We start from the raw sequence: 144,179 nt of genomic DNA, 5'->3' as shown, positions 1-144,179 counted from the left end.
GACTCGAGTAAATGCGTCGCATAGGGGGTGGGTGTATTGCGTTAACGTTTAGTGTTTGGGGGGTTGGTGCTATCACGTGTACACCACGCAGCTATCACGCCGCTAGCACGCCGCTGACGACGTAGTTTGAATGAGTCAAGGATATAAGGCGCGTTCGTAGCCTTTGATTCTGTGTCGGTTTTGTGGCGCAGTGGGAAGAGCACCATGCATGTACCTCCGTTCCGCCCACAGGTAGTGAATGCGTTGTATCAGTAGCTTCTTGACGTAGTTTGAATGAGTCAAGGATATAAGGCGCGTTCGTAGCCTTTCATTCTGTGTCGGTTTTGTGGCGCAGTGGGTAGAGCACCATGTACCTTGCGTTCCGCCCGCCGGGTCATGGGATCGAAACCAGGCGCCAGTAACTGTTATTTCTTTTTATAGTGTAGGGGGAGGCTGGCTGCTGCGGACGCCGACGCACGGGTGACATCGTGAGTTATACAAATGCTCTGCATTTAAAAGTCATCTAAGCTACTTTAAAGGGACCCAGAAAAGCCTTCTGTAAAAGTTACAAAAGGCCTGTATTGTCGCGTAGCAGCAATATAGCGATGCAATGCCGTTGGAATTACTGATCTACATTCAGTATTAGCTGCGCCCGAAGCAATTAAATGCACCTCTCCCCACTTGGCGATCGACTCCTCCTCCCTCTTTGCTTCCTTCAAAGCAGTTGGAAACACTGGGAATAGTCATGTGACATCGCGACGCTCGACTTCCGTTCTGCGCTAGCTACATTCCTGTGCCTAGGCACGCGTCAATCGCTGCGGGCCCGCCTTTGCCGCCTTGGCCTCTGGATCGCGCAGGAAGGAGGAAGAGCAGCCGGAAGCCATAAGGTCCCTAAAATTACTAAGGTAGCGCCAACTGCTCCCTCCTTCTCCGCTGCCCTCCTCTTTTTTCTTTCCCCTCACCCGCGGCGCCGCGGCCCCTTTAACTCCGTGCCGGTGCCGCCATATTTGTTGGCCACTTGAGAGCAGACGCCCTCGCTACGCTTCAGGGCGCTAGCTGCAGTTTGCTCTTGTTTTCGCGCCGAAATCGCTCTTTGGTAGCATTTATAGGATTTCTAGAGCCCCGTTTTACCAACACGCACTGAGTGATAGGGTTTTGTTTTATATTTTTGTCTACATGGGGATATTTGCGGGGCGGATGTCGCTGGCGCATACGCACAGCGCGGTTTTTGTTTACGTGTGCGGCATTCTGTAACACCTCAGGATAGCTCGTGAATGCGAAAGGATCGAGCGTGGACATTTCAAACTGCTCTGTTGCGGTAGTTCCGTTCTTGCATTCGCGTTACTGTGGTCGTGCAATCACTGCACAGAGGTCTTGCGCACGGTTCGCGGCAGTATACAGAGCGCTTCATTCGCAAATGCCGTAGTTCGAGCGCTGCGCTGGCGTCCTTGCACTCGCCTTTGTTGCGATAATTGTGAATCCTCAGCGGCGTTCACTCTGCGCCCGCTTTTACTAACGACCTACATCCTACCTTAATTCCGCGCAGTTTAGAGTGCTTTGCCTTTTTTGTAGAAATGTTTCCTTCACCTTCATGTCGTTATAGGCTGCTGTTAGTAGATTAAAAACACACATGCTGTTGTGCGTGTGTGCACGTACAGCGACGTGAAAAGCCCCTGCTTCCCCGACTTCGCAGCCGGATACACTAAACTGCACTCGCGGCCTTACGTTCATGTGCGAACCGAGTGAAAAACGCAGACTTGTAATTCTGGGAATACGCGCCAGAGAAGACTGCGATTAATCGATCGGGTAAACTGAAATTACAGATTTGTGGCCTCTTATTTCTCATACGAACCAGAGATCGAGTCCCTCTGGGTACAAATTATGTAACTAGTTACTGCAGTTAATTAATCATGCAATACGTTTTTTCACCGGGCGCGGTCGTTTACAGCCGTTATTAATGCAGGCGCCTGGACAGAATTGTTTTGTGCTGGGATATATTCTGGCATATTTGTACATTGCACTAACACAGGGATACACCCGAAAGAAATTCGAAAGAGGACCATTGTCACGATGATTATCAAGAGAAAACAATAAATCACAAAAATGAATTGGTGCCACCAAATAGATATTTTATTAGAACAAATGTCAGTGATGATGTGCAGGTGGCTTGTGCTGCTGACGTGGCTTGCCGTGAGAAAAAATGTTGGGAGTGGCATTTGGGTTTAGTTTTTTTAACGCCAAGCTTATCCAATATCCGTTGCTCAAATTGATCCGTGAAATAATCCTATTGAGAAGGGAAAAAAATGTCGCCACCGAGTTTGAGATGCGCCACAAACACTCCGCAAATATAGGCAATAATGAATTGCAGGAGGGAGTTAGTGACCGTTCTACCGTAGCATGGTCAAATTCGTGTTCGCGCATCTGCTCAGCGCCGCGTCCGCTCAACTCGCTACACTAAACCCGTTTAGCAAGCGCTTTGCTGGACAAAATACGTCTGCCGAAAATAATATAGTCGCCCAGTCTGTTTTGGTTCAAATCGCAATGACTGGATACGCTGCGCCATTGACTACTAAGATGAAGTAAGCGCACACGCTGCAAATGTACGGCATCACGTCTAATGCAAACGTAAGATGTAATAGACGCTCCTCTGTGCATAAACGGAAGAATGGAAGAAATGGCGTACAGCCGTTGCGGTGCGAATATGCATTTGAAGTGCTCATTCAAACGTGCACGAATTTAATAAAGCGATAACAGAAATTGCGAATCAAACGTACGTCAACGGCGCGGTCACTATATTAGCTGGCCTTAAATTGTTTTACCTAGCCGCATTTTTTTTCTCTCGCAACAGCCTCAATTTGCGCCGCACCGACCAAGCCCATATTACGCAGCAAATCACTCCAATGTCATAACAACGGCATTATAATACCACCCGGGTCGCTAACACACAAAACATGACTTCATGCCAAAAAGAGCGTACAATAGGAACGCACACGATACATGGTCAGACGCAAGCTGCCGTCGGCCAAAACAAGCATGAATTCAGGTGAACAATTCTCGCGTCACGAAAACCTTACGACAACTGACTGAACATGCTACGCCGCTGATATTGATGCTGGAAGTTATGCGCGCACATGACAAATACACGGCCTCTTATCCAAAGCAAAGCTTACGACGGGACGAACTCGGCGCTGCGCGCAATGCCTACTCAGAACAAAGCGTGGACGACGGTCGCGAAGGGAATACGCATTTCTTCGTAAGTGACCGCTCAAGCTCGCGCAGAATTTAACAGAGCATGCAAGAACAAACATTCAGAAACTTACCTCGCTAAAGAGTGATGGCAGCGTCGGCCTGAAGTATGCCTGTTCAAATCTATGCAACCAAACTTTTCTCCTTTCTGCGTCGCGTTTCCCGGGCGGAATAACGAAGTCTTGTGCCCTGCCTGACGATATTCGCGCTGCCTAAGGCACAACACATCGGCACCGAGAAGCAACATAAAACGACACCGGTACGACATTTTTTCGAAACGAGCAGCTAATTCTTACTTTGCTATTAGCTGGCGCCTACGATAAAGCCGGTACTGAAGCTCGGTGGCTCGGAAGCCAGCAATGGCGTCGCAGCAGCGGCGTTGCGCAATGTCTCAGCCGGCGAGGCATCGGCGAGGCGACCCGGTGGCGGAACAAAAAAAAAAAAACCACGTGACTTTTCTCTTGGCCAATGGCGCGCGGCGTTCGTCGGAGAAAAAGAAAATGGCAAAAAACTCCCAAGCATTTCCCCGAGGGTGAACATGGTTAAGTGCGAATGCACGGGGTGATGCTATGAGGGGGAGTAAAGTTAAAATCCGTTGGCATTCGCCCGTGAGCGCGCGCGAGCCGACCCACGGAGGTCTGGCAGTTTATCGCTGCATATATAGGGGGGTACGCCGCGCCGAGCGCGCCGAGCCAGGTGGCTGAGAGAGGAGGCGAGCGCAAGGGGAGAGGGACCGCGGCGCACGGCAGCTGCAACCGAGCGAGGGGGAGAGGAGAGAGTGTGACGTCACGGTGGAGAGAGAGGCGCGCGGCAGCTGCTGGGGAGAGGAGGCGCGCTGTGACGTCATACCATGACGTCATGGCGCGAGGAGCGGTGCGGGGAGCGGCGTGCACCCTCGCAGCCACGGCGAGGAGGCGGAGCGAGCGCGGTCACGTGGTGAAGTGACGTCACCGCGCCGTTGCTACCGACGCTCCTCTCCGCTCCACGCCGTTGCTAGGGAGAGGAGGACTGCGGACGCCGCCGCCGCCGCCGGCGGTGGAAGGTTTGGGGTCGCTTATAAAGTGCATTCGCACTTAAAAAACTAAGTAGGAAAGGAGCGCGGGCGAGGGCGAAAGGCGGCGAGATCTAAAGATGGCGCTACCTTAGTAATTTTAGGGACCTTAGGAAGCCAATGGCACTGACGCCGCCAGCGGCCGACCTTGCCGGCGATTGGGCGAATCAGGGGGCGCCTTCGCCGTTGCGTCAGCCGCGGTCGGCTCGCTGCGGCGTCGCGTTCATCAGCTGAAAAAGGCGATCTTCCAAAATTGTTTACAAATTATCCGTACAACGTATGGGGCTCACACTTGGCTCAAAAATTCCCCGTGATGTGTTCTACCGCCTGAATGCATTTGATTGCCACCTTCACAAAGGTTTTCTGGGTCCCTTTAAATGCTAAAACTAAACAAAAAGTTTAGCTGCCTATACATTATATACTCTATCCGCCCCTGGCATTACAGGCACATGTTCGAGTGTTTATGTGGAGCGCTAGGTATAATGTTTTGCAAGTCGCAAGTTCGAATGCCAGACAGTGCGTTTTTTACGCTGATTTATTTGTTTTTGGAACTTTAGTACTTCGGACTTAGCTGGGAAGTCTAACATCCCATGTAGAACAAAGAAAGGAAATTTTTGGCATGTTCCGAAAACAAAAAGGTGCTTGTAGGTCCTTCTCTAGATATGTTTGATTAATTTGTGCGGTTGTAGCTCAACATTTCATTGCAATGGAGCTTTTCCGCCACTCAGTTGCACAATTAGAACTCTGTGCAAAACCTTGCAAAACCATTTTATTGGGAGAATTTCAGACAAAACAGCCTACGGTGACAAAATCAAGCATCACTCTAAAGGTACACAATACACTTCTAATACCACAAATAAAAGTTTCTTGTAGCTTCATGCAGGACTTGTGCTTCGGTTTCTGACAATAAATTCCGCTATAGCTGAAGCAAAAGTGAACTTTCGCATGAAAAAAATTCATGAGGTAGCACAAGTTATATACAGAAAGATAAGAATCGTCTCTTTTACATCAAAAATGATCCATGCAACTGAATAATTCACTTACAAATAGGGGCAGCCTAAATTCCATGCAAGTTATGACATGAAGAATGAGGTCTGAAATTGCTGTGCTTTCTGAAATCCCGAAAGGTCCAACACGTTTCATGACATAGCTGGGAAACACACGACACGACACGGGCACAGAAAGTTACTGAAAACCATTAAGGTGGCAGTCACACTTCCCCAGGGTGTGCAGCCATGTTGTTTGGGATCTCCCGAGGGGCATCACCTTGCACCACACACATGAAAATCATTTGAAAGGCCAGCTCATCTAGTTATGAGTGACATTAAATTATACTTTTAAAACATCTTGCATGAGAAAAAAAAAACTCAGATTTTTAAACTTGTGAAATCAAATTTGGCTGATGTGTACCTACATTCGGAAGGAATTATATATATTTAATCTAAACGGAGGACGTTTGCTGTGTGCTTAGAAGACATTCCAATTGGCCACATGATGACAGCTAATTGTTTTCGGCCAAATAGGTTTTCACGTGTCTGCTTAGGGCAAATAAAAAAGCTAACAAAAGAAAAATAGAGGTAACATTACACGGCTCAGAGCAGAAGAATAACAGGTGGCACGTGTTGGCTCTACGCCTACTTTTGGCTACCTTTTGTTGCCCTTTTACGTATTGAGGTATAAATGTGGAAATATACATGCATGCATATTTATACGTTATTGTTGAAAATGTGGGACCATATATGGATGTATTTAGCGATATTTTAACTTTGGCAACTTAAGAATTCCAAATAAATACAGCCAATTTTTTACGGCAAGAAAATAAACCTGCAGCCAACGTTTATAAAAACTATCGTTGCTCTGCGATGAGTCATGTAAATATCTGGTAGTAAATTAACTTTTTTTAGCAAAAAGATTAAGAAATTTTGAAACCGATTTATTTCCATCAGGCAGCCAACAATTGGTATGTCTAATGATTGCACAAAAAACTCCCAAATTTCTGAATTGTTTTCTATAACTCTTGGAAAATGCAGAGGCAAGTGAAGCAAAATAAGATTTTTCGAGTTTGGAATTTGGATTTGCCTCTCATGCAATAAGATAGAAAATATTGATATCACTCGAAACTAGACAGGTGCACTTATAATGGTACATTAGCCATGTATGTGGTTCAAGCTGACGCACAGCAGTGACCATACAAATGTCCAAAACGGACGGTACACCCCGAGGGAGTACTGGCGCCATCCACATTGATCTGGGATGATGCACTGAATTCCGTAGTTTTTTTTACCACGTCGTAGCTTACCACACAAAAATGTACATGGGTTATATTGTCACGTAGACAACGACGACGCAGCTGTCTTAAAGAAAAAACGAGTTTATTGGAGCGAACTTGTGCTCCCCTAACAACTCAAAGAATACACAGGCGGCGAAGTAGCAATCAACAAAGTGTCGTGGACAGGTGAGTGTCGGCGAATCGAATACCGCGGCGTCTGCTCTGCGGGCATTTATCTCTCTGCGCGAATGTCTCTCGAACTGTCTAATTACATGCGGAACACTGTAGATCAAAAAAGATTATTCTACAGGCTGTTGAAATTAGTTCAAAACACTCTCCGTATCAAAGGAGATAGCACGTGCGGCATAAAAAGATACAGAATTGAACACGCGCTTCACTTGGCCCACGGATAACAAAGATAACAGTCCGGCGCAGCCGGTCGGCAAAAACAAAACATGGATAAACAAACCCAATGCATGGTTTTGCATGCATCAGGCATTGCAGCTCCAACGGTGTTCTTTATAATGACACTTGTAATGAATTCGAAGACTGTTGACACGGGCTAGCTTGAGCACTGCCAATAAGGACACACAGCTCAAGCATTACCAAAGTGTACGGATAAACAGACTTTACTGTATAATGCTAAGAGTACGTAGGAGTGTTAATGCAGTGTTTTCACACCGTGGGTAAAGCGGCATGCTTCGCGAGTACATGTTAGTTTCATACGTGCTGGGCTTCGCTGACGTCTCACAATACCCGTCCTGATACATGCTGCCGTGGTTGTGCAACAGTCAAAATAAGACTTGCGGCCAGAACATTCACAACACTCCGGCAGCCCGCTGCCATACGAAACCTTGAGGAGCTCGCGGGTTCTTTAATGCAGACGCTTGTGCGATTGAAATTTTGCCATTCGGATTTGTGATTATTCGCTTCAGTTCTGTTTCATCTAGCATGACCTTTGCATTCCGTGATTGCTCAAACATTTCAACTGCTTTAGATAGAGATGAAACAGTTTTGACTAAGTAATTTTCAGTCAATAAAATGCAGGCTTTAGATTTTGAACGTGTTCTTACGAACAATCAGGCTTGTTGGCACTACGCATCACACACACGCAAGCTACTGAAGCCGTTTACCATTCAAAGTTTGTCAAATGGTCCATTACATTAGTCTTCCCTGGGCTCCAATGGCGCAAAGCACTATGAAATATAACAGAGTAACAATAACACGGAGGTCGCTAGACACGGGAGTCACAGTTTTCCATTCGTGCCGCAGGGTGTAAAGCTGCCTGTAAAAACTGCTAACTGCATCTCTGAGTCTCTGCTTCCCGATGGGAGACTACAGGAAACTGGCAAAAAAAAAGATGCTTGGCAGGTAAAGACTGGCTGATAAACTTAGATTTACATCATGTCGCACAATCTCAAAAAGATTACCAACAAAATGATTAAAAGGTTGTTTTTACGGCTCATAAAAATTGATATGGCTCTTAGAGTAACTCAGGGGTTTATCCAAAATTTCGATTTAGGGGGGGTGTAGAAATTCTCCTGGGCGGATCTTCTCCCTGAAGGATTTGACAATGTCATGTGCCCCATTTACAAAGTGACACCAAATACATGATTTGAGACGTGTAAATATGGAAAAAGGAATTTTTCCTAACAAGGAAATCTGGAAGGTTGTCCCATAATACACCATTCATAAGGGCTGAAGTAATTTGTGATTGTATGGAAATATTTCCAGCTGGTCTTTCATTTTCAGAGTTTAGAGAGGAAGCATTTCATGCAGATCAATTCCTTTTTGTATTTTTATATATAAGCGTATAATGGGAGAGGCCTTTTCCTTGCAGTGGACGTAGATAGGCTGATGATGATGATGGCAACGACGACGAGGACGATTATTATTATGATGATGATGATGTATAATTCCAAGTTTCGGCTGTATTTTTCAAAAACATTATTCTTGATTAAATATTTCTGCCACTACACTAAACATTGTTTTAATATTGTTATGAGTCGGGTTTATTTGCTAGAGGCACAGGGTATTTGGCCAGCGACACAGAAATGTTAAAGCGGTTCCAAGGGTATCGATGTCCAGCCGGGGCTCAACCTCGTTCTCTTCCTTCTACAACTCCGGTGCTGAGGCAGGCGGGGTTGTAACCCCTGGCGTGTAATTTTGGCGTAACCTTGTAACAATATTACTGTGCTGAAAGATCAGACTTATCTATCTGAATTTGTGTTTCAATGCATTTAGCCTTATACAGGGTGTTACATCGATAAATGGAGCACTAAAATTTTTTTCCTGAACGAACCTCTGCTGCGTTCACGCTCGAACTTCACATGAACGTCGCATTTTGTCGTATATTTTGTTTGACGCCGGAAACAGCGACGGTACTTACCTGTTTATTTTGAAAATAAGTAAAAACGATTTTTGTCTTTGGGAAAATGGCGGCCAATTTGAACGTGCAAGGAATGACAGCGCCACCTGCGATATGCAAAACGAAACGCGCGATGGCGATTCACGGTAGGTAGCAGCCAAACGAGGTAGCAGACGATGAGAAAACCTTTTGTCGGTAGTTTACTTTGGCCTCGAATAGTTATAAGCGCTCATACGAATCGCACATTCCCGCGGCTCATCGTTGTCAGTACCAGTGATCTGGTTTCAGGTCGTCTGTCGCCTGCAGTGCATTTTCGTCTGCTGTGAATTATCTCATGGTGCTATGTCACAAGCACAGGCACGCACATACAGAATAATAAAATTAAAACGAGGACAAAGCAACGAACCTGAACAAAGAATCGTGAGCCTTATTTAGGCAAGCGGGGTTACCTGGCACTGCAGACGACAGACGATCTGAAATTAGATTACTGGCATCGCCAACGATTAACCGCGGGAATACTTTATGGTTCGTATGAGTTCTATTTGTGGCCATTATAAACTATCGACAAGAGAAGTTTCCTTATCGTCTGCTACCCCATTTGGCTCCTTCCTACTCTGGGAATCGCCATCGCGCGTTTAGTTTTGCATATCCCAGGTGGCGCTGTCGTTCCCAGATTAACTTGCACGTCCAAACTACTCGCCCTTTTACCATAGGCGAAAATCATTTTTATTTATTTTCGGAATAAACAAGTAAGTACTGTCGTTGTTCCCGGTGTCAAACAAGATAGATGACAAAATGCGACCTTCGTATTTAGTTTTAGAACAAACGAAGCAGAGGTTCGTTGAGGAAAAAAATCTAAAGTGTTCCGTTTATCGATGTAACACCCCAGGGGGTTAATCGCCGCAATCCCAGAGACACCGCTGCAGATAATTACATTTTTCTCTCAAGGAATGGAAATCTGCCGCGGTGGCTCAGAGCTAAGTCGTCGTGTTGCTGAACCCAACTGCGCGGGTTCGAACCCAGCCACGATGGACATCTTTCTGCAGATGGCGGCAAAAAACGAAAACGCCCTTGTGTCAAGATTTATGCTCAGTTGTAGCTTCGGCGTGTTAAACGACACAATTTTACGCGTAGGAGCTATCCTCCTATGCCAGTCCTCACTTCTCATTCTTTCCGACTAGCCCGTATCGCCTCTTCGGAGAGGCAACCACGTTTGCGGCAACCATCCTCGATTTGATCAACTCGTAGCTCGTGGAGTCAAGGATATAAGGCGCGTTCGTAGCCTTTCATTCTGTGTCGGTTTTGTGGCGCAGTGGGAAGAGCACCATGTACCTCGCGTTCCGCCCACAGGTAGTGAATGCGTTGTATCAGCAGCTTCTTGACGTAGTTTGAATGAGTCAAGGATATAAGGCGCGTTCGTAGCCTTCCATTCTGTGTCGGCTTTGTGGCGCAGTGGGTAGAGCACCATGTACCATGCGTTCCGCCGGCAGGGTCGTGGGATCGAAGCCAGGTGCCGGTAAGTATTATTTTACCAGGTGCCGGTAACTTACCAGGTGCCGGTAACTTACCAGGTACCGGTAAGTTAGAGCACATGGTGCTCTAACCACTGCGCCACAAAGCCGACACAGAATGGGGCGCTATGAACGCGCCTTATATCGTTGGCTCATTCAAATTACTGCTGACGAGCGCTCTCTCGTCAGCAGTTGCCACAAGTGCAACAACATTAACGTAACGCAAACTACTTAACGTCGTGCGCCCCCGGAAATGCTCTGCATTTGATCGTGCCCCTTGCGAGGGGGATGTTTCACTGCGTCTTCCTACTGGCCAGTACACTCGTCGCCATCTGTCGGATGTTGTGCAAACCCTTTGCGGCTGATGGCGCGCGATTTGAAACGACATTTGCATATGATCAAACTGAAAGGCTCTCCAAGAAAAAGCGGTGCAAGTTTTCCCGGTGGGTAAAAATCAAGACATACTGCCGTCTGCAACATGACCTGTACACCCGCCGCGGTGGCTCAGCGGCTAATTCTTTGTGCTGCTGAGCACGACAACGCGGTTTCGATTCCCGGCCGCGGCGGCCGCTTTTAAATGCAGAGCATTTCAGTAACTCACGATGTCACCCGCGTTGACGTCCGTAGTCCGCACCGCACCCCTCCCTACTATATAAAAAGTAAACATCCCCCTCGCGAGGGGCACGATCAAATGCAGAGCATTTCCGCGGGGGGCGCGCCTGCAAGTCTTTACACCAGAAAAGTGCCTTGATTCATTAGTAGATAAACCTAATACAGATGCATCTAATTTAGTGACATGTAAAAATAACTTGTTGAGCATTAATGGTGCCAAATCAATCTTCTTGATCTTCACGTCGCATCAAAGGACCGTTCCCGGTCGTCCTTGCATTAACCTTGATTCTAGTCTACTCTTTCCATGCGACAGTGTGACGTTTCTTGGCGTAGAAATTGACAAGAACTTGAAATTCAATAACCATATTGCATCAATAGCAAGAAAAACAGCTTACGGCATTAGAGTGCTCTATAAAGTTCGTTCCTTTTTATAAAACCTGCATTAGATTGAGAGCTACAGAGAATTTGACCATTTATGGCACACAAATGGCACAAAAATGCTCTGGAGACGAACATTTTAATGCTTGAAGAGCCTGCCCCTACACAACCGGATTTATCTCTTCCTATTTGGCTCCAGGGATATAGAAAGTTCACGGCGATGAGCAGGAAGCGGCTTATTGACTCCTCACCGCCAGGATTCATTTCGTCTCTCAATTGTCCCAATAGACAGGGAGAAATCATTGCAAATAAGGTACACGCTAACTCAGCGTATGCTCCAACTATCATCCATAAATGATAAATGGACTGATCCGCATTGCGACACCCCCCCCCCCCCCCCCAATTGTCGATTCTGGTAGTCGCACTGCGATCCTAACCTTTACCATCTAATATGCACACGCTTTCATTTTGCCCGGTTGCGAGATCAACTGATCGCTTCCCACACCCTGTCGAATAATGTAAAAGAATGCTTACAATGAGTTCGCAGTGACACATCACTTTTAGAAAGAATCATGCACTTTAGGAAATGGTCTCTTTACAGGAATTTGATACGTGAACGACGACCCCTTCTTCAGTATCTCCTCTGGAAGAACTCTAAGTAAAAGTGCGCGAACTTGACAAAGGTTTTAATGCCCCTTGGTGTATTTTAATTAAGACGATGGGCAAAAACTGTATAACAGTTTTACGATTCTGCAGTGTGTTTTCAGTAACTTAGGTGGAGTGTACAAGAACTGAAAGTGACTTTTCAATGATTCAAATGCTCTTCCCCCCCTTTTCCTTCCCCTTTCTTTCCTTCCCCACACCAAGGCGGCTTGCGTTTTTCTCATTAAGCCAATCAATCAATCAATCAATCAATCAATCAATCAATCAATCAATCAATCAATCAATCAATCAATCAATCAATCAATCAATCAATCAATCAATCAATCAATCAATCAATCAATCAATCAATCAATCGCAGGTTTGGTCACACCTACCCATATACAGCATCGCTGAAAAAACGTGTACTAAGATGTGTACGTAGAACCCGTCCTTTGATTGATTGTAGGGTTTAACGCGCCCACGGAACGCAGGCGATGAGGCGCGCCGTAGTGGAGGGCTTCGGATTAATTTCGACCACCTGGGGATCTTTAACGTGCCCCGAAATCTCTAACACACGGGCGTTTTTGCCTTTCGCCTCCATCAGAAAAGCGGCCGCCGCGGCCGGGAATCGAATCCGCGACCACGCGTGCTCATCAGCGCAACGTCTTAGCCACTGAGCCACTGCGGCGGGTAGAACCCGTCCTTTATTAAAAGAAGCGAGACAAGCGAAACATTTAATTTCAAATGCCTGTCTATGAAATTCGAAGCTTCTTAGGAGATGCAACTAGGCCGTTGCGCAAACGGGTTCGTGACTTCAGTTACCATGTGGGAGGCGGACGATGTCTGGGGAGGGGGGGTGAAAGCAGGCGCTAAAAAATAAATTTGCCCGCCGCCATAATCTAATTACTATGGTTGAAAGAGCAACTTTAGCCAGCACGTTCATCATTTTCGAAGTCGTTACTAAAAATGACATGGGGGCAGAAAGTTTGTAAATAGGTCTTTTTTTCAATAATACCGCGTGTTAGCAGCAACATAAAGATGCAATGAGTGAATAGGGAAATGCCGCGTTGTACGATTAATGCTTGTTTTGATCATTTGGGTCTCACGTAGTGGGGACAAGCGTAGCCTCGTTGCGGGCAGGCACGACGCAGTATTTCGGGCCCTTTTGTTTATTCGCGGCTTTTATTGTGCTTTTAAATGCTTAGATTATCGCACGGCAACCCAAATCCACAGATCACATTTGCCCAATTTAAGGTTGGCCGATAGGCTGCCATCGCGGTGTAGCTGCCTTCGATTGTCTGGCTTGAAAAATGAAACAACCTAATTTAATACAAAGTTATAAGGCTGGCAGAGGTTTGTAGGTGTATTTTATACAAACTTCCATAGAAAAGCTCCCAAATGAACCGTGGATGGAGAAGTTCCGCAATGTTGAATGGTGGGCCTAACGTTGCCTTGACAGGATTTTATTGCCCGGCACAAGAAAAAATTGGCAAAGCTTGCACTAAGTCGCACACGGCTTGAACTGTAGCGTAGCTATATATGATTTCTTTCTATACGTGAGCACTACAGAACACATCACCTGCATTTGTATAAGTTTGAAATGTTTATTTACATGTTCCGTCGTGGCTTTGCACTGTGCTAGTAGTATATAGTAATCGTCATATGCATCGATATCACCACTGTGTTCCTCATGCCAAGCATTACATGCGCAGTAGCGCTTAATGACAGCTGGGGCGCAGCGGCTGCGGGTACGTGCACGACGCCTGCGCGGCGATCCTGGAGTCGCGTCGAGGTTCCTTGGGAGCAGGTGGTGCTCCAGCTGTGGCGTTGTTGGTTGCTAGGCAACGCAAGGCGCTCTGCGGGCTTTTCGCCAGTATTTTTTTTTTCTTACTGCGCGCTCCGGGGACGCTCGGTGGTCGCCGCTAGGCACGCGCTCACGAGCGCTCGTCATTTTTGTGTTATTTTTAGCGCGGTAATACAGTTAAACCTGGATATAACGAAGTTGACAAAGAATCGCAATTTTTAATTACATGCAGGTTTTCGTTACAAGCAGCGTGAAAAAGCAGAAACAAAACCAGAATGCTAGACATCAGTGAAGGTGAGCTCACCTTTCAGGGATTTATTTCACAGTGAAAAATTGCTCAATTTTCGCTTGCTGCTTTCCCAAAAGCTTAGCCACTATAACGGCACCCTCAAAAAAAACGAGGTCACTTACCCCTGTATTCACAAACGTAACTTAAGAGTCACGTTTGCCTTTTGACACTTTTCGGCGCCTTAACGCGTTTCGAGAACCAACTTATTTATGCTGAAAGGACGCCTTTTCACGAAGTTAATTCTCGTTTCCATACTTACAATTGGTTAGAGGGTGCTTGCTTGAATGCTCTACCGGGCGGCGACGTTCTTCGTTATCGACTGCGGAGACGACAGTGAGATATGCGAGCTTGTCTTGAAAATACAAAACGTTTCCTTTTCTGGTAGCAGAAGTCATCACCGACGATACGACATTACAGATAGCAGTGGAGACGCACGACTACACGCCGCCAGGCAGATCTAGCGCCTAAGTGACACCGCGCTTACACGTGGAAACACACGGTAGTTTGAGGTGCGGGCGAAATCCGCTAAATTGGTGCATTCATCCAGACGCTGTTCCAAAAAAGTGCAAAAAACAATAACTCATCAGCGTGGCGAAATCAAAGTTAACCGTCGCAACGTCTTCGTTACATTGGGGTCGCAAACACATTGGCTTCAATGGGGGCGGCAATGGGGAATTGAAAAACTTCGTTACATCCAGGAATTCGTTATATTGAGGTTTAACTGTAACACAACCCCAGCGTGACTAGTGCTCTGCCCTAGATGCGTTTGCCATTATCACGAGACGCAAGAAGGGCCATTAGAAAGTACAAATTATTTGCATTAGACGATTGGAACTTCCAGACATGCCTTAGCCAAAAACGTTATTTATGCAAGCCGTCTTGAAAAATTCGTGTGTTGCTAACGTGACTGCGTGAACCTTACAAAGAACTTGCATGACATCTAGGAAACTTCTTGCTGGACTTCTCAGCAAGTTTTCTGAGGCGTCAACTTCTTATTGGCGTCTTAACAACTTCTCCTTGAGATATGCTTTGCTATAGTTATATTTACACAGGGCTACTTTAAGTATTGCAACCGACTGTGCGCACAACACACTAAACGGCATCCCCCCCTTCCCCCCCTTTTCATGGCCTCTGAGCTCCAAAAGATTCTGGTTAAACTGCCACATGGTTTTAAAAAAACCTTCGTTACATTTAGGTCTGCTTACGTGCTCGAAGGTGAAAGCCCGGCGTTAGCAAACACTTATTAACTGGTGCGTTGTATTTGCAGCTCTCACTTCACTTTCGGTATTTCGTCTTCTGGCGCGATTACTCCAAGAAGAAGACTGATAGTATGCACCACAGCTTTCCTAGAGCAATAGTTCTACGCGATGAGTTACACCTGTTCTCTTTCAAGTGGCATCACGTTCTCGTGTCACTTAGCAGGCAATATTCTAACTTTTGTTCAAACGACTCCAAGAAGTCAAGCGAGCCTCGAAGGCAGATGGGGCGTGAACTGTCTGTGTTTGCGCGTGCGCATGTCGGTAAGGACTTCCTTGTCGCAAAGCTTATTTATGAGCTGCAAGTAATTCATAGTGCGCCTTCTAAAGTACAAGCTCTACGTACAGTTTTTGCGACTTTTGTGTGGGGGTCTCAATGGGAACCTATGCGTAAGGACAGCTTGTCTCTTCCATTAGTGTCTGGGGGTGCTGGGCTGACGCATTGTTGTGTACACCAACTTGTGTCTCGACGCCTAGCCTATATCTCCTTGCTCTGCTTCGTTAGTTGTTTTACTAAGCGCGCCCGAAGCCAAATGGGCTGGCGTTGTCTGGTTTACATCTAGGCGATATTGCATGTCTGATTTTATGCATCAGCATCCGTGAATTTGAGACCTGAATAAATTACGCATTTCTATTTTTTTGCTCTACTCCGTCTTTGTTATACCCACACAGAGAGCTGTGCTTCATTACAGTTGCCTTCTGATTTCCCTGGTTTTAAGTTGTTACTCGTGGGTTCTTAAGCAGTTTTGTTCGCTTATACAGACGTTAAAATATGTTATCCTTTGGCTCTTGGTATTACGCCATGCTGGATTGACATTGCATCAACGATACTGTAGTTAAAGACTATCATTCCTGACATACCAGTGCTAAAATTTAACTCGGGGTAAGTGGCTTGCTGGCCTCAAATATCCTCTCGTTAACAGCTAAAAGAACAAGGTCGTCTTCGTATAGCATTCCAGGGTACGTTTGACGGAAACTACACAACTGCAGTAAAAGCTCGTTAATTAAAACTCGGAGGAGTCCATAAAATTGCTCGAAGTACGCGGTGTTTGAATTAGAGGGCGGGCGATGTCCGAATGGCCATCGCGCCACATTGCACGGGGAGAACACAACGAAGCCACTTCTGGACTCGCTATCGCAAATTAGGCGTTACTACACCAGTGACCCCACACAGCGACCGCGGCACCAAGAAAACGTGCAGCGGCATGCGCCGGAGCACTGGCGCCGGCGGCGCGGCGCCCGCTGCGGAAGCGAAATAAGGTGTCGCAGCAGCGTAGCGCGAGCGCTACGCTGTTGTTTTTTAAAGACTATAGTCTTTCTTGGGCTACTTAAACCAAGAAATTTTGGTCTGTCTGTCTGTATGTCTGTCTGTGACTCGATTCAACCACCCAGTCAAAGAAAAATTGATATTGCGCAATAGTTTTATATACTTACAGCCACATGTAAACATCTAAGCCCGGTTTATATGTTCATAATTGTCAGCTTTGTTTGAACAAGAACAAGACATTACGCAAATATATGACAGGAAATTAGTACACAAGGGATATTTGCAGTGTTCCTTTATTAAAAAAAATTATGGCTGCTTGGTTTTTCGATAGCAAATGATATTCTACATCTACTGCAGAAAACCGCCGCCTTCTGGCGGCATATGAAAAATCACGCGGCAACAGCAACGAAAGGTTCCACTAGCTAGGTTCCACGTTCTGCTTGGAACGCACGTGGAGCACGGCCACGCGGTTCTATAAACCTTCTAATTGGGCGCCTCCCTGCACGCGCGTCTCCGCCGTACTGCAGCGCTGGCATCGAGGAAACCAGCCTGTAGCAGTGGAACGCGGTAAATTCAAATCGCCTTGCGCAAACCTTTAGTGTGTTTACCTTAGAATGAGCGAGACGGTACAGGAACAGCATGAGAGGTGAGCGGGAAGGCAAAGGGGGGCATTTCCTTGGCAAATGTCTACAAAGAATATCGTCTTTTGACGACATTTGCAACGAAAGGAGCAGATACGCGGCCAATTTTTTGTTTCATTTTTTGCATCTCTGGTAAATTTGGTTTGCTTTGGATGTGCACAACACATTATAATCCCTCTAGACCGACTTCTTCTTCGAGGAGTGATGGAAACCAGGGGATCCCAGTTCCAATTAACCGTTCTGCATACCGACGCATTAGAATTAGCGGGAGTTTTCCCCCATTGAAGTATAGAGGGCTGTGCCAAGACAAGGGCGTCAGATTGAATTAACTGTAAGTTCGAATTAACCTAGTTCGAAATAACGAACATTATACTGTACTAGACCATTGCGTCGGTGAATGTGCGTTACGTAGAAATTTAACTGACTTTCTTCCATATTTTTTTATAACCCTGCCATGTGAAGCATGCATTAAGTTCCAAAAGCACTCCTCTTTTAATCCCCGACAAGTGCTGATCTGCAGTGTGCATTTCTGGCTTTACCATGTCAGGGGCACCTGTTATCTTGGTACATTTACCTAAAGAAATGAATTAACTCGTCATATAGACCCTGGAATCGCAAAGTGCTTCCCCTCAATTCTCAGTTTACGTTGTTTAGGCGTGCTATGAATTGCCATCGCGCTCTAGTTGAATGTTTGCATATCTGTAATTGTCTGCCCATTTCGTTACTACGGAAGTAAACACTTCTTTGGGAGTGAGATTTCATGACATTCCTGAAAGAACCGTTAATGTTATGATATGTGAAACAGCATGCACCCCTTATAAAAATCGTATTCAAGCAGGAAAAGGTGACTGATTTAGTGTTAGTTGTCTGTGTTAGCGTCTGTTGCAATAAATAAAGTTGTACATACTTCGATTGTCTCAAAATACACGTAAAGAAGTGTGTTTGCGTACGAGTGAACCCGCTTTCTTATTTTCAGGAAAAGAAACCGAGAGTAACCGTATGGCCAGAAAAACAAATAAAAAGGTTAGTACCCCACGATGGTACAATAAACAAAAGTTGGTTTTTACGCAGGACCTGCGCCTTCTTCTGGTTCCTCTACATGGCGTGCAATAAATGTGGGTTCTTTTTGCACAACCATAGAACAGCGCAAGAAAACAAGGCACAAAACTACAATAGGTGAAGTGTGCACGAGTAACTTTACATGAATGCTGACGCGTTAATTCACCTGTTGAACGGTGGTTTGGGCTAGTTGGTGGTGCATACTGAAATTCGAAACAACGCAAAAAGACGGTACAAGGAAACAATGACACAAGGCGCTGATTAACTGGTTGGTTTATTGACAAGTTCCCTTGTCTTGCGGGAAGACCTATATCGGTCAGACTGGGAGCTGTCTGAACGATCGTCTCCGCGAGCATGCAAAAACGGGTGCTGGCAGCAATCTTGCCACACATTGTCACGACCATGGCTGCTCGCCCAGATTCCACGATACCCGTGTTGCAAGAACGTATAAGGGTCAGCGTGAGCGTGAGGTCTCTGAAGCCTACCTCGATCATTCACAAGGCAGGCGGCGATCGTGTGAGTAAGCCGTCCATTGAATTACTAAAAAAAAGAAATCCGCCATCTGGATTCATAAAAAGCTTGATTGTTCAGGATGTCTTCCTTGCCTCGCGCCTCTGGCCACGTCTCATATCAGCGTTGCTACCATTTAATCAATGCACGTGTATCAATCTTATATTTTGTGTGCAATGTTCAATGCACTTCTTTTTTTCGTGCTCTTTTTCGTGCTTCCTTCTTCTTTATCGTGTTCCTTCTCGCCTTCTTTTCTGGGTATATTTCGCAACCCGCGCAATAAACCAACCAGTTGTTAGTCAGTGCCTTGTGTCGTCGTTTCCTTGTCCCGTATTTTTGCCCTGTTTCGAATTTCAGTATCGCCTGTTGAGGTAACATGTATATTTCCTGTGCATGTGGAGACCTCTAGCGGGAAGTTTCAACTGTTTCAGGTAACATGTTCTATGCGAAACGTACTCTTTGACGAGCGGGAAAGCCGTCAAGAGAGTGCTTTCAGCACAAGCAATAGTGTGTCTTGTTACAAACTTGGCAGCCGAAATGTTGACGTCAGCCCGTGCGCACTACAAGGCATTTCGTAACCGGCGCGCCATTCAGGGTACGCTGCGTGGACAGAGCCCAACTGCTTGCGCCAACAGGGAGGGGCACGCCTACGGCGGCGCTTTCGAGCAAACCTAAAGCGTCTATAGTATATCTTCGCCTACATGGGTTTAGGCTTACTTTATCTGCCGATATGTGATGGCCGCTTTCACTGAAAGCGTCGATGAGGAATTCATAGGACAATGTTTAGCTCGAGATCCGTTATCAACTCTTTGCTTTCATGTGTACTGTTCTTGCCAAGAGTTACGTGCACCGCTTTCCGCATGCCGACAGTGCCATGTTGTCGATGGCCACTGAGAGCACCGCGGACGCCTACGACCAAAACTGCGATGTCATGAGGGTTGTGTCTCCAAGGCGGCTGCCCATGTGCTGGTTCCGTGGAAGGCGAAACTCACGACACGGAGCAAGCTATTTGCGCTGCAATCGGCCATCTATGTGTGCCATTCTATAATTGTTTGGCCGATAGGTACCTACAGGAACAACAAAAAACGCAACACAAAAGCTAGTGTCTGCGCTCCTTTAAATGCCCCCTACTGCCAAAATGTACCAAACGTTTGACCTAAATAAGTGGCACACGCTGCTAAGCATCTGGAGAGAATGCTTTAAGCTTTGCAAAGCGCCCAGAAGTGTCCTGTAGCAGGGTACACAGCACATAGTATAGTGACGTCAATGCATCCGATCTTCCGGTTTTGACCTTGAAATTGGTGGCCTTTGTCGTCATCGCCGTTTGAACGTCGCTTTGACTGCACACATAAAGCGCACATTTCGTGTATAGGAAAAAGAAAAACAACTTATGACAAACTATTGAACGTGGCCATTAAATATTCCGAAATTAAAGCTAAACGGAAGAAAACATGACACGCCACAAAACCGAAAGGCAGCAAGTATAAGTAGCGCAGGTTCCTTCTTTCGGTACAAACACAAAACGTAGGCAGTACCTTACCAAGACCTGATGCACTGAACATAATTGCATTAGTAGATGGACGTGTTCTTAGTGCAAAAATCAACAGAAATTCAGACAATTGTCTACTAATGTGAAGCATTCTTATGCCGCTTGTACAGAGTGTGAGTTCTTTACAGCCAAATAAGGCTATCAGTAGGGAAAGACGTTCGATCATTTTATTGTTTTTTTAAGTTATTTTTTGTTTCCTTTCGCCATTTATGTAAATTTATACAATTACACCAAGAAAGTGCCTTTACTTCATTAATTTTTTTTCCGAAGATGCAAGCCGTGCAGCAAAGTTGCTCGGTTTACGCTATTTTCTATCCGTATTTTGAGCGTTCTATTGCGGACTTTTTTTCGCTTATTCTTCGCTTTTGGGGGGAGATATATAAGATATGCATATTGCTGATTTTGTCAGCCAGTTGTGAAGATATAATTTTTGCTATTTTTCTGATTTGATGGTTTTCCAAAATTTTTTCCGCCCGATTATTTCTGTTTGCGGCATTATAACAATTACAGGTGTTACTTTCGCCAAATCTGCATTTTTGGAGAAATGCAGGGCGTTATAAGATCCTGCCTGTGGGGGTGCCCAGCAAGGAAGTCTACGCATTAAAAATATGCTGAAGATACCAACAATGGTAGTCACTCCTGACAAGAGCACGTTGAGGCTGTACCATAGGATAAACGTAGAACGCTGTTCAAGGCAATCTGCTTCCTCAAAGAGCAAAGGCAATGGTATTGTAACTCCTCCCCCGTTATTCTACCTTGACCTTTCATATGATAGTTTAGCAGTGCGTTACAAAAATACGAACATCCGCGGGCAGCACCACTCTCCGCGTGACCAGCAAGTTAATAATCCCATTCTTAGGGTATACCACCTCCTATAGAATATAGAGAGGAGAGCGAAATGCCGCTGTCCTTTGAGGAAACAACGGCGTGAGCAAATCATTTTCTTAGGAGCCCACTCCAATTCCCGGGCGTTGAAGAGTGGAACATTGCGCTTATTTGATTTTATTCTTTTTTAACATAACAAAAAGGTTATTATAAAATAACAGAAAAGGCCAAGGGCCGAGACGTCTCGGTGATATGGTGGTGGTTCCATTTTACAAAGATGGCGGATTAGAGGAATACGAAGCAGCTCGAGCGAGAGCTGCTCCCGAGGGATACGGACACCGATGATGATGAGCTCATCGGTGCAGTGATGATGATGATCTATAAAGTTTTAACATCTTTCCCGGCCTCAAAGAAGCCGGGATCAGTCTGGGTCCATTAACTACGATAAGTTCGGTACGGTCTGATCCGATACGGCAGTCAAAGTGAAACTGTCACAGCGGACGTCTTTTGAAGACACGCCCAGAATGTCGGCGCAGACGACGCAGCCAGGCTGAAATACGAAGCCCGTCTTCGACGTTCTTGTAGTCTGATGCAAGTTCCTCAGCTTTCTTCGAGCGATATCCGAATATCTTGGAAGCGGCCGCTTCTTTCTGAAGCTCTGGACTCTCGTAATTAGATTGTCGCTGTCAGGTGCCTTGTTCTTCAGAAGGTTTCTGCAGCATATTGTTTTCTTTAGAATGCTTTTTTGACTACCTGATGCGGCCCTCTTCTTTGCATATCTTATAAAAACGTAGCGACCCCGCTCTTTAGTTGTGTGCATCGCTTGTATGTAGGTCGGTATGTGCGTCTCATCTTTCTCGTTCAACATTGGCAGTAGAACAATCATGAGCTAATGCTCGAGACATTAGGTATACGCAGCTTCTGCCAACGCAGTGGGAGTCGATGAGCCCTTTGTCTTGCTTGCGGTCATATCGGCGCACTCTTCAAATTCACACGAATGTAAGGCACTTTCCGCTGGAACTTCAAAGGCATCCAACATAGGGGACACATTCTCACCTTCTCTGTGGCGAAAGAAATGTGACAGAGGTGACTATTCTGGCAACAAGGCTGGTCCACCAAGGGTTTTAAAGTCAAGTGTGCCGTAGCATAGTTCCGTAAGTGCAAGAAACTCATTGAAGTTTTTCGAATAATATAATTTCTCCATGATCTCGCACTGCTCGATGGTTTCAGGTTTCGTGTCTTTCAATCGGAAGTATAATCTGATCATTATATGCGTGATTTCGTCCTCGCAGTCAATGTTGGTGGCATATTCCTCATCCAGGGAGTCAGTGTCGATGAACGGTTCAATTCCCTCGTTTAACAATCTCTAGGCAACTTTAGTTTTCCGTAACTGGCGCATGAAACTCTTCAACGCATCGTAAACATCGTTAATCGTTGTGGACAACCGTAGTGCAGCTTCTGCGTCTCTGCGTAGTTGTCGAGCAATGAACCGTACATCTTCTCTTCTTGTTTTCAGTTCATCAAGACGGACCGTACACACAGGAATACTTTGTTTGTGTAAGGCATCTTCCATCACGCAATGAGCTTTAGCGTGCACCTCGCCTTTCACAAAATTAGTTTCTGGACCCATCCGGCAGTTGTCGGAGGTGATGTTGCATCGTCGTGTCATCTGCCCATCACGTCGGTTGGCTTTCGGTAGCACCACCGTGGCTCTTTCCATCCCTGCGGTCCGTCGTTGGAATCGAACGGTCTTTCTCCTTCTAATAGGCCAAAGTTGAGATAACTCTGAGTCGCAGGAGGGCCTTCATCCCAGGTTTCGGCAACATATAAAAATAAGAGGAGAGACCAAGGGCCGAGACGTCCCGGTGATACGGTGATGGTTCTATTTTAAAAAGATGGCGGATTCTAGGAAGACGAAGCAGCTCGAGTGAGGGCTGCTCTCGGGGGATACGGGCACCGATGATGATGATCTATAAAGTTTTAACAGTCATCATGTGCTCACCCCTCGCATAAATTAGAAGAGGAAGGAGACGCCAGCTAGTTTACACGCGAATATTCCCCACAGAAACCCGGTGTATATGCTTCCGGCATTGCAGAGTCATGCTGCTTGAAAGAAAATGAATACATGCCATTTTACTGTTATCCTGTCTTTTGCTGTATATCCCCCAAGTCATGCTGCTTGAAAGAAAAAAAAATATATGCCATTTTCCTGTTATCCTGCCCAACAGCTTGTTTGCAGGGTCAACAGGATAATTGGCTGAAAACGGCTCCTTTTATTTATCTTGCACAAATCTGAAGATGTCATTACAAAACAGCAGAGCACATCTGTATTTTAAGCTGCACGGAACTACGAAAATAAAGCTGCACGGGACTACGAGTCATATAATGCCATTCGTAATATCAACTACATGGAGACGGTGGGTAACTGCTGCGAATAAGAAATGTTCTTCACTGCCTTATACAAGCACGACCTGCTCACTTGCACACAAGCAAGCTTAGCAGCGACCTCTCCTAGGTAGCATTGCTGACATACAGGCCTTAAGAGTCGCTATTATAGTTTGGTAAAAACACAGTACCATAGGGTGTACACAGCAGCAGAACTAGGTGAATATCGAGGTAAACACAAATTCTGCCTTGCGGTAAGTTATTTAACAGTAGCCCTACCTCTGTTGCATGAACACAGATGCCAACGCACGAGAAGCGAAAAAAAATGTCAAAAGGCTTTTCACCAAAAAGGTTTCTTTTAATAAGCTGATTCCAGAACGTTCTACCGGTCATCAATTTGAAAAAAAAAAAATGTCCGAATGTGATACTGTAGAAGCAGCCCCATAAACATGCACACAGTGCTTGGAGAGCTTGATAAGATTTGTAGCTCTGTGATGCATAGGGAGAATTAAAACGCTAATTTTAAGGCGAAAGCCATAAGGGCTTTATCGGGCAAAGAACGTCGTCAGGGTTTTTGTTTGGTACAGACAATGGCCACCATTCTAAAGAGCAAAACAAAACACACATGTAAGGGAATCACACCCAGTTCTCTAGAGCAACGGCTACGCGGAAGTGAAACGGGAAAGAGTGCGAGGCGTCCTTTTAAATCAAAATATACCGTAACCAAACGACTGTACTACGCGCATCATTGGTTACTATTTCATGCCACAGTTCTTTTCTACACATTCCACGAGGGTTGAGCGCCCCGAAAAACGTTACATAATGGCAGTAACAACGGAATTGAAAAGCGGCCAGCAGAAATCTGCATAGAGTTCCACTTTCTGCGTCTTTTTTTGTTTGTATCAGCTCACTTCAGGGTGTTATTGCATGCGGCCAATCGCATGCGACCTCGCCCTCAATCGTTGTGTGAGCGTTACCACGTCATTCGGATACGTTCCAATTGAGTACAAGTAATACGTTAAATATAACACAAGCTAGCTTGTGATTTACCTACAGGAAATTAACTACGCTATGCTGCCGACGCCTTGAACGCAAAATTATTTTCACAGCGTACAGCAGAATCGCACAACTAATCCAATCATGCGTTGCTAGCCGGATGTATACGGACACGAAACCACGGAGAAAAGAAGCTATTGCCACTGAGATCTTTGAGTGGCTCCCCCGGTTTGTAACGTCAGCTTGGGGATTCATGCCGTTGTTGTATGTGACACTCCGGTAGAATGTTGCTGCAGTTTCTCTGCTTGAGCTCGCCTCCCATTTCATGCTTGACTGATTTGAAAAGAATATTTAAGCCCGATTATATGGAACCAAGCTTCTTAAATCTGAATACAGCTTGCAAGCTGCGGCCCATCAACAAATCGCCCTGAAACTCGTGCAACAACGTTGTCTTTGCTGGACCATGTGCCCCAAAATGGCAGCGCTGCAGAGCAAGTAGCTGTACAGCGGAGATTTTCACTTTTATTTCGAAGGTTCACTTTTATTTCGAAAGAAGGTTGAACGGCCAGCTGCTAGTTCACACACAACTTACAAGAGGCAATAAGGGAAATCAAGCAGCAGGAAACAAAACTGGAAATAAAGCAGCTTTTTTTTTTGCTTCAGAATGTTGACAACAGGTTAATGCAATTTCGGTGTTCCGCAAGTTGGTCGTATGTCACCGATGTTCTAAGTGCACGTTTTAAGGCGCTTCCGACGGACGGTCGGAAGGAGATGAGAGCAAAAGGGGAATCTAACCCGACATGCGCCGCGCACAAAAAGCTCTTATGGCCATGTGCTCCAGGGGCTCTGGCCTTTACTTTGATGCAAGCCAGATTCGTTTATGGCTCTGTAAGTTTGGCTTACCGTGGGAAAGGTGCGAGGTTGTAGCGTATGCAGGCGCATAAAAATGGAAAATTGCAAGCACGAGAAACACCGAAAACGTTTTGCAGGAATGGGATTCTTTGCAGTAAAGTTTTGGCGTACCTTGTTACTATAACTACCGGTACTTCAAAACTGCAGAACAATGAAGGGCTGAAGAATTCTATGTCGAGGACACAAATTCAATAACAGAACCGAAAAAAACCCCGCGCCACCTCCACTAACTTGAAACCTAGGGACGAGCGAATCATGCAGAGTTTTAGTCTATTCCTGGCGCCTTGGCGTTTTTGCCAGCGGAGGTGAAGCCGTTGTAGGATAGAGGTATACAGCTTTGCTGTAAAAGTATCTTGTCTTTGAAGCACGAAGCTCTCTAGCGCGAGGCGTAAACGGGTGTCCCGGTGCTTTTTAGTACGCGTTACGTTCTAGCGCGAGACGTAAACGAGTTTCCCGGTGTTTTAGTACCGTGACTACATGAGACGACAATTACGACGACGACAGGAGACGCCAACAGCCCTAGCACTTAAGGGGCTTCGCCCCTAATAACTTGAAGCCTGGTTACATGAATAATAGCAACGATACCCATGAATACTATGCGCCGGTAAGTTTAAGGCTTATAATGCGAGTGAGTTATGAGGTGTGCAAGATATTAAGATAAAAATGGAGAGCTGCGCATTGACGGATCCAGAGGGGAGGGGGGGGGGTCCAGATGTCCTGCCCCCCCCTTAAATTTGGTAATTTATACCCCCAAGAAGATGAACCCTCAGGTTATAGTAGTCGAGTTGATAATTTTTTCTTGTATTTTTGGTTATCCAAAACTTTGGTGAGTAAAGAAGGCCACTATCCTCATCCTCCTCCTCATCATCATTATAATAACTAATAGAAGCTGACCCTCCTTTCAGAAAAAACCTGGATCCGCCGCTGAGCCGCGTACACCAGATATCGAGGATATGATGATAGAACACCCGGAAAACGTAATGCAGGGATGCACGTAGACCATTCTCAAATAAATATTGGGCTGCAGAACGACGTTCATACACACATATACCGGCTGCATAAAATGGTTATTAAGCTCGAAAAAGTCTATTGGACATTGTGAACACCGTATAAAGAAAAATAGAAGCCAGAGAACGTTGGGAGTTGAAAGTTTGAAGATACAGACTTTGAAGGTACAAAATATTTATGGAAAGCAGAGAAGAGTGCGACGTCTATTGTAACAAAAACGAGTTTCTCAGGCTAGGAGGGATGTGTTTAGGACGCAACTTCAAGGAGATATTCCAGGCGTTTTTTATCATCAAGGAAAATGACGAATGCGTGAGCACACCGTCTCTGGCTTTGCACACAAAAGAAAAAAGCGTATCTACAGCTTCAATCACAATCTCTGAGAAAGCTGCTCCTTCCTTATCTTTTTTTGGCGTTTCGGCGCATTATATGTATGTTGCCTTTCTCATCAACAAAGCCTCAGTTCATGTCTAGCGCTCGTCCCGTGTCACTGTCTGTCACCGCCTAGTGCGCTTTTTACTATGTCGAAGTCGTATCACCAACTAGCTCAAATTTCTGCGTTGATATGTAAAGTAGGTCATTGAGAAATATAGCGGACTCTAGGTCGCTGCGCGTGTCTATGAATTTTCGTAGGGATCGTGGGGCGCTTATTTCTCGTCAAATTTCGAGCAAAACAAGTAAAATTCGTGCCGCTCTTTGCATTCATGCATTCGGTATTCTTATCTGGTTGGCTGGCTATGAGAGGGACTGTAGATATAGCCGCTTACGCTGCGCTATCTATCGACGACTTTGTCTATAAAGGCTGCACCAGATCAGGCGAAGCGCGTTTTCACTAATTTCAATCGTACCACTCAAAAAATCTCGGCACTTTCTATACAGAAATTCTTTGTTTTTACAATCCAGGAACATTTATCGGGTGATGGCTGAAGTTTAATAACGAGGATTTCGTCCAGACTCCCTCCCTTTCTCGCCCCCCCCCCCAACAAAAAAATACTTCCCGTGTAAAACAATTGAGACTGTGCGTATATTTTTGTTCATCATAATCTGAGAACGCCAGGCGCCAGCTAATTGGGTAATTTATCTTCTGTCAAGAGCTTTTCGACTAGTCCTTCGGCCAGAGAATGATCATCACTTCTGAAATTCTACACGCATAGTTTGCTCCAGAAAAAAGCGGGCGGTATGCTTCATGAAAAAAAAAAAAACACGCATTAAGTAAAGCAGGAGTAATTCCCATGACGCACGCAAATAACGTTGCAAATGAGAACTTTCTCATTACCTGACCCTTCTCCGACTACATTCAGCTAAGTGTTCTGTATGGTCTGCCCACCAGGAGAATAATGGGTTCATTTCACAAGCAGGGATAATCGAGAACGTGATTTTGCTTTGTGGAGCTTACCAGCCGAATTTTAAAAGCAATTTAAAAACAAAATAAAAACAAACAAAATTCGGTTCCCGTGTGAAACTTGGAACGGGAATGCTTGTGTTTGTGTGGTTTATTTTGGGGTAGTTCGCAGCATGGAATCAGTGAAGTTTCTAAAGGCGTGTTTGCCCTTTAAACGACACGGTGAGTGTTATATTAGGTTAACTGCATATTCGGTGTAGTGCTATAAGTTACCAAATATTTAATAAAAAATGTTGAACCGTAGGGGGCCCAGCTTGCATTCATGAACTTCATTGCTTGACTTCGGACGTCATTCGTTTCTGCATTGTGACTTATACATCTTATGTACAGATTCATTGAAATGAATGGCACAGAGATCATTACGTGTTGGTTTTTATTTGAAAATTTTCATCGGTGGTGAGGCATTTTCATAAAAGTAATAAGATTCTTAGGTGTTTGCAAGCGGTTGATCGAATATATTGAGGATAAATTATTCTTGCTTCAGTAATGCATGTTGTGTTACCGTATTCGACCTTACACGGTGCGTTTGGGTAGTCGATGTTTTGGTTCCAGAAATTCGGACTGAAAGTGGAAGATAGATTTACAAAGCAAGCCTTTGGAAACTCTTTCAAGTATTGCTGTAGCCGTTTAATTGAAAACGGTATCTCCGTCTTTCTTTTCAGAATGCATTAATCATTTTATCGGAAGTACGCCAGTTGACAGAGACAGCTTACAGATTAGCCTCACACTGGGCCCGACCCGACAATATGTAATGCTTGCTTCACTGGCCTTACCTGGAAATGGTCGATATATCGTATGCGCTGCCATGCTTTGTTGATGGAAACATTCTTTACCGCAGATTCAACATTACTATGCCAACGTGCAGTAAGAGATAGCTCAGAGGATGTGACTCAGTTCCAGGACAGGTTTAATGTGCTTTGTGCGCGGTTAATAAGGTACTATTTTAATTGATTTTGAGAGTGACTCTCCTGCTGTAATTTAGTGTTGTTCAAAATTTGTTGATCATTGTCACTCTCCTGGTAAAAATCAATACCATGGTTCATTTTTTTTTTGCAATCGTCACATATATGGCCGCTTTGGTTGTAGGTCAAGGCTGTTTCACATTTTGCGGCCGTCACTTTGGCAAGTGTAATACGTATCATAATTTTAATGTATTTTCGATTTGCCTACATTTGGGGATAAGTGGTTGTGGAAACGGCTGAAAATTCAAATTCATGTAGCTCTCTTGATATAACAAACTGGGAACTAAGATTGATGGGTGTTTTGCTTTTTAGAACAATTACCCCGTGATGTAGTGTTTTCATGTTTCAAGTAGACATGTTATTTAAGCCTGTTGAAGGATATGACGACAACAAGCAGAAAACTGTGCGAGGACATTTTTTGGTGTATTTCCATTCTATAATGGATAACCATACTACCAATTCACCAACAGCTCTAGCAAAATTGCTGTAATGGACCCTCGGCGGTAACTCTGTTGGTTTTGTACTGATGCGGAATTGGTTGCATATTATTTCCTCGGACTCTAAAAATTTTGATAAAGGAACACAAACTGCATATCAGAACATTAGCTTTTGAAAAGTCAGCCCCGACGTCACTTAGTGACAATCCAGTAAGCGATAAGTCATAAGTGGTAAGGCAGGTTGCGTTGTTGTATGTGGCTGGTTTGAACATTTGTTAGACAGAGAAGGTGTAGAAGTTATCACATTTAATGTTTAATGCTTACGGCGTCTAGCGTGCTAGTATTAGAGTGAACGACACGAATAACTTCATATTGCCACCACCTTATTCTCCGCTTGTACTCGCATAGTTCGCGCTGACAGCCCTTCTGTAACTCAACCATCGCCAGCAGCATGCAAGAAAAGAGGAATGAAACGTTTGGTCGAGTGCTTGCTGCGAGAAATACCTAAGTGCCCCGTAGTTGCATAAAAACCACTTTTCGCCCAACTAATGATAATATAATTGGCCGATCACCTGATTTGGTATGTGCCGTACTCGAAGGAACAACATACACTTGGCTGAAGCTATCTGTCGCCACCGCTACGGGTCCCCATTCGCGATCGCCCCATCGCCCGCCTTCGCATGGCCGCTGCTGTCACCAACAAAGCTTAGCGCTCCTACCTCACGGGGAAAACCAATTATGACAGCGCCTGAAGGGGGTGTTTCCGAAGATGAAAGCTGGGAATAGTCTCCAAAAACTTCCCTGAGCTCGTACTAAGATGCCAGCATGCGTTCTGTGAGTTGCTCTGTTGTACCGTCGAACAACATTTGTGTTATTACAGACTGCCACTGCGCTACCGCTCGTCGACACAGGCGCGGACTAATCTGTTGCGAGAGGGACGTGTGGCCGCCGGTAACGAAAACTGACAGGGTGATAGCCTCGGTATACTGCCGCCGGAGGACATCTGATGACACTTATTGGACGGTACGCTGCTCGCGCCGAGATATGGGGGGGAGGCATGGCCCATGCAATTTGTCGTCCTGAAGGATCGGTCCAAAAACGTTATTCCAAAAATGATCTTTTCCTACGAGTGTGGGGCCGTATTATCTGGAGTCGGACAGCCTCACACTTTGTAAACCGGGTACCCCACAGAACCACCCACCGAAATTCGCTCGACAAAAAATACGAGATGAGTGTGTTAAGCTGCCTCCTAGGAGATATGCTTTCTTGCCTGTACAAGTGAACAAGTTTCCTGATGGGGAATCTCTGCTAAAAGGCAATGTTCAGCTCCTTTTACAGACAGGAGACGGTGTCGCCAGGAGCATACAAAGGAGTTTTGCAAAGGACTGCAGCTTTGCAAGTCCTATAGTTCGAATTTTTGGTACGAGTCCAAGCACCTGACCAAGATTATCAATGCAGTTCAAATGAAAAGAATCGGAATTTTTTTTGCCGTCGATGCGTTGTCAAATAGCCTCGACAGGAAAAAGTAACTAATATGGTGAGAGACGGTGAAAAAGGCTTTTTGGAAACCGAGAAAGATGCAGTCAATGAAAGAGCCCTGGTCCGTGACTGAAAGAAGGTCGTCAGTAAACAATTGAAGTTCGATTTCACAAAAGTGGTGCTTTCTATATCCATGCTGCTGTTTATTAAAGAAGTTACTGCCTTCGATAAATGTCATGAGATCGGGAGAAATTAAATACTCTAGAAGTTTGCAAATGGTGTGGTCAGGGGATTGGTCTGTAATTGGTGGTTCCTTTACAGTTACCTTGTTTCAGTACTGACACCACTCTCCCCAGTTCCCAATCACCGGGTAGCGCAGAACACTCCGGGGGCTCGATGAAAATTTTTGACGATCACGACGATGCCATGGAGATGTCCGGCATTTCCGGTCTGCACCAGTGGTGCTGAAAAAAAAGGATGAAATGTTGCGGTTTCGTTATAATATGGACGGCTGACCAATGTAACGAAGAAAGAGCTGTGCCCGTTGCCCTAGTATCACTACATGATCTGACACCCTGGATTGGCTCCACCATGCCGCTATTTCCTGCCAGCAGACCTGAAGAGTGGGACAGGTGGAATAAGTGTACGATCGGGACAAGAAGATGGAGTTCATTACCTCAGATGTACTTTTTAAGATCAAAGTGAGGCTTTTCATGCTCTTTACGGAACCAGCAACTTTCCAGAGCGCCATGAGAATCGTTCTCCGCGAGGTACCAAACTGCATATACGACTTTACCGGGGCGATGTCTTCATCTTCGCCAGTGCAATTTATGAACACTTAAGAGGGCTGTTGATGGCACTCAAATCTACTGGCCTGACGCACTCATAAAAAGTGTTGGTTCGCTTAAAAATAAGCTACGGTGAATTAAATGAAGTGGTAGTGCTGGCACCGCGAAAACGGCCGCTGTTAGTGAGTGCCTTTCCAACACCAACCGAAAAATCTCCAGTCGAGAGGTTCCTGGTCTTGTGCGCTGACTGTCGACGCTTAGTTTGGTGTTTCCATCACATAGCAGATCCAGTAACTTATAAAACAAGCTATGCGCCTCGTAGACGCAAGGTAAAAATGGGGCTTAATAGCGGAGCCAATATTTAGAAGGAAATTCGAATATAAGAACCGGTTTTATATTTAAAAAAAACTATGAATTTCCACCAAAGGAAGGGGCAATAGTGAACAAAAAAAATTCCCCCGCACCTCCCCGAAGGGAATCGTGCAGAAATGCGAATGCATTGGGTGAACCGATGAGTGTGTTGCGAGTAATGGCGTAATTAATGACGAGAGTGTGAACGTAATCATTTATTCATCAGCACCTGTTTGTGTTATCGTTGTACCTGACGGCCACAATCACTGTCTTGTGATCGCTAAAGTGCACGGTCAAAGGGTCTTTGAGAAGCATACGCGCGTCACAGTTTCGCGTAAAGACCAGATCAATGCAACTCCCGTGAATGGTAGTGGGGCACGTGTCGAAGCCGGCAGAGAGACAATGCATAGAGTGCCTGGTCTGCATGTACTCGACCAGCCACTCGCCACTCTTCTTGCGCACGTCAACGTTGAAGTCGCCAACCAAGACTATGGGGTCAGAGGGTTTGGAGCGCACGCGCACACTTTCCATAGCCGCGTCCAGCTGCGCGGCAACGGCGCCTCGAGCGAGGTTGGGCGCGAGGTACACGGTCACCACAAAGACTCCGTCTCCGGTGTAGGCAAGGGCATACAAGTCTTTGTACGGAGACGTGTCTCGAACGGGAGACGTGGCAACGGCGTGCGATATCAAGTTCCCATACACGTTAGACACGAGACTAACACCGCAGTACTCGCCGTCCTTGCCGCTTCGAGCAAAGTAGTACTCGTTGACGGCGTCATCAGCCACAGCACTAGCACTCGGGCAGACACTGCGATCGAGGACGAGGAGTGACGCCTGTCGTTGTTGTCGCAGTTCTTCGCTGAAGGGCAAGTAGCGCTTGACGAACACGTCCACACCACCGGCTCGGCGGGTGGCAATGGCACGCGCCGTCTACCCCACAGCAGTAATGGGAAGGTGCGCCAGACGAGGAGGGTACCGGTAGCCGAAACTCACGCTCATCGAAGGAACGCGCCCGTTGACCAGAGACTCGCGGCACGAGGCACACACCAGGTACGACCTGAACGGCGCCAGACGAGGGTTGTCGTCACAGACCGCGATGATGGCGTCGCCGTTCTCATCACCTCCTCTTCCAAACTCGTTCGGAAGAACCCGAAGCGCGTTCAAACGACTAGACTCCTTCTTGATGTTCCCGAGCGCGTAACGCCTTCGGCATTACGCGCTCTTCGCTTCGCAGACTTGTCTTCTTCTTCTCCAACCGATGATGATGACGTGGAAGCAACTGCAGTGACGTCACCGCCAGGGAGAGGCGTAATGCTCACGTTGCATTGTGTGAACCCCCGACTAAGAAATGCATTCGCATTTACGACGACGACGACGACGAAGGCAGAACTACGAGGCACGCGCTCCCGTGCGCTCGCGCTGGAGGAATGCAGGCGCACGCCGGCCAACGGAGCAAGACAACCGCCGGCTAATAAATGCATTCGCATTTAAAATATGTATGCTCCGAACAAGACACCGAATGCAGAAAGGAAACAGAGGAGGAGCGTCTGCTGAAAGTGTGAGGGGGAGGCAGTGAGACATCCTGGGCCGTGGGGACGCGTGCCGTCGTGCGATAGATGATGACGCCTCCACTTCCTGAGAAGCAGTTCGCGCCGCCGACGCATAGGCTCATCATCGTTGCCGTCGAAAGAACCCCGGAGTGAGTGCTGGCTCAGCGCACGGCAGCACTCACGAATGAGTTCTGAACGACGAGTGAAGAAACCGGTGGATGTGCTTCGCGTCCTCCTCGTCGCGTGGCACATGCAAACCACGTGACGTTTGCGCGGGAGGTTCAAACACGATTTGCAACAATATGCTCGGCGGCGGCGACGCGCTGCTAGATAACAGCAGAGCATACATATAGCGCGCGCCGCCGTACGTTCGCTGATCACGCGATCACTTCCTGAGACACAGTAGCTATGCGCCGTGACCGAGAAGACTGCAGTTCGCGCTGCGCACACATTTCGCCTCAAGGAGTATAGTAATCGTTGTTGGGTTTCGCCATCCGAGCAGTCACCACTGTTTGGACGCGCCCATGCCACCACTGTCAGCAATGTTGTGAAGTGCTATCCCAGTGCTGTCACCCTTATTGTGTCGCGGCCATGCCACAGCAGTCATCACTGTTGCGACGTTGGCTTGCTCAGCTCGCTACCAGCGGAGCGCAGAGCTGAGCGACGATGTTGTCGAGCCGACGGTGAGTTGAAGCAGCCTTCATATACAATGTGCACAAGGGTAACAAGGGTGTTACATGGCTCGCACAAAGGCGACAGCTCGTCTCAACTCGGTGCCTTCGATGAGTGCCGCGCTCGCTGCTGCTTCCGAGCTGTTTTATACCCCTGGGGGTTCGTTGCAGCGCGAGCAGTCCGAATCCATCCAATCAGGACTCTCCACTGGCCACATTTGGAACCCCACGAATGAAGGTGAAGCGATTGCGTCAGCCGAAGCCGCCGCGACGGGGAAAAGAACGCGACTCAGCGGTGCCGTTTCTTGGCGTGTTGGTGCGTGTCTCCTGCGGGCCGTTTGTCCGGGTGGTGCACTAAAGCCCACGATTTCGAAAGCCCCATCTCACTTGCCCCGCGCAGAAATCCCCGTGCCTTTTGCCGCATTTTCGAAAGCTCCGTACTTATAGGCCCCTGACACATTTGCCCCGTGGTGATAGCTCCGAGCCGAAAGTGCCGCTGTTTAAGCGCCGCACTCATAATCCAAGCCCACGGTATTCTGCGTTTGTTTATTTTTTTGTAAATTTTTAGTGCGGCATATGAAAGGATACGTCAAGACTAGAGAAGAAAACCAAGGAAATGAGAACTTTTACAGAAAATGCTGTCTCGTCTAGGAGCTAATGTTTTCATCCCCTTTGAGTTGGTGGTTAGAAATGATCAATTTAGTCAAGAATGTATGCACCGGGAGCGGACGGCATCCAATATCAGTTACTTTGCAACCTGGACGACCGCGCCATAACCCAGTTGACGGCTTACTACAACGATGCGTGGCGCAAGGGCACTCTACCACAGGAATGGAAGCACGCGGACATCATCCTGATACCCAAACCGGACAAACCACTTTCATTTGGCAACCTCCGCCCCATCTCACTTACTTCGTGTCTGGGCAAGCTTCTCGAACATATAATTCTTGCTAGTCTGAAACCACATCTCGAAGCCACCCACTTTTTCCCCGAAACAATGTTCGGTTTTCGTTCCCATCTGGCCACCTGGCAACACAGGATGTGCTCCTCCAACTCAATAACGACATCCTGGATCATCCCAACAGAGCTCGAACACGCGCCGTCATGACACTCGACCTAAAAGGTGCGTTTGATAACGTCGCACACGACCTCATTCTTGACAATCTGGCATCACCAAATTGTGGAGAACGCACGTAAAAGAACGTCAGAGCCTTTCTGGCTGATAAGAAAGCCACCATTGTGTTAGGTGACCACCGCTCACCACCCTTTCAACTGACTGGAAGAGGAACGCCCAAGGGCTCAGTTCTATCCCCGATACTCTTCAATGTGGCCATGGCTAAGCTGTCTCCTCTACTCAACGCGATCCCAGAGCTTCACCACGCGTTGTACGCGGATGATGTGACCATGTGGGCAACACGCGGATCGGACGGCCAAATACAGGACGCCCTGCAAGAGGAAGCAGATGTAGTTCTGAACTATGCCTCTCTGGGGGGCCTGTCTGGCCCTCTATGCCTCTAGGGCGGGGAGGTGGAGTAGCGCAAGGTTGAAGAGCAGGGACGATAGGACCGACCCTTGCGGGGTGCCCCTGTTACCCAGCGCTACCGGTCGCGACGTCTCGTCCCCGATCTTGATCTTTGCCGTTATATTACTGAGGAAGTCCCGGACGTACTTGAACGTTCGCTCTCCGTACCCTGTCTCTCGTAGGTTACGGAGTATGCAGTCGTGGGTTACGTGGTCAAAAGCTCCCTTGAGGTCGAACGCCAGGATCGCCCTCTGGGTCGGGTTTCTGGCTTTTTGATCACCAATTCGTGTAGCTTCACTAGGACGTCCTGTGTGCTCAGCTGCCCTCGGAAACCGTACATGGTCGGTGGCATCTGGTGGGTGGTGTCTAGGTGCTTCTGGAGTCTCTTAAATACCATGCGTTCGACCACCTTCCCCACGCACGACGTGAGAGTGATGGGTCGCAGGTTGTCGACGTGAGGTGACTTCCCCGGCTTGGGAATGAAGCGCACCTCCGCTTCCTTCCATTCTTTGGAGAACGAGCCCTTCTCTCCCGCTGCGTTGGCGAGGTCCAGGAGTTCCTTCAGACTCTTGTCGCTCCTGTTCCTTAGAACCTTGTGGGTAATGGCGTCGACGCCCGGCGCACTGCCTTGGTTGCTTTCGTCTATGGCCGCGTTCAACTCCACCTCGGTGAAGGCCGCGTCCATGTCTTCGTTGCTCGCCTCTTCGTACTCGAGGGACGGTTTGCCGCTCTTTTCCGTTTTGAGGTACTTCCGCGTGAGTTCTCGGACCAGCTTCTTACCCGTCCCCGCCGTAGCTGTTGATCGTTCGGGCGAGGTCGCGGGCACCTGCGCTCTTGCTCTTGAGTGGGTCTATTAGGTCCTCAGCAGTTTTCACGTCTTTTTCGTCGACAAGGTTCCCTGGAGACCGTCGCCGATCTTCATCCAGTTGTCCCTGCATAGTTGGATCGCATACTCGGCTGCTTGTCTGTTGAGATCGTGGATGCCTTTCCGCAGCTTCTTGTTGTGTCTGTGCCTCTTCCACCTTCGGGTGAGACCGTGACTGGCCTCTCAGATGTGGGCGAGCCTGCTGTCCACGAAGGGAACCTGCGTTGTCGTGGCTATCTTATGCGTGCACTTCTCGGCTAGGTCGCGTTGCTTCTCGGCCCACGCCCGATACGTCTTGACTTCGTCGTCGGTTTGTTCAACCTCATCGTCTTCCACTTTGGCTTTTTTTTTGCGCAGGTGGTCCCAGTCTGTGATGCTCGTGTACCCTAGTTTTGCCTTTATGTCGGGTCCCCTGAGGGTCACACAGATCACGTCGTGGTACGAGCCGAGGTTCTCCCCGGTGTTGTGCCAGACAACATCGAGGTCCTCCCGTACTAGTGTCAGGTCCAGGGTTGTGCCGCTCGCCGTGCCCGTGCCCATCCTGGTCGGTACGCCCGGCTCGTTTACCACCGTCATGTCGTGGTGTTCTAGCGCTTTTGCGAGTTGCTTCCCCCTCTTGGACGAGTACTTGTAGCCCCATTGCGTGTGTGCGACGTTGAAGTCTCCTAATATGAGTATCGGTCTCGTTTTTGCTTCTTTCACGCAGTCTAAGATGGTGCCCTCAAAGTGGACTGCCCGTCTCGAAGGTCGGCAATATGCGTTCAGAACGAACACATTACTGGCGTTTCCCACTTTTCTGTCGTAAATTTCGATTAGCGTGTGCTCGCAGCCGCGTTAGGAAGTAACGTGCTCCGTAGCCGCCACGTTACTGCGCACCTAGGTTGCCGTGCCCTTCTCGCTGGGGGTCGTGTAAGTGATGTACCCAGCGAGCTTGACTCGGCCATTGGTTTCCTGTAGCGCAATGACGTTTGATTTCTGTTCTAGGTTGTCCACGTATAACTGAAGCTCCCCGATCTTGTGTCTTACGCCCCTGCAGTTCCATTGGAGTAATGTCACGGTCTCTTTCTGCTTGCCCTTAGTCTTCTTCTGCATGTTGGGTAGTAGCCTTGTTTTCCGCGGTGCGAACTTCTCGTGGACTGCCTCTCAGTGCTACTCGAGTTGTTTTCTTCTTAATTACCGTGGTGTGTCCAAGTTCTGCGTCGAATGTCGACAGTCTGTTGGATAACCGGTTGTATTTTTCTTCAAGGTTACCCACTGTTGTGGTTGATTGCTTACTTGCTTGATGACTTCAGTTACTTGGTTGAGAACGTGCGCTACCTTGTTGGTGAGCTGTGACAACACGTTCATGACCGTCTGCATCGTGGGAGCGGCGGTGGTATCAGCGGGTGTAACGACGGCCGCTTCTCCAGCCTTCTCTTCTTCCATTAGTACTACTGCTGTGGCCGGCGGTGCCTCCGGCTCTGACGCCATCGCAGCGACAGCGGGAGGGTGTCTCTTTTGGCTACCTTTCTCTTGACCTCATTGGCGTCCCCGTTGTTACTGCTACTGATGTTATTGCCGCTATTGGATTTATTTAACGCCCCGACACTCCCCATTAGCGCTCTGATATGTTGATTCTGCATGTCTATCATTTGCTAGAGTTATGAGCATTTTTTACATTTCTCGCCACTAGGTGAGGAGGGGAGGGAAGTTGCTGCTGGTATGAGCGACGGGAGGCCCAGCCTTCTAGCCCACCTCTTTCAAGGCGTCGTTCCGCTTGGTCTTCGACTTGGACTTCGAACGCGACTCGCATCTGCGGGCCCCCGTTGCAATGGCGTCGCCGGCAGGTGCCGTCACTCTCGAATCACTCCTCGCTACACTCGCGCTTCTCCCACTCCTGGTCAGAAAACGGCCTCGGCGTCCGGATGACAACCCGTCACACCGCGGCGGCGACCCTTCTTTTGCTCTTTGGCGTTGCCATCTTCGCTTGCGTTCCACGTACGGCGTACGTTCCACATACCTTGCTTTACATTCTTTGTCCACAATGTAAGCCCAAGTGCAGCCTCTGCGCGGGCGACCATCTAACTGGGTAGACTTCTTGATGTGCACAAAGAACTGCGCAGGGCGTGCAAATACAGACCGAAGAGCAAGTCCATAAAAAAACGTTGCGTCGTAAAGTTATCAGAGCGACGCTAAAGACAGAGAAGCTGAACAAAGAGCTGGCTGCTATAAAAAAAGCAACTTTGTAACGTGACTGAAGCCGACGTCGAAAGTGTGCTTCATGTTCTGCCTGCAAAGCAGCAACTGGCATTCAAAACGGCCGTAATTGCAGCGAAGGCAAAGGTGAAAAAGGGAAGGCGAGATAAAGCTAAATCAGTACGTTGCATTCAACAAGGCATCCTGCGAACTGGACAGGTTCGTCGACTATGGTGACGTAACATCCACAGCTGCAGATCAGCCGGCTGATCATGGTCTAGTACTCATGTTTGTGCTACTGTTCGAGGACTGGGTGCAGCCCATAGCAAGCTTCGCGACAAAAGGGGCAGCCTCTGGGAAAGTGGTCTCTAAACTCGTTCTGTGGGCTGTGCTTGAACTGCACAAAAGCAACGTCTTTTTTCTTGCTGTAAAAAAGCGGCGGAGCCGGGAACAACCGCTCAATGTGGACCCAACTTGGTATATCGGGGAAGCTGTACTCTGCATGCCATTACTTCGAGCACCCTTGGGAGCCTTGGAAGCATCCGACACAGAAGATATTGGCGTTCTTTAATATAGTCCACAAAGTAGTCTCAGCTTGTCTGTACAGGGAGGATCTCTGTGGGGACATTTTTTGGAAAGTGTTGGAAGAGTTGCTTGGCAATGACCAGGACAGTGCAGCATTCACGTGCCAAGTGTTGAACTTTTTCGCCATCACCCGCATGCGTTTCTAACTGTGGGATATGAACCTCCATCTGGGAAGCAGCAAAAACGTGGAAATAGCGAACAAAAAGGCCCGCGTGCTGTGAATAATCACCTAGCAGCCAGACGAGATTGTTTGTGAAGTACTGATGCGAAGTACTGATGTGAAGTACTGTGAATTATGTGAAGTATTAATGCTGGCGCGTTGTTTGTGTTTTTTTTAATGTGTGCGGTAGTCATGCAGGTACGTTATTCTTGTTCCTTGAAAGTGTGAAGCACTCATGCTTGTGCGTAAAATAAATGTTTCTCAGGGCGTACGTACTTTTTCTCGGCGGCCGCTGCAAAGTTTGGAGCCTGGCTGCAGTAGAGGTAAGTGCGAGCGCTTTGAAGCGCTGTCGTCCTTCTCTTGTACTCGCCGGCAGTTCACGCTTTTAGAAGCAACTTGTTACACCGATTCCAACAAGCAACTACGATTGCGAGTGGTGGTGTGCGGAAATAATCTAGCTGTTTCGAACCAACGTGCAGCCGCGCGTTCGTGGTACGCGCTGAGCTCTGTATCAAAAGTTGGCGAGCAATACGGGTCGCCCACTCAGCTTTTTCCAGTTTTCTGGATAATATCAGACTAGGGGCCTCAAATAGAAGAAAAATGTTAGCCTAAAAAGCATGCAGAACATACGAAAAGCATCCGTTACTGCGCTGAACTGCAGCGGAAAGCTGTCTGTTCTGCTGCGAGCCGACCCGCTTGGTCAGGCCGACCGTGGCGCGAGTGCCCCTAGTGGCAGTAAACGGAGAGCCCGTTTCTGGGCGCGGTCTAGGCGGAGCTTGACAAATAGAAAAGTATCTATAGTAACATTGGCCGTAACGTTGACCCCCCAATACCGAGAAAGGAGAATGGAGAGGATAGAACAAGTTGTGGTCATTGGCCGGGGAACACTTCGTTCCCTCCAGCTTTCCGGTTTTGTCCACATTTCACATTTGCGCTGTGCGTACCTTATAGAAAGAAGATATGCGGAACCTTTTCACGAAAACGTGGACCATATGTCTCCGGGAAGTGTCTGCTGCAACTTGTGAAGTTACGGAAGCAGAGATTAAAAGCAAGAGCAGTGGCCCGGATTAAAAGCATTTCGAAGCGAGCACTCCTCCAACGAAGACAAACGCCGGTGCCTTGGAGAGAAACGTGTAGAGAGAGAAATTCTGCCCACAAACCGAAGATGACACTTGTCCATTTTGCGCAAATTACATAGGCACTCTCGCACATCTCCTGACGGAGTGCACTTCACTAACGTCCTTTATACCCCCCCCCCCCCCCGCCACCCTCCACTACCCCACCCCAGGAGCGATGGGAGACCTTACGGTCCAGCCCCGCCCTGCCGATCCAGCTCGCGCTGGCGGCCAGGGGCCAGGAGCTGCTGGCAGTATATGGGTCCCGAAGCGAGGGAACCACCTCGTCCGACGGCTGAGAGGACGCCGTCATTTTATTTGAGCTCAATAATTGTTGTCTACTACTGGTACTACTCTGAGCATCAGCTTAACGACAGAAAAGTGTTAGCAGATTTTCGTTACTAGCGTGGGGTCCCACTTAACAATTTGGTGTTTCACCTATAGGGAAAGGAAACGTTAACGAAAGGGTCTTGTTCCCCATACCAATCTAGAACAGTGCCCAATTTCGATAAAATCACGTTGAGTTTCTCTTTTAATACGTAGGACGTGTTTTTAAAGGGAACCCACCTCTGCGTAAACAGATTAAGAACACAAAAAAGGGTACTATTCGCATCTAGAAAGCCGCATAGCACTTCGTTGCCGCATCAGCAATGTAAATGAATTGCCGCTATTGACGAGAAATTTCCCCAACCGAGGAAATCATCACAAAAAGACGAAAAGGTGCGGGGTAAAGTTTGGGGGACGACGTCCGCTCTATTATGCTGCCACCGCCGAAAAGGATGCCTCAGTTCGGTGTCCTTTCTGGAGTTGCCGCATAGCATCAAGTCTCATTAATAAGGCATTAGGCACTCAACTTTCGCTCATGCACCTTTAATGAATCCATCCTGTTGCTCGCGTGGCATCGCAGCAGCCTATCATTGCCTTGGGAATCTCGGGTGGCGTGCAGTGGGAGTAGGCAAGAGCGTGGTTCTATCGTTTGCAGAGTGGAGTGCAACCGGCGTCGAGAAATGTGGGCAGCGGAGTTAACGCAACGTCAACCGTTCACTGCTGCAGCGACTGGCTTAGTGAGAAGCACCAAAAACATTGAATCCGGCCGACTGGCTACTGTAAGTAGGAATGTGGCGATTCAGTCGTCATGCCATTCCGAGCGAGGTATCGACGGCGTGCATTAATCATTGATTTTTATCGGCGAGGAAGATTTTCGCAGTACGCCGTGTGAGAAAGTGTAGTAACTTCATCGACAATGTCCCAGCTGAACTTGCAGCGCTATGTCAAGACATTGAGGGTTAGGCGTTTATTTACAGAAACCGGCTATATTAAAGTGCGCCCACGTAAGAAAATTTTATCCTGATAACACCTGCAAAATTAGGTGCTTTCCGGACTGCTGGGAATCTGCGCAAATGATTCGTAACGGGCGCCACTAAGAATTAAAAAAAAATGGCTGCGTATCTGCTCCTTTCGTTGCAAATGTCGCCGAAAAACGATAGTCGACTGGCGCCCCTGCCAACTAAAGGACTCCCTTCTCTTTCCTGCTCACCCCTTATGCTGATCATTTCCCGTCTCGTTCCTCCCAAGATAATACACTAGAGGTTTCCCCAAGTCAATTTAAATTTACCGCGGTCCACTGCTCCAAGTCGGGTGTCTCGATGCCAGCGGTGCCTTACGGCGGAGACGCGCGTGAATTGAGGCACCCTTCTACCACGTTTATAGAACCAGGTTGCCCCACTCCACGAGCGTTCCAAGCGGAACGTGTATCCCATCTAGTGGAACCTTTCGTTGCTACTGCCATTTGATTTTTTAAATGCCGCCAGGAGGTATCGCTGGCAACAGCAGGCGACGGTATTCTGCCGTTGATGTAATATTTCATTTGCTATTGCAAAACCAAGCATCCATAATTTTTTAAATAAAAGAACACTGAAAATATCACTTATGTATTGATTTTCTGCCTTATATTTGCGTAATGTCTTATTCTTGTTCAACAATGTTAACAAGTGTGAACACTGACACCGGACTTAGACGTTGAGATTTGGCTGTGAGCGCAGCTTTCGTTTCACTTTAGCTAGGTGGCTGAATCGAGTCACAGACAGACAGACAGACAGACAGACAGACAGACAGGCAGGCAGGCAGACAGACAGGCAGACCGACCGACCAAAATTTCTGCGTTTAAGTAGCCCAAGAAAGACTATCGTCTCTAAAATGGCGGTCTCTACAGAGTTCACGTTGTACGCATGTCTTTTACTGGGCCGGTATGCAGGTGTTCCGCCGCTATACCACGTGCGGTATAAGATATATTCCAGGTCGCACGAGTATACTCCGCGAACGCTCGCACATGTGTGCCCTTCAGTGGTTGAGATGGAGAGCCATGGTTTTTAGAAAACAAAATTTTGCGCGTAAGCATTTTTTCCTTAGTATCCAAAGGCAGCAACAGTGTATGTCCAATTATGTACACAAAAATTGGCAATTGGCGAAGCTAACATATTTCATCCTTACAATGCATGATTTCGCGAAGAAAATAAAAAAGACAGAAATATTTAACTAACGAAATCACGGAGGTCTATTGTATTGAGCGCGCTCACGCGATTAAACCAAAAGTAAAGAAAACTGAAAGTAAATGGCAGTGTTTGGGGTATTCTACGAATGTGAAGGCGAAATCCCAGTCGAAGCTTGTGTTGATCTGCTCTAGAAATTTCTGCTGAACGTTGCGGCCGCGCCGGTCACCCCTTGACCGACCACCTGGACAGCAGCGTCCGGTGGTGGTAACACGCATTTATTTTATGTACAAGGGGTACAAAGACGCCATTACGCTTTAGCGAATTTTGATGTCTAGGGGAGAGGGATTAGGTAATGGGAGTTGGGGAAAAGTATCAGACGCCCAATGGGGAATGAAATTAAAGGAAATGGTGAAGGACTGAGTTATCGACGAAGTTTTATAGAGCAGTGAGCAGGCGCCTTTCCTCACTCTGATTGGAACGACTTGAGTGAAGTCAATCATTATAGACTGGGTGGGGTTGCCAATCTTACGTTTTTGAACGCTTGTTGTCGACAGTCGGCAATGCGAGGGCAGTCCCACAGGATGTGTGCAATGTTGTTATTGGCTGAGCACCGTGAACAATCGGGATCATCTAGACTGTAATATCCTGTAGCGCGAAAGTGTGGTGTTCTTGCCGATCCAGTTGTAATCCTGTGAACGATAGTGTGTAATTTCCCTGGCAAATGCTGAGGAATGTCGGGTCGCTTCACTCTTAAAGCCGCTCGTACTAGTTGCAACTTCCTTTCTAGCTCGAAGTTGGTCAAGGTTCCTCCGCTGTGTTTCACAGTTCTCATCCGTGTGCCCATCCTGCGAGGCAGATGATGGCACTGTGACCGAATGAAGCTCAGGAGAATGTCCAGGCTCAGAAGAGAAGGGATGAGCCCGGGTGATGCTGCTCTTGCTAGTTGATGTGTCCCTTCGGCTTGTTGCGCACGTGCGTGGGCCTTGCCATTGCCTGAGATTGCCGCCTAAGACGGTATCCAGAAAAAGGTCACAAGACGTCCGCGGGTCCGCAGCGTGCTGACTCGTTGCCGGATATTTAAGATGACCTGGGAGGTTTCACCTGGTCGTTTTAGACGGCGTAGGACGTTGATCGAGTAGCTTGTTGGGCTCGCTAGCCAACGCCAGGAGCAGCCTGTTCACCCCTGTCGGAGGAGGACGAGGACGAAAAACCTTACTGATGGCAAAAAACAGATCTTCGTCTCCCCAACTGAGAGGAGGTCTCATTCCAGAGCCCCTGTAGCTTTGGCTGTCGCCCGGGCCCTCTCGACCCAGCCTGCACTGATCTTCCAGGGCCGAGCTGGACAGCACGGCTTCTCGCTGTTCGGCCGTTGGATTGTCGTTCACGAGCACTGTCTTAGTTTCGGGACAGGCCTGTGTAACGTGGTAAAAAATAGCTTTTTTTTTTAATTGCGACAGTATGCCCTTTGGCATAAGTTCCTACAGGTACAAGTTTGCACCCGTTTCCCGGATGAAGTCCAGTAAACAGCGGTGGTGGGGCCCCCACAGCCATCGCTGAAGATCGGGGGGTCTCCCCGGATGCAGGCCTGTGCCGCGAAGGTGCCGGGATCTCGCTGCACTCAGTGAAGGGCACGTCCATAGCAGGTGGTTGGTGTCGGCTTCTTCGGAAGGAGCCGTACAGAAGGGGCAGGTCATGGAAAACGGGGCATGGTATCGCGGTGGCCACGCCCGGGTTACCGCAGGAGAGAGGGCCACCCCAACTCGCAGTCTACGCAGCAGGACCTCCTCCCAGCGAGCGAGCCCACTGGGAAGGTCTGTTCCACATGGTGGGATGAGAGCACGTGTGGCGCGACGCAGATCTTCCTTTAGTTGGGCAAATTGGTCATGTGGGTCAGTTGTCAGCAAGGGCAGGGGCCATGGAACCGACGTAACGTGACAGAAACTATCCGCCGCAATATGAGCGGTGATAGTATTAAGCCGTATCCACGACAGACGGAGAGGGCAGGGCCACGTGTCCAGCAGGTCATGAATGTCTCTTGAGACAGACGAGTTGGAGGCTACACGTTGCAAATCCCGTATGGGCGCCGTTGAGTCCGTGTAAATTTGTGCCGTAAAAGTTCTAGGAGCTTCAAGAAGTGCCGGTAGGAGAGCTTGCAGTCCGTCCCGGATGTCTGTAAGCTCCGCCAGCATAGAAGGCCAGGTGCTGAGTGTTTCATATGCACAGTTTTGGTTTGCTTCTGGATGAGAGGGGCATACGATCGCTGTAGTTAAAACGCCGTCTTGGGCCCCAGCATCCACAAATGCCTCTACAACCTGGGGCAGGTTCGCAGTCGCTAGTAATGGCACACCCGCGGATTGCTCGACTGCGTTTCCCATCGACAGACTGTGGAGTCGAATGAGAGGCCGGTTGTCGGTCACTTGATGGTACAGCCAGGGCGGCCTAGCTACAGGGCGGGCTGGTTGAGCTTCGGCCTGAAGAGCTGGTATAGGCGTTATTTGAGGGAGGCAGGTGATCGTCCGCATTGCAGCTCTATTAATTGCTTCAAGTCGGGCCCACTCCGCTTGGGTCATATGCTGGAATTGAGCCTGGTAGACAACTCGCGGCTGAAGAATTGACCGCACCAAGAGTCGGGCCATTTTGAAGCAGGAGCCTCCAGACTTTTGTGAAATGCGTCGTATAAGGTGTAGCATTTGACCTGCTTGTTGGCGGGCAAATCTAAGCCACAAGGCAGCTGAACCTGATGATGAAATCTCCAATCCCAGCACACGAAGAGAGGTGGCAGTGCGCACAGGCTGGCCGGAGAGTTGTAGTGAGATCGGTGACATCTCCAGTCTACGACGGCCCCAAGCATTGGCCACGGACAGAATGGCTGTCTTTTTAGCTGAAAGCGAGAGACCAGCGTATTCACACCATTTCTGTGTATCCGTTAAAGCTTGTTGCAGGCTGGCGGCTTGCCGAGACAGGTCTGGGTGGACAGTCCATACTGTAATATCGTCCGCGTACACCAGAAGGTGTAGGTCCGATATGGAGCCAAGATACCAGGTAAGCGGCAGCATAACTACATTAAAGAGGAAGGGTGAAATCACCGACCCCTGAGGCACTCCACGGACGGCCGTAAAATGGCCATAACTAGTTCCACCAATCCGTACGGAAAATGATCTTTTAGTTAAGAGGGTCCGGATGAAAGAGCGGACCTTTTCCGGGACATTTCTCGCCCGCATTGTGGGCGTTGATTTTACGGGTAGCCTGAAGGGTATATCGAGTGGAAGAGGTTGAGATGTGGGTACGTGTTTATCTGGAATAGGCGTCATTCTACTGTCTCCTGCTTGCTTAGACGTTTGTGCGGCCGAGAAAGAGAGCGGCGGCTTAAACGCTGATGTTGCAGAATGTCATGGCAAATAATAAAGGGATTGGCGCTGGAACTGTAGATGTAACTTAACCTCTAGAGGCGACTTGTATTGCACGCGTGGCCGCGGCCTACTTTCCTTCGGCGCTGATGTTTTTAAAGCGAAAGCTTTCTTAGTAGTACCGATGTCGTTCTGTCAACAAGCTAACGCATTTTGTAGCGCAAGCTACACTACGCTACCACGGACAGTCTTCGCGGGGTGACCAGTTTCGCCCTTGAGCGGTAGAGGTCAAATCACACACTTTCAGGAAGTGCTCGGCATGGAGCAGCGGCCCGATAACGCGGAGAGATAGGCGGCAGAGGAGAGATAGGTGAGCAGGGAAAGGAGGCATGCGTTGGACCCGTGTGCGGGACGTGGCGGAGTAGGGCGAGGAGGCCACCGCCGCAGCGATAAGCGCGCGCCACGAAGAAAGGCGGCGAGGCCACATGCGGCGCACAACCATGTGCGAAAGACGAAGAGGAACATCCAGCTGTGGTCTCTCGTACAGCGGCGAGGCTTAAACAATGCCGTGAGACGAAAAAGGGGGAAAACGCTACTGCTGCGTACAGCTTCGCTACCTTCAAGTATTACGTATCAGTGTGGGCTTCCCTCATTTTTTTCAGTAGATCGGTTGGTAAACCGAAAAGCTTTGATAAGATCTCTGCGCACATGGCGCTTGCGTGAAACCGGGCTTCCATTGTGTCATTGCGAAAAACGAATGGTTCTAGATAAGACAATACTCGCATGGATCATGAAGACGGAGTAAATGAAATACCTTTATCTCAAAAACCGCGTATCTGTATACATTTAGATCGTTCGGAGATTAGATGCGTTTGCTTAGTGCGCGAAAAATTGTCGCATGGGTTCGTTCTCCGTTTGCGATTTGGGTCTTTCGAAAACTGACTATCGATTGGACGTAATTTCAGAGAAGGTTGGACACAATTTTAGCTGTCGCGCGTCTCTCACCCTTCTTTAGGAAGGGACGGTAAATTTTCCCTTACATGGCGCGCGCTCTCCTCTGAGCCTCTTCCCGTCACCCAGTTTTGGGCAAAATAAAGTTATCATCATCATCACCATCACTGCTGTTTGTCTTTCCTGGAGCACGATCCCGCGCTCACTTTTCCCGGCTCACGCAACTTTCTTGGATCACCGCTTTTCTGTACTTCAGAACGCGCGGCCTTGAAACATATCTCAGGCGTCCTTAAAAAAACCACTCGAACACAGAAATTAAATTGTAAAAGCGCACCATTCCTGTAACGCCTTGTACCTGCGCAAATTTGAAAACTGGGCGAAGTAACACATTTTAATCAATATAATAGTGTAAATGTTATGTATTCGTTGAACGAAATAAAAACAAGAAAACAATAAACCTAAATAAACTAACGATATCAAAAATGTATACCTTATTGACTGTCCTGACGGTATATAGAAAATTTTTTGAGAGCCGAGAAATAATGAGGAACATGAAGGAACATAAAAACCAGCAACCACGAAACGCATGGAATCTGCATAGATACGTAGAAGTTCATACATGCAATAGCTAGTAGTGCGAATATCGATAATTAATGAATTCCAAAATTACAAACAAAACAATGAGCAAACGAAAGAAGAGGTGGCCAATTATAGTTCAATTTTCCCAACAAGGACATAAATAGATGAAAATTAGCCCAATTTGGATACATCACATAATATGTTGCCTGGTGGAAGCCGGCAGAGTGAAGTAGCATTCGCATTTTGATGGCCAGGTTTTCACTGGATTTTGAGTTGATAGGATTGCAGCATTAACGTCCACCTTTGGTTTTGGATCCTGCCCAACCAATGGCTGATGATAAGTTATCAATCCAAAAGACGTACAAAAGCGTACAAAAGACATACAAAAGACACCAGTTGTGACCGGCCAAGCTCCGCTTGGCTTTGGTCGACGCGTATATGGGCTCTTGAAAGACAAAAAATAGGTTGCCAAAGATACCAGTGGCGACCGCAGTAGCTCCACTTGGTTTTACTCCATGCCTATAACGACCTTTGAAAGAAGAGAAACAGTTCGTTTTTTTCACACGAAAGCTATTCGAGAGTACGGCTCCCACATCTTTATTTTATGCGTCGCATTCCAAAATAAGTTCGTTGTCTGCATCTTTGTGCAACCGCTGTTTAGAGTTATTGTCACTGTTTGCCTGGCTTTTTTGAAATACCTGCTTTCTTCTTTACCGCACTTGCACTTAACTTAGAGCTGTACAGAGGGGCATACAGAATGGTATGTTTGGCACGCAGCTGCGATGGTATGACGTAATCTGAGAGAGAGAGAGAGAGAAATAACTTTATTGGGAGAGGCTGGTGATCCTAGGCGTCGGCCAAGAGCCCTTGGGCTCTAGCAGCGTCTTCGGCCAGCTGGACGGCCCAGACTTGATCCGCTGGGTCGTGGCTGAGCAACACGGTCTCCCATTGCTCCGCCCGAGTGATTCTGCGCGCGGGTATAGCCGCCTGCGGGCAGGCCCATAGCATATGTGCTAGATCTGCCCTTTCTTTACATTTATGGCATTTATCCGAATGTTGCCCTGGATAGCAGTAGCTATACATAACCGGGTTTGGATATGAGTTTGTTTGCAGTAGCCGCCATACGACGGATTGCCTCTTGTTGAGTGACGGGTGAGCGGGGGGGAAACGGGCCCGTTCCAGACGATAGTGATTTTTTATGTCCCTGTAGGACACGAGCCGATCCCTGCCCGACCATCGGAGCGAATGGGCGAATGGGGTGTTAGGGTCGATGTCAGCTCGGTCGGTGAATCCTCGAGCAGCATCGTGCGCGCACTCGTTCCCGGCCAGGCCGGAGTGGGCAGGTGCCCATATCAGGTAGATTTTGCCGGTCCGCGCATCGCGACGGAAGCCAGATGTGAGAATTGCAGACGCCTCTGGGGAGATCCGCCCTCTCGAAAAATTTATAATGGCAGATTTAGAATCACTGATGACATATTTGATATTTGCGGAGGCCGTCATTGCCAGTGCTATGGCCGCCTCTTCTCCCACTTCCGGTTCCTTCGTGCGAATCGAGCCGGAAGCTATGGAATTTCCCTGCCGATCGACTACCACTAATGCCATGGCGTCGCGGCCTTCGTAATCGGCTGCGTCCACGTAAGCCACGTTCTCTGATTTTTCGTACTGTTTGTGGAGGGCTTTGGCCCGCGCGTGTCTTCGTTCCAGATTGTGCACGGGATCCATGTTTTTTGGAATGGGTGGTATGGATATGCCTTCTCTTATGGCTGGTTGAAGTGGGACCTTGGTTGGGGCAGTACTCGGGTAAGTGATGCCAGTAGAGTCGAGGATGTGCCGTCCAGTCGCGCTGTACGTAAGTCGTTCTCGTTGCGCTAAGCGTTGAGCTTCGATGAGTTCGCTTAGCGTATTGTGTAGCCCAAGTGCCTCGAAGCGTTCGGTCGATGCGGTAAGCGGTATCCCGATAGCTTGCTTGTAAGCTCGCCTAATGAGAGCGTCGATTTTGTGTTCTTCGTCCTTTTTAAGGTCTAAGAACGGAGTGACATACGTTATCCTGCTTACAACAAAAGTTTCAACTAATCGTACTAGATTGAGTTCCTTCATGCCGTGATGGCGGTTTGCAATGCGGGAGATGAGTCGGGTGATTTGAGAGACCTTCTTTTTGAGAGAGAGGATGGTTTCGGAATTGTGTCCGTTCGCCTGTATGCGAAGGCCAAGAACCCGTATGCTTGTGACTATGGGGATGCGTTGGGTTCCACCACCAGCGAAGAGATGGACTTCCGGAGGGGTCTTATCTGTGCGCCGCCCTCGACTGGTTGGTCGATATAGTAAAAGCTCCGATTTTTGCGGAGAGCAGCTGAGACCGCGAGGGCCGACGTAATCTTCGACTGCTTCGATTGCCTGTTGTAGCGTGTCCTGAATGTGGCCGTCGCTACCTCCGGAGACCCAGAGCGTAACATCGTCTGCGTAAAGGCTATGTTGAAGGCTGTAAATTCGGTTTAAAATTTCAGGAAGACCAATCATGGCGACGTTGAAGAGAAAAGGGGACAGGACAGAGCCTTGGGGCGTCCCCCTGTTCCCTAGCTTTATCGCATCGGATTCCATTCTCCCTACAGCGAGGGTAGCTGTGCGGTCTGAAAGAAAGTTGCTGATGTACTCGTAGACTCTTGTCCCGACACCGAGTTTGCTCAGGTTCGTGAGGATAGCCGAGTGTTTGACGTTGTCAAAGGCCTTTGTGAGGTCAAGACCCAAAATTGCTCTAGTGTCAAGTGGTGAGCAGCGCGCCCCGTCTATGACGTCGTATTTTAGGCGAAGCATCACGTCTTGCGCAGAGAGTTTTGGTCGAAAGCCGATCATCGTGTGCGGAAAAAGACCGTTGTCCTCCATGTAGCTGTTGAGCCTGTTGAGTATGACGTGCTCCATTAATTTCCCTACACAAGATGTGAGCGAAATCGGTCTGAGGTTTTCGAGCTGAAGTTTCTTGCCTGGTTTGGGAATCATAATCACCTTTGCCGTTTTCCACATGTCGGGTATTTGGCCCCGCTCCCAGCACACGTTCATATAGCGGGTGAGGGCTTCAATTGATTCATCGTCCAGATTTCGGAGCATTTTATTTGTGATGCCATCTGGACCTGGCGACGACCGGGTTCGCAGGGTTACGATGGCCCCTCGTACTTCGCTGACAGTGATGGGTCGATCAAGGAGGTCATTTTCCTGTCCCGTGTAGCGAGGGAGGACCTCACGTGCGGAGTCTCCGAAGTATCTATCCTTAATTGTCTTGATCAGCTCGGTGTCGGAACCCTTAAAGTTGTGTAGAAGTATGTTGAGGTTGTTTTTCTGCGTGGTTTTACTATTGTCAGGGTCGATGAGACAGCGTAGAATATTCCAGGTCTTTGAGAGTCCAATTTCATATTCCATTCGATCACACGTGCTGTGCCAATTTTGACGTGTTAGTTGACTTGTGCAATCTTCAATGTCGCGATTGAGAGTAGCGAGGCGCCGCCTCAGGTTGCGATTTAGCTTTTGTTTCCGAAGTCTCTGGTGCAAACTGCGCTGGGCCTCCCACATGTGAAGGAGCTTCGCATCGGCTTGATAAAGACCTGCATCTGCCGGTATTTCTTTAGTAGCCTGTTTGGCATCCCTGCAGAGTTGTTCTGTCCATTCCCGAATGTCAGATATCTCCTCGATGGCAGGGCTGCCCGCAACGTCAGATGAGGTACGTTCGGCGACTCGTATTTTGCGGAAGGCGTCCCAATCAATAAGGTGGAGTTTCTTACCGTACGGGTATTTAGTGACCCTAGATTCGACCCCAATCACGACGATGTAGTGGTCACTGCCGAGGTTTTCTTGACTGTTGAACCAAGTGGCATCTTTGCGCGTGTTCTTCGTGAAGGCGAGGTCGGGAGTAGTATCGCCACTCACGCTGTTTCCTATGCGGGTGGGCCGTGTGGGGTCAGTGATTAAGGTGAGACCCTCTCTATGCGCATCGAGCCAGAGGTTTCGCCCCTTAATCGTGTCCCGTTTATATCTCCACTCTGTGTGGTGAGCGTTGAAATCTCCGACGACTATTAGGGTGTTTCCCCTGGCCAGTTCGAGGGTTTTACGAAAAAGTTGACCGAATTTGTGGGCGTTTCGAGGAGAGCTGTATATATTAAGTATAAATATGGTCTGTGTTCTGTGTTTGCTGTCTGGAATTAATTCAACAAGGATGTGAGCCGCAGACGACGCACCCACCCCGGCATCGTGACGGATCGCCGGAATGTTTCGCCTCACGAGAGTGGCTACCATGGGTTTTTGCTTCGAGTTAACACCAGCGGCGTCTTCTTCTACGTCTGCGAAAGATTTGTAATTGCTAAGCTTTGCAAAAACACCGGTCTCTTGAAGACAAACGACGTCAGGCATTTCGCTTGAATCCTTGGTCCTAATAAATTGTTCAAGGTGAGCGCGTTTTCTCCTAAATCCTCGACAGTTCCATTGCCATACGACAAGCGTACTTGGCTTTCGGGTTTTCTTCTGTGAGCGATTAGACATGGTCGTGAGGATTTTTGGAGCTTTCCGCTGAGGTTGGACGGGAGTAGGGTTTTGTTGATTTCATGGGGCCCGTTCCTCCATCCCTGCCCATCCACGTGGTGGTGCTTTCTAGGGCTGTAACCCTAGCTCTAAGTGGAGAAATTTGGGAGCCGATATTTTCGGCCAATTCCGCCAGCATGGCCTTGAATTTTGTGCTGAGATTCTCGGTTATGGCCTTACTGAGGTCTTCTCCAAATTGGCCGAGCATGTCCTCATCGACGTATGTTTTAGAGTCCGAGTGTGCGGGCTGGCTAGAACTAGTGGGGGTCGATTCTTTGGCCTTGCGTTTCGGCTGTGGAGAGCCCGTTGGTGAGTCGTCCATCGCGTCTGCAGAGCTGTGTTCTGAAATAATTTCAGGCGACTGCTTAGCTGGCGTAATGACCTGGTTGAGTTGTCCTGAATTAGTACCCGCCTGGCCTAGGTTGCGTGGGGAATAGGATGTCGTTGATTCCGCACTGGTTCCCTTGAGTAGAGCTATTTCCGCCTTGAGGGCTGTATTTTCCGACATGACGAGCTCTAACATCTGCTTAATTTTTGTAATCTCGGACTGTTGATCTGAATGTTCAGAACCAGGAACGCCTGTGGTAGGGGCGCTGCGCTTTTGGGAGGCTTTGCCGTGAGAGACCGTGTTTGCCCAGCTCACCTTGTTTGCTTGGTTTCCTCCGCTCGGCTGTCTTCCGTTTCGAGACAGGGATCTCGACTTCCGTCTGTGATTCTGGCGGCCAGCGATACTGGGGCTCCGGTGTCGCAGGTGTTGACTGCTTGCCGAGTTGTCCCTGGTGCCTGGCCCGCGACTCACGTCCCGTCTGCTAGGTCGTTCATGCTGCGGAAGCCGTGGAAAGGACCCCGATCTACCACGCTGGCCGGTTGTCGCTTCGCTCGGCCCGTCCTTATGGAGTATGGACGACGTCGAAGTTCCGTTGCGCCCGCCGTTTTGTTGTCGTCGACGGTTGTTATTTTGTTGCTGTTGCTTTTCCCACTTGCGCTTCTTGAGAATGTAGGGAGTCTGGAATCGCAGTCGGCACTTCTTGTCGCCGGTTGGATGATCCCGTCCGCAGAGAGTACACTTGGGTTCGCATTGATGTTCCTCAAGCGGTGAGTCGGTGCCGCAGATCTTGCAGATCTTTTTGTCGGGTGCTGGGCAGACGTCGGCGCGATGACCGAGCCTGCCGCACCCGTCACACAGTTCGTGTCGCTTCTTGTGGATGAAGCAGCGATATTCGGCGCCGCGGTAGTATATATAATGCGGCACCGTTGTGCCTTCAAAGATGATAATGGCAGAATTAGCACGGCCCATTCTCCGGGCCTGCAGAATCGTTGGATTCTTCTTGTAGACAAGACTTCTTGTGATGTCGTCAGCACTGTCGTACTCTGGTATATTGTGTATGATCCCCTTGACGGTGTCTTCGGGAGGCGCCGCGTAAGCGGTGACTTTGTAGGAATTTTCTCCGAAGTGGAGCTCCTTGACAGCGGTGTATTTACTTGCACGCTCCATGCTGGGGGTGCTGGCCACGATGATGTTTTTTGCGGGGTTGATCCTGAGGAGATCTTCCGCCACCTCGTTGCAGCTGAGGCCGGTCGCACGGAGCACGCCATCGCGCAAACAGGCCTGGCTAACTTTCGTGATGTCGAGCCCCTCACGCGGGCGCAGCACGACTTTGATGTCTTCTTTCGGCAAGGCCGGCTGACGCGGAAGGCGTGGTTGCCGGCTTGCTGCTTTCTTGGCACGTGAGTTTCGGCTGGTTGGCGTGCAGCCAGCGCCTTTTTGCCCGGGGGAGTGTGCCGGGGTTATGCCGAGCTGCGCGAGAGCACGAGCTCCACGTCGGCGATGGCTCGTGAGCCACCCGGCTTCCTCGGTGATTTCATCAGGCGAGATGGACTCACCGTCCACTTCGATTCTCTCCATAGCGCTTCTCCGGCTCTCGGGGGTTGAGGTGCCGGTAGACCGGGTGGGTGCCGAGTGGGGGCGAGGCGGCTGGGCTCAGGCCGCCGTCGCCGCTCCTCCCCGGTGCACCGTGGTTCCAAAGTAGGGTTAGCAGGGTGGCCCCGCTTCGCTGAACAAACCGGCTGATATGAGCTAGGCGGTGGTCCAGTAATCCAAGGAAACGATGTCCGTCGGCAGCTAGGGCCTTTGGACGCCCGATACGGTGGTTATTTGCAGGATAATCGTTGAATTTACGCCACAGAAAGTGTGAAAAGGCACAGCCCATACGGAGCTCACCCGTTCAGCGTAGCCCCCTGGTGGCAGCCTCCCGTAATCTGAGTATTACGCGGAACTCCTAAGCATTTCCTAGGGCTTTAAAATTCACAATGCGAGATATATATATATATATATATATATATATATATATATATATATATATATATATATATATATATATATATATATATATATATATATATATAGAGAGAGAGAGAGAGAGAGAGAGAGAGAGAGCATCACTTTATTGAGCCTTAAGCTAATTATGGGGTGGTGTGGCCGTCGGTTTGAGGCCGGCGGCGACGTTGTCAGCGCGGGTGCCCAGAAGTATCTGGACCTTTGGGTCCAAGCTGCCCGGCGCTCCCTACCACTGCTCTTCATTAACTATGGGGGGAAAGGGAAGGAGTCACCTTCCTATCGCAGGAGTGTACAACCTCACGGTCTATACGTTTTTTTTGGGGGGTGTAGTTTACCCTCTTTTCGCCAAAACGTGTCCTCTCAAAGTGAGATACCACTTTTTTTATGGGTGAATATCACTTTACGGAATGTAGCTCCGAAGCCGCTTCACCATTCTGCCACTATTACCATGCATAACACTTTCTGCCCGGGATCTCTATTAGCATGGCCTGCATGCGTTTTGTTTCGAAAAATGGTGCTACCTGAAACGTTTTTGTGTGTCACGACGTCGTAGCAGAACAATTCAATGTGAGTGTTCACAGCTCCATTTTTTTATTCGTCATCCGCGATATCATATCTTGCCCAGATAAGCTTGGTGAACCAGACGAGCGTCTCTCAAAAGTGGCGAACGTGTCTACTGCATTGGGTGATGAACGCTGATCGGCTTTAAAGGCTGTGTTCACAGTGGTTCTAGTGTCACCGCCTGTTCCCAAACATGCCGTAATGGTCTTCCGTAAGGACCATTCCAAGAGCATTAGGAATTACGCAACATGCCACTACTAATGGCGGAGCACATCAGGAGTGTCCCAGTGGAGTCAAAGTTCCTTGCCCCCAGTTCTATCAGTTGCACCGTCAACTTTTACGTTGAGGATAGACAGCAAGTAAGATGTTTCGGGAAACTTTGAGACAACATTCCGTCTCACACTGACGTGTCAAAATAATCGGTCCTCGCATGCGTACTGTTCGGGGCAGAAAAATAACGCAGAGTGCTTCCTTCAGGTCAACCTCATCTATTTAACTGTGTTGTCTTCTGGTTGAACCACACTGAGAACTTCGTGTCCAAGTAGGTCGGCAGTTGCTGAAAAATGCCCTGTGCGCGGAGTGATGGTCGTGAACAGTCTGTGATGTACATCTGATCGTGTACGTCTGATCGTGAACTACCGCAGAGACTCCCACTATCCCTTGACGACCAAGCCACCCTCACAGGCCAGCACTGATGCAGAAAGCAAGAGTGCTCTCGTACAGGTCTCAAATAAAGCACGTATTTCTTTCTCTCTCTCTGACCGTGTAGAAGCTAGATCTTGTAGGCCACTTCTGTTTAAGCCACGATGAGGCCCAGTGACAATTTTCCTACCCAAAGGTGCAGCCTGGAGCGGATGTAGGCATGTTCATTTCAGTTTACGTACCATAAATCGTTATGCATAGATTGCCTCTTCCAGAGTTAAGGCGTCCCATCCAGTCCCTTCATGCATGTTCGTTCGTTCAGCAAAAGTGTGCGAAAAGTGGCTGTATCTGTAAATAGTAAAAAAAAACACATTCAAGAAATCTGCCCCAAAGCGTATATGTTAATTTTGACCAAGTAAATCGATTACTTGGAAAGGAAAGTTTGGTCCATTGCAGGTCGCATGTGAATCGAACAAGGGCATCCGGAGTAGACTCCACGTGCATTACGACTGCGCTAAATCAGCAGTTTGCCTGTGGCGGAAAAAGAGAGACTAGGCCGACAGCGCTTACGTGATATCGTGCGACAAATGCAAGCGACGGCAAGTGCCCGTGAAGAGAACAGTGCATCCCGGCCACGGAGAACGCTGATTCTGGGGATGTCTCGCATTAAAACAGAGCAACTGTCTCCCACCTGCGAAATTCGCTTGCAGCGCGTTTGCGAGACCATAGATCATACATCATCTACTTCAGCGGCAACAGCGAAATGATTTTAAATAAATTTCAGTCACTTTTTATTGCGTGAAAAGAAATATATGAAGCATGGCGGCAAAAATTTGAGCCACCCAGTGATAGCATAGCGACAAAGGAGCTCTGAGAACGATAGAGCGCATGGGGAAAGGAATATGTCGAGCATACGTCCTCGCTGACAGCGGCATTGGTTGCGGCGGCGTTGCGTTCGCACCACTGCCTCTCGCTTGCACGAGTCGTAAAATAGACGGACCAGAAAGGCGGCAAACAAAAGGGAATGCGAATGAAGGCGATGAAATTCCCATACTTGTGGTCAGTAAATGGAGCGAGAGGCAGCCAATACCGCAGCTAAAGGGAGAAAACGTGACCACTGAGGTAATTGCAAAGGAGCAAAAGAAACGCTGCGATGCGGTATTCTAAAGCCGGAGAACGGCGGGTGCATCGGGCCAAGCCTCATGTTCGCCAGGGAAGAAGAAATGGTGCTCACGCATTCTTAATGACCCACCAATGAATCTTCCGTTAATTTCTTGTTTTACATCCGGAACGACCACTGACCACACAATAGAGTATGGAAGGAGCAGAGCTAATGTTCGCTAGCCATTTTATTTGTTTCCAGGCCGGAAGCCTCCGAACCACGTGACACCGTGCACCGATCAATACTGACGTCAGGGAAGCGCGTGGCTATGGCGCATCACTCTTTCTGGAAGCCACCACCGTAGTAAGTGAGCCAGCCGAAGCACACAGTCGTCTTATTCGCGGGAGGCTGCAAGGCACTGCCGAATTCTCATGCGTGTCGCCACCTGGTGGCGTTCCCTCAGAGCGTTCCTTTGCCGGTTTTACACGCTCTATGAACTAGAGTGGGGTATTGCCGCTGTTGAAGTTTTCGCTTAAGTGTTAAATTATGTGGCATGCACATGTTATAACGTTTTTTGTGGGGCTCTCGTTGGCTTCTTGCAAAGCACAAGAACAAATGAAAAGAATTAGGGTGGTGTGATGTCACAGATGCTCATTTCCGGCTGCAGGAGATCGTCTGCTCAGCACGGATGCATATACGTAGTGATGCTACTATGTTTTTTGTTTGAATAACGTATCCCAATTTCGGTTTAGGAGATGGAGTGTTGTTTATGGTCATTGTTCTTGCCGGGCCGACATTGCCTGCGAAATGAGAAAGTTGTTTCCTCTCTTATTTATGTCTCCATTATTGTTGATCTTGCGAACAGTGCAGGAGTATACCAATAGAGTTAATTATATTTACTTCTACTCAGCTGATTAGAGAAGGCAGAGGGCGGCAAAATGAGAGAATAACGCCATGCCTATCACTGCGTTACAGCAGTGTCTTTCCGGCTTTAATTACTTTATATAAAGCTGGCGGCGACGCTAATTGCTTAAAGGCGACATTACCGCAAGTACTCCCCCCAGATTTCATTTCCGAGATTGTCGCCGACGAACCTCTACTCTTTAGGGTAAAGCTAAAAGCAAAGATATTATTCGCGCAGAAAACTCGAAAGCTACAAAAAAGGACACACCAAATAAGAACACTACACAACAAAAAGAACGACACCATCACTTAGACGTAATGTTGGGCGCGCGAAATTTAATCGGCTCTGACAGTGCTTTAGGAGCAGCCTCTCGCAAATTCCGGCCCCAGCGAAAGAGTGCGCTGTTGGAAAAGACGCGCGGGCGTAATTTTAACCGCTGCCTATCATTCTCCTCTTTTTTATCTCCGCCAGCGTCTCTCTAGTAGGGCGCTTTACTCACTCCCAGACAGATCTCATTTTGATTTTGTAGAGCGGCAAATTTTTTTACCCCCCGGATTGCGCGCTCAATCTGGACGACAACGAGGCTTGCTTGATCGAATCGGTGCGCTTGACCCGGAAGTCTCCGCCGTTCCCATCATGCACTGCCGCTGACTGCGCCCGGCGCTCCCTCCCTTTCTTCCCGCCCTTCCCTATTCTCTCCCCACCCTTCCCTATTTCCCCTTCCCCTCCCGCCTGGGGAACCCGATGTGAGACGGGGAGTGCGCCGTCGTCCCCGGCGGCCGGGCAGCGGCCATCGCAGTGCTGCGGCGATCGACGCGATGGTTGCGCGCGATGGATGCGCGCGGCTCTCCCTGGCCTTCGCCCTGCTCGCATGGCAAGGTGAGCGGAGTCGTCGAACCCCCGGGTTTCCAAGGGGAAAGCACTTATCACTTGCGGGACTGTTAAACGTACTTTGGCATCGTACGTTTTACCAAGCGGGCAAGCCACGAATCAAGTCATCCGTATGAAAACCTATGCGAATGCCTACGTCTGCTTTGGCGGAGTTCTGGAAAATTTACTACTTTGATAATACGAATGATTTGTTACGAAAGCCAGCTGCTTGTGACGCTTGAAGCTGATGCTTTGACCGCACTGCTAAAGCCTTGTTTACTGATACACCGATAATGACGGAGAGACGACATGGAATCATCACGCGCACTGCGCACTGCGCGGCGTTTGTAACGGAACCGTTTCTAATTGCGTAAGTTTCAGATTCGCGGTGTGCAGTCCAATGGCTGCAAACACTTGATTGCTTGTTTCTGACGGATTTCGTTCAGCTCCTTGGTCTCGCAAGTGAAATGCCGTTCTAAAGCAATTCGCACGACCGCTTTAAATGTGCACGATTTTGCCTTGCACTGCGCAAAAGCGCAGTGTGTGTGTGTGTGCGTTTTGTGCTGTTGGAATATTGCATAAAGAACGAACAATGCAGACATACGAATTTCGTTCCCTCGACGGCATGCACGTCACAAGCTTCAGGGGAAAATAGAGCGAAACGAAAAGGAGGAAGAAATTTGAGTGCGCAGAAATTTTAGTGCCCACAATTTAGTGCAAAATTTCTGAGAGAGTAGGCGGAAAAACTGCCGTATGTCCCAGTGTGTGGTCGAAAAAAATCCCATGAAAATCTCAACTTTCTATAGCATTTTGATTCCATCAATTTGAAAAGGACAACGATGAAGCTCTGATTATTTTAGACGTTCTTTTTAAAATGAGTCAGATCCACCTAAAGCGAATTTGGGGAACTAGCGAAAGTTTGTCACCGGATCTAAATGCAGTGCCGTCAAAACTATTGTATGATATATTTTACATTTGAGCTAGGGGATGTTTATGGCCACAAGTAATTAAAAATTATGCCTTGAATTTGAGCAATATTGAGGAGGTAAGTTTGGATTTGGCTCATATTGAATTGAAATACTCAAGTTGATGCTGCATTGTTTTGAAAATTTCTTTAAATGGACTTTCAAGCATTGTGAGATTGAGTTTTGGTGGAAAAGGGGCATTAAAATATGCAACAAGGTCTCAAGAACAGTTGAACTGTACATGAAGAGCAGTTGAGTCCTCTTGGAACCATTAGCTGCTCTTTTCTAATTCTTCCCCAGGACAATTATCTTGGGCACGCCTCAAGGCACTAACGAAGTAAGCAATATTTTCACTGCTTTGCCATGAATTTCCAAAATACTTCACAAGAAGGCTGCTCATATCTTATGCTTCACCTTGATGAAGATGTTCGTACTCTTAAAGCGGGGAAGAGGGGTGGGATTTTCCAGGGATTGTAAGCGCCGACAATTTAGTTTAGTACTAAAATGGTAAATATGGGAGTGAAAAAATAAATATAGCCAGAGTTATTTCGTACGAACGAGGGAGACGAAATGAAATCATTGTTTCACATCACCATTTCATTTCGTCCAGTTCTTTCGTTCACCTCTTCGTTGACATCTGGGGCCAGATATTTCGCCGAATTACTACTTTCCATTAAAAGCCAGCTCTAAAATTCACACACACACACACAAAAACTACCAAAAACACCCATGAAACCGTCTGAACACTCCAGCCGAAAGCAAACTCCCATTGGGCCTTTGGGCCTTTTGGTTCATTTTGATCCGTGAAACAGCAGTATCTGACTCATTTTCGATAAAAACACCGATCTGCGGACACGTTTTCAGGGCATTATCTGAACTATGTTCTAGCCACCCATTTTTTAGGGGAAAGTTGCCGAGTTTTTCTTGTTACTGCAGCTTTATCCGGCTCAGTTTCGGTTTCTGGATCTGGCTCATTTGAAAAAAAAAAAAACGCCTCATTTATAAATGGGGTGTAAGTATTGGGAAGTTCATAGTGCTCAATTAAATAAGCGCAAGGCATTCTTCAAACATTATACTGCTTTACCTACGGTCTCCTTCATTGAAACGGCTGTACCACATACCGAGTTGATATATGCATTGCCAAGGTGTTTGTAAGAAGGCACGCTTCTGGAGTCAGTAGTGCTTTTTTTGTCTTATCAAAAAGAGGTATATTTAGCAGGTGAACTTGTCGGCGATTGACTATTTGAGCTGTAATTGAGAAATGGAAGTGAAGGTATTGACACGCCGAGATTTCCCGCCTGTTTTTTTCCCTTTTTGCAAACGCGGCGACAGCCTCCATTGGCTTCAGCTTATTTTCAAAGCAGAACTGTGTCTTTACTTTCTTCTTATTTCGCGATGGTTTTCACCTTTTTTTGTGCGTAAAACACGCAAAACTTTAATGAAAACATTACTAGCACCAGTCTAAGCCGTTTTCTTGCATCTACTAGCTTAGCCATACACGCCTCGTCCTTAATTGGGTGATACCGAAGTGGCTGTATGATGGTGTGGGCAGAAGAGCGCGAGGAGGCGAAGCAGTAAGAGAACCATGCCGGGTTATGAGCAACACTGGTTTGAGTGGCGCGGCCAGAAAACGTCAGATAAGGGGAGCCATGAGGTTCGAACCACTAGAAGAGCAGTCGCAGTACCGCACTCAGTGTCTTTTTTAATCTTCAGCGTATTAACTAAATTGGGCGAGGTTTTCCCAGGGACTTCCTTTTGTCAGACCAGTGATTACACAGTATGGCTGGGATTTTATGTCCTAAGTATTATTTCAACTTTGCATCCGGAATTCATTAACTCATTTACCTTGAAAGTAAACTTACAACTTACACCACCTGAATACTTTTTGTTCCTCTGAATACGCGGCGCCTCATATAAATGAATACACATGCACAATGTTCAGTTATCATAATAAGAATATATCACAGAACTTCGTACGTGCGCACAAAAAAGAAAACGTAAACTGAATTCCCCGCTAACCTTAAAAAGACCCTGCAACACTTTCGATAAATGCTTTCACTCTTTCCTTCGCACCTGGAAGCACTGCGAAAGCTACAGTTATTGCCAGCACAAAGCGGCACTGCGTGATTTGGCCGTCGAACCACATTCGCCTTCCGTTTCTGTGAAACATGGTTGCGTAGCGCGGTAAAGACGGGACAAAAGTAGAGACCACACAGGACTAGCGCTAGACATCAACTGACATTTTTACTACACACATCAAAATATATACAGGAAGGGCGCATGCGTGAACATACTCAAAGTACAAAGAAAAAAGACAAGGTAAAGTGGTGCATTCTGTTACGCACGTGGCAAGTTGGCATCCAGATAATCAATTTATTTTTTTGACAAACTAATAGATGCCGTGCTTACACACTTTTCAGCGGCTTTCATGATGCGCCACGCTTCAAACAATTCACGGCAGGCTTGGTCCTTAAAACACCGCAATATTATCGTCTTATGTATCTGCTTTGTTTTTTTGGCTTCATTTTAAAAGTTGCTTTCGAAAACCGTTCATTGCTGCAACTGAAGGAAAACCGGACAATAGCCGCTACATGGCCTTAGTGACGTAACTCGAGCCGTCGAACAACGTCAAGACCGGGAAAGAAAGAAAAATCTTTTGAGCGAGTTTGCAAGTTATCTGATGGGCACACAGCAGTAATTTTTGGCTGAGCAGCATTGCGACCCCCTAATCTAAGTACTGGGTGTGTTGGGTGACTACGTTCTGCAAGCATTTAAGATTTCATAAAAGGTTGAAGAAAGTGTTGCAGGGTCCCCTTATTGCTTCGTTGAAGCGGAAAAAAATCAACATCAAAACTGTAGTTAAATGTAAAGGCGTCATGTTTGGCTTGAAACATTCTCGACAAAAATTGTTGTAATTTCTTATTGGGGTGGTTAATTAGGGGGGGGGGTGGACTGCTCTGATTGCTTAATCGAAACCACTGCAATGCATCAGTTTCATTACACGTGGTACAAAACGCATGAGATATAACCCCAGGATACGACACGAACCAAGACGGCATAACAACACATGGGGTATTGTGTACCAAAACAAGAGGGTAAGGTAGTCTGCATGTGCTTGCACCGATTGACATCCTTGACTGTGGGACGTGTCTCTTGTACTTCACTCATCTACGGCGCCAGCATCCTTGCTCTACTCATCAAATCGTCTGGTCATTAGGATGTGGCATTGAATCTTAATGCTTCCTTTTTCCTGCTGTATTGATTAACTGACGGAATATGCACACGCACGCACACACACACAAACACACCGACTACAATTGGCGACTATCCTGCATGGAGTAATTGCATGGTAGGCCGGCTGAACAGTTTGTTTTCTGGAAGTTCGGTGCAGTTTATTTGTTCGTGCGGGCCGGTTTTCTAGTCTCCCATTAATTTCTTCTGTCCTCGTCCTGTACTACTCGCTTAAGCACTGAAGAAAAACGTTCTTGTTTTGAACAGTCGTGATGTAACTGATTTCTTAGAAGTGCATCAATTATCATGATGGATTGGCTCCCCCATTGAGCTCAAGGCAATGTTTCCCTTCTTCTTTTCGTTTCAATATTAGGACAGCGGATTTCGCCTCAACATTTTACCTTATGTTGTCATTGAGAAAGCAGCTTTTGAATGCGGGTGTTTACGTCTACAAGGAAGTACTTGTAAGAGGCTAGGGAGGGCATATTAAAGGACGTGTTTACATACAGGCTCAAACAAGAATTAACATTTTCAGTTGCTAACATATGAGCTGGAAATTGTCCGCATAATAACTTATACCACTTCACAGTTTTAAACGTCAGCCAAAACTGGCACAAAAAGGTGCTTTTGTTTCCTTTTCATCACTAATACATTTATAAGGCCTATGAACTCAACTATAGACCTTTTCCTTGGCAACAACTGCAGTGCCCATCTTGCAACCTTTATGTAAATAGCCTAGAAAGAAAATAAAAATGTACACACTGAACAAGCTTAATGCTAACATTGCAAACTTCGTCTTCCTTACAAATTTTACTTATGGCAATGTAGATCTAACCACAGATAACTTGGCGACACTAACACGCGCGCGTAGTTCTCGTCTTATTTGCCAATACGTTCTGATTATAGTGCTCTTTGAACACAAAACGCCCCGAATTCTCTGTTAAACATAATATGATTAGGCCAGGAAAACGCGATTTTATTGCAGAAGTTACTTACATGGTGATAAGATCACCATTAGGTGGTACCATTTCTGCAACAACGCGAAGTGGGTCTAACTGTACTCGACTTATTCGGGTTTTGTGATACCCTGAGTAAACTGCCATTAGAGCGGCACTCCTTTATATTATCAATAATCCCGCTCGGCAATGGGTAATCTTTATCGAATCGCGGCCTACCTTACAAGAACTGATGAAGCCATCCCACCGCCAGAGAAAACTTGCATGCGAGTTAACCAATTGCACACATTTAGACTACAAAACCGGCACCGAATCTCGCTTCAGTGGCTTCCAGGTCATCCCGGCGTCCAGGGAAACGTCATCTCCGACGTAGCAACGAAAGAGGCGCACAATCTGCTTGTGTCTGTTGGAATCCCGTGTTCCAGACAAGACGGAAGTAAAGTCTTTCACAGGCTTAGCTGGAGCACCATATTCCACTTTAACGTGCCATAGCTCGGATATTATGACGTAAAACGTTTCAAACCAGTGTGGACGACTTGAGTGCCACATTTAACTTCAGAGCAGTGACGAAGTTCTGACTAAATTACGTTACGCTAAGAAAGGAGCACACGGTTAGTGCAGAAAGCATTTCTTCCGCTTAGCCCGTGGGCGACCGTACGACCGTCTCTACAGTGCAGTGGAAACTGCAGCTGTCAGCTCAGCAGGACCATCTTAGTAGATTCTTTCGGCTGCACGTGATTTGCCCCAGTGCAATTTCCACTTTCCGCGACGCTTATCAAAATAAAGTGATGGTGTCCTTCACCGACTACGCCTGAACATTACCTTCACTTGCAGTTTTCTTTTTGAGATAGGCTGGGCAGGCTCACCATTGTGCTCTCTGAGCTTTGCGTGTTCTGTGAAAGAGGACATACGGCATCTTTCGTGCTACTACTGTCATGCAACCCAACGCGAAACAGCGAAAAAATCTCTTGTGCGATTGCTACACGGAAAATCATTAGAACTAAAACTTGCGTGGCAGAAACACACTGACGCAACGCTTGAGACAAAGACTTTTTTTACTTTTTATATCTGACAAGTGATTGGTCGAGGTTCTGTGACCTTGATATCCTCAGAATTTTGTCCTAATGCTGTAATTTCGTCATTGTTACTACGCAGTTTCCTCTTTTCTTTTCGTCTTCCGCCTCATTACCTTAACTCCTATCGGAAGTATAGCAAGCCCATCGTGTGCGGGGCTAACCTTTTCAGTATTCAATAAAGCTTTATTTATTTTTGTCTCTCTCTCTCTCTATCTTTTTCTCTCTTTCTGGCAACCAAACGGATGGGGTGATTCCGATATTAGGCCATGACTTGAACCGCGGTGGTGTCGGATAAATCCACCCACACTAGTTGATAGCTCGAACATAATGCCCTTGTTAAGATGAATCTAACTTGCACAAAAAACGAAGGAAGTTCGCACTAATGCGTAAGTCTTGAAGGTAACGAAGCTGTACGCAACCTTTACGACCATCACGACGGTTTAAGCCGTTTAAGCCTACGATTGCAGCTGATTTGCTTCTTCTTCGCTGCCGAAACAAAATTTACTCCATTATTGTTGCTATAAATGGGACCTTCCCTCATTATTTTAAGTAATAATCATTGGAAATCACCTTGGAGGAGCGTACGCCATGACGTGTCTTTCTCGTTCCGAGCAAGTGTTTCCACTATATTACGGCGAACGCTGGAGTTTTTTTGGGAATTCTTGGCCACTCCCCCGCAGTGGCTATTCTTGGCTTGACAAACGAACGCCGGGTACTCTGGTCAGTCGTCGCGAGGCACGCAAACACGAGCGCTCGACATTTTCTTGGTTTTTAACTGCGAAGCTGTTGAGCAAATAGTTTGTGTATGGTGTTCGCAGTTAAAAATACCAAGAAAAGGCCGAGCGCTCGTGCACGCGTGCCTCGAGCGCACATTCGTCAAGCTAAGCATACCCACTTAGGGAATTGGGTAATATTGGCAAAAAAAAGAAACTCCAGCGTTCGCGGCACGTTCGTCAAGTCAAGCATATCCACTTAGGGAGATTGGCTAACATTGGTGACAAAAAAACTGCGTTCGCCGTATTTGGTGCAACACTTGATCGGAGCGAGAAAGACCTGCCTCGATCGTTTATCCTCGTGTCGTCGTGCGCATGCGCTATGTACTGCAGAAGAGCCGCGACTTGAATGTCGAAGCTGTAGGTGATCATTGACTCCACATGGCTTGGCCGCGGATAGTACGCACGGCCGAGGAAGATGCCGCTTTTCGAGAGGCTTGGCGTGCAATGCATCCGCTAGAGACCATAAGTCTGGCTTCCAAAGTGGCGTACGAAAACGTCGACCAAAACAACGAGCTCACTCTAGCTTTGAACATAATTTCATTTAAATGCCATGGCGCCGACGTCCACTACAACGCCACCACGATACTAAAACTCAACTTCGTGTCCGTCAATGATCACCTTCAAATGCTTCGCCATTCAAATCTTGCGCTTGAGTGCAAGCTTTCCTGAATTTTTTTAACTGCCGGACGGTCCCCGCAAGGCACGCGCTCACGTGCGCTCGGCATTTTCTTAGTATTTGTAACTGCGGACACGCAAAATAGCGATTTTGTAAACAGCTTCACTGTTACGAACTTTCGCCGTGATTTAGTGTTTGTCGAGAGGGCCGAGCCAGAAGTGTCGGGAGCTAATCTTCGCATATCGGGTACTCTTAGCGAAAACTGGTGATGAAAGGGCACTGAGACTTGTTTTTTTTTTTTGGCGCAGGATTCGGCGTTCCTGGCGTCGTGTGGGCGGGCCAGCAGTACTTTCGTGTACGGCCTCGCGACTCCCAGGCCGTTGAGGGCCAGACGGCTGAGCTTCAGTGCCACGTGGGGAACCTGGCCGGACCGGTGCAGTGGAGCAAAGACGGATTTCTACTCGGTGCGTGCCGCTTCGCCTTCCGTGCCCTCCTTCTCATCTCTCAACAATGGCGCAGTATTCCGGCACCAACGTTATGGGAAACTTAACTTGTTCACATTCATATGGGGCTTACCAATTCTTGACCCACGCGCTTAAAAAGCACCGTGTACCGGAACAAAAAGTTTTACAGATATATGAAAATGTTCCTAATGGTCTAGTTCCTGCTTTTGCAAATACTATGCAAATACTATATCATTTCTTTACTGAAATAAAAAGTAAACAGACGCATTTTGGTTTATCTATTTTTCACTAAATCGCGCTAGCTGTCTATTAAGCGAGTGTTTTATTTTGTTTATTTCAATACAGAAGTGACGTATTCCTCAAATAAGCAAACTATATAGCCGTTTGGTGCATTATTATGAATGTGCGAAACTTTTCGTATGGGTGCACGATGACGTTTAAGCGCGTGGGTCATGAAGTAATAGTCCCATGAGAATGTTAACACGTGAGTCCCGCTTAACGTATTCCTTCGCTACACTGCTTTTGTTCTCTAGAGGAAGCCTAACTCATGCGTGTCGTCTCAGCTAAGTTATAGTCGAATTTTAGAAGCGTGTTTCTGTATATAATTTTAAAGGTGATGGGGCTACTTCATAAGTGGGCCGATGTTGAAGAGCGCGGTTTCTACGGCCAGTCGACTCATGGGGTTGATGCGTGAATGTGAAAAATTGGACTGACAGTTTTATACAGCACACTTCCACCATCACCTATTGTTATTGATTGCTGAATTAAGACCCTTTAGTCCGTTCTAGCTGTTCTGATTCTGTGCAAAGTTGACCTATTTTTAGCACACTAATAAGGCTTTTCTCCGTCTGCCATGCTAGCACTGTGATCCAAGGGGCTGCAAAAGCTATAACTTTGTATTTGACGTGTACTGTCACATTGTAATTCTCTTCATGCCAAATTTCAATGTCTTCCCTCCTGTTGGTGCATAATTACTTGTAGGTGCCATTTCGCGTTGGTCGCAACCCAGGATCGCGGTTTACGACGTTGTGGCCCTGGGGTAAGATGAGGGCGTCCACAGAAGGGAAGAAACGGGAGAAGGTGACACTTTGAATGATGTGTTACATTATGCGCTTTGTGCCCATATGGAATTTCTCGGCTCCCTAGGAAGGACACGGTTTACACCTTTCCGATTAGGTGGAATACAGCACACCCGGAGTTCCAAGAACAGCCGTCGAAGCTGGAACGTGAGAATCGGGGAAGCATGCACTTTGCAGTCCCGCCGGACACAGCGAAGTCGCACCACCGAACTCATGCGAAAGCACTTGCCACCGACAATCGACGCCGCAGGCATCGGCAAGCTGCTAGCGCAGCGGCGGCGTATTCGGAAGGGGGGGATGGCCACAACGTTGGACACGTGTGCAGCTTACATAAATAATCTCCCCACTTCATCGGCAGTTCTGCGCTAAAAGTGGCAACCACGTCGTGAACACGGGCGTGGTCGAGATCGCAGCGTAGGCAGTTGCCCACACGCTAGTTAATGACTGCGGGGTTTCTGGCGTCATTTAGGCGGGTTATAGCTGTGCCGAGCGAGCATCTCCGACGTTTGTAACCACCCTAACGGAACAACTTAGCGACACGAGCTCATCTGCGAATCTTAATTTATGTTGTTTTTTCTGTTGTTGTTGCTGCTGCGACCAGTTGATGGGCGGACCGAGCTGAGCAAAAAGTGCCGGCAATTGCTTCCGCCCGATCAGCAACTTTATAAACTATACGCAGCAAATCACCAAGCTTCACATAGTTTTTGTCTTTCACGAACTGTGAGACTATGCGCAAGGCGTCTCTCCAAGTCATGCAACGCCTGTTAGGAAATAACGGTGCTCCAAGAAGCGTGCGGGGCGCCTCCCTTTCGAGGTTCTTTACCTATAGACTGACCGCTCCATCCAATGCGCTGGGTAGTTTATGACAAAATGTCTTATGTCGCCTGGTACCCCGTGCGATGGTCACAAGGGTGATGAGTGACGTTTAATTTATAAAGTCACGAACTCAACCTCTCCGAGGGTTTCGAATGCAGCCTCTCGGAGGCACGCGCTGCGTCGAGCAGGAGACGCAAGGGGTAGGCGGCACCTGTAATTGAGACCCGAGTCTCTGCGGGCCATTTCTGGAGGCTGTCAGGAACCGAGACGTATGCTGTAAACCCCCCAGTGCTGTCAGCTTGTGACTATTACGTTATAAAGCTAAACCAATGCATGATGGTCCTCCGCAGCATTAAATGATGTACGCAGCAACTGAGAAAGCAGGACGTAGACCATCTAGGGATTCCAGGATGATACCAAAACGATAGCAGTGGTGGTTTTCGGCAAATAAGGTACATCTTCTTTTCCTCGGCGTTGGGGATGGCGGAATAATTTCTTAGTGGAATTACTCTTCACGTAATATTAGTGCGCGATTCGCTGAGTATATGCCACTCGGCTGCATGATGGTCCTCCGCAGCATTAAATGATGTACGCAGCAACTGAGAAAGCAGGACGTAGACCATCTAGGGATTCCAGGATGATACCAAAACGATAGCAGTGGTGGTTTTCGGCAAATAAGGTACATCTTCTTTTCCTCGGCGTTGGGGATGGCGGAATAATTTCTTAGTGGAATTACTCTTCACGTAATATTAGTGCGCGATTCGCTGAGTATATGCCACTCGGCTACGGGATTCCTGAAAATTCGTTGTCATTCTTTTTAATGAGTGAGGTTAATGACTATTGGCTTAATTGCTGATTTCTCAATAATAGTGGGATAAACGGGGAGGTAACTGGGGTCTCATTACAGTGCTAAACTCTGGGACCAATGTTGTGCAATACTTTTCACACATTTCTTATTTTGTTACGGATAATAAACTGAAACTGAAACTGAACTGAAGCTAAATCAGAAATTTCAGATTGATTTCGTTGGTCTTACGAAAAAGAAAGCCCGCGAAATACGCTAAATATGAAATATGCCACGGCTCACGCGCCATAATTGAAGCGCTGTGGAGCGAGCTTTGACAGCGACAGAACTGCACGGCTTCAGTATAGCGTCTCGTACACGGCTTCATGTTTTTTGCAGGTCGCGGTCTGAGCTCCCGCACCTGAGGAATCGATTACCGTCGCGCGGTCGGCAAGGGTGTGATTTAAAGGGAGGAAGTCGTGAAGTGTCACTTAGAGCCATTCGATCGTGCACTACTTTCATATACAGGACAAGGGCGCGCCTTGAATGTTTTTTTAATGTCTAGAATTCTTTGCCGAGTAGCCCCGCAGCGAGGACCGAGTAAACCCTGCGTTTGCATACCAAATGCATAATTCGCAAAAGTAAACTCTTTAAGGGCGAACGAAATTTCCAAAAACCAAGAAAATACAAAATTATATGAAAAAAGTACACTCAACTAATGAAACCAAAAATATGCACATTATTTGCCGCTCCCCTTCCCCCGAACGAAGACAAATCTGAGAAAGCTGGGAAAAGAACTTTGGAAACGGGAATAAAAATATTGGGAAAACAGACCAACCGTGCACTACCACGTCTATACGCATATACTCTAAAGATATCAGCGTTGCCGCACTAAAAGAATAATTGAACCTGCCGTCACTTGAATCTTCTCGTATCATTTCTCGGTTGTGTCTTATGCACGCTTTTTTCTATCATCATCAATCACGGCACGTCCTCCTACAACCATCACACAGAACTTCATACCGCAAAAACCGCAGCCACCCTATCGCACCATTGAACGGACACACTTCTGCAATGATTACCTCCTTCTTTCGCAACGGGATAACTCTGTGGAACAAACTAATCGATAATACAGTCAGATGCATTAACCGCCAAACCATCTGTAATAAAATAAAAAGCCACATGTCGCAATATAACTGAATGTACTGTTTCCCATGCCAGTTTTAAAAATACTTTTTAAGTACTGTTTAATAAAGTGTCGTCATGGTTCTTTGAAAGTTTACCCTTTGTACCTTTACTTTTTCTTTGCACTTGTGATGTGTGCTTTGTACTTTACGTTTTGTATGCGTGGTATTATCATTGTTCTCTGAATTCTTACCCTTGGTACCGTTTGAGTTCAGTTGCGTTGATTATTATACCTTGTGCGCCACCCCTCCACCCCCCCCCCTCCCCCTTATGTAACGACTTCGGGCCTTTAAGGTGGAATAAATGAAATAAAGGTATATCACTGGGGAAGTTAACGCACTTAATCACGACAACAGGGAAATGCGCATCATTAGCAAAAAAAAAAAAAAAAAAGAAAAGAAACAAACAACAAAATAGCCCAACGTATTTGGCTACTGATAACGAAATCTGGCTTCAAAGAACTCACAATGAAGAAAAGCAGCATAACAATGCTGCACATTAGTAGATAATTCTCTGAATTTGTGCACATTTTTCTTTCCCATTGAAAGTAACTCGAAGCTTCGAGACATTTTCCGAAGCCTTATGTTCTTATAACGCATTCTGGCTGAGCTCAACCATACGTGGATATCATTCACCCAGTAAATGATCTTGCGTAGCGTATCAATGACACGCCAGATGCGACGATAAATGAATAGATACCTTTAGTGGACGAAGCTCGAAGGAATATGCCTGGGTATCAGCGCGTGCGCTTGTAATCACTGTGATCACGCGCCTTTTTAAGGACAGTAGTTTTCCTTCGGATACTTAACGTGAAAATTTTAGTCTGTCTGTCTGTCTGTCTGTCTGTCTGTCTGTCTGTCTGTCTGTCTGTCTGTCTGTCTGTCTGTCTGTCTGTCTGTCTGTCTGTCTGTCTGTCTGTCTGTCTGTCTGTCTGTCTGTCCCTTCAGTCGCCCGGACAAAAGTTAAAACAATTCTGGAATGAGACGTTTATATAGTGAAACATTTCCAAAATACTAAATCTGGTGGCAATGGTCACACTTGTCGGCGTTTTTGAGGAAAAAGAAAGCATTAGGCATATATGTGACAAGGCATCAATACAGGTGGCATTTAGATTTTTTAAAGAAAAAATACATGGCTGCTTGAATTTTGCGATAGAAAAAAACAAACAAAAAAGACTCCTTAGGTATGGTGGCTACGTTTGGGCCTCAAAATACTAAAAGCGCTCGCGACGCCCCCTCGTTGTAGTGTTCGAAGTTCAAACGTAACAAAAGGTTCCAGTAGGTGGCACGAGCAGTGGAACGCGGTAACATTGAATTGGCTTGAGCAAACGTTTATCGTCAGAGCACCGAAACGGTAAGGGAAGGGGCTGAAAGGTGAGCGGGAAAGAGAAGAGAGGAATTTACGTGGCAGGGGCGGCAGAAGGCTACCGTCTTTCGTGGACATTTGCTACGAAAGGAGCAGATACGCGGCCAAATTTTTTTGTTTCCCTTATTTTGCGCACTTTTGTTTTTTCGAGCAAAACAAAAAACACCCCGAAAATTAAATGGGGGTGGAATGCCCAATCCGAAGGTTTTTCCGGCTTTCCAGCTTTCTATCGGCCCCTTAACGGTCAAACGAATAAAATTCTGGGGAATAACATAATCATTCATTATTTTTTTAACACCAAAGTACCGATCGTAAGTAAGTGTGCACGACCCCTGATATTGCGAAGTTTGTGCGATTTTACTGCTACTGTTTGTTTCTTTTAGTTGAATTTCGTTTTAAGGCAGCTGGGCTCCCTGCGTACTGGGACTTTTCTGTTTCGGGCTGGTGATGGGTGGCAAACAAAGACAGAAAAATGATAAGCAAATGACGTCCACACACGTAATGGAAAGGAAGCGAGAGGTTGTGCTTTTGAGGGAGTCCAGCTATGCCATTTATGGCTGCATTGAACGAAGTTTGTCGATACCAGCCAAAAGGTTAGCGGAGGTCCTGTGACAGGTGTTTATTGATCGGCTTGCGTGCCCCTTGCGCGTTGTTATCGATAGCGCAATTACGGCGCAGCGGTACTATTCTAGTTTGGGAAGTAGCGGGTTTGCGTTCTGTTCCTGATGAAAGACGAGAGTACAATTTTCAAACTTTCAAGCTTTCAAGCACCAAAATGTTTACACAAAGGACGTAATGGACAGAGATATGCGCTACGATGGCTGACTATGGGGCTGAAGCCGCCGAACACCGCACACACTTCCTGAGGCAGTCTCCGCCGAAGGCAGTGCTAGAAGTGCGCACCTTGCCCACTGTGTTGGCGATGAGAGTGATTGTGAGTGAAACCTGAAGATTTGAACATGCAAACGGGTTCGTAGAATTAGAAATATAACTTAAAAACGTGTGGGGATAAGCTACAGGTTTTCCCGCTCGATTTAATCCATTCGCCATGCAATTTAATCCTGGCGGCAGACAATTTAATTCAAGCGCCATCTAATTTAATCCAAGTGCCAGGTATTTTATACCAGGTGCCAGCCACCTTAATTCAAGCGGCAACCAATTTATCCCGGTCGTCAACCAAATTAATCCTGTTGCCAGCAGGTTTTTCAGCAGTGTTTTGTGCGCAATTAGGCGTAGCTTTGCGGAGTTTGTTGCGCGTGGTGTGGTGAAAATGGGGTATGGTATTTCTTCATCCATTACGAGCAAAATGTCTTATGCTCACGGCTTAGTGGACAATGACTAACACGCACAGACCAGGAGCGCGGTCTTGTTTGATCAGTTAGCGCCGTGTGCTGATCGTCTGCGATATCGTCATTAGTATCGTCTGCTCGCATATTGTTATGCCACCAGGATTGCCAGCGTATTGTTACGCGAACAGACAATACTTCTGACGCGAGCAGACGATACTTGTGACGGGAGCAGACAATTCTTCTGGTGGTCTCACAGACAAGCGGCACACGGTACCAAAAGATCAGACAAGCTCTTCTGGTCTTCGCGTGTTAGTAAATGTCGATTAAGCTGTGCGCATCAGATATTTTGCACATAATGGATCAAGAAACACCACGTTTTCACCACACCACGTGCAACAAAGTAAGTAAATCTGCACCTAATTTCGCACAAAACACTCGTAAACAACCTTCGTACAGCTGGATTAATTTATTTGGCGAAGGGAATACATTGGTTGACCATTTGATTAAATTCGATAACACCTGGAATAAATTATATGGCACTTAGATTGAATTCTATGGCACTTGGAATAAATTGGCTGGTGCCTGAATTAAATTGTGTGCAATTGAATTAAATTGAGCGGGAAAACCTGTAGTTGGTATTCCATAATAAGACTTTCAAGCGCCAAAATGTTTGGCGCTTGAAAGTCTTATCGTGGAATACAAACTAGCTCACAGACACACGTTGTTAAGTGAAATTAAGGGTTCAACTCGCCTTTTAGCCCAATAAAGCTGCGCGCATACCCTGCAGGAGTTGAAAAAATACGCAGGTAAATCATGGTGCTGTCGTAGCTTCGCCGAACCTACATTTGGCGCTCAATAACAAACGATGGACAAGATACAAATTTTGCTGTGTTTTTGCTGACCGCTTTATGTTTGCGCAAGGGATGGTTGAAGGGCTCTATACGTTTAGGAGTACTTTTTGTCAAAGTAACTGCAGCGACCGACAGTTTAATTGACTGCTTGCGACTAAAGTGAGTCTCTATGATGGGGTTCAGAACTAGCTTCTCATCCGACCCACTTCTGGACCCGTACCACTGCTCAACAGGGCTGTGCATGATGCGCAAAAACAATGTATTTGATAAGGATATTGGGTCATACAGAAACCTGCATTTTTTATACGGACACGGAATACAAAGGTTTAATTTATTGTCAACACCAAATACTCGGTTATGTAGCTCATGTACTATAGAAATTTGCTGCGATTGCGGAGGAAATATTGATTTAATCAAAATACCATTTCAGTATCTTTGGTTTGAGAATTACCAATCAGGTGCTCTTTTTTAAAAAAACTAATTAAGGTAATCAAACTGCGCTTGAAAGATTAAGGTCGGATTTGTATTACGTAACAGTGGCGACAACCAAATTGCGGATATCTCTAATCAGCCAAGCAGATCCTTTTTGGAGAAGATTGTCGTCGAATAAGGCAGTCAGTTAACACGTAAATAAAGTACCTACTAACCTATCAGGTGCTTTTTTTATTGCTTCCGTTTCGTAGGGCTGCATTCAGTACTTGCTGAGGTGTATCTAGCGTCATTTCATAAAAAAAGCCCTTAAGGCCAGTTCGATGACAATTTTCTTTTAGCCAGTATTTATTATGCGCCTTCTATATGAAACAGACGAGGCAGACCACTGAAATAAAGCCGTTATATTTCATGACTAAAGAAATTTTCTTGATCGCAGCTGGCGTTTTTATTCTGTCAATTCTGAAATAAAGAATTATTCACCACCCTCAGGGTGGGGATTAATGTTTTTAGAAAGTTTCTCATGAAAGAAATTAGAAAGAATTCATGTTTTTGGAACGTTTCTAAAGAGATGAGTTCGTTTCATTTACATCGATGCGGTCACCCGCTGAGAACAGATGCGGACAACGCCTTTTTGCAAAAGCCGTGAAGAACATAGCCGCTTTACCCCATAAACATTCTCTTTTGGTGTTGACGACCGTCAGTGGTATTAGGGCATGCCCACTCTAATCTATTTGGGAGCCGAAGGCGACAGTGGTTCGAAGGATTCCAGCGAGCCGTTAGAGCCTTTAGTGAATAATATTCAATACAAGCAAAGAGGAAACTGTCATGTAATCAAAGTTTTCTTGAGAATAAATGCATTTTAGAAACACTAGTACCGCCACCGCAGCACTACCTCAAGCGATGGCGCATGAACAGTCGGAACGCGGGTTTGTGCAAGTGACGTGGGTATGTGTTGTTTTGGTCTATAACGTCACCAACCGGTACAAGCAGCCTTACTTACAATGAGTTTGACGCTTCTTGGGACGTTGTATATAGGGCTCAGCCTTACGGCTGTGTAATGTTAGGCCTAGGTATAGGCCGAAAAATGGCGATTTGCCGAAGCCAGTCACAGTCATACTAACGCAGAAAAGCAAAAGACGCAAAGGGAAATGGTGATCATGGTAATGAGAAGACAGGACTGGCACTTGAACGCTAATGCAGTCGCATTCATAGAGGATAGAAAGTGCTAAGCTGGTGAGATGTTTTCGCATGTGCTTGCATCTCAGAAAGAGGAGAAATACGCAGGTAGGCGACGGCCTGATGCTGTGCTTTACGCTTGAAGGTCTACGTCAACAGGCACCCGCAGCTTGCCACGCCGTTATGCCGAGCGTTAGGTCTACAATGTAAACCGTTATAACAAGGTTGATAGGCTTGTAACGAGACTATGTGTATTGGCCAATACTAACCACTGGGATATTTCAACGGGTCTGAAAAGGGGACATGGTTAGATTCAACGTTAGTGTTACTCAACTTTAAGCTTAACGCCGGTGAGCACAGACCTGTACAGTTGAATTCGCGAGCGCTTCCTCAGAAATGTTTATTTTCGTTCATGTCCCAACGCTCGCACGCACCTACCCGTCGAAGTGTATTGCCCAACGTTTGTTCCCGGGTTTCCTTGTTTCCTGTGAGTCCGAAAACGCCCGAAGTGTGGCGTATACACACACAGGAACAAACCCGCATAGGTATGCTGGTCAGCGCTTCCCAAGGAATTCTGATTTCGTGCGAGCCCCAGAACTCACAAAATGTTGCTAACGTAATGCTCAAAACAGTTTTGTTCTTACACAGCACACACGAAGATAAAGCCCACTGAGTGTATTGCCCCATGTTTACTTCACCACTCGGCTTTTTTTTGTGCAGAAACAAAAAATTATTTGAAAGTTCTTTTCAAGCCTACGCACCAGCCGGCATTGCAGATTGTGCTGCTGAATACGAATATCCAGAGAGAAGAGCATTGGTGCTACACCGCAATGTATTTCAACACGAAACGAGCGCCCGTTTGGAACGTCGAATAATGGCGCCTGTAGCGTACGCCGCTTAAAGGGACACTGAAGTGAATTTGTCAAGCTCCCGTTTTTGCTTGCACTGCGTAGGCTGGCTCAAATTAGCACACTTTTCATCGTTTATCCGGTTGACAAATCGGTAATTATTTTACAAAGCGCGAAAGAAGAAAAACTACCATGCGCGGTTTGCGGCGGCCGCACCAACTAAGGCTGTGACGTTGAGAGGAGGGGCGCCGTGATTGGACGATGCCCAAGGTTAGCAATCACACAAGTTTCGGTTTCGGTTTCGGTTCTGTAAAACATAACCAATGGCTTTGTTGGATGGGCATTCTCAATATCTCAGTAATCATCGTACCGCGCTTCTGCCATGTTGTCGGCTGTAAAATGCACAAGATAAGCCTCCCAGGACGGCTTGTAGTCGTAGCATTCACTAGCCGAGACCTACGCAGTGCATGAACGCCCTCCGCGTACCCGCAGACGCCCAAATGTCATGCGCTTTTCCCCCATATTTGGAGCTTGCCTCCCTCATGCCTGTATCGTAAAAAGCGTGTTCGCACCAGGCCAAGGGTCTGTTCATTCTGGCCTGTGACCACTGCCTGCAAGCAGTCGGTGCTTATGGCAACAGCACGCAAACGAGAACTCGCTAGCGCGCCAGTGCCAGCCTGCGCGCGTTTTGTGAACTAGTTCGTGTAGCCGTGAACGTTGCGGCCCCAAAAAAGGTGAACTCAATATAGAAAACATCGGCGGAAAACAAAAAAGTTAACTTACAAAAAAAAAAAGCACGTACCCGCGGGGATTCGAACTCCTGACTCGCAAAACATTTGCGGTGAATTCCTAGCGCCCCAGACCGCTAGGCCACGGAGCGGGACGCGAATGCCTTGCTAATATAGGGTATATATTGTACAACCGGTTTACACTTTTATTTAGTTTTGGCATTTCAAGCCGCTTAGGGGACTATTTGTTGTACTGCGATCGTGCAGTAAGCGTCGCCCGAGTTTCCACAGTAGCTCACGTCTAGCAATTGCACTTCGTAGACGGAAAAGCGTTCGCAGATGCGTAGTCGTGCTGCTGACCGCTGTGCTTGTTCGCCCAGCGCAAAAAAGTGCTTCCCGCGCCCTAGTTTTACGCTGTACGGTAAAAATATCAGTTGATTTTATTTCCTTAGTACCTATATTGACTTCGCTGACTCTTCTCCCGCCTTCAAGAGGCCTTATATTTTCCTACTGGCGTACCAGTCAGCGAAGCGTCGCATGTGCAGCGCTTGTGTGAAGCGACCTTGACTTGGAGCTAGATACAGTGTACAAACAAACCAAGTAAAGAAAGGCACATTCTTCCATTCACAAACGTGTCCTGGCTTCGTTTCAACTAAGCGAACAAATTGCGACCAAGCAATTTTTTTCTAACCTCCTTGATTGCGACGACCCGCCGGCGGCCGGCGGACGAGACGCTGGGCCGACTGACTCTGTCGGCCGGGGAGCCGTGCAGTAGCGCAGCCGTGGCGCAGCCAATTGCCAGCTCATCCCCTCCTGACGTCACACGAAAACGCCACAGAAAATGGGCGAGCGTAAAGAGAGGAGGACAGCGTTTTCGAATTAGTTTTTCTACTAAATAAAATCGCGTAAACGCGCCTAAAGTGGTCGAAACATGGCCTGGGGACTCCGGACTACAATTTGCGCTAGTAATCCCGCAATGTTTACATATCGCTTCAGTGTCCCTTTAAAGGTATTTTGCGTAATTACTCCATAATTTGAGTGGTAGAACGACGGAATTTGTTTTGACTTGGCGCACCAACTCGTCAGTTGCGTTTACGTTAAGCTATCATATGCGGACATGCACAAATTAGCGGGGAAAAGAAGAAAGGAATGCCGCTTTTTAGCTGAGACTAAATTTATAATTAGGCCAGCCTTGTTTTAAACCTTACGTTGTTACAGCGGCCAGCTGTATTCCCTATAAAACAGCAACCGCATGATTTCTCGAGAAATATGAGCTTCAAATATAGAACATCAGCAAAAATAAAAAACAGATGGCTTATGAAAACAACTCCTTAACTACAATACTATCATTGCATCATGAAAACGTCGTGCAGTACAAAAGAAACTTTTCAGTGCCTACAATTTCTTAAATATTTTGGTACGCACGCAATGCTTATAAGTGCCTACGACTTGGCGTGAGTTGACGTGGCTCAGCAGTTTTTCGTGCGAATCGTATTTGACACGTCGTTTTATACGCGTATAGCAATCACTATTAAGGTTGTGCACGAATGCGATCTCAACGAAGACCGTTTACGACATTTAATCCCAGGAAAGCGATGCCAAAACACAGGACGAGTAATAAGGCAAGTAGGCGCTTTGGTTTTATTGTATAGAAAAACCATATCCTTCGCATAATTGTCAAAATACAACCTGTTTGATCATAAGAAAAAGCCTGCATGAACAGCAAAAAACGTTGGGTTTAGAGCAGTAAGTATAAATGAGAAGGCCGCCATAAACAAGATATTATTGCGATAAATGTAGTTCTTTCGTGGATGGAACCAGCGTGCAGAGAAAACTGAACAGATGGACGGCCGCTGGTCTAACAACTAAAGTGTAATACCAAGAAGAGTGAATATAAACCCACAACACGCAGCAATGAGCGAAAGAGAATTGACAAATACCAACGTGAGGTGTCAACTAGATAAACATCGGTTGCAATCAAGGCCCACGCAAAGAGGCAGCCTCTTTGGCATGGAGATAAAGACTCGCCAGGCTAACACACTTGTCTACTCTTTCTGCAATTTGGAACGATCCCATAACTTCGCGGGGCATTTGTGGACAGTGCCTAAATAAAATGCCTGTGGCGGAAAAACCCAGTTTGCAGCCGTCACACTTAGTACAGTGTGAACATTTAGTAAAGTAAACTTAGTGCTGTCCTTGTGTCCAACTTCCTCTGTCTTCGTTTAAGTTCACGCTGGTTCCATTCACGAATATGTCTCTCCAACTAGCGCAGCTTGCAAACGCTTATTGCCCTTTCACTGCTCCTTTTTTTCAATGCGCTTTTCTTCCCCGGCGAGACCTGTGCCCTGTCGAGAGGCATAACTTCGCCTTGTAAATATTTCCCGCCCGTTAAATAAACACACTCTCTCTCTCTACGATGGAGTTTTAGTTGTTCAGAAACCTGTTGGGGAGATGACGAAAGCAAAAGAGGGTTTAATGATGTGCATGGGGCATTTTGAACGTAAATTACACATTGGCTACAAAAATGACGGCCGCAATTGGATGTTGTCGTAACGAATGTGCGTCATTGAATGACATCTGTCTGTTTATGCGGCCCTGACTGTGGGTTTTAAAATAGACCAGGCACATCAATACTCGAAGGGCACAAATAATCGTTGTACAGGCTATATATAGCTAACTAAAAAAAAACAACGGGTGACCGACAGGCAGACATAGACAGACAGGCCGAATGATCGCTCGCTCGCTCGCTCACTCACTCACTCACTCACTCACTCACTCACTCACTCACTCACTCACTCACTCACTCACTCACTCACTCACTCACTCACTCGCTCACTCACTCGCTCACTCACTCACTCACTCACTCACTCACTCACTCACTCACTCACTCACTCACTCACTCACTCACTCACTCACTCACTCACTCACTCACTCGCTCGCTCACTCACTCACTCACTCGCTCGCTCACTCACTCGCTCACTCACTCACTCACTCACTCACTCACTCACTCACTCACTCACTCACTCACTCACTCACTCACTCACTCACTCACTCACTCACTCATTTTCGCTCCTTTGGCTGCAGTATTGAAATTAAGAGTACATATCTCCCCTGACGCGAAGAAAAAGGGAATATAATGATGGGAAGGGGGATTTCCGAAATGAAAAACACCCTGGGTGCGCAAATGACGTCCACAATCGTATGTGGTCGTAATGCATGCGCGTCAATGCTTGACCTCCATCTGTTTATACGGCCACTCACCGCGCGCTTAAAAATAAACCAGGCATGTCAATATACAAAGCGCGTCATGGGTCACCTTGTGCGGCGTTATATATAACTACACCAATGAAAGAAGGGGTGGCCTGGCATAAAAAAAGACAGAAACATTAGAATGCGTGCACAGAAATTGCTCTGTGATGAAAGCGCGAGAAATAATGGACGTGAAAATTGTCGCTGCTAGTCGACTGACACAGCACGGCCCGGGGTATTATTAGAAATGCAACACTTGGTACAAAAACACTACTCTAAAACACAAATTTTGAGCGTGATTATGATCATGAAATTGTGTTCCACAAGACTTTCAGATATTCGCGTTAAAACGTTCACGGAAGCAAAACACAAGTTTGATTCGTTCTGCTCAATCCAGATAACACTAATACCAACTTTGTATCGAACTGCGGAGAAATAATCGAGATAATAGAGAAAATAGATAAAGCAGTGGCGACTCCCAGCCACTTTCCGGCAATTTCTGTGTGACGTCACAGAATCTTGTTTGTGCGATTGGTGGCCGACAACAAAAGCCACCGCCAAGAACATGAAGGGGTGATTGTATAGTGGGACAATTTGTTCTGTTTGCTCGTATCACTTGAATGCGATCGTGCTAATCAAGTGGTGTTTATGCATTTATTCCTTGCCCATACTACGTGACTCCTTCCCATATTAGGTCACTTTGGAGGGAAATTTCAAAGTTGTTTCATCATTTCTTCATTTTTGTGGTTCAAAAACACCTTTCGGGGTTTTTTTGCGACGTTGACATCCCACCGCTGACAACCCGTTGCTGCGTACGGGAAGGCGTACCCGAGCCGAGCTCCGTCGCCTCCGACATGCGTGTGGTAGCGTGGTGAAGCGAGCGGCCAGCCAATGTTGCTGCCTCGAAGAAGACCAGAAGCCGAAGCAAACTTGTTTACTGCATGGCGAGAGATGAGCCGAAGCCCGACAAGAACAATGCCCCGACGGGTGAGGTTACAGTACAGGCCAAGAGCAGAGTGACAGCATTGATTCACTGCTCAAACAGAAAAAACTGCAGCGCTTGGGGGGGTCTTATTTATACCTAAGGCGCTAGTGGTCAAACAAGCGTTACCCCTAGATTGTGCACACGACATGAACGGCACAGACACACACAACACTCTTGCCAGAGTTCGTGAGTGGTCGGTAGTAGTGGCGCACGCTGAGTCCGAGAGAGGAGGAAGAGGTCTCCGCAACGGCTTCGGCGTCCTTCGGACAAGTCTATGCGTGCTTGCTTCAGCCGCCACCGAAGTTTGAATCACGCCGGTAGCAAGACGCCAGCGATCCAGACATGTAGTGTCGTGTTTGGATTCGCCGGCTGCAAGCGCGAGTCACCGACAGGGAGGCCTGCTCGAAAGGCGCACGTAGTGGAGGCTTCGCCACACAGCCGAGGAGTGCGGCGCAAAGCCCGAAGCAGAGCGGCAGGCTGATTTGTAACAGGCCGGAATGAAGATGAGTGAGTTATCAAGGGCTACTGCTTTCGAAATAAACAAAATTGTATTAAGTCCGGAGCACTGTAGGGGTCCGGAATGTCCGTTTGGTGTCACTGGGTGTCGCGCAACTCAGATAACGCATACACACACTTAGGGCGATCGGAAAAGAAGAATTTGTTTTTGTCGTGAAGAGCAATTAGGCAAGACAAAATACGGAAGCAGAAAAAATTATTTAGCCAGTTTAAGAGAGAGAAAAAGGAAAGAGAGTGGAAAATGAAAACGAATGCCGTTCCATTCAATGTGAAAGCTGTAGGAAGTGCAGGGCAGTGATTCGCCATAATTGGTGGCGGCGCCGTTTTCTGCTCACTGCTACCCCCCATCACGCTCTTCGCCGCCCTGCTTCACTCCTCTCTTGATGAATATGCAATTAAAATTTCCCGCCTTCGCAATGCTCGCGCGCCCCCTTCCTCAAGCTGCGCCAGCGGGAGTTATGTTCTTTTTGTGCCTTTAATTTCGTAAGCTGGAGCTGTTTTGCGTCATTTTGAACGCGTCATTTGTTTCTTGCGCTGCTGTAACCTTTCTGCGTCATTCTGAACGCGCCACGTTTTCTTGCCCGGCTGGAGCCTTTCTGTGTCATTTGGAACGCGCCATTTTTTTTGTGCGGCCGCTTTTTTCACTTACTATCGTAAAAACCAAGCCAAGGAGCGTTCCTAACTAAATGAACGTGGGGGTGGCCGGTTATCTACACAGATTTCACCTGAAATCTACCTGAAGTTTTCTGTGCACTAAACAACGGGGAGATGTATGACAAGCGCCAGCGGTTTACGAGGTTCGAACGGTTATGACTAATTAAACAGCGTGGTTTTCGAAGCCTCAGCAGCCTCAGCATGGCCCCGCGACGACGGTACAGAAGGCTCTACTTGGGTCCGTTATCTCGCTGCGCCGCCTGATTCTGGCAGTCGCTTCACATCGACCGTTAGCGAGCTATGACGACAAGGCGAGTCCATAAAGAGCTCTGCACTTCAAATAAAAGTCAACCTGGTCCGAATAGTTCAAGCGCGGCAGACGAGCCGTCTCTGCGGCGATTGAGTGGAACGGCCTGACACGCATCCCTGGGGCCTGGGCGGTGGCTCAGTTTCTTTCTGCCCCAGAAAGACAAAAGCGCTGGAAGAGACAATGGCAATCCCAGGCGTCGCAGGCGAGTCCTCAGCAGTCTTCTCCGATGATTGTTATTCCTCGTTTCGTGCCGTATACCGATGTGAGACGCTGGCTAGAATTCAGGAAATTTGAGGGGTTATTGCGTCCGAGTTGATTAAAACAGATAAACAAAAAGAAAACGCAGAAGAATAAACCTTAAACACTGAAAAAGAAAAGCACAACACCGGCAACGATAACGAAAACACAGAAAAACGAAAGCAAAACATAAATAAATAGGAGATAAATAAAGGGTACTTACAACAATAACACAAGGGAAACAATGGCTAATCGGTGCTCCGCACTTCCGACAGCTCTCACTGTGAGTGGAATTGCATAAATGTTTTAGTCTTCATGGCCCCTTTAAGTTATATACACAGAGATCCTATAGTTTAGAAAAAAGAAATCATCCTGAATTAAAATAACCCGCAGCATCTGCTCTGCATCTGCATACGAATAATCTTATATACTGAACCCATTTTTAACGAAAAGGCAAAATTCATGCATTACAGCGAATGTAACTGTCTGTAAGTACTAAGATGCTTGGACAGTACGTGTTTCGCCAAGTCGATTTTAAGTGCGATGCACTTCTTAAGCGACCCTGAACCTGCGTCCACCGGCGATGTCCGCATAGCATACCCACGTGGGGGATTGGCCAGGAATCTCCTCGTCTTCCTTGGCAACGGGGGGAGATGGGGATTGGTCAGGAATCTCCTCTTCTTCCTTGGCAACAGGGGGAGATGGGCGCGCGCTGCCTGGCCGCTGACATGGCACATACCCACGTGGGGGATTGGCCAGGAATCGGGCGTGAGAAGGGCTAATGCACCCGCTTAAAGGAGTACTGACACGAAATTTCAAAGCTGAGATCCGCTCTAGCAATCAAGTACAACGACAACACAAATAGGTGTCTGTGAATAAATGCATCTTTCTTTCTTTGTAGTTGTGTGTGTGTGTGTGTATGTGTGATCTCTCTTTCGCGAACATTACCGAACCGCGCAAATTCAACTCGTGCATTCGCACTTTCAAATTCTTCCCCTCGGGGAAATGCGGGGAATTTTTTTAAAATGTCCCCTTTGGGGTTTTTGTCCTGAAAGTTTGAGTGTAATGCATGAGTTTTTTGAAATGAGCATTACAAGCATCTCGTTTAATTAACGCTTCCTGTGTAATTTCGTCACGACCTCATCAAGTTAAGGAATAGGTATAAAGAGGGTGAAAGAAGTATAAAGAAGGTAGAAAAAGAGGTATAAAGAAGTTTGCGGGGATAACTTGGTCGCAGTTAGCGCAGGACCGGGTAATTGGAGATTAATGGGAGAGGTCTTTGCCCTGCAGTGGGCGTAGATAGGCTGATGATGATGATGATGATGATGATGATGATAAAGAGGGACAGAGAGAGGCAGGGGAGAGAAATCTGGCCTAAAATTATGAGCTGGTGAACAAATTATATCAAATTAAGAAAGAAGAAACGTCTGAAGACCCGCAGAGTGGTGGGCCCGGGTTCCAACAGACGAAATATGACCGACAAATGAAGGGAGGAAGAAAAGAAGACAAAGAAAAGGGCGGAATGTTAACCAGGCTACGGCCCAGTATGCTGTCCTACTTGTGGGAGAACGTAACAATTGGAATTGTGCAAAATATTTAGACGGGGAGAATGATTCAAACAATTTGAACTTCTCACATTTCTCTCTTTTTGGACCGCTGTTGAAATGACCAGCCAAACGTACGGATAAAGATGAAGATAAGTCTTCGGTACGCAATACCGAAAATTTCTTGCCCAAACTATGATGTTGTGTGATGATGTGATGTGAGCAATGTATGACATCCCTGGGAAGTGAGGCACCTCCAGAGTTGCTGGTTTTGTCTAAGCAAGCTAGCGCAGGCTTCTTGGGTCATGGTCGTCCCACTCTCATAAGTGGATGGGGAAGGCAGCTTGCAGACCATTTGACTGTTGGCATCCCTTGAGGGCTGAAGACAAAATTGTGTAGAAAGAATTCAAGACCAATGCAAGATTTGTAAAATATAAGCAGCAGGGACTAAATAACTGCAGAAGAACGGAAAGTTGCGCTAGTTGGTAGGTGTTCATCTTGGTGGAACCAAAAGCGCTCAAAAAACAGGGGCGAAGGTGCTGTCTACGTCTTCCTTTGTCCCTGTTTTTTGAGCGGTTTTGTTTCCACCAAGATAAACTAAATAACTGTAATGAAAGGTGTCACAGGAGCAATAATGCCTAATAAAATTTAGCCCGAGAATTTCAGAAGGAATGGTAATGATGCTACAAAAAGACGTAACCTTTCATTCACTTACTGCCCATGCCGGGAGGTTGTAGCAAACGCGATAAATACACGCCTTGTGCACTTCAATCACTGCAGAAGTAAAACAAATAGATAAAGAAAAACGAAAACATGTAAGCTACGTGAATGCCTGCATCTAAAGTAAGACAACACAATGGGTGAGGGATGGGGTACAAATATAAACTGAAGGAATGGATGAGAAAGATCGCCACCGGCTTGCTTCCAATTTTTCAACTTCTTTTTGGCTACGCAAGAAAAAAGCACGGTATAATGTACCACAGTAAACTTGACCGGAACGTTCTTCAATTAGGCCCTGTAGGAGTCGAAGCACTGAAAATTGCAATAAAATTTTAAACGACCGTGTAGCAGGACATTTATGCGGCTTGTTTTGACACTAAATTTAAAAGCTAACAGGTGCGGACCTATATCGAAACAAGAAACAACGCAGTACGAAACTAAGAGTGGAGGTTTCGGAAGCGTATAAGGGGCAAAATTTAAACACGGCGTGTTTAAAATACACTCAAGGACTGACCCATGCCCTGAATGATGAGAAGAGCAGATGTTGGACGTCAACTTTACGGAAAACGTCCAAGGGGCACTAGGTTTCTACAAAGAAATATTTGACAGCTACCTGCAGCTATGGCTGTATTTTAGCACGTTCAGGATTTAGGTACACGCGCCGCCTAAACCTAATTGCGCCCTCCCCCGGCGCTTCGCTCGTCCGGGGGGCGTAACTGAATGGCGCATAAAACATACGGCCGCTGGAAAAAGTTGAGAGGCAGCAGCGGAAAAAGTTTAGACGCCCTGGGAACCTCGTACGTTAGTCATCCAAGCCTAAAATTTTGCCACAGCGTGCCGCTGGAGCCATGCTACGGATATCCCAGAGTTGTTTGTCCTAGCTGTCTTCGGTATCAAACGGCGGCCGTGTGTTTTATGCGCCAGTCAGTTACGCCCCCCGGACGAGCGAAGCGCCGCGAGAGGGCGCAATCAGGTTTAGGCGGCGCGTGTCCCTAAATCTTGGGCACGATGAATATCAAGTTAAACAACATTTACCCTTGCACAATTATTTGAATAAAACAACTGATGTCAACCTAAAAGGCAGTTTTGACCGCACTTCAAGTGGATGTCAAATTTTCCTACACAGATTCCTACAGGGATAAAACTTTGCTTACGCAGTCAGAAGATTTTTGGACGAAAACCGCAACAGTTCGAATTCATGCCGAAGAGAAGCGCAATAATGAACCTTTCTGTGACGAAGTTTGAAAACACAGAAATAATTTTACACAGTTTTTCTTGAACTATAAAATTAAGATGAAATTGGGGTTCGTAGGAGATTTAAAACAAGGAGACAATTATGTAGGACCACTTAGATATTTTTTGAACGTTTATCAAAACCCTCAGCTAATTCATTAATGTGCAATAGCGCGGGCATGACTCCCAGTTGCCTTTTCGCAAGGCGAAGTTTTAGGTGGACGTCGGGCTAAATTAACCTTCACTGCTCAGCCCAGTCTTTTTCGCACAGTGATGATAGGCTGAAAATGAAATAGTTATATCCGTCACAGCCCATACTATAATGCTGACTAAGGATGGTTGTTGTTACGAAACAGGTGGTCAAGTTTTCTTAAGTTACCAACGGCAACGGCATTGCGCAAAATACTAAGCTTCAAAACGAAGCCGAATAGAAACGCTGAGATTGAAGCAGAATTCCGGGAAAGATTATAATGTGAACCGACTACAGGGCATGCAAAATAAGTCTAAATTTTCAGACCACGGACATAAGCTTCAGACTGAACTGGGAGTTCATTTGCAGACATAGAGTTTCATGCTAATATATACTAGAGACAAATCTAGCGCTAGTGTCTAGAGGAGCCAAGCTTCGGTGAGGGGGCCGTCATGTACAAAGTAGGAGCTTTGTACTTGTCGTTGGGATGACTTGCCAGCAAGCTCAAACTTTGCGTATGTCTGCAAAAAAAAAAAAAAACAATATAATTGTACAAGTTAGTTAAAGTTCGCTTTTAATAAAAAAAACTGGAGTTCCCAAAGAATTAGTTGTCAGGAATTTCTTAGAAGCTTCATGAAAGACAAAAAACCCTTTTTTGTTGACTTTGGCTTCGAAAGCGACAAAAAGGTATGTGGCTAGACACCAAGCAGGAGACTAATGCTGCTAGCTGCTAAGGCGGCGTCCACGGCACATGCAAATGCAGCGACACATTTCCGTCTAGTATATGTATTATTATGAGACTCTATGCACCCAGACGAGTATAATGGCTGGTTGAGTGAAAAAGCCGGAGCACTGGCAATTTTACGGTGCTACAGCCCCAAAAGCTTGTAGCACGGCGAATCGGGATAAGAAAACACAAACTAAAAAGATGACAAACGTAGGTACATTTAAGTTATTCATTCGAAGGAGCCCAATAAAAAAAAGGAGCGTGAGTGCCAATTTGTAGAAACTTGTTATGGGGGGTGCTGTAGGAAATAAAGCGGATAAAGGAAAATAAAGGAAATAATACACTGGCAAATCATAATTGTTAAGTATGGTTTGCACGACAGAGCCTAAAAACCATAGTTTGTGCGTGGAGGAATTACATACCTGTGTTCATGCTCTCTGGGTTTGCGATGAAATCAGCTCTCGTGTAATTTTGCATTGCCGAGCAAAAAGGACCCTGGATATTTATACAGGACTGTTGTATGGTTAAGTTTAATTGGGCCCTGGTGTCCTCAAACGAGGACAAGTCCTAAAAAGGTGTTGCTGGCGCTTTTAACAAGAAAAACGAAACTGAAACCGAACTTGTATTGCTCGCAAAACATCTCCAGTGGCATTGACATCAGTTCTCGCGCCCTCACGTTCGTCAGAGCAGCAGCGAGAAACAACAAAGAAGAAGACGACGAACTGGACGCTGGGCCAAGTAAGTGCGCATTTTGTTATTTTTTTACCCATAAGCCACTATTGCTGTCACGATAAGAATTTAGCACAATGTTTGTAACTCTATATAGAAGATATAATCACCCAAGACATTCTCGGCGAATGCGTATTTCAGTGATCGCGTGCATAAGAGCATTTGTCCTCATTTGAGCACACGAGGGCTCGGTGGTTGCCACGTTTCGCAGGTGATGGTGTGAGGTCTCGTGGCCGTACAGCTGCTTTTGCTTATTTTTCAGGTGCCAGAATGAAACCTCAATTCTTCTACTCAGCAACGAGAGCCCGTAGGCCCCGATTCGTGCCGCTCGAAGACGCGGATGAAATGTTCGCTCAATTGGACAATGGCAACCTATCGGATGTCGGCGATACTGAAGATGAGGAAGACGATGACTTCGTTTTCGTTTCTCCCGATGCAGCCATTGAAAAAGCTTCAGTGCGGCAATCGAAGGCCAGTGGAAGATGTCAGGTATGACCAAACCGGTCACTGGCCTGTTGCGAAAGAACAACAACAGCGCTGCATGCTGGAAGGCTGCAAGGGCAAGCCAAGAATCAAGTGTGAAAAGTGCAATGTCCACCTCTGCCTCATAAATGGGAGAAACTGCTTCAAAGAATTTCATGTCCATCACTGAAGATTACACGCGTTGCTAGAAACTATTTTACTGCACCAAAGTATGTGTATAAAATGGAAAATAAACCGTTACACTAACATTCACTTTTGCCTCGACTGCACCCATTGGGCCCTGATGTCCTCATTTGAGGACATGGTTCTAAACTTTACGTTAAGCTAACCGCGCATATATTTTTAATAAATACCACTGTTTTATTACGAGTGAAGAAAAACAGCGCTAAAAAGACAGGACAAGAATCATGAACCAACCAGCCCAAATGCGTACCTTATCACTGTTTTATGGTGTAAAGAAGCAGAATATCACAGCGAAAAAATTGCAGGTGTGACGAAAAAATTCCAGGGCCAAAAGGGTTAATAATTTGTGTGAAAAATGACGACTGACTTAACATGTAATGAATCAAAATAAACTTTGCCCGCTTTAGCCAAACAGTCAACGAAACTGGATATCTGGAGATGAAATTACTGGCAGAACTCAGTCAGGATCAAAATCCTGGTAGAAGGTTCCTGCAATACTACTCGAACTAAGAATTTGGTCAAGCATTAACGTAAAGCCTTGAGGTCAAGTTACAGTAAAGTAGCAAGGCAGTCGTGCTTGACGCAACTAGAAAGTATTATTGAAAAAAGTTAGAAATTAACAGATAATAACCAACAAAGAAGGTTTTTCCAGATAGAATTAAAAAAAAAAAGCGAATTTTTGGGCACAGCTAGGTACCAGTCTTTCAAAGGTACATTCAAAAAGGAAGTCTGAGGTGACCAGACCCATGCCCAGAAATTAACGACGTTTAAAGTTAAGCGGAAAAGGACCATAGGCTGAGTGTGGAACAGGTGACAGGCCACCATCGGAAGACGCTTCTGAGCAGCAACATCTTAAGCAACTCTGCTGATAAAGCGGAACAGAGGGCACTCTACCGAAACAAAAACTCTTCATGAGATGTAAATCCACCAAGGTGCATTCCGCTGAAAAGGCTTAGTTTAGATATAAAGGGATTTTTGTCGCGGTTCTCCCTACGGCGCACAATGTCATCAGTAATTCTCCAATCTCTCTTACAAAATACGCCCATTATTAAACCGAAGCATTTACCTCTACTGCCTTCATGTGGGAAAGGAAGCCCCGGTGGCCACGGGCGCATTAAGAGAAGTGTGGAAGTGACGTGGCTTTTTCACGCTCTCAGGATGTCACTGTCACCCACGCCATAGCAACGGCGTCAAAGGCATGCCCACCGAGGCCCCACCTCGCTACGCGGTCCAGCCGGCAGCCAATGATCGGCAAGCGCAGATGAAGCAGACGACACTGGAGCGAGCGACGGCGGAATAGGTTGCGCGTGTGCCCCAAATACAAACAAAAGAGAAATTCGTTTGTAAAAATGTGGCTCCAATCCACACTGTGAAGTTGATTGAACTGCGAAGTTGTAAACGACACCCAGAACGATTACCCATGCGATGTCACTTAACTCTCGCACGTGGCACTCACTACAGAGAGAAACCAGAGACAAGTGAAATGTAGTTAACCACACTTTCTATTACTGCACAACAAAATTCATGACTGCCTTATGTTCTTCTTCTTCTGGGTATTCATCTGGCGTCTTTACTTTCCGTGATCTACCCAAGGTAGCCTGGAATGAACTGAATGAGGTGCTACACCGGTCTCCCTTTTTTATACGTGAGCGCGTGGTGACGTCACAATGTGATTTCTATGCTACTGGGTGCTTTTGCACTCGGAGTAGCTTACGCAACCATAATCTTTACCGGTACGGCCAGTCCCCCAAAGTACGGCCAGTCGCCACGAAGATTTGCTTGGATGGTAGAGGTACACTGCATCGCAGTAAAAAGGCATTTGCAGTTTTAGTAGGGGTGTCGTCAGGACCTCTCCTAAGCTTTTCTTTCCCCCATGAGCCCCTGTATGCGCCCCCACGAATGTTTCCAGCGGGCGGGGTGTGCCCGAGCCGGTCTGTGTGTGCGTGGAGAAATCCTGGTAGGGAAGGAGGGCGTGGCCGACCCCAATGTGCGGAAGAGGGCGAAATGAGTACGGCATCGGCACGCAGCGCTGCATTAGAGCCGGGAAGGGGGCGTGCCGCAGCAGCAGTGGAAACGCGAGGGAGGGGGAATGGGTGGCGCTGAACGGGACATAGCCGCTCCCGCCATGAATTACGTTGGCATCGCCGGATCACAAGGCGCAGAAGTTTCGTACACTAATTGGGACTGAGACCGGCCAGTCGTGGTTTGCTTCTTGAATGTGTGTAACCTAATGAAATAAACAGCTTCGCTACGTAATCCGACACCATATTAATGGTTCTCCTGAGCTTCCTTGAGGAGACGGAGCTGGCAAACTTGTGGTAAAAGGACACTACCTTTGGCTAATTAGGAGGAGCTTGGGCGGAGCAATGGCCGGCATATCCAGCCAGGCTAACGCCGCCTGATCCCACAACAACCACCACCACCACCACCACCACCACCATCGGCCCACTGATTTATTTGTGCGCGCGCATGTTTGTAGCTTGAAGATAAAGCATACATTTAAATTTAAAGAGGACGTCGTTGTTTCGCGCTCATTTTTAGAAAACAGTTGTTTCTAGCTTTTACGCGCACTATGTCACCTATAGGCCTAATCGAGACGGCGTAGTCACTAGCCATTCACCTATCGCAGGTTTCGACCCGTCCATACCTGGCTATCCCCGGTACACAATGATCGTCGACAATCAGCGCGGTGTCTACAACCTGCGAATCACAAACGTCCAGATGGAAGACGAAGCGGAATATCAGTGTCAGGTTAGAAACGCCTTTTCTCCCTGCTATTTAAAAAACCTCGCAGACAAGATAGGTAGAGCTCCTGTGCACGACGCTGGGTCAGGTGAGCACATACTACACGGGGCCTCATTATTAACCTTCATGAACGCATAATGCTCACAGGCTTTGGTCAACGAAGTCAAGGTGGCCGAATTTTACTGTAAGGGGAACTCTGCCTTCTGTACCGAGCCACTTCATTCGTGAAAATGTTCCTTGGAAAATGTAAAAGAACAAGTACGCAAATATTAAACACACCCAGGAACTCTTTTTCTAATGGCCATCGCACAATTGCTGTTGCAGTAATATGTACACCGATATATTGGCCCGTACACAGGTTGGACCGGCACACAAGAACCATGCAATATGGACGGCAGCTCGACTCACAGTGCTTGGTGAGTTTATTACGCGAATTTCTCCCTGGAACCAGTTCAATGCACGATTAATCAACGTGGGATGACTGCCACGAAATATGAAATCCTCTGGACTACCTCTGGTATTGTTTTCTCTAGCAATACGCAAACACCCCCCCCCCCCCTCCCCGCGCTCCAGCCCATTGTGCCAACTAGTATCAAAATATTTCAGGGAACCTTGCACTCGCGCGCAAGACTTAAATGGGAAGCTGTTGTAGGTGAGCACTGCTGGACAAGTAGTTGTGTTTCAGTATCATTGTTTATTTGCATAGTTACGGTGCTAATAATCGTCGTCGTGTGTATCGAAGCGGTCGTCGTCTTCTTCGCGGCGAGTGGTGGGTGCAAAGTCATCGTCAACGTTGTAGACTTCCACCAGCTCTTCGTCATCGACTCGAGGCAGTGGTGGCGGGATCTGTGATTCGTCTGGAGAAGAACTGGCAAACTCGTAGCCATGTCTCCAATTATCCATAATGGCTTCTAAAAAATGCGGCGGCCGTGGTGACCTCTCCGAAGCAGGGTGTCTTTTCACATTTAGCATTAGCGCTGGAGTTCTGTTTTAAATGTGCGGTAGTGCTTGACGACAGCGCTGGAGCTTTTCGTTTCTTTTTTTGCTAAACCCCTGCGCGGACCGGAGACAAGCGTGGGCCGGTGAGCGAGGGGCCTGTCTGCATGAGAATCGGAGCGTGAATTTTGGTTTAGCAATATTATCGTGCAGGCGTCATTTTGGATTATAGCCGAGCAATACAGCCCAAGCGGGCTAACAAAAGATAAAGCGTGCATGCCGGAACACATTTCCATGACTGATTGATATGCATGGTGTTCACTTCATTGAGTGACGTTAAATTTTAGCTCGTAAGTTTGTTTCTGTGGTCACACCGATGCTGTGCATTGTCATATAATTTTAACCTCGAACTTTTTATACAAACAGAGCTCCTGAAGGTAAATCAGGTGCAGGATGCTCGAGAATGACCCGTTTCTTGACGATGACTGAGAGCCTTCCCTAAATATTTAGGCCTTATGAAAAACGCACGATTTTTCTTTTACACTGGTTTGTGACATACAAAAGCCATTCCAGTGTTACCATGTATTCCATTTAGCAGAGTCGTATTATATTTCACATAACGCTAAACCAGTCTGTACGAATTCAAGCGCAATGCTCGTAACTTTGGTTCAATATTCTGTTTAGACAACTAAGCATTTCGGATTTGCAGTACAGGTTGGATAGGAGAATTCGCTGTGCATTTAAAATGGTAATGACAGGAGGTTTTCTAATCTAAATGACGGTGCTTGTGTTCTTTCTCTCCGAGGTAAACAATTAGGTTCGAATATTGCTCGTGCCACTGGCGACATAATTAAGTCGTAGCATAACGTTAAGCTTTCGATGGTGTTAGTGGAGTCAGGAATGGGAGCGCAGCATTCTCGTACGATTCTCTTTGGGTGTACGTCGTGGCCTCCGTCGTGGCTGCCCAAAGCATTAGGAACTCGCCCAAATTAGCATAGCGGCTATTCACCGAACTTAGTTTCCGCCTTTACTGATTCGGGGCTTCTGAGTCGAACAAGGTGGTATTGATTCACTTTGGTCTGCCGGCAATCCAAAAAGTGCCGACGAAGGAGATCGAGCTTCGACACCGAGGCAACGGCAGCGTGGTCGAGGTGCGCGAAGCGGAGAGCCTGGTCATCGCCTGCTGGGTGCGCAACACCAAGCCAGCAGCCGACATCAGGTGGCTGCGGAACGCCCTCCCAATCGCCCAAGGTATACCGCTATATGTACAAAAAAGAAGCTATCCGGCCGCACCTAATGTTGTGGAAATGCTATTAGGCATCACGAGGAATTGTTGTTGAAGGGACCTTGTTCCCAGAAAAAAGAAAAAAAAAAGTTTTTTGTAAGCCTTGCTGAAATAGCCGTTACCTAGCCAGAGCTTGAAAGTAACATATAAAGACGTTTGCCGTTCCGGCTGCTTCGACAATTGTGGACACAGCTCACGCTTTTTTCTCCCACCCTTGCGTGTGCACTATTATCGCCGTAAATCCACCTGCATGATGTGATTTGCGCGCACCGAGGTTATCGCAATGGGCGATATTTTCTTCAGCAAAACTGCGTGAACAGCGAGGAAGGCAAGAACGCATGTGCCCCGCTGACTCATCACAACGCAGGATGCTCTTTTTTTCGGTAGGCGCCAAAGGCTACTTCTTGTTGTGTTTGAGTTTTAGATGTGAAGCGTATATTGAAAGACGTCAACAAGTTTTCGGCGTCGGCACTTTGGCGTCGATATTGGCTCTGCTCTACTGTCGCACGGGGCCTTTGCGCTGCCCTTTAAGATGCCGGGAAAATGAATCCAAACAGCGCATAAATCCACACGTATGAAGGGTGGCCAGAGCAAAACCGCAGCGGTGTATTATTGCCGGCTATCGCCCGTGTGGTTTTGTGCATTTTGTGATTGCAAATTTATAGCAATACACCCAGCGTTCGGCACAGATTAAATACCGGTTAGCGCTGCGTTAGCTTTTCGCCATACCTTCGAAATCGCTCTGAGATATTTCGGTTTAAAGAAAACCTTTTAAATAATGTAACAAATACACAGCTTAATTTGTCATACTTAGATGCAAAGTGGAACTTCATCTTACACGTCTTCAGTTCTATGCATTGGAAAAGAAGCTGGTGATCCCTTGGTACAAGTGATTCTAGATCAGGCTACCGCTACCGAAACGGCCGACAGTCACGAAGATGACAGTAATGGTGACATTTTTGTATCACCAATGCAGTGCTGCTTCTGATAAGTATATTCACTTTGTGTTAACATTTAATATTCAGCTTTAATATTAGTTCTATTATTTTTGGTACTTCTGTCAGAACCGGCGTCTAACGCTTATGCACAGCGGGCAGTCTATTAAAACAGGTGATGTTTAGCGCAGCACGGCTTCGGTGAAAACTGACTGACTACGCCGTAACGCATGCGTTGAACTACAAGTGGCGGGCGCCAGTGTAGGAGTGGTATTTTTGGTTTTGGCTTCCCAATTTCAAATAGCATAGTGCCTTGCATTTACAGCCAAATTTCGTTATGACATTTAAGATAAAGAAAACAGCCTTCCCAGAAACACCCAGCCTTTAGGCCCATCCCTTTCAAAACGCTCCTATTGTGTTTGCCCCTCCAGAAAAGGCCCTGACGAGACAGAACGCCTCGGGGGACAAGCTATTCTCGGTGTACAGCTCGATCACGCTCTATCCGAAGTTGGACGACAATCACGCCGTGTACGCTTGTGAGGCGACGCACCCGGCGCTCGAGGCACCTCTGCAGGCGTCCGTCACCGTCAGCGTACTGTGTGAGTGGCGAAAAATGACAAGGATCTTTTATATATTTTGCACACCAGCCGAGCCCTAGCATGCTTTCTGATTGGAGCCGCATGCCAGGAAGTTGTTTACGTTTCCAAGGGAACTTTGGTTTGCCCCGGCGTCGGCTTGGGAGACCGGCTTGCTATACTTTGCGTACCAGTTTTGCAGACATTCTGCTTGGGAAATATACTGCTACGCACATAATTAATGTGTGCACCTTTTGTTTTGTTGCGTATTCCAGCAAGTTGAGAGTACCTGGCATTTTTTATGCATTTTGAAATACCGGGACGTGCTATGGCACGGAGGCACGAGACACCGATGTTAGCACGACTAGATGGTTTCTAGAATGAATAACTGTTGCAATCTTAGCGGTTTTGTGCGATTCCAAAGGGATTTCATTTATACTGGTTTTCTAAGTTTACAAAAAAAACGCGAAAACTGAGCTGTAAACCGGCGCTTTGACACAAGTGTTGTGGGGCAGTAGAACTGACCGCGTCGTTACCGGAGCTGTAGGGTCCGGTAACTACTTTGGTTAGGCCTAACACATCTCCTACGGACAAAACTCTGATACAATTATGTAACAACCGCGCCAATAATAATAATTACACGTAGTCTTAGTTCATTAGCTATGGCAGGGGTTCTCAGGCATGTTGGTCCGAGGGAACCCTGCTAAGTTTCGTTAAGTGCCAAGGAACCCCCCCCCCCCTCCCGCCGTTTTTCATTCCGTTCATGCCACATTAACGTTCAATAAATTCAAAAGCAAGCAAGGGTATCGTTTTTCCCCCGTAGACTTTACGCGAATGCGTACGCTAGCGGCACCTATCTCCAAACAGGAGAAATGCACATGGGGGTAATATAAGGCCGAGATTCAAGTGCAATAGTTTAACCACGTGGCCCATTTTCGGAGTCTGGCGGGCTACAAGCTGCTGGCGAGATTTATTGCGCAGCTCGCGCGTTTCTGTTATGCGCCGAGATGTGCTTACTGACACTCGGGCGTGAGTAATGGAGGTTCCTTAGATCGATCGCACCTCAAGTTCACCATATAAGACTTTGAGACTGCGGAACCAGGGAAAATTTATCAGTGGCTCGCGGAACCCTGAGGAGGGTCCTGCGGAACCCCTAGGTTCCGCGGAACCCACTTTGAGAAACCATGAGCTATGGGGAGAATATGAAAGAACTCGTTTTTTAACCGCCTACACCGCTTAGTGAAAACTCAAGGAAAGGGTATACCGTAACACACCCTTGCACGAAAGCTCCTGTTCACATTGAACGTTAAACATGCTCACCTGTCGCTATCTTTAACACCAATGACTCTTTTAAGCCACCTCAGAACGATGGGTGTGCGGTCAAAGTAAGCATATCCAGAAGTCCCTCGTTTTCACCCAATGATGGGCCAAGAAGCAACAGAATATAAACCCTTAGTACTGGAAACTCTATGGACTCTTTCGGAAACATTCATAAAACACAGCCATACGCGCTGCGTCATTGGGCATATCCTTATTATACTGAGCTACCACTTACAGGCTAAAACAAGTGAGAAGGCAACGCATGGAGTTCATTGAGTGATGTAACAAGACTTCGGGTACCATCTTGTGTGGACTCTCTGCATCCAACTTGAGATCATTTAGCGCCAACCTCCAGCTGTCGCGTGCTTACAGTAAATCTTAGGGCATTATGCCTTCTGGAGTGGGATGACAGATTAGGACTTTTGACGCGCCCTTTGCACCTCTCACAGACCCTCCAGGAGCCCCCGAGATCGAGGGCTACCACGAGGGCGACATCGTCCAGGTGGGCGACACCCTGACGCTGGCCTGCATCTCTCGCGGAGGCAATCCCCCGGCCTCACTCACCTGGAGCCGCGACGGCCGGCCGCTGCGGGCACGCTACAAGGCGGCCTCCCGCGAGGCAACCAGCGCCTACACGTTCGCGGTAGGGGCGGCCGACAACAACGCCGTGTACCGTTGCGAGGCCAGCAACGTCGTCACCGTGCAGCCTTCGCAGGCATCCGTCACCCTCAGCGTCCTCTGTGAGTGGCAGCATCAGCTCCTGGAGAACGGACCGCCATTAGGCTTCACGATGCAACCTTTAAGAAGGCATCTTATGCAGCAAATTTTAGAGCAGTGGCAGTGCGGAATATTTGGTCTATTTAGGAAAAAATGTCCAGCATAATAGCTTGTCAGAATTCTTTGATTTGATGCTGAGATGCTGGCTTTACGTGTTCAGCTTTAACAGGATGCAGATTCTTCTGTACCGTACATTGATAGTGATAGATACACGGTACCAAGATATGATATTCATGCTAACAATATAACAAACATTGCGGCATACAGGTTATAAGGGTACATAGCGACATGTTCTAAGGAATCGCTTTGAGTGCCGGCCGTTTGATACCCTTTCAAGGCAGGAAAGGTGCCAGAGATGTTAAACTATGGTTTATCTCACAAAGTGTGCGCAGCTCAGTGGGCGCTGCGTTGTGGTCAACATCCCGCCCGCATCACTGCGTCTGACTAACCGCGTCATTGTACGGTGGCTGGTTGAAGAAAAGCGACAATAGGCGTTAAAGACTTGGAAAAACGTTTCCCCTCCACTTGAAAGGCGGAACCAAAAGGCCCCAACGCGTATTGTGGCTTTTATAGACGATAGTATGTCTTCGGATACTTGAACTCAGAAATATTCATCTGTCTGTCTGTCTGTCTGTCTGTCTGTCTGTGTCGATTCAGCCACCCGGCCAAAGCTAAGCACTTGTTGAACGCGACGCTTATATTGCCAAAGCCATTTTAAACACCTAGATCCGGTGAGAGTGTGCATACTTCTCGACATTCTTGAGCAAAAAGCAAAGCATAACGCCTATCTGGGGCACCACATCAGTGCATAAGTGATATTTGCAGTGTTCCTTTATTAAAGACACATGGACGCTTCACTTTAAAGGCGCGAGTCTTTTTGGGCTGCGACGTCAAGCGAAATATTAGTTACTGGAATGCGAAACGCAGAGCTCTCCGCCGCGTATACGGTGCAGCCACCTGGCAGTGGCCCTGTGTGCGCAAGGTCGTGTGTTTCCCAGGGACAGTGCCAGATGGTGCCACCAGTATCACGAGCAGTATCTACGATGGTGCGCTGGAAAGGACGGCGCCAGGTCACGTGGTTTCCCCCCCTTCAGCGGCCATGGTAGTGGTCATGAAGTGCCAAGTGTAGACGCGAAGACATGCTCAGAAAACGCAAGCAGGGGGGCGGGGGGGGCAGAAGACTATCGTCTTTCGAAGACATTTGTAGCGAAGCAAGCAGATACGCGGCCATTTTGCTTTCGACCGGCTACCGTAGAACATGTCACTGAGTTAGACGCGCTGGTGTGGGTGGATTGTTAATAACAATTAGCGCCCAGTGTGCTTCAGGCATGCTGTAAAATGAACTGTTGGCGAACTCAGTTATCAGTTTTGAGTGTAAAATCGGTAGTAATAGTTCGCAAACCCGAGTGTTGGTAGAAGCCCGCCTGTCTTGTTGCTCACTGCAAAAGCGTCAAAGAAACATTTTGCTTGAAATTTCTCAAAATTGTATATCAAACGCTGGAACATGACTGCACGCTGCTTACGGAGGGCACAAAATAATGAGTGTGCTACTATTACGTACGACTTATCGGACCTGAGCGTGCGATAGTATTGGCACTTGGGCTGCTGTAATCAACGACAAAATTTGTGATCTGCGTGTACATATCGTCCAGGAAAACGACTTTGATATCGCCGTGCACTTTTGCGTGGCGCGAGAAAACCAGTGGTCCCGCATCTATGCAGTTATGAGAAGCAGTGTAGAGAAGCAATTACACTTATCCAGCTTACACTTCCGTCAACCACTACTGGTAGGGCCTAGACTGGCTATAAGCCAGCAATACGTTTTCCCGATCACTGCATTTCCTTAGCTAGCCTGCGCCCAGTTAGATACTCCGTTTCAACGATCTTCCCCTGGCATGCTCAGTCCTTTACTTGTTGAGCAAAGGTATGCCACGCCATGCGTGTACAGCCATGGAGAAATGAAAAAAAAAAAAAAAATGGCACAGCTTGCACTAGGGGTGCCAGGCTGGAGAAAAAGCAGGGCTGGCGGCCCCTCTCCGTTCATTGGAGACCCTTCTGTTGCACATCACAAGGATTTCCGAATTTGCCGCTAAAAGTTCTCCATGACTGGCTGGCCCGGATCGTTTTGTCCGCAGGCTTTCACGTCTCTCCCAAAGTGGACCGCGTTAGCACGCACTGGAACCCGCGGTGACCGGCTTAGCAAACTCGGCGTCTGTGCTCTCTACTTTAGGCTTGAAGGCACGTGAACTGGAGAGGAGAACAGCACGCGAGAGGTCGTGCCAGGAACGTTATGCAAAGTGTTCTCCAAGGTCGAGCTGGCCGACGCCGGGCGCTCCTCACGAGGCGCAGGCTTATGTGATCTTGGTACTTTTCTTGGTATTTTTTTGCGAGCTTCTCACGTGATGCAAGCCCACGCGCAAGCCTGGACGACGCCAGGCGTTACTCACGAGGCGCACGTTCAAGTGCCCTCGGCTGGGCTGAGTTTTCTGGTAACGCTCCACGGCGGAAGTTGACGCTTAAACAGCCCTAGTGTTAAAATGCCAACACAATAATATCAACGAGAACACCCAAAATTGAAAAATACTGTTCATGGTGGTAAAATATTGGCGCGCTATTGTCATGTTTGGAAAGCCACATTTCCTAACTATGTTACTCTGATTAAGCCATGCGTAAATTTGGCTTTCATGGAAACAAATCGTGCTTTTTGTGTGTTACGCTTCATATTTTCGTGGTCGCGTTTCATTTGTCCATGAATGTACGCTATAGGAGTGATCACGAAGGAAAAATACCGCCGAACATTTGTTCTTTTCTCTTTTTGAAAGTAGCCCTGATATGCGATAACATCGTGATGTTATCGTATTGATATAATTGTGATGTTATCTTGATGTTATCGTACTGTGCCCGTATTGACACAGTAATGAAGATATCTAACATGCTGAAGGACATTTTACACAACCGCAAAATATACATTTCAACTCCCATGGCCAAGAAAACGTGGGCACTGATTTGAACGAACGCTGCTGCACTTAAAAAAGTTCCCCCCAGAGCACTGATTTGGAAAGCCTCGCTCCAAAATGTCTCTTGCGAAAAATGTGCGCACGCCACAAAATTCAACTTTATTGAAACTTGCTAATCCAGTTGCTACCGGAATTTTTCGATGGAAAGGGAAAAATGAGCGCACGGGAGACGAAACGCGGAAGTCCGAAGGACAAGAGCATGCCATGTGTCCTTCTCGGTCGCTCGTACGTTGTGTAATTGCAGCGCCTCAGACAGCCTTGCGAACTTAGCTTTGCGCAAGACCTTATCTCGCGACGCATAACGCTCCGCATGCCCCACATTGCCACGGCGACGCAGTTCCTCCCGCGCGCGTCTTTATGACGGCCCCCAAGGAAGCCAAGGCGGGGGACCTGGTCACTGTCACGTGCACCACAGCGCCTAGCAACCCGGCGGCCGAAGTGTCCTGGAGACTGGATGGGCGAGCCGTGCAGCCGGCCTCTGACCAGTCGACGGTGCAGAACAAGAACGGCTGGATCACGTCTTCCAACCTGACAATCACGTTGACAAGGCAGGTACGCCTGCACCTCTGTCCGGCCATGCTGGCTGTCACCAGGAAGGAGGTGGTGGTGCTAGTTGAAACAAAAAAACTTTCTGCCTTTAAAATAACTATCAGCTCACCAAAACATAACAAGGAGGAGGAGGAATACTTCTAGAAAGAAATGCTTTAGGCCTGTTGAAAACCAGGAAGCACACATGAGTTAGAGGAAATCGGGTTTACCGGTGAGCTTTGAGCGGCTAGCGTAATTCGGATGAGAGTGAGGATGCCAGGGGACGAATTCTCTGAAGCGACGGGGCGTGGCTTCGAAGCAACGGGGTAGCGCCATGCAAATGCATGTGTTCTGGGGTCGGGGCCGTCGCTTTGAGGAGCTTTGCAACGAGTGTGAGCCTGAGAAAAGCACTGTGGCAAGGGCGCGAAGTGACACCCACTGCCCCCCGTCGTTTCACTTGTCGCCTGGCGCCCTTGCCGCAGTGCTCAGCTATGTCGCTTCGCTCCCCTGCCACAGTGCTTTTCTCATGCTCACACTCATTGCACAGCTCCTCAAAGCGACGGCCCCGACCCCAGAACACATGCATTTGCATGGCGCTACCCCGTCCCTTCGAAGCCACGCCCGTTTTTTTAGAGAATTCGGACCCAGTAGCGTCGTTGCCCGTGCAGGGCCTGCTCGCCCTTTGCTTCGATGTCGTTTTCTTCCCAACCAGATCACATTTTGTAACAAGGCCCACTTAGAGGCAGCGGTGGGGAGGTGGTACTGGAGCTCTGGGTAGGGGGGTTGAAGACGACAAGTTGGATTTGTGCCTCCAATTATTCAGGCAAACGCTTTCAGGCTTCAATGCAAGCTAGACGCTGTTCAAACGGAGGGGTTCTCGGCACATAGCATTGCATGGCCATGGGAGCAGACTCGCAGCTTTAGACTAGTCGCGCAAGACCGCTATTCATCGAGAAGTGTGCTATGAGTGTGGGGGTAGGAGTATCGACAGTGTGAGGGCTAATGGGGATTTCGCATTCATATGTTGTGAATATTAATGCGCGAACAAAAACTTTCTTCCTATTAAAAACGATCACTGCATCCAAGTATGATAAGAGAGCTTTTCGATTTCTGGCTTGCAGTAGATACTGGAGTGTAGAACTTTTGGCCTGCGTGCGTATTAACAATTTCGAAGATATTCACGTGTGTCTGTGAACAATCATTACTTGGCATGCACGAACAAATGCGCTTCCTTTCCAAGCGGCATGTTCAAGCCGCAATCATTACCGGTGGATTTAAGAGCAAATTGATCCATTTTAACGAGATTAACTTGGCCATTTAGCTCCCAACCACCATTTCCTTGAATGTTTTGAAGACTTTTTGTGCAAAGGTCAGAAATTTGTGTTCAGGACGTATTGTGCAGATTTTAGCAGTATAGCATTTTCACGTAGGGCCTGATCTAAACTTTGGAGCTGAGGTCAAGGGCGTTTCGGCCGTTTTAACATCATTAGCTTTTAGGATGGTTGTTGAGCATTGGGTGGCGCTGCTGTTAAAGCCTCACGCGCAAGTCCGTGCTGACAACTGTAAAATGAGCGACCCGATGCTCGCCTAATTGGCCACTTGACCATGCAAACTCCCGTATTCCTGCATAGAAAACGAACTTATCGTGAGTGCCGTTGGCACTGGATTACCGTTAAAACTCTCTGTCTCGTAAGACATGTTCCAAATCCCGGACATGGTTTTGACGGGAGAGAAGTTTAGGCAGCACGCGAGAGGGCTACGTCCTGCTCTGTACGACGATTGCCTACTTTACTACACAGGTCATGGTAGACGGAGATCACGTGACATGTACCAAGCAAACGGAGACGAATCAGCGCTAGCGCCGATACCTAGCTGAGAGGGAGAGATGGTATAATCAGGAAAGACGCAGAGGGAGAGACGGTACAGATGTGTATGCTTGGCAGGTTGTCCTTTCTTGAGAATAAGAAGTAGTCACAGTTAAATAAAATTTAACGCGCTTTTAGTCTACCGTGAATATGGTTATAGGTAGGTGAAGTGTTACAGCAACGGAACGTGTCGGGGCAACACATCCGATTAAGGATTGGCCAAGACGTTTTTCTCGGTTTGACACGAATAGACAGCTGGTTACAACAGCTAAGTAAATTTCTGGGGTTTAATTTCAGGTTTATTTTCAAACGAGACATTTTCAACATTGACAGGTTTTAACCTGAGTACCAAAACTGCGAAAAGAATAGCTTCCAGAACTCTCAGAGCTCACGTTTAATTCAGCGCCAAATGTCGCCCTGCCCGTATAGCATTACTCCTAATGGCTTTTGCTTCCCCAGAGCGCGGATAACTAGTATTGAGGCGTGATATCTCACAGAAACGAACCTCTCAACTTGCGCGCCTACTATGCAATATTATTCTGAAGAACACCAATAAACTTGTTTGATTAATGGTGGAGGTGGGGAAGCAATGATGCCATGTCACGAAATGCTGCAGTTGGGAGCTTACAGCTGGTCAAATACATTTTTTGAGGGTAACCCTACTACTCGCTGTGCAATACAGGAAGTGGGAGAGTCAATATCAACATTTTTTGCCTCATTATCGAAAATCGGCAAGTTATAAAATCAATCATAATCAAACCGAAGGTAAAGTTAGAAGGTGGCAAGATGAAGGTGGCAAGGTGGCAAGAGTCAGTGACTTTCCTCGTCACTAATTTGGAAAGCCACACCTAGAAGATAGAGCTACACCAAGAACAGCTTTGCGTAACTTGGTGAAAAAAGGAACACAGGCGTGTGTATAGCAATGGTTACATATGTTTCAATATTAATGTGAACGCTATGAACAGAGACGCGAGAATTTTAATTTACCGCGTCAATGTGCCTGCTGCCAAACAAAACGGGAATTCTTCGATAACAAAGCTTGAAAAGGGGCTAGTTTGTGTTTCGTTGCACACATTATACAAGCGCTGACCGAAGTGTAGAGGTGAGAAATAGTAGGTTTATGTAGCCGACGCTCCTTTCCGTGCTCTTCCGTGCTCAGAATACGCCGGTATTATTGTCTTAGAAAATCCCGGGTCATCTCCACTAACGTGAAATCTTGGGAGGGGCGAAGCATCCAATGTGTAAGTGTATTCTTGGCGCCTTGGCGCTTTTGCCCACTGAGAAGAAACCGTTGCGGGGTAGAGGTATACAGCTTTTCTCTAAAAGTCCCGTGTCTTTGAAGCACGAAGCGTCCTAACGCAAGGCGTTGGAAATCGAGCGTCCTGGTGAGTTCCTTCAGTACGCGTTACGTTATAGCGCGAGGCGTTGGAAAACGAGTGTGCTGGTGGTTTAGTACCGTCACTACATGATACTACGACGACATGAGACGCCGACCGTCCGAGCCCCGAAGGTGCTTCGCCCCTAAAATGTTGCGATTTTAGAGATATGCAACTTCGCTACGGCGGATGTTGAATATGCTCATCTTTTATCGGTTAATATTTGTTCTTATTTTATCCGTAGTCTTTCTTTTCTCCCCAATGCGAAACTCAGCACTTTCTTTCTAAGTACACTAATCATCCATTCATTCCTTCAAAATGTGCTTGCCCTAAAATCGTAATTGTGTCTTGTGCAGGATCCGGACGCAAAGTCTTTCACCTGTATTGCAGAAAACCACAAGCTGCAAGCAACAGTGGTACAGACGGCGACAGTGAAAATCATATGTAAGCCCCTTTTTCCTGACTTAGGGGAACGTAAGGGCGAGAGAGATTGATTTCACGTAGAGCCATTCTGTACTGGGCTTCCGACATATCCGAAAGACTGTTACCCTGCTGGTAACATATCGAGAAGAGCTTGTGTCTGGGTCAAATGGCTCGCTCCCAAATGAACCATGGTTCAAAGTTTGCATATGCAATAACGAAATCTCGCAAATAATGATGGCCAACCGTTTAAATGTCCCATAATCATCATCAGCCTACCCAAGTCCACTGCAGGGCGAATGCCTCTCCTATTGACTTCCAACCCCTCCTGTCCTGCGCTGCGCGAGTCAACTGTTCGCAACCGAATTTCCCCTGTTTCATCTCTTCCGTTCGTCCAGTTAGTGTGTCGGTCCAATTATTGCTTGCCCAAAATGTTCAGATATCATTCGTTTCCCTAGCCATCCTAATTACAACCTTTCACCTCCCGTCCGTCTGTGCCCACATTTTTTCGGTTGTCATTCAACTATTACCGCTCTTTCCGTAACAGATCTTGTCCGTCCACACTTGTCGCATGTCGTTCGTCCTTCGACATGTGCTGGCTGTTGTTTTCCTCATATATATGGAGCGCAAAATATGGCCATCAGTAGAATGAAGCTCTGCAAAGCTGTTAAGAAAAATTGGGAGATTTTAATCTTGGCAGTTATCGTTCTGAATTGAAGGTTAATCTCTAAATCGAAATGACGATCAAAGCTAAATGAATTCCGATACGAAATATTTGCAAGTTTGTAAATTAGAAATATATGTGCTTTTACGCGGCATTCAACAATGACGTAAATACATTTCTTTATTAATAAATGAGCACATGACCACACTTGTTAGACGCGATTTCTGTTTGCCTTGGAACTTCGCAAGCCGCGGAACTTCGCAAATTGGGATATTTCCAGGAATTCAGCTATTTTACCTGAAGGTCTATCGTGTATGCCTTTTCAGATCCTCCTCGCGCTCCTGTGATAATCGGCTACGACGAAGGCACTCCCATCGTGGCCAACTCAATACAGCGCATCAAGTGCGTCTCAATCGGCGGCAATCCACTGCCGTCGGTCAAGTGGTACAAGGGTAGCAAAGAAGTACGTCTACCAATTTTTTTCTCACGGTGTTTATGCAGGGCTGCGAATAACCGTGGTATGTTACATTTACGCTGGCGACAGGCATAGAGGCTAAAATGCGGTAGTAAATGCTTGCGTTTTCCCATTTCTCACTAGAGTCTGATAAGAGGCCGATCCTTTAATTCACCATGACAACAAAATACAAGTTTACTTTTCTTGATAGAGTCATTTTTATAGTGTGCCCCGTGCTTCTCCGACACTAAAAGATGTTTTTTATTCCCCGAGAAATTAATGAATTTAAGGCAAAATTTAATTCTGTTGTTCAAACATATGTTTCATGTCTTAAGCGATGATGTATCCAGAGCAGGCACTTGAAAATATTGTTAGCATGGTGACTAGGTCTGCAGCGAACTGCAAAACGTGCTTTGTTTCCTCGCTTACCATTCTTCCTCTCAGACGGCCCTATGCTGCTCGGGACCACTTTCCGAACTCGCTTTGTTTTTGATCAAATTAGTTGCGGGATGTTTTTTTTAAGGTAGATGTTTTTTTTAAGGACAGCTTTGCAGCTATAACCGGCATAGTGAGCGCAGTTCGCACTGGTGCTTCAATGTTTACGTGTGCGTCCGTTAATTCAATTTTTTACCGCGCCATTCTAACTGCTATAAAAATGTGCATTAAAATTAACCGCAAATAACTCTCTCTGGAAGCTTATAAACCCTGTTTAATTTGCGTTGGATTTTGCCGGCCGCAGCCCATCCAACAGCTGCCCATAATACGTCATAGGTTCTAGTGCGGGGAATGAGCTGTTGTGGTCGCATGGTCATTCTCTCTTTTTCCTAATTATATAGCTTACTTGAGTGAAGTTTGCGTTAAAAGTGGTGTCAGTGTTATTCTAACGCGACAATTTTTCGAATAAACTGAAGTCGCATTTTGTTTCGTGGACCCTGTAGGGACCTAGTAGAATGAGAAGGGATGCCTTAGGGAACGGCCAGCAGGGCTGGGGCATGAGGTTCAGAAACTCGTGGCGCCAGATGAGAAGCTGCGCTCAGAAATTAGCAGTCCCAGCCCAAACGTTCCAAGAAGATGGGGCCGGGGCGATCAGTTGTTCCCCGTCCTTTGCTCATTCACTACTGGGACTCAGTCACTACGCGAATAAGGTAAACCCGCACCCATTCGTACGAAGAGAAAACGCTAAAAAAATGAATTAAAACACATTGAAAGGAAAAGTGAAGTTAGTTCATGGCGTGATCCACACGCACGACCTTCTTGTTGAACGTTCTTGTTTTGTCCTGCAGTACTCAGCGCTGTCTACGGTCACCGGAAGCGGAGTGTCGAGCGTGTTGGAGATAATGGCACAGCCCGACGACAACCAAGCGATGTTTCACTGCAAGGCTTCCAACTCGGCAACCACAGAACCACTGACAACATCCGTGAGGACGACAGTTCTGTGTACGTACTGCGCTACCTGTTCTTTAGTTTTTGGGATACGCGGCGCGAAAGCAGCGGATCGAGGCTGCACCAAGAGCGAGTGATGCTTGCTTGCTCTTACTGGACGTACGAGCTTTTCATTATATGCGCACTGATTTTGCGGCAGCCTGCGAAAGATATAAAATAAGGTCAAAGTGATGTCAAAGTGACTGTGCTGCGCAGAAAGGTTCGTATGGAGGGAATAATAAATACAAGATGGCGTTTCCCATGTGAGTTCATCACGTATGGATTTAAGTGGGAAGAGCACCAAAATACCAAAAGAATGTGGTGAAATAAAAGAAATCTCGACGATTGTAGGAAAGTTATTAATCAATGAATAAATCAGTGTGCGGAACTGAAAAAAAAAATAACGGTGCGGTTAAGGTTCGGGTTCAGGCGAGTTCATTTTGTTCCGATTCAGTTCCGGTTCGACTAAATCACGTACCGAACCGATTCGCGAACCGGTTAGGAAGCTTGAACCAGTTCGCAAACCGGTTGAATGAGTTGAATTACCAGCTAAGCGAGACAAAAAGATTAAGTACTTTAAAACAATAACTACAAAGCGAACAATTCGAGATGCTGCTGTTTCCGAATAACAGTGGTGCAATTTTAAAGCAAACTTTCAAGAATTGGGAGAGATATTAGTAAAGCAGATGAAGTAGCAACCATTTACCAGCTACTCTCCCGCATAGACATTACATTGTCCTAAAGGGACTAGATAAAGCCACCGCTAAGAGATATGGTGGTGGGATATATTTTGTACCCTTTCTTTTTTTTGTTAAAACCGAATCCTCGATATGAAATTGCCCATCACGGTAACCGTCAAAACCGAGACTTAGGCCTGCGTACCGGTGTCTTTAAATACCAGCGATTGTGCACTTCTAATCAGTTGTAGCATAACAAAACCTCCTACAACAGCCACGTAAATTCTACCAATGAATTCGATTATTTCGATTCGATTTATTTAATTCGATTCGAAGCAGCAAACAATCAGCAAATAATCACAAGGCACGTGTAGCGAATACTAAGAAAATACAATCGAACCCCTTCCAAGAACGAAAAATTGATTTTTAAGTAGCGCTTTTCCAATCATGAACGTATACCAAGAAGCCCCACTGGCAGTTCTTATAAAACTATAGTATAATTGAAAGATCCGCTGTACGTTCAATTGAAACTCAATATTCGAGCATGTGCCCTTTGTGACACTTCTGATGATGATTTTCATCGTCGTGATAGGACCTTCACTACAACTTGAAAACTCTAGAAACCCGCCCACCACTCAACAGCACTGACTAATAAGTTGCATACATGGAACTGTACTGTCTGGGCGGGTGCGTCGAGCGCACATTTCATATAGGTAGCTCGACATGAGTTCCAACCATCAAGTCAGTGGTAATGTCAAACAACCCACTCTTTGATTTTTAATTGTGGGTCAACTAAATTCACTAACATTACCGGTAGCTATGAAGGCGGTATCTTAGCAAGTATTCTTTTAGGCAAAGGCATGTGACTGCGTCAGGCATGATTCTCTGCATTGCGCATTTCGAGAGCGCGTTGTGACATCTCTCACTTTCGCCTTTTTTGGAGATACGTATATGGTTTAACGGTCATGGTCTCTCAATAAGCGCTGCAACACGTTTCTTGTGCTTTTAGCGATGAACATAATTAATAGTTCTAAACGTGCTTTCCGTTTGGTGCTGTTGCAGTCCCCCCAAAAGTCGTCTCCATCACAGTAGTTCCTCAGGCACCCAAGGAAGGTGACACGGTGAGTGATACATGCCGGTGTTCTCCGAAATTTATTACTAGGTTTTTAGGATAAAAGACAAAACGGTTGACGTATGTACAAATGGTGTACAGTTAAAGAATTTGTACAAGGAAACTTTTATCCTAAGATGCCAATAACTGAAGCTTGGGACGACTAAAGTTGAAAGCACCCGTAAGTGTGTCATCATATCACTGTACAAAGTGAGCATATAGTGACACGTACAGTCCTCCAGCGATTGAGCGGCCAGAATATTCCCGTCCCTTTTTATTTCCTTGTTACGGAAACTGTTAAATATTTTTGAAGGGATGGAGCTTATACCAAACAGGGTCTTCCCGCGGCTCCGTAAAGCTGCTCAATCAGCTTTTTTCGGAACCAGTCAAGTTTTTTCCCTTAAAAATAATCTCAGTCGAACTGAATAGAATGTTGTAGCGCTGGGCACTTTTCTGTGGGATTTTATCCGAAAGTGATTTAATCTTTTCACTGGAGAAACAAATAGGTGCTTAAGTACTTTGCAACGGGATTTTATCAAAAAATAATTTAATGTTTTCACTGCAGAGTGAAATACGTGATTCGTGGGCGAATATAACTAGGGGCGATTCAGTGTTATCTCCAGAACAATGAGGAATAATGCATCGGCGAAATGGCGAAATAACGTTCAGTTACTTGGCTTCGTCGTTCAGCGCTGCGTAGTGGAAACGATTCTTTTTCAATGTACGATTAACCTTGTGCGCCCAATTATAAACTCAAAGAAAAATACAGGCGCACTGTTTTTTATGTCACTACCCCTGAGGTCGCAATGCTTGCGTTTGGAACATAAAAAAGTTAAAGTATATTTGATTGGCAAGAGGGACGGTGGCGCCGCTCACCGCTATTTCCTAACACACCCCTCTCTTTTGATGAATTGAACCGGGATTTGTTCAATGGAATTTAATTTTCCCGCTCTTCGCAGTGCTTGCGCGCCTGCTCCTGGCACAGCTCGCACCCTTTTCTTTATGTTTTGTTTCTTGTTCTTCCTGGTACACCACGAGCGAGAGTTCTGTTCTTTTTGTGCTTGCTTTTATCTCGCATGCGCTAGGGCCTCTCTTCACCATTTCGAACGCGTCATTTTTTTCTTCGGCGGCCACTCTTCTTTTTCGCTTACTGTCGTAAAAATCAACCCAACGAGCCTTCCTAACTACATGAGCACGGGACCGCCGTTAAGTTCATATATTTTGCCTAAATGTACCGGAATTTTTTTTTTTTGCGCTAAATAATGGGGACATCTAAACCACTGCCATCGGTTCCAGGAGTTTCGGCCGGTTCTGCCTTAATAAACCTCTTGTTCGAGTATACTTAACTTTTGGCAGGAAGGCTGAATCGAGGTGCTAGCGGGTATCTTTTGGAAGCCTCTGTTTGGGTGCGTAACGCCGCGTAACACCGTGACCGCGGACGAGCTACGACGAAAAGCCGGGCCCTTAAAGTGCTGCGCACTTAAAGTTCAGTTCGTGGCTCTGGCAGTGCTGTATCACGAACCCGTGGGAATGAGTGGTGTAGCACTTAACAGTGTACAACCGTGGCCCCGAAGCGGCATGGTGGGTTTCTGGTTACTGCTTCATCATATTGAATATTGGGCTGCTGTGTAGAATGAGCAAAATTTATGTCGCTGAGAAAAACCTTAGCAAGTGTTTTGAGCTTACCTCACTTTCTTGCATTTAACAGTTTCCTGAAATTTATAGCAAAACTCGTGCTTTGTATTCAGCTCGTACCGTGAAAGCGCAGCCGGCGTTGCATGTGCTGGATGGTGGTTTTTGAGCCTCAGTGAGTAAAGAATGCGTAAAGCCGATAGTACCACCTACCCGCTGCGATGGATCAGTATCTAAGGCGCCGTGCTGCTGAGCCCAAAGACACGGATTCGATTTCCTGCCAAGGTGGCTGCGTTTCAGATGGAGGCGAAAAAAAAATGCCCGCGTGTTAATATTTCAGCACACGTGAAAGATTCCCAGGTAGTGAAATTTAATCCGTAGCTCTGCGCTACGGAGCGTCTCATCGCCCAGGTGAGACACTCGGCATTGGAGGTTCGGCATGTGAAACCTCCAAAATTTGAATCTTTAATAGTACCACCCACCATGAATGCGCTGAAATCTCGGTCCTAGACATCTTTACCAGTTGCGTAACGATACCTTCGATTTCCCCGTCACAAGCATATAAGCTATTTACGTAGGCTTAACAGCATAGTAAAATAAGCCTCGTTGGTAAAGCTGGTAGCAATTTTGACTTGTTGTTGTTTTTGTTTTCCAGGCGTAATTATTGCTAGTATTTATTGAGCAATAGTAGATATTTTCGCACCAGCAAACACGTCGCCATGTTGATATCATTGGCGGCGAATACACGTAGGAGTGCCGAATTATGCTCGTATTATCGGGTGGACTTAATACGACGAAGTCTGGATCAATTGGGCCTAATACGCCAGTTTAACCAACGTTAACCTTTATTTACTTTTGGTGAGGGTCTGCAGGCCTAATTTATTTGCAAAGCTAGAAAGTGACAGGGCTCCTCCAGGCTGGTCCCAACGCTTTGGAAGCATCAGAAACACAGTGAGGGTTCACAAATAATTAATTAAGTGACTGATAACTCCGCCGCTTGTTATCAAGGTTGTCAGGGGGCTATTTCAATATGGGTTGTAAACATATGTGTAGTGCACTTGTGAGTCTAGCCGTGCTTCTAGGGACATAATCGAGCAAGCTAACACTTGTATGTGACATGCTGAATATTAAAATGCTCAGGCTCTTTATATTCCTGGAAGGATGGAGGCCTCTTTCCCATAGACGCATTTGCTCCTATCCTGTGCTGTCTGAATATTTCTTTGCACCATATTTTCTTATTTCATCTATCGATTAGATTACTTGCCTTCTCTCTCTTATACACGTAATTATCCGTATCGACTTCGATGCACCGGCTGTCAATTCTCACAGTCGCATGTCGAGCAAACTCCACTTATTTTTAAAAAAATTGATCAAGGATTTCCTGCACCTGAGTTTGCTCCCTATTCAAAGCCGCTGAATAAATGCATGGTTTATAAATGAATTATCCGTATTAAATCTGTGCTTTACCGCTAAGTGATTTTTTTTCATCAATGCTTGAATTTCATATTTACGTGCGTGCACTACGAATTTATGCAGAACTAATGTTACGTAAGTCGTCTTCACCACTCAGTGATTTTCTTGTTCTTACATCAGTATAATGAATTCACTTCACTGTCGGGGCGAACTTCCCATGCCAGTGTTGCTCTAATCACATTTCTACGGCACCGATCAATGCGTCCATACTAGTTGGACCCACGAGCTTCATTCGCAGCATTAGTATTCTGAGCGGCGCAGCTGCTGTTTGCGAGGGAACAGTTCACTTTGTTTCTTTTTTACTTCATTTTTCACATTTATTTCTGTTTCCTTAGGATCGTTAGGTGTTAGGGTCGTGGAAGACGACACTCGTTCAATTTGCCTATACTTTAGACTAATCATTTCATGAATATACACCAAGGCTTGTTCTCCTGCCTACTCCTTGCTATTTAGCATTTACATGAAGTGAGAATTTTTGTCAGCAGAGTTATTTGATCCCGGTACCTTATATGGCTCCAAAACTTCCTAGGTTTGCTTTATCTATATTATTTTGTGTTTCTGTAATTCGCTGGTCATTTCTTGCGTTCGCCATTTTCTGAACATCCTTTTATCCGTGTAGAGGTACAATTTTTGTTTATTTTGGAGCGTTTTTATTTGTTCTCTACGCCCTTTTTGGTTTTAGAATAGTCTCTCTATTTTACTTGTTCTAACAACTTCTTGGTCTCCGTGTCTTCTCAGTAAAGAAAGATGTTGGTATATGAAGCAAGAGCTTAATTCCAAATTTCATTTTTCAACAAAATGGTGATTAGGTGATCCTGTGAAGCATCTGATTATGACGCATGCACCACGTTTTGCATTTACTGCACCTGTGACCGACAGAATCTGCGTCGTTGAGTTTTTTTCATTTACATTAAGGGATGCTGTAGTGACGTTATGACCGGTTTCCTCCTTATATCCCTATTCGTGTTCATTCGCTGCCTTCAAATCTACAACAACCATGTTATTTTTTTATGGCCCTCCTCGTGCTCAAAAATTTCATTTGTTATTTGTATGGCTGCTCATGCGATCTTGGATATCTTTACGTTTTATGTACGCTATACAGGATAAATAGGCGTGCAGTCAGTAGTACTAACTTCGTCGGAATTTCTGATGATGCCATTTCTGCGCCCGGGCGTCAGGCATTGTGCGGTGATAATTGGTCCTCGTGACAACACGACGCTGAAGCACGGCACAATTATAAGGCACTCTCACGTGGTTAACCAGCCAAATGGCAAACGTGATTATGTTAGAAAGCATCTTGCGGCTTCCTTTCGCCGTTTTAGTGTCTCTTGGGATCCTCTATTTTCGTACCGCCAGCTTGACAACTGCACTTTACTCACGTTATAATTGATGAAGTCGTAGAAGTGGGTGTACCGTTGCAATAGGAACAGTAGGGCAACAAACTGATCTCGTGGAAACACGCCACAAATGCACCCACTTAAGCAGAAAAAATGATGGGACACATTCGTGTGGTTCACCAGCCAAGCTGGTAATGCGATTCTGCCAGACGGCGTTTGGGAAGCTTTTTCTACTCATTTTAGCGGTTGTTCACACGCATGGCCTTATATTTCCGTACCCCTGCTTATTCCCTGGCTTTACCGACGCCAAGGCGGAGGCTGTCGCCGAATTTGTTGTACCATTGTAATCTAAACGGTAACCACTTTATGTCACACTATCCATGATGACGACATTTCCTGTAGCCATTGAGAGCATATTTTTTCATCAACCCTACTCGCACAAACAGGGTGCTCTTCGAGGCATTGACTTGGCAGCATCTTTTCGCGCCCTTTTCTATAGAGAACTTCATGGGGCAACGTGACGGCCAAGACATGTCGGTTATGAACCTGGTACAGCCATCTGTTTTAAGTGTGATACTGAATGCACAGTACGGTTCATGTTCAAGGCAAGCTGCGCGAAAGAATTTTGCGGCACACTCCAACACTTTTCCGCAAATAGTCGTAAAAGATTTGTGACGTCACAGTTGTTCATCTCGAACATCATCGGGATGATGTTCATCACCCCGATGACGATGACGTAGTCACAGGTAATGTTCTTCTCGTTCTGATTTCTATAAGCAGACTGACCGGCTTTCAACTCAAGCTGCCTGAAATATTTTATCGTCTAGATAGGTACAACACTAATGCCATTCATTAATAAAAACAGGATGCTCTAAAGATCAGGACAATTAAGAAGAGCAACTTTACCTGCAGGTGGTGCTGACGTGTGAATCGGACAGCTCGAATCCCGAGAGCAACATCCGGTGGGAGCGTGACGGACGCGCCCTATTGGGCCAGCACCAGAGCCGGGTGGCTTCACAGCATGGCGGCAAAGCGACCCGCAGCCGCCTCCGCCTGAACGTCACGGCTGCCGACGACGGCGCCACTTTCACCTGCCTCGCATCCAACCAGGTCCAGCCGGCCGCCAGCCGCAGCCTGGCGCTCCGTGTGCGACGTAAGGGACCGACCCCGCAGCAATAAAAAAACAATCATCCCATCCAACACACATCTCCTTGGTTTTGAGCATGGGGGCTCCTGGAGCAGGTTGCCTGCCGGTTTATGCACCATCAGTTGTTACGTACCATGTGGTCACTGATGCCTCTCTTTTAAGCGCTAGATGTGAGAAAGCCAACGACAAAGGCAACTGCTCAATTGGTGGACGAAAGTATTATTACAAAGTAGTGGAAAATTTTATTGGCATAACTATAAAAGGGCCACTGCAATGTCGTTCGCCCTTCATGCAGTTAATTGCGTGCATTCACCCGCTCAGTCTGTTGCTGCTGCTTAGTGGTTCAGATGTGCCAAATCTATACTTATTTTAATGAACTAGGCGTAGCCGGGTTGATCGTTGAAATCTGTCAACCACCCGTTCAGGCGACCCCACTAATAACGCATTTTCGAGCAGGGCCACTCACAATCATCATGGTACTAAAAATTCAGGCTGACAACACGTAACATCACCATTGCATCCTGCTGTTGGGCCCTGCAATAAGTGCAATAACGGTTCATTTATGCTGTTGCAAATGGGGTATTCGGAAGAGCTTGCGCAGAGCGATTAGCGCCTGTTGCTCCAGCGCATGGTTGCCACAAACAAATATTATGGACCGGCGGAACGTCTCCAACACACCACATAAAAAATTCTGCATGCTTGGCTTCACGGGTGCGTGAGTTAGCAAGCATTTTTCGACCGGCCAGAATCAGCACACGCGTTACTTTTTCTTGACAGTGCACCCCCAAACTAAAACCAACCTAGGGAAAAAAGTTGTGAATAGTGCAGAGCTTAGGCACAAAGCGGCTTCACTGGAGAGCTTCTGAAGCATGTGGTGCTTCCCCGGCATGTTAAAAACTGGCTAACGTGTAGACGAACTCTGCGAAATGGTTGTTTGATGTTTTACACCCTACAGCAAACAGAAGTCCACTAGGAGGGAGCAGGGTCCCACGCGCAAACAAAATCAACTGCAACGAGTTTTTCCACCGTTATAGTCTGGATGCCCACCAAGAGTGCTGGAGATGGCCCGAACAGTTGTCATCTGAGTACCGCTCGGAGCATCTTCCTTACAGTCAATCGTTTTGAGGATGCTAGACTAAACTATTATGCTGAAATATTATAACTAAAATATCATGCTGTCGTTATATTCAAACGCGCATTGAAGAAAAGAAATGCTGTATTACAGTAACGTGGAACTTGTCAATACATTTAGTCTGTTTAGTTCTCAGTAAATGCGGGAGCATTCGCTGTTTCCTCCCTCCCAATGAGAAAATAAAACTACTCCCAATTTTAGAATACAGCGCACCTCGACATTACACTTTATTAAAGCCATCACTGCGGAATGCTATGATCCATAGACTTCACCAGCAAGGGCTGGGTGCCGAAGCAGTTGGCATGTGTGGACATCAAAAGTAAAGCCATAAATTGCGTTTTAAACCTCCCGTTTAAAATTACAAATTCATTTTCATTGTCGTTGCACCGGCCACAGGCCAGGTGTGCAAATTAACAACATCCTCCTTGGCCTTTGTGTTTTGGTCTTCCCAGACAAGCCACTGTTCCTGCACCCGCCCATGGCAAAACACGACGTGAAGCAAGGCGACAGCGTCCTGCTGAACTTGTCCGCGAGGGCTTATCCTTCGAAGATAAGCTTCGCTTGGACCAAGGAGGGTGTCCCGCTCCCAGAGGACTCGTGGCGGGATTCGCGTAGGGTTTTCTACCGGGCGTCGGCGCTCTTCATTGGCCACGCACAGAAGGACGACACCGGCAACTACGAGTGCGAAGCCAAGAACACCATGGGAGTCGCCAAGGCCACGCTCGTGGTCAAAGTCCGCTGTGAGTACGCCTGTGCTTATCCTCTACCACCTCCAAATAAACACTAGTGTTGATGTTTTGGCTATGCAAATATACAGTCCAGCCAACTTTGGCGTTATTGACGGCAGCTTGAGCTGCAGGCCAAAAAGCATCTCATTTTATTACAGCGTTGCACGCTGAATTTTTCAACCCGAAATTGATCTTACAACAATCATTCGAATTACTATAGATGTCCTGTGGTATTCTTAATCCGAACTTCGGGGTGAATATCTAAAATATTCAGGCAACTTTGAATACCGGGGACCAGCAACTTTAGAGACGTGACGAGTAGAATGGGAAATGAATGGCATAAACACAACCACTGCCCCATTAGCCTGGAAGAAAATTATCATTTTTCCGTAAGTTTTCAAAACCTTCTTCACAGTACTCAGAAAATGGAATAACCAGGATTGTGTGCAAAATCTTCTGGCCGTTACTGCATCTAGGGCTGAGAAGTATTACAGAAGTATTACAGCTCGCAAATCGTCCTCTTTGAGTTCTGCCTGCGAACGTGCAATATATTTCAATTTGGCATGGAAAGAGACAGGACTTATTGGAGCAAGGGAGGGGGTGCCCAGCAAATTGAAAATTTCTGGCTAGCGAAGTTTATAGTTTGAAACTCGCGTGATCCAGAAACTAGGTTATATGATTCAAAATTAAGGAGTATGCACCAACAGGCACTTTCTCCGATGTGAAACAAAGGTTTCACATCTGCGCTCACGTGCACTCGCACGAGCAGTTCACAGGCGAGAGAAGGCCGGCTTCAAGTCACAAAATTACTTTAACATCTGACGGGCTTGATTTTGATGCGTGTACTACATCAGTTATAGACAGAGTGTGTGTACAAATGAGGCGTTTTTTTAGAAATGAGTCATATCCACCGAACGCAAATTCGAGAAACAAGCGGGAGTTTGTTACCGGACCTAAATTCAATTCCGTCAAAGCTATTATATGATATATTTTACATATCAGCTAGGCAAAGTTTATGGTCACAAGTAAGTAAAAAATTAGGCCGTGAATTTCAGCAATATTCGGATGATAAGACTGCATTTGGCTCTATTGAATTGAAACACTCAGGTTTATGCGCCATTCTTATGAAAAATGTGTTTAAATTGACTTTCAACCATGGTACTATTGAGATTTGGTGGAAAAAAAAACATTAAATATATGAAACAGCAATTCGAGACCTGTAGAACGATACATTGAGAGCAGGTGAGCCCTCTTGGCCCCATTATCAACTCTTATAAAATATAGGATAATTTTCGTGGGCACGCCTTAAGGCATTCACGAAGCGAGTAAGGTCTTTATGGTTTTGCTATGAATTTCCAAAACGCTTCACAAGAAGGCTGCTCATATCTTCTTCTGCACCTTGAAGAAGTGGTTTGTACTCTCAGGGAGAGGGGGGGGGGGGGTGTTGCCAGGCTTCGTAAGTGGTGGCTATTTAGTTGAGCACTAAAAAGGTAAATATTGGAGTAACAAAAGAAATATAAGCAGAGTTATTTCGTAGAGGCGAGTGCCACTAAATGAAATCATTGTTTCACATCTGTCAGTTTCATATCGTTCACTTCTTCTTCCGTTCACTTCATCGTTGAGATCTGGGGACAGGACTTTCACCGATCTCGTAATTGCCGTCTGAATTAGCCAGCTCCGAAAATAATAATAATAAAAAAAAAACTTCCGAAAACACCTACCAAACAGTCCGAACAGTCAAGCCGAAAGCAAACTCCCATTGGGTAAATGGATTTGGCTCATTTTGATCCGTGAAACAGCAAGATCTGGCTCGTATTTTATACGAACTGCGATCTGTGTACACGTTTTCAGGGCGTTACCTCAGCTATTTTCTTGCCACCCCTTATTTAGGGGAAAGTTGCCGAAGTTTTCTTGTCACTTCAGTTTTATCCGACTTAGTCTTGGTTTCTAGATCTGGCTCATTTAAAAAAAAACGCCTCTAATATTAGTAACGGTAAAGATGCCGCACGTGTAGAAACCGTTATCAGCGCCTCGCGAATTTCCCCCAAATACGACGGCTGACGTTCCAGCTGACGATGCGAAATGGAATGGGCGGAACCTGTTGTAAATGGTTTCCGTAAAAGAACTACTAATAAAAGCCGGTAAGTGTAAAAAAAAAAGTCCCCGCGAACTGAATTCTGCTAACGTGATTTGAAGGCGGAAGCTCGGGATTATCAAAGACCTCGATGCGGCGTCGTTTTTGCATCTATTTTTTTTTTTGCCTTTGGTGCTTCGTCTTTTGAGGTGAGTTACTCCGTCAGGCATACTGGCCGCAATAGACGCGGCAGCTTTACCACAGTCAGAGCTCTCCTCCGCTTGCATCTGTTCTACGACGTGCCGTCTAGTTCACGTTAAACCTGTCACAGGGTAATTCAGAGTAATTCTTCTTCTGTTTTGGCGTGGTGCCTGGTTAGCAACGTGGCTAGAACGCTTTGTTGCTGCTCCGGTGTCCTTGGTTCAAATCCGAAACTAACGCAAATGTGTTTTTATTGATTTGTTTACGCATTACGGATGCGGTCATTTTAGTACCAATCGTGTTGACGCACGACGACGGCCACCGTAGTCTGCTCTAACGGTCACTTTTCTCGTTAGATCCGGCACCTCAAAATGAGGCGGGTTTTTGCAGAGAGACTTGTTTTAGGCAGATCCTGGCTGCAGGCTGTAAGCATCTACGAACAGGGGGCCTCACAAAAACATGAGTTGCCGCCACTGCACTCTTAATTTGTATTTTATTCGTCTTTTTTCCCTCCGCGCCCATAAGCATTAAAAGAGGGTTATCAGGACTGACATCCGAATTGCGGTATCCTGTTACTGACAGCGATACTTACTCTGAGAGCTACTTAAAAAAAAAAGATTTATGTCGCTGGTGCTACCTAAAAGGCTACCACGTGGCCAAATTAGCACTATACATGACCTAGGAAACTACGCAGGAGATTCTACGCCGAGGATGAAATTACCGCGCGTCACCATCTGTAGATTCGCAACACTCCTTTTAAATACAAAACAAAGCTTGACGGGAAACGCGCGTGTTAAAAAAAAAAAAACCAGCTTTGGTCATTTATTTCAAAACAAGATCCCTGACTCTAATTAAAGGTGGGGTATTTCAGTTCGTGCTGGAAGTCCTTAAGGCCATGGTGTCCTTTTCGAACTACCGATAGCTGAATGGCGCACTTCACTCCCCGTTTGGTTTATCAGACAGAAGTGTACTTATCGCTAGTCCTAGCGCCTGGTTGGCTCTTGTGAATGTCGCACTGCTAAGAGGCGGGTGAACCACCAAAGAGCTCCTGATAAAGATATACCAGGACACAACCAGACATTGCAATGGCGAGCCATTTGGAGCATATGAGAAAATGTAAGCGTTTGCATTAGCTTTGTAATTAGCAGGAGGGTTGAAAGCTGGGCTGGTTGGAAAGACATTCTTGGATGAAACCAGCGTGAACTTACACAAAGACGAATCAAGTGGAACACAAGGACAGCCGCTGGTCTAGCAATTAAAGTTTAATATCAAGAAGGGTTATTATAGACACTTAACACAAACAACACAAAACCAGAAAAAACACTGCGCATGAACGAAGCAAGTTTACAAAAGTCCCGGTGATAAGGCAACTATATATACACCAGCTACAGTCAAGGCCCACGCAGATATGCAATCTCTTTGGGATGAAGATACACGCTTGCTTGGCTGACACACTTGTCTGCTCTTTCTGCTATGTGGAATGCCTCCATAATTTCACGGGGCGTTTGTTCACCGTGCCTAAATAAAATGTCATTGGCAGAAAAATTAGGTTTGCATTCGTTGCAGTTAGCACAATGAGAAAAAAATTCCCCCGCATTTCCCCGAGGGGGAGAATGTGAAAGTGCGAATGCACGGTTGTCGGCCCGCTTGCGGCGCTTGCGCTCGGCCCCCGCAGCCCACCGCCTCGCCGCCTTCTCTTCCATCTCTTCCATCGGGTTTGTAGTATCACGTGTACACCACGCAGTTATCAAGCCGCTATAACGCCGCTGAGTCGCCAACGCACGCCGCTGACGACGTAGTTTGAATGCGTTAAAGATATAAGGCGCGTCACTAACACTGATATCACCGTCGCGTCCGTGGCTTGGTCGGTAGAGCGTCGCGCTGCGGCCGCAAAGTCCTCGGATCGAAACCTGGCGCCGGATGCTGTTTCTTTTTTAAATATAGAGGAGCACTGCGGACGCCGCCGCCGCCGGCGGTGGATGGTTTGGGGTCGCTTATAAAGTGCATGATGGAGGACACAAAAGCCCCAAAAAGTTGCCGTCGTCCCTTACATTCATACCATCACGGCCGGTATAAAAAAGTGGGCCATCGCTAAGGAGTGCAAGTGGCTATCTCAGCTCGCCACAATTGCGTTCTGTATGTGGCAGGCTTTACAGAAGGATAAAGCGGGTAAGTGATAAGAAAAGAGTTGGTTGTGGTGTCAACCCCAAAAGAAAGCTATGTAGCCTCCGCAACGGGTGTTGTGTACAGCATTTCTTTACCCTGTGGTCGAACTTATGTTGAACAAACTGGCAGTTGTATCAACGTGCGTTTGAAAGAGCATGAATTGTAAATAAAGGGACCTCCATCATCCCATCTTTTTTTAAATTGTACGAAGTGCAGCGAATGCAAACCTAATTTTCTTGCCCCTGTCTTGTTATTTAGGCACGATGAACAAACGCCCCGCGAAATTATGGAGGCATTCCGCATAGCAGATAGAGGATTGTGTGTCAGCCAAGCAAGCGTGAGTCCTTATCCCAAAGAGATTGCATATCTGCGTGGGCCTTGACTGTAGCCGGTGTACATCTAGTTGCCTTATCACGGTGACTTTTGTAAACTTGTTTCGCTCATGCGCAGTTTTTTTCATTGTTTTGTATTGTTTGTGTTAAGTGTTTATATTCACCCTTCTTGATATTAAACTTTAATTGCTAGACCAGCGGCTGTCCTTGTGTTCCACTTCCTTCGTCATTGTTTAAGTTCGCGCTGGTTTCATCCAAGAAATTTGTAATTAGGTTGGCTTACGAGGTGAAATACCAAACCCCGTTGCATAATGAACGACAGAAAACGTGCTGAAAAAAATAACCCCTGAAGCTTAGGCGAACCATTAAGCTCAAAAGCACAATAGAAGACAACGATGCTTTCAGAAGCATATGGTCAGTAGGATATAAGTGAGCAGTTATAACTGTACCTGAAATAAAGAAGGGTAGTCCTAAATGCAGATAATGACAAAGAAACTTTATTGATAATCATCTGAAAATTACAAAGCACCCCGGGGTGGCAAAGTGAGCTGTTTTTCGTTTCCGGGACTACTGCCCCATATAATTTAGTCCAAATGCCATGTTATTTATTTCCTGTGGCAGCGAATGTATTCCAAGGAGGACTAACCCATTCAACGCTGCACAAGGTCCATGCGCAGCTATGGAACGTGTCGGAGCCAATTGAAATTCGGCGTTCCCCGAGTGTTGTTTTGTGAACGTTTCTACGGACGAGAGACGGCTGCGCATTATGTGGACGCAAGCCGGGTGCGTGCGTTCGCCAACCTAGCCAAGCAACGGTTTCGCGGTCAAAGCTGTGAACGCACAAGGGCGTGACGGCGCGCAGAACGAAGTCAGATATCGGCGGTGGACCCCAGAGCAAGGAAAAACAAAGCGGAGAGTGCCTCGGTTCCAGCAATGCGCCAAGCGCGTCAATCGTTCCCCGTCGGGTCATTTCAAATCCTCCAGCAAAAAAAAAAAAAAAAAAAAAAAAAGCGCAATCATATATTTTGGCCATGACCGCACAAACATCCTGAAACTTCATTTAATATTCTTCGTCAATCGATAAAGGCTATCGCATCTGACCCGATTGCGTTTTCCCAAAAAGGCGGTCATCTTTTTCTTTTGTTAGCGTCTAATGCGACCTCTAACTTTCTCCCATTCCAACTCAGCGCTTCTGCGATAAATGAAGGGCTTGTTTGACTTGTCACTCCATTCGATGATAAACTCCTAAATCTCTATTTTCTTATGTGGAATGCACCAGTTCAATTTCAAAGTCAGATTTTATTACCATTGTTTAAAGCTATTTATGCACCCGATTCATAGGCACAAGGGAGGAGCTATTATCTCATTTTTTTCTCGTCTTTCTTGTACCTAGGACCATTCTCCACATTCTCCCTGCCCCCTCCCCCCCCCCCCCCCCCCCACCCTCCGGGAGAATGATTAGGGCAGTCAAAAACATTGGCAAAGATGTAAGTGACTTATCAGAGTGGAGGCGCGCGCTCGCGCAGCTCCGGTCTAGCCCGGTCGCGATAAAGCGCGGCGTACGTTTGACTTGTGACGTCAGCACGGGAGCTTGGCTTTGCGGCACTTTACAGCCGCCTGTCTACAGAAGCCGGTGTTGGGGGGACTGAAGTACACAGCCCATAAGGCTGCGGGAAATTACTTTTTGGCAAATCTAACGCTGGGTATCGGTTTGACTAATGATCCCTACAATTTACACATTGCAATCAAACGTCTAACTGCAATAATTAAAGAAGGTAATTAACAAGTACTGATTATTGGTTACCGTAAATAGTATTTGGAACACGTTTTAGCGCGTCCGCCACGGCTCCTGATCGCTTCGAGCAAAAACAAGACTATTTTACCTGCGAATGCTTATTTTTAAAAATTTGCTTAAAGGCTTCCATAAAACATTCTGCATATGCGTAGCGGAAGCAATTGAAGATGTGGCAGTAAATGAAGTTTGATTTATACCTGAAATCTTCTATAGTGAGTTTTCGCCTTATGATCTTTCATACCTGTTTCCTGCCACACCTGTACTGTACAAAGCTTCCAATAACAATCAGTAATCAACTTTCTGTGAGCTTTCATACATTGCGGCTTACACAACAGAAGGGGAGAGGGAGCGTGCATTGTTCTTTTTGGGCTCAAATACAGAAATCACTTCCTTTATACGCAGCTTACCGGCCGTTCACGTGCCACCAGGGTATAATGGTTAAAAATACATTTAATGTGAACACGTCGATTCCGACTATGTAAATCATTCGTGCGCTATTTGACCGCTCATTTTTACAGATTGTAAAATCTTGGTTGTTATTTTGTATAAAAAATTCAAAGGGCCAATATCGGCAATACTGCCGTTTAATGCAGATTTCAATTTCGTTTTTTATGGTTTGAAATTACCTCTGTAGAAAGTTTTTCTCTGTGTTGTGGGATTCTAGGCTCGAGGGACAAAGATGCCTACACACACACACGCACAGATATATATATATATATATATATATATATATATATATATATATATATATATATATATATATATATCTTCGAGGAAGAAAAGTTTCCAATTGTCCACAAGAAATATCAAAAAGTGCAGTCGAACGCATGGCTCAAAAAACAAAAACAAGAAGGTTTTCTAATGTTTCGGTAGGAGGACCTGTCTTCATGGTCCTCCTGTCGAAACGTTAGTAAACCTTGTTTTTGGTTTTCTTTTTTTGACACGTGCGTCAGACTCTATATATATATATACATATATATATATATATATATATATATATATATATATATATATATATATATATATATATATATATATATATATATATATATATATATATATATAAGCTTCCCCTGCCACTAAATAAGCTTGTGTTAATCAATCCGTTCTTCCAGTAATTGATTGATTGATTGTAGTGTTTAACGCGCCGACGCAACGCAGGCGATGAGGCGCGCCGTAGTGGAGGGCTCCGGATTAATTTTGACCACCTGGGGATCTTTAACGTGCGCAGAAATCTCGTACACACGGGCGTTTTTGCTTTTCGCCTCCATCGTTCTTCCAGTAATGACTTATGGGGCGCTTCGGGTATCAGCAAACGACTTGAAACCAAACTTAGGTCGGCACAACGGGCCATGGAACGCCGAATGCTAGGGGTCACGTTGAGGGACAGGAAAACAGCCGCATGGTTTAGGGAACAGACCAAGGTGGAGGACATTCTAGTCCAAATTAAGCGAAGGAAATGGGGATGGGCTGGCCACGTAATGCGAATCAGGGGCAACAGGTGGATCATCCGTTTGACAGACTGGTTGCCAATAGAACGCAAACGCACTGGGGGTCGCCCGAGAATTGGTTGGCGAGCCACGAAAATTTTTGGGAAAAGCATGAACTCCGCTGGCACTCGATAGGCGTGGCTGGAAATCTTTGGGAAAGGCTTTCTGCCTGCAGTGGACACAAACAGGATCATGATGATTATGGTATATATATATATATATATATATATATATATATATATATATATATATATATATATATATATATATATAGGCAGTAGAAGAAACTTCTCGAGGAGCCAGAAGCAATATTTAAAAAAATGGTTGACTCACGATTACAAAAAAAAACATGGTTTACTGACGTTTCGACTGGAGGACCAGTCTTCATCTGAGTATTATATTAATACCCCCCCCCACACACACACACCTTATATATATATATATATATATATATATATATGGTAGAGAACACAAGAGAAGAAAAACTTCGAACAAGGTAAAAGCACGATTGTGGCCTACGTTTCAGCAAAGAGAACTTGCTTTCCTCAAGGCGAGGAAAGCAAGTTCTCTTTGAGGAAAGCAAGTTGCTTTCCCTGAGGAAAGCAAGTTCTCTTTGCTGAAACGTAGGCCACAATCGTGCTTTTACCTTGTTCGAAGTTTTTCTTCTCTTGTATATATATATATATATATATATATATATATATATATATATATATATATATATATATATATATATGTATGTGAGTGTGTGTGTGTGTATTTCTGAAAAAGACCTGACTCCGGCCGAACCGGTGAAATAAAGTCTCCGAAGAGCGTACTTTTACTTTATATATATATAAACAGAAGTGCACGACTGACTTACTGACTGACTCATCAACCCTCAGCCAGAACTGGTCGTTCTAGAGAATTGAAATTTCGCGTCTTTATTTGCGTCATTGAGTAGGTGCTGACTAAGGCGGGTTTTTCGGAAATATCACTCCTAACCGAGGAAAAGGCCAGATTTTTTTTCGCAAAATCGTGATTTTCTCGGTCACCCGTTCACATATCGAAGTGATTTTTGCTGCTATCTGTAGCTTTAAAGAATATCTCAAAAGTAGTTTTTAGATTTCGCCCTAACCTACACTATCGAGGTGATTCCGCATTCCGGAAAAAGATGGGTGTTCCTAAAGATTCTCCAATAAATCTTTCACTGATTCATTTATCCAATTCATTTTTGCTTACATATGTTACTCACACAAATGCCGAAAACCGAATTTAAGGGTTTCGCCCGGCAATGCTGGTAAAAGATCCAAATGTTTTTTACGGATGACACGGCCGACCAGCCGAAAAGGCCCAACAGGTCATGTCCACGCCTAGCCAAACTGCTTTTTGAAACGGCTTCAAATTTCATGCGGGCATTGTGATTACGGTGTTGGAGCTTCATACTGAGGAAAATTTTAAAGATTACACCACGGAGAGAGTCATAAGCGGTGAAATTGTTTTTCAGATATTTTATCGCACGCCATTTGAGATATTGAATTGGTTTTTGTTGAGATAGGTAACTTAATTAGGTATGTAAACACTGTTCTACAAGATTTTTCTATGACACCTACCTAGTAGAGGCAAGTAGGATTTCGGGAAAACAGTGTGTTTTTACACATTCCTCAAAAACCACGCAGCCCGTTGATATATCCAATTAGCTTTTTCTAGCAAATTCGGCTTGCAAATTCTGCCCAACAGTCGATTTTTTTCTAACACTCCGATAAAAGGGCAAGCGAAATTATTTAATTTACATCCCCGTGGACGTGGAATTCAGTTGAATTTTCCCTCGCACGCGTAGCGTTCACCATCTGTTGGCACTTTCTGCAACCACGCGCCTCCCGTAGGAACCTGTCATGTATCATAAATCTAAAAGAGAAGACGTGACCGGTAAAACGCGCCAAGGCATAGCACTCGGCATTTGTTGGGACTTCCTGCAACCCCGCGCCTCCCGTAGGGAGCCCATGTTACTTGTCATAAAGCTGTGATCGCTGAGAATCGTTCATACCTGCTTAGATAGCACTTCCTATGGGTAAAAATACCTTTCCTCACCCATCCAGCCTCCATTGTATGTTCCCAGCGCAATCTCCTGCCGAATTCAAGTTGTGTTTACAACCTGGCACTCTTCCTCATATCAATTAGAGTGCAAGCAAAGCACCAACTGACCCTTCTCAACCACCCTTCCAACCACGAGCTGTGCGAGAACCTGGTGACTAACAGCGATCTGGATGTCTACACTTTTTCCTCCAGAGCGAAGGCTGCCGGTCATCACATGGTTTTCTGCAATTTGGAACCACTCCCCCTTCACCGGCTCAATAAAATGTTTTTCACTCACTGACTCACTCGCTCGAGTGCACCATCTTGGTGCAATTCGTTTAGCGAGAGTTACAGTAAAACACGAGTGCCAGTGGTCTCACATTACCCCGACGCGCCTGCGGTTGGAGTCCATGTATTGATAGCAGTCAGGAGCTCCTGAGTGTGTACCACTTCGCGATGAACTAGCCAAATATTACAACTAACAAATAAAGGAACATTTGTTATGTCAATTAAAATCATTAATATAATGGCCCACCCGTACATCACCGCGTACTACCGCTAATATATATAGAAGGATGGCCCTCGAGATCGCGAGCGTTAATGGAGACTAATGAAAATGATGAAGCAGCTTCAGTGAGGTGTGGATTGATGACGGGCACCGATGATGATGTCATCGGCGGAGCAACGATAATGATAAGAAGCACGCCCCCGGAAAAAGAAATATCATACTTGTCAAGATAGCGTCTTCCATTGAATGTGACATTCCCTCTGTTTGCAATTACCTAATTCCTTCTGTGATAATGCGCCCGGCTATTCTTTGATAACCTTTCGCCTATACATTCCGTTCTTTGTTTTCGAATAAACAGTTGTTAGTCAGTGCTTGTGTCGTATTCTCTTCCCTTTGTCCCGTGCATCGCGTTGTTTCGTTAAATTATGTAGCAACTTGCCCAACTAGAAACCCTGCTGATGATAAGAAAGTTCCTGCATGTATGTTTTTTTTTTTTACAATAGGGCAGTCCTGTGAGTAATGGTCGAAGCACGCCTGCTAGTGGATTAAATATACATTCGTTATTTACCATGGCACGCAGATCCTGCGCGCATCACCAAGCTGACGGAGCAGGTGCTGGCGGGGGTGGGCGAGAACGCGTCGTTCGCGTGCGCCGTGGACGCGGACCCGCTGACGGACAACGTGGTCCAGTGGCGCAGCCCCGTGTTCGACCTCAAGCGGCGCGCGCGGCTCCTGCTCGAGCGCGGGCGCGCCTTCCTCACGCTGCTCAACGTGACCCGTCGGGACGAGGGCCTCTTCGAGTGCGTCGCCCACAACGGCCTCGGCAGCCAGGTCGCCCGCGCGGCGCGTCTCACCGTCAAGTGTGAGTGGCTTGTCTGGCCGCAGCTGGGCCTTGTTAGTGAGAGCTGCTGTTAACGCTATCTGGGCGCTGATAGAGATAGCTGCTGTGCATTCAAATGCAAAGCGCGTGTGAATACTCCCTTGAGTGAGTTGGAGCTAGGGATGGTTTCCCGAAGCGTTTAAACTTTTGCTTTCGAAGAGCCTTTTAAACTCGGTGAACATAGGAGCTGGCGTATGGTGGTATGGCTTGGAACTCTGAAATAACTACGGTGGGTCGTGTTGCTTTGAATGGTAACGCAGACGACGTTGAAATACTTTTTGTTGAGAACTACAGGACCCAGTAGTCAACTTTTGATTTAAATGTGGCAACTGCTGTCGCGGAGAGTCCACCTCGTTGCGGTTGAGCCGCCAGGGAACGGAGCCGTCAGACACCCGATCGAGCCCCTTTAATGGCGACAATGATGATGATACTAGTGTCCAATAGATTCTCATCTAGTGTATGTCTGAGTCAATTTATACGCCACAAAGGAGCCCAACAGGACACACGAGAGTTGTTGGGTAGAATAGGAAGGGCACTATGGGTGCCAAGAACAACTTGTTCCTCTTCTACGCAATTCCCAACAACTGTCGTGTGTCCCGTTGGGCTCCTTTGTGGTGTATAAATTACCCCGTGGACCTACGCTAGATGAGAATCTATTTTGCGTTAACCAAACATTTTAGTCTAGTTGGTTAATTAGTGCAGTAAAAAGAAGAATAGGGCGCTAAACAGACGAAGACGAAGGTAAACACAAAAGACGTATATAGGTGCCAACTTCCAACTCAGTGTTGGATGTTGGCGCCTTTATACGTCTTTCGTGTCTACCTTCGTCTTCGTCTGTTTAGCGCCCTATTCGTCTTTTTACTGCCGTATCTTGTGCATCGTCGGAGATTTTTATTTTTCGAAGTTTTCTTTACTTCTGAGCTTCTGGGATTAGGGGAGCGTCACTTAATCGACTACCGTACCCTCACACATAAATGGTGAACCAGAATGTATGGTCGTGATTTCCTCAACTGCCATAGCGACAGTCCTTTGTATACCTTTTTATTTTTTGTAAACGTCTCAATAAATTTTCATTCAGCATAAACTGCAGTTATTCAGCGACAATCTGCTTCATTAAAAAGTCATTGCACAATTTCCAGGAAACGAGGTTGTGGATGTAAAACGTTTTACGAAAAATTAGGCGCAAGTGGGAGGCGGGGAAACTAATCAAGCTGTTAAAACCTGGCGTGCCACATCATCAGCAACGAAAGGGCCGAAATACGCAACTCCTGACTTGAAGGCGCCATCTACGTTCTTCTCAAATGCCCACCCACAGCCATTTACAGTGGTAGGCCATTAAGCATTGGGGCGTGCCGTACATGACTATTAAAGGCGCCTCGGAACGATTTTTCATTTTTGTCTCAAAATCTGAAATGCTTACAGGACATTTTTCAACAAGCGCATTGAGTGCGTAGAATAATGGGTCACAAGGTACCCCAGGCCAATTATTCTGTTCTGCGCCAATCAGTTATTCCACACACTTGCTGGAAAGATTTTCTCTCTTTCTGGGTGCTTGTGTGTCACTTTTTTTCGTCTTTGTGAGTTTGCACACCGTATGGATTATCAACTAGCCGGGACCCGTACTCTCTTTCTCAGTACGGGAAGTGTTTGCGCGCCTAATAATGGGTTTGAGCCATCCCGCCCCTACAGGCGGGCTTGCCTTTCAGTCGCAGCAATGAACGCATTCGATCGCCACTTTGCAAGAAATCACAACAAGAGCAAAGCAGGAACCGGAAGACTTGTCTGCTGCGACGAGAAAATGGCGCAATGCTGCCTTCGAGCTGGCGATAACTGTAGCTTTCGCAGTACTTCCGGGTCCCAAAGGAAACGGTGAATGGTTCATGGGCAGTGTTGAAGGGTTCATTTAAAGGGACCCTGCAACCATTTCGATAAATGCTTTCAATCTTTCCTTCGCGTCTTGAAGCACTGCGAAAGCTACAGTTATCTCCCACACGGAACAGCGCTCCGTGCTCATCGCAGCAGACAAGTCTTCCAGTTACTGCTTTTCTTTGTTGCGATTTTTCGAAAAGTGGCTACCGCATGCGTTCATGCCGCGACTGAAAAGTAGCCAGCCGATAGCCGCTACACCGTTTTAATCACGTAATTCCAGCGCTAAAAGAACGCCAAGACCTGGAAAGAGAGAAAAATCTGTTGAGAAAGTTTCTAAGTTATCTTATGGCCATAGAGCAGTAATTTTTGTCTGAGGTACTTTCAACCCCCCGATCTAAGTACTGGATGTGTTGGCTGACTACGGTCTGCGGTTGGCTGACCCGACTGCGGTTGGCTGACCCGATCTAAGTACTGGATGTGTTGGCTGACTACGGTCTGCAGGAATTTAGGATTTCGAAAAAAGTTGGAAAAAGTGTTGCAGGGTCCCTTTTATCCAACTGCTCCGGTTGATTATACCATTTGGGCGTATCTTGGCGCAGTCAAGGCGGCGATGCTGCAGGCCCGCGAGACAACACTGGCGGCGGAGCTTGCCCGGCCCCTGACCCTGTCTTGCGCGGCGCACGGGGCCCCGGGCCCGGTCTTTGCCTGGTCGTTCGGCAAGACGCCTATCAGTCCCAACGACTCCCGGCACGTGGTGCACAGCGAGCGTGAGGACGCGGTGCGCTGGAGATCGACGCTGGTCGTGCAGCGAGTAGGCTCGGCCGACTACGGCCGCTACACGTGTACGGCGAGGAACGAACTCGGCTCCGACTGGTCCCGCTTCGCCGTACGCCCGAGAGGTGCGCGCCCTTGTCCGGCTTTGTTCATCCCCCACGATAACTTGGGAGGCGGGTTACTTCTAGTCGCGAGCGTAGCTGTGAAATCTGCCCCTGCCGGCAGTACATTGGTTAATGTCACATGTAGCTAGTTGCACACTGGTAATTCTAACGGCCTTGCGCTTATAGCAGAAAGTACTTGCGTCCTCTTCGAGATTGAAGGTCCCGTTTGAGTACGGACGGATAATAAAAGAAGCGCGCCTTACTCTGCGTGATTTCTGATGTGTTAAATAATTACACGTCCCCAATAATGGCGGAAAAGAGACGTGGCTGTTGTTAAAGGTGGGCGGGCAGGTACTAGCTAGCACGCATGCAATGGATGCACTAAGAGTCAATAGAATGCGCAAACACTCGACAAGCCCTAAGCCTGTGTGTGCACTGAGAATAATATTTTCGAAAATTTTCGAGCCTATAAATAGAGATAAAGGAAGATTAATACACGGAAGAAAAAAGAAACTAGGACAATAACCGAGGAGTGCAAAATTAACACCAAATGTTACTAGGAGAATTCAACCTTGCGAGTGTTTCCTGGGGGTTTCCACGAAGCTTTTTAGGTACAGTTACAGGTATAAGTTTGCGACTGAAAGATATTGAAGAGGGTATTTCGGTAGCCTGAACAGGAAAGTGGACGAGGAAAGAATGAGGAGAGAGTTGACAAAAAAGCGGAGATAGCGTACGGCAGGGTGAGGCACAAACAGTTTAGCGCTCAAACACCCTCGGTGGTCAATGTTGAAATTCCAACGGAACGAAATTGTTAGTGACGAGCCTGTAATGAGGTCCGTACACGCTTTCTTCCTGTCATTATTAGTACTAATGTGTTTATAATGTGTTGCGCTTGAACAGAGATCTCCAATGCCGCAGGGAGGCCAGATCCGCCCACCGCCGTGCGCGCCCTCAACGTGAGTCACACGAGCGCGCTACTGATCTGGTCCCCGGGCTTCGACGGCGGCCTCGAGCAGCAGTTCCGCGTCCGTTCGCGGCGCATCGGTGGAGGCCCCAGCGGGGGCGGTCGCTACGAGCACACGCCTTTCTCGCCAGCAGTGGGCGGAGGTGCCCCCGAGCTGCTCATAGAGGGCCTGGAACCGGGTGCCGAGTACACGTTCAGCGTGCAGGCACGAAATGCACTTGGCGAGAGCGTCTTCAGCCAGGAGTCGCCCGCGGTTGCCACGAAAGGTGCGCGTGGCGCCACCAAAGGAGCGATATGAGACCGCTGCTGCTCATAGCTGCTTTGGGTAGCACTTTGTTCCCAATAGTAAATTTGTGCAAGCCTGGGAAATGAGAAGGCGGTGGGTGGGGAGCTCGGAATTCCTAAAGCGGCGGTCCACCGGTTCATAATACCTTCCGTGTAGAGCTCAAAGAACGTTGACGATGGTATGTCACGAAAATACGATGGCATGCCGGCCCTCGACTCCATCTCCTTTTCCCGATACGCATGTTGCTGAAAGCGTCGGTACCTCGACTGCTGTGCTATGTCCGCGCGTCAAGCCTTCCGCGTACAGAAAGTAAAGCGATCGCTTCATTGCCTCACAGCAACGGTCTTCAACGAACCTATTTCTTCCGGCGACTACCGGTGACAAATAGCTCACAAACTCTGAAGGAGGGTGGAACGACATACTTTTCAAACTCGGAGCTTTTCACAGGATGTTTGTAAAATAGCAAAGGCAAATTTGAACATTAGCAAAATTGACTCTATAGAAAATTTTTGAGTGCATGCAGGTCGAAAATGAACATTGAGAATTTGGAAGCCAGCCAACAAGCAGACAAAACGTATGTAATTGAATTTTCACCACACCTTCCTTTTGACATGTGCCCCGTGCTTTACTTGCACCGTTTTAAGTGCCGTCAATTGCTAGAGCAGAAAAATAAAGTTGACTGCGGAATCAGCAATTTGGAATAGAACGTATTTCCAGATGTCGACTATTATTTAATAGCAACGTATAATGAATCTAGATAACTAATACCATTTGCGAGTGTCATCACTATGGCAATGTTACCCCGATCAATATCTCGATAGTCCAGTTAGACTACTGCGCTGGAAGAAATGGCTTTGTATGAAATTGCGAGTGCCCTCTATAGCGGGTTGGGAAGCACTTGAACTGATTTGCTGGTTGCCATTGAAAACTGAGCGTGCTTAAAATCAGGTAGCAGATATGTGCGAACTGAGAAATGTGCGACCTGTTCACACTGGCGTTCGCAGCGTCCGGCTGGCCGCACAGCGGTGCCGTGATGGACGCTCTGGGAGGACGGCCAACGACAGTGGCGCAGGTGCTGCTGGTGAGCGTGGCCGCATGCGCGACGCTGCTGCTCAACGGCCTGCTCGCCGCGTGCCTTGTGCGCCGCGCGAGGCGGAGGAGGCGACGCCTGGCAGGTACTGCTTCATTCACCCTGGTTATCTCGCTTCTCTCCTGCAGCACCAACGTCAAAGTGTGCTATAAGGGAGAGGAGTGTCGTTCGGGAAGGACTAGGGGGTCTTTTTGGCGATGGAAATTTCTTCTGAGGAACATCTGTTGTAAGCAGCGGCTCTGGTGGCCGTTGTTTAGCATTTGGTTTCAGAAGGTGGGTTTGCTAAATTAATCCTTATTTCTTGCCCTAAATATTTCTATTTTTTCTTTTTATGATATAAAGTTTTATAAAACCCGTAAAATAACTGTTTACTTTGATTTAAAAATTTATAGGTGGCGCTGGCTGCAACACGAGCTGTCTGGGTATGGAGGAAAGAATACTCAGGAGAGGCCCCTACGAGGAGGTTATACTAAACTTTGGTCCCTAGCACCCTAATGCATTACGAAAAGTATGGAGGAAGTCACGTGATTTTTCTTGAGCCCATAGACAATGTTGCTTACTTGTTTACAACTGCGGCGGCTAAATTTGGGCGAATAGAACGGACAAATTTTTAAGGCGCTTGGCATGTGGCTGCCTCGCTACGCTTGCAAACCAGCGCAGTCGCTACGACAAACGTTTTTAGATTAAGCCAGTTTGAAAACTCTGCCGTCGGAGGCGTCTGCGTTCGATATCCCGCAAAGCTGTTGCTATGACGACGACAAACGCTACTTTGCCAGGCTTAAGAGCTGAACAATCGTCCTTCTATCTCAAAAACGAAGGCTGTTTTTCGATTGAAAGTTTGGGTGAGGGTTACAATGGGCAAATTGAAGGCGAAATCAACAGCTTGGAAGATGACATCGCACCGAGGAATTAGCGACGAAGCTGTTTTCGCTTCGAAGCGGGAGGGCAGGGCGACGCCATGTTAGTCAATTCAAACCGGAGACAGCAAAGCATGATGGGATAGAGTGCTGGGCTCCGTGGGCTCAAGTTATGGCGGGACTCGGCTTCACAAATGTGACGTCAGGGCCTCTCCTAAGCTTTTCTTTCCTCCATGTGTCTGGGGAACGCCTGCGCTCCATACAATTTTTTCATCGCAGAAGGGACCCACGCTCTCCATTGGGTTTTCCCCCGCATGACACACCTATGCCTTCTAGTACACTGTACCCATGGCAAGGAGGAGGAGGCGGAGCAATGGATGGATGAATGAATGAATGAATGAATGAATGGATGAATGTATGAATGAATGAATGAATAAATGAATGAATGAATGATTTGTTCATTTAAGAGAGGTTGAACGCCTCATGTTGGGGAAGAGGAAAGAGCGAAGAAAATAAATGAATGAATGAAACTTTATTGACACAAGGATGGCGACTCGGCCTACGTGGGGGCGGGTGGGGAGGGTGGTGTCAATTCGGGAAAACTTTACATTCTCAGATGGACGCCAGTGGCGAGAGCGAAGTCCCACAAGGAGGCAAACACCTGCTGGGCTGTGGCTGCGGGTGGGTAGAGCCAGTCCGTCAAACACGTAACGCTGCTGTGTTGGCAAGAGGTGCAAGTAATATAGCTTGAGGAGAAAATAAAAGAAAAAAGAAAAAGCTCGCAGTTGACATCGGATCATTTCACACATCCGCTTTGCACACGGACTTATTTGTGCAGGTCATTTGGGGGAAAGTAACTTTTCAAGAGGGTTGACAGGTGTTCCTTGGCGGTATCTTTATGTCCGCCCTGCATGCAGAGAATCTCAAATCCACTGGAAAAAGTTGGCATCTTTCGCGGAAGACTAGAGGGACGGACATAGTATAGTTTGTGTCTCTCAGTATAGTTTGTGTCTCTCCCGTTCTTTGTCCAGCTTGCCGCATTCCTATATAACGTGCTTAGCGCAGGGTCTGCTGTTGTGGCATTGGGTGCGCGGGAGGAAGAAAAAAGTTGATTAAATTACAACATTAAACGTTCAAAACGTTCCGGGACAGGTTCACCATGCACAGCTGGTCCATCAGCTGGTCCGAAGATAGCCGAGCCAGCCACGTTGGGTGTGCAAAATGTGGGGAGTGAATTGCAAGGGGGCAGGAGAAACTAGTGTTCTAACTAGCGTAGGGTTTGGGACGAGTGGGGTATGCAGGGGACTGTCGGATACGGTAGAGAAGATAACGAGCAGGAGTAGGGGGAATGTATATGTGCATCGAAGAATGTGTACGTGTGGGGTGGTTAGATATTTGCCCGCAGGAGGGCCGTTTCTCAAGGTCCTGTAACCGAATTAGGTCAAAGAAAAACTTCGCCGAATCAACACAACGTGTCGCTCACAGGACCAGTTTGCTGGTGGCCAAGGCGTTTGCGGCGACAACCTTATATTGGTTTTTGGGAGATGGTTTTGTTTTGCACACGCGTTTTGCACACGATTCAAGTGCGTTTCGGCAGTTATGAAAGGCTACAGCGTCCGCGGCGTGAGCATCATGGCTTGCAGTTGAGTGCATGAAAGCTTTCGCTTATTTCTGTCACATTGCATAGCGGCTCTTTTTGGACCCCAGTAAGCACGCGGCAAACCTATAGCTGTGTGCGCCATGTAGCACAGCTGCGATCCGCGGCTGGGAGGGCTAGTGCGTCTTTCACTCCCTTCAGTAAGTGGAGCAAAACGTGGTTGTGTATTAAATGGACTCTACAACACTTTTCGAACTTTTCTCGAAATCTTAAAAACTTGAAGAGCGTAGTCAACCAACACATCGAGCACTTGGATTAGGGGTCGCAAAGTACCTCAGACAAAAATTACTGTTCTACGCCCATTAGGTAACGTGGAAACGTGCTCGAAAGATTTTTCTCTTTTCCGGCATTGACGTTCTTCAACCCCTGGAATTACGCAGTTGTAGCGATGTAGCGGCTACTGACCGGCTTTACTTTTAGTTGCAGCAACGAACGCATTCGATAAAAACTTTGAAAAGAAAGCCACAGAAGCAAAGCAGAAACGGCAGGCGCACCTGCTGCGACGAGCAAATCACGCACTGCCGCTCTGTGCTGGCGATAACTATATGTAGCTATCGCGGTGCTTTCAGCCGCGGAGGAGATAGTGAAAGCGTTATCGGAGGTGTTGCAGAGTCCCTGTAAGGCGACTAGATGGAACTCCTAAGCTTCAGCTCATCTGCGCCTATGGCAGCCGTGTGAGAAGAGGAGTAGAAATTAAGTGACTTGCTTTGGTTTAAATTAAAGTACAAATCGCATTCGTTTATCCTAACGCCACCTTAACACCACTTGCTGTTCTGGGCGATGTCGCAGCAAGCTCAGATCAACATTGCTTACGCATTACCCCGCCATTTCCTCCTAAAGGAACTCAATTGACTGACGAAAGCAGCCAGCAATGAAACTTCGGTGAACGGCTATGTGCAGCGCACGGGTTGACTAAAAATATTTGTTTGCGATTACGTAATGCTAGCGTGACGCTTTGCATTGTGCAGCGCCACAGGGCGGGTCACATTTTTGAGTGAAACTGTACGTGTGCTGCTGTCATTTGCCTAATAAACATCATTTGGTGCATGGATTGACCACTAAAGTGCATTGTAGTGAATCTAAACTACGCGATTGCAATCGGTAGCATACCTCGTCTGAATTTCCTTCACCTCTAACCTCACCTGATAAGTTATTCTCCCGACTTTTAAATCATAAATGAATTCCCTTTCATAATCTGGAAGTTAATTGAAGCCTTCCTTGATTACAAAGTCGGCTTCATGGCGGTTTCATTAGTTAAAGCGGAATAAGCGTCTCGGTGGGACTTCATGCGGAAAGCAACCCCCCCCCCCCTGCTGCCGCACGGGGAAAGAGCTGTTTATGGCTTGGACGAAATAACAAGCTTCAAATGAAGTGTAAGTGCCACAAGATGTGGTAGGTCATGAGCTACTTGATGATGATGATGATGGTTAGAGTTTTTTGGCGCAAGGCCAGCTGGGGCAAAGAGCGCCAAACATGAGCTACTTTCCCGCATTGTATTAAACGGAACGCGTAAGCAGTCTCGTACCTGCACGATGAAACTGAGCTGAAATTTTGAATTCGCAGAGTCCGAGAAAGAAAACGTTGACCCATCAGCGGAAATCCAGTTCTGCACCGCAGAAGGCCATGATTCCACATTCGAAGGACGTCCAGGGGCGACACCGGACATCTATTCTGAGCACGAAAAAGCTGTAAGTACACAGTGATTCATCACGCTTCGAGTATACAGGTGCGCAATTAAGAGGGCTGGACATCGTGTGAAGTTCATAAGTGCCGGTGTAATTCTTTGTTCATTATTTGTCCACTGTTAAGCATCCTAAATTTATTGGTACCCTTGATTGAAAAACTCCACAGAAAAAAGTAGAAACCTCAATATACAAAGTGACTAATTTTACTGAAATGAGCTTTAAAATGCATTCGCTCAGTGGGACCCACTAGCATTTTGTAAGTTTGTAAGTGAGGCCGTCAATCCGGACTTATCAACCAGAGAAAAATTTGGAATTTACCTTTGGTCACCAGTAATTATGTTGTTTTAAGATTAACATAAGCGTAGCATGGGCGTAGCAGTATTGTTGATGTAGAAAACGAGTTATTTATAGGATTATTTGCCTAATCAACCGCTGCACCGTCGGAGGCAGGCGTGTCACGTGGTCCCAAACAGACCCCAATGACTGGCATGGCAGTTGCTATCAGTATAAACGATACCTTCAATGTGGTATGTTCGCAAGCCACAAGTGTTCGAAAACCAAGTGACAACGTCCGACGAGGCAGAGAGAAAAGCTACCTTTATTTCACGGATCAGCAAAAAACGCTATATGGCACTGAATAACCACCTCGATGTCGCACATATTCCTAATAGGATCAAGGTTGTTTCAAGTTCTGGAGAAGCTTGCTGTTACTGACTGTCATATCTGCCTAATCGCACGTAGAGGAAATTGTAGTTTGATTAGTTGTAGACACGTTAACTCAGCGGTCGCAAATACATTGCTTCACTAGCAGTACGAGCAATATTTTTTTCACCGGACTGACAAACTACTCTTTTTAGTGTACATTCCTGTACAAACAAAAAGGCCACAAGGAATTTCCTTGGGCTTGGCGCACAAAGGATTCGGAGACCTATGTAGTGAATAATCTTAGTACAAAACGATTTGCCGGTTATGATGGCTCCTAAGTTTTTTCAAGAACTGTTTGTTTAAAGGAAATATTACTGCACTTTATCAAGCTACTTGTCCTGTTTCGAACAGGGAAACCTAGGCGGAGAAGACGACGACTACAGCGATGGACAGTGCTGCGGTGGCTCCATCTACACATCGGCGACGGCGGAGACTCTCGACGATGCATCCGATGTGCGCGAGTCGCTGCTAAGCCAGAGCTCCAGTCACGTCCTCTGCCCACAGGACTCCATAGTTCGGGCGGCCCCCTGCCACCCGCAGGCGCCTGTGAGCTGCGTTCTTGGAAAAATGGGAAGTCACATGGTGTGACCACCGCTGTTTCAAGCGGGAGCATTGCATTATTTCCTACACCTGCCGCTTTCCGACAGCTATTTGGACATCATCATCGCTGGCCCTCAATTTACCAGGGGGCTTTTGAGGGCATCGTACTACGGGATGTGTGGACAGCTACTGGCTGCTTTGTGCAGCGCGTACAAGGTTGCAGCGTTGTCTCAGCAAAAGACAATACAATAATTGGCACCACTTATGGTGTACGGGTAGAATCAAAGCTGACTGCGGTCTGACGAGAAGTAAATGGTGCATCAAGTAATAAACAGTGCGAGTGAATCGACAGTAAAGTACGTACTGAGACACTTTGATTCAGATAGGATGTCTTCCTGCTGAATAATTTTAAGGCAAGCAGGGCAACTGTGCTAAAATCCACAGTTGTCCTCATATACATTGATATTACTTGCATGCATATCACAGCCTATAAACAATACGGTTTTACATTTGCCTCGAAACTGTGGTATGTGTGGACACGATAACACCGCAGGCGATCTAGGTTGCCGACTCAGAAGCTTGAAAGCCATACTGTGTAACTCACAATGTGTACACTCAAGGGTGCCCATTACAAAGAAACGTCTTCATCGGCTGAGGGCGCCCTTCAGGGCCTAGTTGTTAGCATTTCCATGGCGATTGCAAATGCTTTTTACCAATTCTTAGACCAAGGAGATGACACGCGCGCAAAAAAGCGCATGGCTGTACAGGGGCTTTGAATCGTCTTTGACATACCCCGAACGGAACGTGACGCTGTTGCACAAGGTATGTCAAGTGCTGTGCAGTACAATGTGTCTTACTTGTAAAAATTACAGCCGGTGCATCTGGTCCTTTAAAATGACTAGGAAAATTGAGGATGTTTTTTTGGAACTGATGTAGGTGGCATTCTGTGAAAAAAAAAAATGCAGAAAGGACAGCAATCATATCGTGCATGAGAAAACAGAAGAAAAAGAGTGTGTGCCTTGGCTTTGAGTTAGCCAACGTTTCGAGTTTGTACTTTCTGTGGAATCCACGCATCCCACGAACACTTTCTGTGGGTGAGAGACCTGAGGTGAAGCATAGCCGGAGGGTATGGTGACCAAATCCTTTAGGCATTTTTTGCCTTCCGGACACGTTCGAGACACGTTGTAAAATAACACACAGTAGAAACAGTGAAAAAAGAAAAAGAGATCAGTGGGCCACCTTTACCAACAGATAGTGCGGACATATCTTTATAAAAATCGATGCTGTGCAGTTGTATCCTGTCAATTTTGTAAATAGAGCGACGTTTTCACGTGTTTATGAGCATTAATAAATTTCTACGTCCCTCGTTGTTCTTTGTTACCGTCCATTTCCTGCGACAAAATTTTCAGCCACCGCCCCTTCTGCGTAGCACTGTGAGCGCTGTCCAAATCTTCGATCCACAGAAGATGGAGTTTGGTCTGTTATTATTGCTTGCAATTTAGAAGCGTGTGATATGTATGAGGTCGCCAACAGCTATGACAGTGCAAAGGTACGGTTATTTGGGTCGTTTCTCTATTTTTATTTTTGTACTTTTCGGGGTCCATGGTGATAGGGAAGTCACTGGTGGTTCTTGTTCCGTCAATTTTTCTTTTGGAGTATTTTTGGTTTTGGTGTTTTCATTTGCCTTTTCTCAAATTGCATATTTATGCCATTGATTATTCCGTGACAGCGTATCAATTATCTTGTTTGCCCTTCAGCTACCTTTCGTTTTTTTACTATTGTGCATCATATGCAAGGCTCAGAGAGTAGCACTGGCTTGCAGTTAAATACGGGCAACTTCAGTATGTAGACATTACTTTTTGCACAGTCACAGCTTGACCTCATTGTCATGATATGCTAAAGAGCTAATCAACTAATAACTAACTAAACTGACCAGCTAACTGACCAACCAAATTTTTATTGACCAAGTTGACCCATTGCCCCCTAACACGCTAAACAAGTAAACAAACAGCACATACCTCCTAAAAAATAGATATTTCGGGTATTGTATGGGAGGCAAAAGTGCCTTAGGAGCAGAAACTTTATAACTTACAATCTGCTGCCTCAAACACCGACGAGCTCAACTGAAATATCTCGTGTAATGAAATACTCCCTTCCCTTTGCCTGGATTGTGGGCATCCTTTCATTTCAAATTTTTATCTTCCTGCCTTTTGTCACTACAATAATTTAAAAAGTGGCCAAATGTCAAATCGGTGGCAGACAAACTGAATCGGGCAGTGATTTCAAGAGCACGTGTGCTGTCGCATGTAGGCGCATGTTCAAACTAGTTTACTGGCATTCTATATACTCGCATGTCTTGTCCACCCTCTGGTGCTCAGTCGGGCTGAGCTTTCTGGTATGTGGACAGCAGCGGTGGCAGCCGCACCATCAGCCAGCATCTTTCCGCATTATGCGCGTAGCCTTGCACGGTAGTTTTATCGGATGTGTAAAAGCACAATTTATCATGCGTGGGTGCTGCGAGTGGAACGTAGGGTGTTTGTTGAAGGGACACTAGAGGGTAGAAAGAAGCGGACCTCTTTCGGTAGGTTACATTGGCATGAATGCAAGTATACCACTCGCGGCAACAACAGTTGTTTATTACTGCAGGAAATCCCAGAATGCTAAAAAACAGGTTTTATTGTCCTGTACGCTTTTACCTCATTTGAATTTCTGTCGCCGCAAATCGTGGATTACGATATTAGTGGAACTTTTATCAGCAGCTTTGTGAAGCACACATGAATGCAGGTATCATGTAATGGCAAAATAAATCTTTAGAGGCACTTCCGAGCACATGTGCATCAGAATTGGAAAAACCTAAGGTTTTACACATTATTAGGAGTTTCTTTTAGCCCATCTGATAGTAAGAGTAGTTGCAATTTTCGACTTCGGTCTAATATTTCGCATACTCGCAAGTGCCGTCAGATAACTTACGCAAGCGAAAACGACAGCTGTTCCTCATTTTCACTATTAGTGTTTATTTATATACCAGAACCAGGGGCACGCGACCCCGCCAACGTGCACCGTGAGGGGCATGCGTGCTTCGGAGGGTCCTTTCAATAAGTCTTGGATATTTATTTATTTATTTATTTATTTATACAGGTACCTACATCGCCCTCGCGGGCATTATTGTAGGGGGGAAAACAAGCAAAGGAATACAGTACAGTCAATATAACAAAAAATGGTTGCGGGTAAAAGGCTGTATGGTTGAAACAACAAAGTGTTGACTTACACTGTCATAAATAAGGCATCACATTGCAGATACAAAGCAAAAACGCAAAAAAGAAGAGTGCTATCGGTGACACAGGGCAATAAAGTAAAATAAAAAGCAATTAGTACGGAACGCATCAGAAATGTACAGTAGGGATTAGTTCAACAAAAAATTGTGCAAATTTCTAACAAAAGATGAGGGAGGCGCAGAGACAATTTCCTCTGGCAAGCCGTTCCACTCATGCGTGGTCCTTGGAAAAAAGGCGTATTTGAATGCATTGATCCTGGACGCGTATTCACGCAGTTTTAAAGAATGGTCAGTACGGGGTGACACATAGGTAGGTGGCCTTATATACTGTTCTTTGTCGATGCCTGTTCTGTTCATGAATATGCTGTAAAATAGGGACAGTCGTAGGTATTTTCGCCGGTCAGCTAACAGAGGCCATTGTAATCCTGAACGAATGTCAGCTGATCTTACGGTGAAGTTATAATTGCTTGCCACAAAGCGTGCTGCTCGTGCCTGTACACGCTCTAGGGCTTCTATATTTGATTTTGTTGAGGGGTCCCAGGCACTGCAAGCATATTCCAATATGGGACGCACATTGGATATGTATAGTGTTTCTTTCAACTTAGTTGGTGCCTGTCTAAAATTGCGCCTCAAAAAATTTAGCACGCGACTAGCCTTTAATGTTAAGTAATTAATATGAGCGTTCCAAGACAGGTTGGCAGAAAAAATGATCCCTAGATATTTATATTCTGATGCAACCGGCAAGGTAGCCCCGGCCATGACGTAATTTGAAATCCGAGGCTGTTTTTTGTTCGTAAACCTCACCAATTTACACTTCGACACATTTAATGTCATTCTCCATGAATCACACCAAGAAACATAGAGTTCAAGTCATTCTGCAATTGAACGGTGTCCGCTTCAGAGGTAATGTTATTGTAAATGCAGCAATCGTCAGCGTACAATCGAACACGGCTAGAGAGATTGTCAGAGATATCATTTATAAAAATAAGAAAAAGCAGGGGCCCCCAAACTGACCCTTGCGGCACTCCTGACAATACATCGACGCTTGATGAGCACACACCGTCAAGAATCACGCACTGCTGTCTTTCAGAAAGGTACGCTTCGATCCACATGAGAAGGGCATTAGGTACACCTAGACAACGAAGCTTTTGCAACAGCAACGCATGTGACACGGAATCAAATGCCTTCTGGAAATCCAGAAATATACAGTCAACCTGAAGGCCTGAGTTAATAGAAGCTGCAATGTCGTGCGTAAACTCGACCAATTGTGTATCGCACGAAAAACCCGCCCTGAAACCGTGTTGCAATGGGGAAAAGAAGTTATTACTTTGTAGATGATTCATTAAGTTTGTGTAAATTATATGTTCGAGTGTCTTGCAGCACACGCTTGTCAGAGAAATAGGCCTGTAGTTACACTTTTTTGTTTTATCTCCGCTTTTATATACTGGAGTTACGTTGGCATTTTTCCAATCAGCTGGTAAAACGCATTGTTCAAGCGACGTTTTGTACATGAGTGCTAAAAAAGCTGGATTTCAAATTACCGCCTTTAATAACGAAAAAAATAACAGCAATGGAATTATGGCCGGTTGCTTGACACCATAATTGCGTTACAGACAGCGGTATGGCTGCAATGTGTCTATATGCAGCCGGTCAACAAGGCTGAAATATTAATAATCTTAGTTCGAAAGCTTCGCCTTGACTTGAAACAGCTCTGCTGCCTTTATCATCAAAGCGAAATTGTGCCCTTGCTAGATAAACAAATAAAAGTGTTTATTCCTGCAAAGAAAAAAAAACTGCTATGGGTGTTGCTCGTTCATAAGCAACCGCGCCACGTATCGAAGTATTTTTGGTTAATGTTAGTGTTATATGTTATACATGCGTGTTGTGGGCTTGAAACGCCGCCTGAGAAGTTTCAGCTCTTTGACCATCCTGGTATGTAGATCTTGTTTTTAGCA

The 144,179-nt window shown here is 46.6% G+C and overlaps 2 protein-coding genes and 1 long non-coding RNA gene across 3 annotated transcripts; 2 read left to right on the top strand and 1 right to left on the bottom strand.

Annotated features, from left to right (window-relative positions):
* Nucleotides 1-36,764: 36,764 nt before the first annotated feature.
* Nucleotides 36,765-54,759, bottom strand: LOC144180239 (uncharacterized). The gene is made up of 3 exons (XM_077708618.1): nucleotides 53,192-54,759; nucleotides 38,581-38,675; nucleotides 36,765-37,320 (listed from the first exon to the last, which is right to left on the bottom strand). Exons 1-3 carry the CDS (start codon nucleotides 54,452-54,454, stop codon nucleotides 36,765-36,767), a joined length of 1,914 nt encoding a protein of 637 aa, XP_077564744.1. The 5' UTR covers nucleotides 54,455-54,759.
* A 4,058-nt stretch (nucleotides 54,760-58,817) lies between these two features.
* LOC144179654 (nephrin-like) lies at nucleotides 58,818-140,331 on the top strand. The gene is made up of 20 exons (XM_077708092.1): nucleotides 58,818-58,974; nucleotides 66,894-67,049; nucleotides 91,992-92,113; nucleotides 92,466-92,523; nucleotides 94,142-94,294; nucleotides 95,695-95,862; nucleotides 97,608-97,898; nucleotides 101,290-101,504; nucleotides 105,078-105,165; nucleotides 106,132-106,268; nucleotides 107,543-107,696; nucleotides 109,421-109,479; nucleotides 114,824-115,064; nucleotides 116,643-116,930; nucleotides 128,120-128,401; nucleotides 130,888-131,187; nucleotides 132,085-132,396; nucleotides 133,421-133,591; nucleotides 137,584-137,708; nucleotides 138,762-140,331. Exons 1-20 carry the CDS (start codon nucleotides 58,914-58,916, stop codon nucleotides 138,996-138,998), a joined length of 3,618 nt encoding a protein of 1,205 aa, XP_077564218.1. The 5' UTR covers nucleotides 58,818-58,913; the 3' UTR covers nucleotides 138,999-140,331.
* Nucleotides 88,676-89,427, top strand: LOC144178087 (uncharacterized). Its single transcript, XR_013323940.1, has 2 exons — nucleotides 88,676-88,705; nucleotides 88,959-89,427. It is a non-coding gene; the product is annotated as an uncharacterized LOC144178087 (long non-coding RNA).
* Nucleotides 140,332-144,179: the final 3,848 nt, after the last annotated feature.

Source organism: Haemaphysalis longicornis, unplaced genomic scaffold (genome assembly GCF_048455015.1).
Source record: "Haemaphysalis longicornis isolate Haplotype H1 unplaced genomic scaffold, Haemaphysalis longicornis Haplotype H1 scaffold_4, whole genome shotgun sequence".
NCBI lineage: Eukaryota > Metazoa > Arthropoda > Arachnida > Ixodida > Ixodidae > Haemaphysalis > Haemaphysalis longicornis.
The sequence above is the reverse complement of the archived record's forward strand: the minus strand, read 5'-3'. Positions and strand labels throughout refer to the sequence as shown.

Coding starts and splice junctions, on each gene's coding strand:
- LOC144179654 (XM_077708092.1), top strand. CDS start 58,914: ATGGTTGCGCGCGATGGATGCGCGCGGCTCTCCCTGGCCTTCGCCCTG. Junction 58,975..66,893: donor CGCCCTGCTCGCATGGCAAG/GTGAGCGGAGTC, acceptor TTTTTGGCGCAG/GATTCGGCGTTCCTGGCGTC. Junction 109,480..114,823: donor CACCCAAGGAAGGTGACACG/GTGAGTGATACA, acceptor CTTTACCTGCAG/GTGGTGCTGACGTGTGAATC.
- LOC144180239 (XM_077708618.1), bottom strand. CDS start 54,454: ATGGAGAGAATCGAAGTGGACGGTGAGTCCATCTCGCCTGATGAAATC. Junction 38,676..53,191: donor GAGGAAACCAAGCAAACAAG/GTGAGCTGGGCA, acceptor CGCCCTGCGCAG/TTCTTTGTGCACATCAAGAA. Junction 37,321..38,580: donor GACAAAGAATGTAAAGCAAG/GTATGTGGAACG, acceptor CCGACCTTCGAG/ACGGGCAGTCCACTTTGAGG.